Source organism: Bubalus kerabau, chromosome 21, assembly GCF_029407905.1.
Source record: "Bubalus kerabau isolate K-KA32 ecotype Philippines breed swamp buffalo chromosome 21, PCC_UOA_SB_1v2, whole genome shotgun sequence".
NCBI lineage: Eukaryota > Metazoa > Chordata > Mammalia > Artiodactyla > Bovidae > Bubalus > Bubalus kerabau.
The window spans coordinates 63,434,383-63,577,679 of record NC_073644.1 but is presented as its reverse complement, the minus strand read 5'-3'; the positions used below and the strand labels follow the sequence as shown (position 1 = coordinate 63,577,679).

The 143,297-nt window shown below is 46.9% G+C and overlaps 1 protein-coding gene and 3 long non-coding RNA genes across 5 annotated transcripts in view; all 4 read left to right on the top strand.

Annotated features, from left to right (window-relative positions):
- LOC129636061 (uncharacterized) overlaps positions 1-1,384 on the top strand; it is a 2,838-nt gene extending 1,454 nt beyond the window's left edge. Inside the window, exon 2 of the long non-coding RNA XR_008706607.1 lies at positions 905-1,384. This is a non-coding gene — a long non-coding RNA (uncharacterized LOC129636061). The remainder of the gene's footprint in view (positions 1-904) is intronic.
- Positions 1,385-6,300: 4,916 nt separating this feature from the next.
- Positions 6,301-20,660, top strand: LOC129636173 (uncharacterized). The gene is made up of 5 exons (XR_008706711.1): positions 6,301-6,528; positions 8,816-8,892; positions 10,068-10,167; positions 10,439-10,490; positions 20,369-20,660. It is a non-coding gene; the product is annotated as an uncharacterized LOC129636173 (long non-coding RNA).
- A 21,755-nt stretch (positions 20,661-42,415) lies between these two features.
- Positions 42,416-122,118, top strand: RNF152 (ring finger protein 152). 2 transcript variants are annotated; one of them, XM_055559189.1, is made up of 3 exons: positions 42,416-42,492; positions 64,966-65,119; positions 113,832-122,118. In XM_055559189.1, exon 3 carries the CDS (start codon positions 113,977-113,979, stop codon positions 114,589-114,591), a length of 615 nt encoding a protein of 204 aa, XP_055415164.1. In that variant the 5' UTR covers positions 42,416-42,492; positions 64,966-65,119; positions 113,832-113,976; the 3' UTR covers positions 114,592-122,118. The 2 variants fall into 2 exon arrangements, with proteins under 2 accessions (XP_055415164.1, XP_055415165.1); XM_055559190.1 differs by lacking the exons at positions 42,416-42,492; positions 64,966-65,119 and adding an exon at positions 42,802-42,925.
- A 7,803-nt stretch (positions 122,119-129,921) lies between these two features.
- On the top strand, positions 129,922-134,646 carry LOC129636093 (uncharacterized). The gene is made up of 2 exons (XR_008706638.1): positions 129,922-130,684; positions 134,127-134,646. It is a non-coding gene; the product is annotated as an uncharacterized LOC129636093 (long non-coding RNA).
- Positions 134,647-143,297: the final 8,651 nt, after the last annotated feature.

Genomic DNA, 143,297 nt, shown 5'->3' with positions numbered 1-143,297 from the left:
GTCTGTTCTCTATGTCTGCGGGGAGTTTTAAAAAATAACAATTCTCAGGCCTCACCGCCAGAGAACCTGATTTAGTTCATCTGGGTCAGGCTTGCATCCGGGTGTGTTGTAAGCTCCCCAGGGGATTCAAGTACGCAGCCCTGGCTAAGAACTCATCTATAACACTGAGTTTTGCAGAGGCCGCTTTGATCTACCGAAAGCTAGTCCACCTAAGCGTCTGCGTTATTGTGGATGCTTTTTAAGCTGCATCAACATATTTTCCAAATTCTGCTGGAAAAACAGGAAACCAAGCTTGTATTCCAATTTGTAAACTTAAAGTAGAGCCCTCTAAGGTCAGTACAGAGAACAGTCCTAGGAGATGGGAAAAGCAGTTTGTCTACACGTATTAGAACTAGGAAGAAAGCATTGAAAAAATCCACCATTCATCATTCTTGATCTTTGAAATGAATTTATATCCTTAAAAAAAAAACTTTAAATTTTGTATTGGAGTATAGATGACTAACAATATCAGGTAGACAGCAAAGGGACTCAGCCGTACTAACACATGTATTCACTCTCCCCGAAACTCCCCTCCCATCCAGACTGTCACAAAACACTAAGCAGAGTTCCCTGTGCTGTTCAGTAGGACCTCCTGGCTATCTGAAATGCATTTATACCCTCCTGTAGGACCTTAGCAGTTGACCATGGAGATAAACACATTTTGATATCCCCTTTGTACTGTGCTGATATTCAGCCTGTTGTCTTCCTCTTGGAAGAGGGTATGGAAAGAATGTGTATGTGTGTGCTGAGTCACTCAGTCCTGTCTGACTCTTTGTGACCTCATGGACTGTAGCTGGCCAGGCTCCTCTGTCCGTGGGATTTTCCAGGCAAGAATACTGGAGTGGGTTGCCATTTCCTTCTCCAGGGGATCCTCCTGACTCAGGGATCAAACCCGTGTCTCCTGCATTGGCCGGCGGATTCTATTACCATCAAGCCACCTGGGAAGCCCCATGAAGAGAATGTGCCTGGGGGAAGCTCAACAACAATCTTAAAGTATGTACAATGAGAAAAACGTCCATTGAAGAAAGAAATCGTCATCTATCTAACTCCAGGGAATATTATCCTTTCCTAGTGACTCATAAAGAGTATTAACATTTTAAAGGATCTTTAAAAAAATATCTGACATTAATTAAATCAGCAGTTTCTAGACTTCACTGATCAGGAATTACCCTCTCTTTCCTCTTTTTCCCCCTTTGGGTAACAGCCATTATCATCCTGCAGACCTAGTGGTCCTGGGAATACACTTCAGGCAATGTTCTATTATTGGATTTTGTCCCCAAGTTTTTTGAGGGGATTAGGAATGAGCTCCTGAATTTTGGGAAAATAAATGCTTCTTGCTAAAGCATTTTTGGAGTTTCTAAACTTGATTTGGAGACCGTGGCCTGGGCTCAGGAAGGAGGGCTCCCCTGGCACTCGGCGTGGTACTTGTTTCGGTGCACGTTCTGTCTCTGCCACCGATATCAAGAGTGTGAGGGGTGCCTGGCCACAGGGTCGGGAACATTTGCTGAATGAGTGAATGAGTGAACAGTCATGTTTCGGCTGTGATACGACTCTTGGAGCAGTGCCACACCCCACTCCACCACCGTGGGTTCCTGGCTCCTGGAAGTCAGCATATCTCACTTGTTCTAACAGATTATCACGTAGCAAGAGGTCTGGGTGGGGAGGAGGTGTTCTCGGCTGGTGACTAGTCCTCAGCCCAGTCCCCCCCGAGAAGCTGAGAGGAAGAGGTAAGCAGGTCCCTTTGTTCTCTTTGAGCCCCAGTTAACCTTTAATTGGAGCCCAAGAAAACTGGCGCTTTGCAAGTTATTGGCATCCTTACCCAGGGCATGGTGGCCCTGTTTTGTCCAATCTTGTCACCAGCCTAGGACATTTCTAAAACACATCTCTCCTCATTTTATATGATGTATATACAAACATTTCAACAGCAGAATATTTTCAATGTATTACTGAAATTACTTTTATCTTCCACATTGTTTCGATGACAAATGGTTTGTAAGATTATAAATCTCATGCAATAGTAATGTCAAGATGCCAGCAATATTATGCAAAAGTCATAAGCATTTTCTGGAAGAAGTTAGCCAGTAGGGACAGGACTTAAAGGTGATATGAGTGTTGTCATTATTGCAGGTGATTATGATTAAACCATCATCTCCGTACACTTGACACTGGCCCAAATCATTAATTGCTGTGTGTTAATTGATCATTTATTCAGAGCCAGGCCCTGCACTAGAAGATAAAATAATAGAGAAAACAATTTCTGCCCTTGGAGAGTTTCCAATCTAGTTAATCATGACTAATTATGAATAGAAGTAATAAATGTGTACAGAGGCAACTTGCTACTAAGTGATTGAGGCTAAATGATACATTTGCACTTAAGGTCTGTAGACCAAAGAAACGTGTGTGTGTGTGTGGGAGGGGGGGAGAATTAATCACAAAAGATGGAAAGATGAACTAGATGGCTTTTAAAGGATGAATGGAAGAACTGTGACATTTACAGATAAAAGAAATAAACCTCCCAGAGGAATAGGGGTCAAACTCAGAAACAAATAATAGATTTATTAAGTGAATTATTTACAATAGCACTTGTACATCAAACAAGGAAAACATGTTACTTTTCAAATACTTTCAAAGATTTGCTCATGCATGTAATTTTGAAGTGGGAATGTAAGTGATAGGTGATGGGTCTTTTGAGTGTGACCTCTGATGCTGTCATATTTGGTGCCTGATGAGCAAGACAGTCGTCTCACTGGAAGGATTAAACTCACTTAAAGTCATGGTTTCTGTTCTATTTCTGTCCTATTGGCTAAGAGGAGGGGAGAAAGTACTGACTCCTAAACAGTGATGTACAGTCCAGACCTACATTTCTAACACTTACATCAGGGGCAAATTTTTTTTTTCCAGGCCCAGGATTTAATGCACCAGAACTAGGAAACAGTTTAAAGTTTATAACGAGGAAATTGAATCCAAGAACACCCTAACCCTTTCGAGACATGGTTAATTTTCTAAATTCAGTCAGGTGAAATTCTCCTAGGAGAGAGCAGCACTCACTCTGCCCCATGGAGGCATGAGTTGGTTACAGCTGCTGTGTTCAGGTGGACATTTGATGTTTGTGTGAAGAAAAATAGTGGCAAACATCACACAGTGGACCTGGCATGGGGCAGGGGCAAGAGAATTAGGAGAGAGGCGTGAACAGTGTTCCTAGTTGCGTTTTTACGTCCTTGTAATTGTTTCCATGTGGAAACCCAAAAGGCAAATTCAGGAAGAGTTCTGAATATATTGGCTTTCCCAGATAGTTTGTGTATTGTGAGAAGCTAACACAAAGGCTGTGCAATCCCTGGTGGGGAATGTTGGATTCAGAGAAAGAACAGAATCACAGGGTGCTTTGCTTTTGATAGTCGTTGCTGGAAGGAGATCGGAGAGAGCAGATTACTGACATTCAGAGGGTCTTTTTCCTTGAGGATGATCTCAGGAGTCACAGATGACAGAACCAAGTCATATCTGGAGACTCACACTAGTGTCCAGGCTTCTAATCCTTTGTCGCGGTCGAGGTTAATTCAGACCTTGAGACTACCGTAATCCCTTTCCCTGAGCTCCCTGTGAACATCCTTAGAGCTGGCAAAACTTCATCCTTTGAAGGACTGTTCTGAGGACTAAAAGGATACTATTCCTAAAGCTCTTAGTGCAATTTCTAGCCTTGAGTAAGGGGGAGACATGAAGGTTGTTTATTTAGACAATTATTAGTATTAGGTTTGATTTTTGAAGTGAAGTGTTAGTTGCTCAGTCATGTCGGACTCTTTGCAACCCCATGGACTATAGTCCACCAGGCTCCTCTGTCCCTGGGGATTCTCCAAGCAAGAACACTGGAGCAGGTAGCCATTCCCTTCTCTTCCACTGTCCCACCCAGGAATCGAACCTGCAACTCCTGCATTGGCGGGCAGGTTCTTTACCACCGAACCACCTAGGAAGCCCAGATATTTCAGTATGAATCTGTAAAAGATAAAGTGTCCCTTTAAAACTATAACAACAATTCTATGAGGATACCTAAAAGTATGAGCATTCATTTCAAAATGTCAAATATCACTACCTAGTCTGCATTCAAATTTCTCCATTAGTCTCATAATGTTTTTAAGAGTTGGTTCAAATTCAGAATAAAATATGGTTCATACTTAGGAATTAGTTGATGTTTCTTATGAGTTTTTTAACCAAAGATTCTTTCTCTCTCTTATTTTATCCCTGTGCTATTTTTTTTTTAAACTGAGATAAATTTCCTTGCAATTTGTTTCTTATTTGTCTTGCCGAGTTTTCACACAGTCAAGGTGTTTTAAAATGTAGGTTTTATGGGAATTCCCTAGCTATCCAGTGGTTAGGACTCCAAGGTTTCACTGCTGTGGGCCTGGGTTCAATCCCTGGGCCAAGAATTAAGATCCTGCAAGCCACTTGGTGGCTCAGATGGTTAAGAATCTGCCTGCAATGTGGGAGACCTGAGTTCCATCCCTGGGTCTGGAAGATCCCTTGCAGAAGGGAATGGCAACCCCCTCCAGTACTCTTGCCTGGAGAATCCCCACGGACAGAGGAGCCTGGCGGGATACAGTTCATAGGGTTGCAAAGAGTTGGACACAACTGAACAACTTTCTCTTTTGTGGCCAAAAATAATTAGATAAAGAATGGGTTCTATTATTGTTCAGGTATGATGAGGCTCACAGATCAAGGGACAGTTGCCACTGAAAAGACAGTCTGTGACTCACAGTTCCTGAGGGAAGAGGGCATGGCAGGCCACGTGAGAAAGCGTCAGGGGCGAGGGGGAGGCAATGAGGGCACGAGCTGTCGTTGCAGTTTCCACAGAAAGGCCAGCAAGGCATCAAGCAAGCTGAAGATGGGCTACTTTGGGACTTCCCTGGTGGCCCAAGGGTTAAGAATTCGCCTGCCATGCAGGAGGCGAAGGTTCAGACGCTGGTCTAGGAAGATCCCACATGCTGTGGGGCAGCTAAGGCTGTGGGCCCCCAGCTACTGAGCCTCTGCTCTAGAGCCAGGAGCTGCACCACTGAGCCACGAGCCGTGGAGCCCGAGCTCTGCAGCAAGAGGAGCCCCCTCAGTGAGAAGCCTGACGCTGCACCTAGAGAGAAGCCTCTGCTCACTGCAGCTAGAGAAAGCCCTTGCAGGGCAACGAAGACCCAGTGTAGTTTAAAAAAAAAAAAAAAAGATTGGCTAGTTTGCATCTCAGTGGGCTCCATAAGGCTCCAGTTGTCGGGTGCCTGGCCCTGGAGTAATAGGTCAGAAAAATATTGCCACGGAGTGTAAGAGCCCCAATTGAGGGGCTGGGGGTTGACTCTGGATTGGCCAGTGTGTATATAAAGGTGTGCTCAAGCGTGAATTCTTCACTATTTCTAGTAATTGGTTAGCCGTGAGAGTACAGTTTCCCATGCTTAGTAAGGCCCCAGTTGTCAAAACATTAGAATAAAACAATGTGTTTATTACATAAGATTTTGTCTATTGCATCCCTGCTGTGTCACTTTATGGGCTTCCCTGGTAGCTCAGTTGGTAAAGAATCCACCTGCAATGCAGGGGATCCCAGTGTGATTCCTGGGTCAGGAAGATCTGCTGGAGAAGGGATAGGCTACCCACTCCAGTATTCTGGCCTGGAGAATTCCATGGACTGTATAGTCCATGGGGTCGCAGAGTCAGACACAACGGAGCAACTTTCACTTTCATGTCACTTTATATCTTTCTCTGTCCCCTATATTTGCTATAAATTGGAAACAAAATTTGGAGGCTTGATTGGATTCAAGTTTTATTTTTTACCACTTCCATCAGAAAAAATATAACATACAATTATCTCTTTTTATTATGCCAGCAGCCATTGAAGAGCAATGGCTGAATTAATTATTTAATTAGTAATTACAAAAGAAGGGCACTCTAATTCTATCATTTCTTCCCTGTTTACTAGAGAGATAATTTTTTTTTTGGTAAAGAGAAATGTTTCCTCATCAACTCTGTGATAACCCAGAGATAGATTGTAGAGGAATGGTAGATTAAATGCTTGACTCTTTCCCCTTATTGACCTGTTTTCAGAAATAATGTGTTGGTATCAGCATCCTGTGAAAGTGACCAGTGAGTTGGTTTCAGAGACTTAGACATATCTGATGGGCTTCAATCCACTGTGTTCTTACTGTTGCTGAAATTGTCCCGTTTGGGGCCACTGGGAGCTTCTTTGAGTTGACCCCTTACTCGTTTTGACGGGGCACCAGTGGTTGACCTGTCTTTTGGGATGAGAAGTATTTCAAGCTTATATTGTTCATTTCCTGCCCTAGGTCTGGTGTGTGCTAAGTTGCTTCACTCCTGTCAGACTCTTTGTGACCCCGGGAACTGTAGCCCACCAGGCTCCTCTGTCCATGGGATTCTCCAGGCAAGAATGCTGCAGTGGGTTGCCATTCCCTCTTCCAGGGGATTGTCCCGATCCAGGGATCAAACCTGCATCTCCTGCATTGGCAGGTAGGTTCTTTATCACGAGCACCACCTGGGAAGCCATACTGAGGTTACATTCTACTAAAGGATCTTCATTTAAATTCTGTGTTTTTGAGTCACTGAAATAATCCTTCTTGGTGTGGTTATGCTGCCAGCTGGATTCTGCTCTAGCCCATTCATTTGCTTCATTTTAAGACTTTTAAGGAATACACATTCTTAAATTAAAAATTTCTTTGTAGTCAAGGTATATTCAGAGCAGCCTGGCTTGTATCCCTGTGTTCTCCATCCTGTCCCCCGGCTTCCGTTGTTCAGCTTTAGGTTTACATTTTCTTCTTCTTCTTCTTTTTTTTTTTTTGTATGAGTAAATTTTAAAATTATAAGCAAATATTCATTACCCTGCCCAAGGTAAAGGTAGTATACTATTCACGCTTTTCTCCACTTAATATATGCTGCTGCTGCTGCTGCTGCTAAGTCGCTTTAGTCATGTCCGACTCTGTGCGACCTCATAGACTGCAGCCCACCAGGTTTCCCTGTCCCTGGGATCCTCCAGGTAAAAACACTGGAGCGGGTTGCCATTTCCTTGTCCAATGCATGAAAGTGAAAAGTGCAAGTGAAGTCGCTCAGTCATGTCCAACTCTCAGCGACCCCATGGACTGCAGCCCACCAGGCTCCTCTGTCCATGGGATTTTCCAGGCAAGAGTACTGGAGTGAGGTGCCATCCAGATCACTAAATAGGAATATATTAAATGTGAAATATATTTGACTGTGTGGATCACAATAAACTCTGAAAAATTATGAAAGAGATGGGAATACCAGACCACCTGACCTGCCTCCTGAGAAATCTGTAAGCAGGTCAAAAAGCAAGAGTGAGAACTGAATATGGAACAACAGACTGCTTCCAAATAGGAAAAGGAGTATGTCAAAGCTGTATATTGTCACCGTGTTGTTTATTTAACTTATATGCAGAGTACATAATGAGAAATGCTGGGCTGGATGAACCACAAGCTGGAATCAAGATTTCCAGGAGAAATATCAATAACTTCAGATATGCAGATATCACCACCCTTATGGCAGAAAGGGAAGAACTAAAGAACCTCTTGATGAAGGTGAAAGAGGAGACTGAAAAAGTTGGCTTAAAACTCACCATTCAGAAAACAAAGATCATGGCATCTGGTCCCATCACTTCATGGCGAATAGATGGAGAAACAGTGGAAACAGTGTCAGACTTTATTTTTTGGGGCTCCAAAATCACTGCAGATGTTGACTGCAGCCATGAAATTAAAAGACGCTTACTCCTTGGAAGGCAAGTTGTGACCAACCTAGATAGCATATTGAAAAGCAGAGATATTACTTTGCCAGCAAAGGTCCATCTAGTCAAAGCTATGGTTTTTCCAGTGGTCATGTATGGATGTGAGAGTTGGACTGTGAAGAAAGCTGAGCGCTGAAGAATTGATGTTTTTGAACTGTGGTGTTGGAGAAGACTCTTGAGAGTCCCTTGGACTGCAAGGAGATCCAACCGGTCCATCCTAAAGGAAATCAGTCCTGGGTGTTCATTGGAAGGACTGATGCTGAAGCTGAAACTCGAATACTTTGGCCACCTATCGAAGAACTGACTCATTTGAAAAGACCCTGATTTTGGGAAAGATTGAAGGCAGGAGGAGAAGGGGACGACAGAGGATGAGCTGGTTGGATGGTATCACTGACTCGATGGACATGAGTCTGAGTAAACTCTGGGAGTTGGTGATGAACAGGGAGGCCTGGCGTGCTGTGTGTGGTTCATGGGGTCCCAAAGAATCAGAGATGACTGAGCGACTGAACTGAACTGAAATGTGAAGTAAAATTAAAGCCCCAAATTTTTATCTACGATTTCCAAATTCTGAAAGTTCTGAACACCCATCATTTTATCATAAGCTTGCAGAAAACTCATTGGAAAAAAATCAGCTCTGAACACACATAAAGTTATTCTTTGTCTTTATTTTTTATACTTATGTGCATTTATATTTGATACATATTTAATGCTAGAATACTTAAATATGAGTTCAGTTTCATATAGCTTGATGGTGTTAATATCTGGTATATGCACTCTATTACCTTCCTGAAACCTGAAAATTTTGAATTCTGAAACATATCACACTCCAAGGATTTCCAATAAGACATTCTGAACCTGTAGTATATAAATCACTTAGTAACTTTTAGTCCCTTTCCTTCTCCCAACACCTGTTTTTGAATTTTATTTAAAAAAGGATTGTGAGTATTTAGGCTCAGCCTCCCATTTTTGTATAATCAGGTAAAGAATATGATTCTCTCGCTACAGACTGAATGGGAACCAGAAACTCATGGGCTTTCCTTGCACAGGCCAAGCCTGGATGGGGCTCTATGGCTTCCTTCTCGGTAAGATAACTTCAGGGGCAAAGAGTTCCAGTGAGAAGCTTCGCAGACTTAGATTGGTATTTGTGTGTGTGTGTGTGTGTTTAAAATTTTGCCTGCGCTGGGTCATGGTGGAGCTTGGGCTCTTTAGTTGGGGTGCGTGGGCTTAGCTGCCCTGAAGCATGTGGGATCTTAGTTTCCAGACCAGAAATTAAATCTGAGTCCCCTTCATGGGCTTCCCTGGTGGCTCAGATGGTAAAGAATCTGCCTATAATGCCTGCCAGGGAGACCTGGGTTGGGAAGAGCCCCTGGAGGAGGGAACAGCAACCCACTCCAGTGTTCTTGCCTGGAGAAGCCCAGGGACAGAGGGGCCTGGGGGCTACGGCCCATGGGGTCACGAAGTCGGACACGACTGAGAAGCTAAGCACGGCCCCTGCACTGGAAGGCGGATTCTTAACCGCTGGACCACCTGAGTCCCTAGATTAGTGTTTTGAGATTTTAGGTATAACTATGAAGCAGATACATTTTAAAGAAAATCGTGGCTAGAGTGATTTCACAGAATTCTCGCACTTTGCTGACTCCTTTTGTGTTAGAGTATCATAGAATTGGGGTTGGAAGGAACACCACCGTCCCGCCTTATCCTCAGCAGATACATTTCAAGACCTCCCACCCGAGGATGCCTGGAACCATGGATAGTGCCAAACCCTATGTACACCGTGTTTTTCCTGTACATACGTGCATACCTACCTATGATAAAGTTTAATTTATAAATTAGGCACAGTAAGAAGTTAAGCACAATAACAAATAATAAAATAGAGCAGTTATAAGTATATATTCGGAGAAGGCAATGGCACCCAACTCCAGTACTCTTGCCTGGAAAATCCCATGGACGGAGGAGCCTGGTAGGCTGCAGTCCATGGGGTCTCTGAGGGTCGGACATGCTTGAGCGACTTCACTTTCACTTTTCACTTTCATGCATGGGAGAAGGAAATGGCAACCCACTCCAGTGTTCTTTCCTGGAGAATCCCAGGGACGGGGGAGCCTGTTGGGCTGCCGTCTATGGGGTTGCACAGAGTCGGACACGACTGAAGTGACTCAGCAGCAGTGGCAGCATAAGTATATATTATAATAAAATTATGTGATCTCTCTTTCTCAGAATATCTTATTGTACAGATTTAATACCTTTTCTGTCTTAACAGAGCGCTGCTCACGCACTGTGGCCGTAACTTTTGCAGACTGAGCTGTGACAGCAAAATGGGCACGGGTTTCTCTTTCCTTCTTCACGATTTACTGATACAGGTTCGTTCTTAATGTAGACCTTAGCCTCCTCAGCACGTGACTTTTTCTTTCTTTATGAAGTGGAGAAGGTTCACCCTTTCACTTAAAGGAAACACTTTATGGCTTTTCTTTGGTGTATCCAAACTGCCAGCATCACTACTTTTGTGCTTTGGGGTCGTTATTGAGTAAAGTAAGAGTTACTGGAACAATGGTCCCTCTGATAACCGGGGTGGCTACGCAGTATCTAATGGGGGGACGTGCTGGACAAATGGATGATTCTTGTTCTGGGCAGGATAGAACGGGACAACCAGAGCTCTCGTCAGTTCCTCGGAAGGGCGTGCAAGGTAAAAACGACAATTTGTTTATTTCTGAGATTTTCCTTTTCACGTTTTTGGACCACAGTTGCCTGCAGGTAACTGAAACCTCGGAAAGGAACACTGCGGACAGGGAGGGCTCCTGTATTGGTTGTCGCTGGGAAGCATCTTTCAGAAAAGCTGGGCCAAGCGTGACTGAGCAAGAAGATTTTCCTAAGTTTTTCTGTTGCTTTTATGAGGAATCATTGAATTTAGAGTGTTGGTGTAGTGGGCAGATATGAATAATAATGACAATACTGCCCTACCTTATTGCCAAATAGTAGTCTGACTTACTACTTTATAAGTTTTATCTGGGGGGTACCTTAGACCCAACTTTTCACAGCTGAGCAAGTGAGGTCTCTCACTGTGGTCGATAGTTACGTTCACAAGACTTGCTGCCTCTCCTGGTGAGAAGACTGTCCCTGCCCCACTGACGAGTCACTGGACCTGCTCTGGCCATCAGACTGTGAGTGGAGGTGACAGGGGCCACTTCTGGGAGAGAGATTCTGGAGCCAGCGTGTTATCTACCGTGTGTACGCTCTTTCCCCTCTGTCACCAAGCCGTGACCACCCTGTGATGGATGTGGGAATTCAGGGAAGTAAACCTGAATTGTTGTAATCCATTGAGTTTGGGGGGCTCTTTGTTACCACAGCATAACCTGACTTACACTGACGGATACCCTTGCCAACAGTCATGCGGCTGGCGATGAAATGTGTCGGAGGCCCCACATCCAGATGAAGCCTGCAAGTTTTCACTCAAGATAGCAATTATCCTTTCGATTTTCTAAGCCTCGCTTTCCTTACTCTCATTTCTGAAATAGCTTGGGACACCAAATTAATATTCATGAATTCTTATGTATATGGCAAATATTAAGTGCTAAAGTCCCAGCATCTATGGATATAACAAATATTAAGTATTATAAACATGCTTACCATCAGACAGGGAGCGAAAACAAGGTGACTGAGAAATTAGTAATCTAGAAAGTAGAAGAAAGATGAAAAGGAGACAAGAGGTGTACCATGATGGATGAACTTGCTTGGTATTTTAATTTTCCTTGCTCTGAACTGAAAGAGAGGACTTTTGAAAGAAAGGTGCTTTCATCAATCTTTCTCATTTCTTTTCCCCACCAGAATAAGGAGATAGGAAGCCTTCATCTTATGGGGACAGGGGGCAGGATTCCTCATCCATAAAATTAGGATGGAATTTTTCAAATTTAATTTTGACATTGCATCTTTTGGTCTTATATGCTCATATGAATATGCTGAGTTTGGGGGTTGGATGACCGCCTTCTCTCTCACTTCTCCCCCTTTTTTCTCTCTTCCTTCTCTTTCATTTTATCAAAAGAAAACCCCTAGGGCCAATCTATCATACTAGCACTCGAGTCCATCAGAGTATATTTTAAAGGCCCTTCTAGCTCAGGTAGTGACAAGTCTTGGATAGATTCCTGAATTCTATATCCTCATGGACTAAATAACTGTAAGGCTCTATAATTTATTCTAATGTCTTTGGATGTTTGAGAAAATCGATGACGAGTGGGAGATGACATGATAATAAGGACGCTGAGCGCACACACCTCTTCCAGGAATTCTGTTCAGTGTCCCTCTTATCACAGACGCCATGAGTCAGTCTGTCATGTGCCAGGAACATCTTGCTTCTACCGTCTATTGAAGGTAGATTTTATCGCAGATTAAAAAAAAATACATGTATATATACACCAGGATTCCATAACCATTTATTGTATGCCTACTGTGTGCCAGACTTTCTAATACTAATTCCCAAAATAAGCAATTTGGAATAACTTCAGGATTGGCACACAATTCTGAATTGCTTGGACCCAACTCTTAATTACAGAACAATGGAAGAGATTAGAATAAACCTTTGAAATGTACCAATTTGGCTTGGCTTATGAAATCTCAATTTAAAGTATGAATTGAGAAGGTAAGAAAGACCCAAAGATAAAAGCACACAGATGGAAGAGACTCAAAGTGGGCTCTGGGACGGTGGTGTCTGGACTTTTGGGCACCTGAGTGTGGGTGTTCATTGGAAAGACTGATGCTAAAGCTGAAACTCCAATACTTTGGCCACCTGATGCGAAGAGTTGACTCATTGGAAAAGACCCTGATACTGGGAGGGATTGGGGGCAGGAGGAGAAGGGGACGACAAAGGATGAGATTGGCTGGATGGCATCACAGACTCTATGAACATGAGTTTGAGTAGACTCCAGGAGATGGTGATGGACAGGGAGGCCTGGCATGCTGCGATTCATGGGGTCACAAAGAGTCAGACATGACCGAGCGACTGAACTGATTGAACTGAGTGGCTAAGATCAGAGGTGCAAACCCACCAGCTGAGATACTCATGAATTCACTGACTCACCCCGAGAATTTTGATTACCAGGTAGAACATGCATTTCTTTTGAAGGATAATTACGGTGCAGTGAGTGTGATGAGCCATGCTCTAATAGACTTGGAAATTCCAAATAATGCACACTTTTTTTTTTTTTTAAGAATATGGAGCAATATACCCACAACCAGCATTCTGTTTCACTCTCTAGTTCTGACATAACTGTAGGAAAAAAAAAGTATTCCTGATCCTATTCTGATATCAGTATGCATTCGTTTCTTTCGTCACCTATAATTTGAGGACAGTGGAGTATCCTTTCGCTTTCATCAGCTTTTTCTCACTCATAGATGTTTGAACAGGTATGAGAAAAATAAGTTCTGGCAAGCAATAACTTGCAATTGCAGCTGTTTGGGGAAAAAAGAAGCAAGGTGAGTTCAACCCATAACAAAGGGAAGCCTGTTGGCTCTGGTCAGAGAAGCAGGATCACAGAGGACAGTTGAGTTCTTCTCTCAGCCCCCATCTACTGTCTTATCACTCCCCATGGTGAGTGGAAGGACAGGGAACCCCTGTCTACTGTCTTATCACTACCAGTGGTGAGGGGAAGGACAGGGAACCCCCATCTACTGTCTTATCACTCCCAATGGTGAGGGGAAGGACAGGAAGCCCCCATCTACGTCTTATCACTCCCCCATGGTGAGGGGAAGGCATGCCCAGCCCCCATCTACTGTCTTATCACTCCCAGTGGTGAGGGGAAGGACAGGGAGCCCCCATCTACTGTCTTATCACTCCCAGTGGTGAGGGGAAGAACAGGAAGCCCCCATCTATGTCTTATCACTCCCCCATGGTGAGGGGAAGGCATGCCCAGCCCCCATCTACTGTCTTATCACTCCCAGTGGTGAGGGCAAGGGCAGGAAGCCCCCATCTACTGTCTTATCACTCCCCCATGGTGAGGGGAAGGACACAGAGCCCCCATATACTGTCTTATCACTCCCAGTGGTGAGGGGAAGGACAGGGAACCCCCATCTACTGTCTTATCACTCCCAGTGGTGAGGGGAAGGACAGGGAGCCCCCATCTACTGTCTTATCACTCCCCATGGCGAGGGAAGGACAGGGAGCCCTTGCCTTAGGTAGAAATACTCTGCTGAAACACTAATTGGCCAGAGTCCATGGGCTGGCAGGGTTGTTTGACTGTTTTGCTCACAAGCCACCAAAGTCAGGAAGGCATTTTTATGGGCTAGGTCAAAATCAGATTGAGAGTTTCAGATGTTAAGATTATAAAATTGGGAAAGAGATGAGGAAAAGAAAGATAAAAAGATAATGAAACATATCGAAATAAAGCCTTTTTGATGCCCACCGATCCTGCTCCACTCCAAGTAAGAAATTTATTCTGTACACCTTAGGGCAAGGTGGCAGAGGTCAACCATCGATGGGATTTATGTCCTGGTACTGCAGCTCTGGGGCTTCCTAGGTGGCTCAGTGGTAAAGAATCTGCCTGCAATGCAAGAGACGCAGGAGACTCGGGTTTGATCCCTGGGTTGGGAAGATCTCCTGGAGAAGGAAATGGCAACTTCTCCAGTATTGCCTGGAGAATCCCATGGACAGAGGAGCCTGGTGGGCTACAGTCCATGGTGTTACAAAAGACTGGACACGACTTAGTGACTGAGCACGCACAGCACAGCTTGGGAAACCTTAGATAGCATTTGCATTACTGAGATTTGAGGGGAGGGAGGTGAGATAGGTAAAAACATGTGCAATTCAAGAATTGGTAATGGAAAGTTATTGATAAATGATTTAAAATTTCATTAAGAACTGGAGGGAAATGGAGATTTCATAACAATGATCACAAGAAAGAATCCTGTCAGTTCACTTCAGTTCAGTAACTCAGTTGTGTCCAACTCTGCAACCCCATGGACCGCACCATGCCAGGCCTCCCTGTCCATCACTACCTCCCAGAGTCCACCCAAACTCATGTCCGTTGAGTTGGTGATGCCATCCAACCAGCTCATCCTCTGTCATCCCCTTCTCCTCCTGCCTTCAATCTTTCCCAGCATCAGGGTCTTTTCAAATGAGTCAGCCCTTTGCATCAGATGGCCAAAGTATTGGAGTTCAGCCTCAGCATCAGTCCTTCCAATGAACACCCAGGACTGATCTCCTTTAGGATGGACTGGTTGGATCTCCTTGCAGTCCAAGGGACTCTCAAGAGTCTTCTCCAACACCACAGTTCAAAAGCATCAGTTCTTTGGCACTAAGCTTTCTTTATAGTCCAACTCTCACATCCATACATGACTACAGGAAAAACCACAGCCTTGACTAGACGGACCTTTGTTGGCAAGGTAATGTCTTTGCTTTTTAATATGCTGTCTAGTTTGGTCATAACTTTCCTTCCAAGGAGTAAGCGTCTTTTAATTTCATGGCTGCAGTCACCATCTGCAGTGATTTTGGAGCCACCCCAAAAATAAAGTCTGACGCTGTTTCCACTGTTTCCCCCTCTATTGCCATGAAGTGATGGGACCGGGTGCCATGATCTTAGTGTTCTGAATGTTGAGTTTTAAGCCAGCTTTTTCACTCTCCTCTTTCACTTCCATCAAGAGTCTCTTTAGTTCTTCTTCCCTTTCTGCCATAAGGGTGGTGTCATCTGCCTATCTGAGGTTATTGATGTTTCTCCTGGCAATCTTGATTCCAGATTGTGCTTCATCCAGCCCAGCGTTTCTCATGATGTACTCTGCATGTAAGTTAAATAAGCAGGGTGACAATATACAGTCTTGACGTACTCCTTTTCCTATTTGGAACCAGTCTGTTGTTCCATGTCCAGTTCTAGCTGTTGCTTCCTGATCTGCATATAGGTTTCTCAAAAGGCGGGTCAGGTGGTCTGGTATTCCCATCTCTTTCAGAATTTTCCACAGTTTGTTGTGATCCACACAGTCAAAGGCTTTGACATAGTTAATAAAGCAGAAATAGATGTTTTTCTGGAATTCTCTTGTTTTTTGATGATCCAGTGGATGTTGGCAATTTAATTTCTGGTTTCTCTGCCTTTTCTAAATGCAGCTTGAACATCTGGAAGTTCATGGTTCAGGTATTCAAGTCCATGGTTCAAGAATCCTGTCACTTTTAGCTAAAAAGCTGATTATTCTTCATTATCTAACAAGACCAGCTGCCCATGTATGCATTCTGCAAGTATTGCTTATCGATCACTGTGGCCAAATCACCCCAAAACATAGCAGCTTAAAAGAGAAAATTCAGATGTATGTGGTCTCACAGTTTCTGAGAGTCAGGAGCCCAGGTGTGGCTGAGCTCGTGGATCTGGTCAGGGCCTCTCATGAGGCTGCCATCAAGAAGTCAACCAGAGCTGCGGTCATCTGCAGGTTTGACCTGCTTTCAAGGTGACTCATTCCCACTGCTCTTCTTGGCTGGAGGCTTCAGGTTCTTGCCAGGCGGAATCTCCAGAGGACTGCTCTCTCGTCTTTACCACGTGGCTCCCTCATCTTCGTAAGAGATTGACCTCGAGGAAGCTATTAATCGCTTTAGGACCTACCGTCAGGAATCTCCTGGGGTTGCTTCCGTTCTCTTTGTTAGAACCAAAGTAGAACCCACACTCAAGGGGAGGGAAATTAGGCCCCACTTTCTGAAGACAGGAGCAGCAAAGAAGTATGAATATATTTTGAAGCTGCTGCGGCAAGGAATCATCAGGAGGAATGCTGTCACTTTGTGGCAAAAAGCTTACTATGTTTGATTATTCAGCATAAACAATTTTCATGCCTTCTCCATAATTTAATCTTAGGCTGAGCTCTCTTTGCATATATAGCAGAGCACTAAAGAACACCCTTTCCAGCAATAGGGGACTAGGAGAGAGTGAATCTGTCTGGAATTTTTAAAGGAAATAGAATTTCCCAGTTGGCTTACTTGGAGATGGTTCTAGTAAAAGCCATTCAGGAACCTCGGTGGACACTCTGGATCAGGACCACACCAGGCCTACTCCATTGGCATCGAATTTGCTTAAATACTAGTTAAGCTGCTTCCATGACTGAACCTGACTATGTTTTCTCCTATCTTTGATTAATGATGATGCCTATTCTGTGTTGGGCGTGTTTCTTTCTAGGACTAGGAGTTGGGTGAATGAGGGAGGGACCATACAGGGAGTGTTGTGTTCAGTTCTAAGAAGAAAAAAATGGCAAAACCAAGACCACCTGATGGAACAGGACTGAAGAGACCCTAGCTGTGCTGTGTGCAGAACCCTCGGAGACCGCAGGACAGAATGGCCTGGAGAGCATGCCTCCACGTCCCCTCCAGTAGGGGAGGGCAGGCTGGCTGGGGTCCGCCTGGCAGCCTAGGCATCGCCCTGTTTAAGGGCTTTCTCTGGAAGCTGAAGTCTAATCTCTCTCAAGAACAGCCCTCAGGTGATAACTGACCTGGGTTAGTGTATAAATCCTTGGCTCCCTCACCCTTTAGATGGGATAACTCTGAGGCCCAGGCTCTACCCTGACTTCCAGAGTCTCCCGGAAGGAATGAGCCCAGGTTGCTCAGAGGGTAAGTAGCTTGATAACAGACACTCCATTGGCTTAACTCCCTGCTCCCTTGCTGGTGTTTCCTAGGAAAAGGTCCCAAATAAACTATTTGCACCGAAGCAAATTTTTATAACAGGGTCAGCTTCTCTGTTATTCAGTCGCTAAGTTGTGCCTGACTCTTTGTAACCCCATGGATTTCAGCATGCCAGGCTTCCCTGTCCTTCATGAAATCCCAGAGTTTGTTCAAACTCGTGTTCTTTGAGTCAGTAGGAATCTCAAGTTAAGACAGTGGATGACACAAACACAGTTGTCAAATATTTGGATGACTGTTATGCGGAAGAATGATTTAGATTTATTGTTCAAAGGGAAGACTTAGGACCACTAGCTAATGGATATTAGGAGGTGGGTTTTAGTTTGGCATAAGGAAGAATTCTATAATAATTCAAGACCGTGATGGTAATTTTATGTGTCAGCTTGTTTGGGTCACAGGGTACCAGATATTTGGTTAAACATTATTTTTGGGTGTGTCTGTGAGGGTGTCTGCAGAAGAGATTCACATCTGAATCAGTAGACCAAGTATAGGAGACGCCCAAACCAAGGTGAGTGGGCATTAGCCGATCCATTGCGAATCTGGAAAGAACAAAAAGGCAGACGGAGGGCGGGTTCACACTCTCCAATTGAGTGGAATCATCCTTCCTACCCTGCTCCTGGTCCCCAGCCTTCAGACTCAGAGGGAGTCACTCCACCACTCTCCTGGGTTCCCAGCCTTCAGACTCAGAGGGAGTCTCACCACCACTCTCCTGGGTTCCCAGCCTTCAGACTCAGAGGGAGTCTCACCACCACTCTCCTGGGTTCCCAGCCTTCAGACTCAGAGGGAGTCTCACCACCACTCTCCTGGGTCCCCAGCCTTCAGACTCAGAGGGAGTCTCACCACCACTCTCCTGGGTCCCCAGCCTTCAGACTCAGAGGGAGTCTCGCTGCCGCCCTCCTATGTCCCCAGCCTTCAGACTCAGAGGGAGTCTCACCACCATTTTTCTGGGTTCCCAGCCTTCAGACTCAGAGGGAGTCTCACCGCCGCCCTCCTAGGTCCCCAGCCTTCAGACTCAGAGGGAGTCTCACCACCATTTTTCTGGGTCCCCAGCCTTCAGATTCAGAGGGAGTCACTCCACCACTCTCCTGGGTCCCCAGTGTACAGACAGCGGATCACAGGACTTCTTGGCCTCCATCCTGTGCGAGCCGAGTATCTATGATAAATCTCTTCGTATACACTGGCTCTGTTCCCTGGAGAACCCTGACTAATACACTGTCTGAAAGTGGACTGGGTTGCCTTGGGAGGTAATAAGCTCAGTGTCACAGGGGATGTTTGTGCAGAGGCTGGCTAACCACTGGGGACGCGTGATTGATGCCAGGCCTAAACTAAGTGACTTCGAAGGTCAGAGGTGGGCTTACCATGAAGCAGAGGAAGCTGAAAGCTTCGAGGCCCCTTTCAAGCCCAAGCACTGTGCTTGCGTGACCACACATTTCTCTAAGTGTGCGGAGCTTTGTGTTGCAATGAATGAAGACCACTGCTTCTGCTGCAACTTCGTTATTTTCTGGGAATTTCTTGAAACCAAGTTTATGTGAACCCCAGTGGTTGTAGGCAGCACAGTGTGCAGCAGTGCTAGAGACACATACGATTATGTGCAAAGTTGCAACTTTTTTATGTATCCCAATGCATTTGAGTTGGGATCATTTTAAAATATCTGATGCGTCTTATCTTGCTAAAGTTCGGTGGTTCCAGATGAAGTAGCAAAATCACCACCAACACAGCAAAGTGGTCTAAAGAAACAAGTGACAATGCAAAAAAAAAAGCTCCAGCAACAAAACTCTGGTGACTTCCTGTGAATCTAAAATTATTTAAGAATAAAAGATTAAAAAAACTCTTACCCTGAGAATAATTCGATAACACGTGTCAAATACACAACATACGACACAAGAGCAATTTGAATTGCTTTTGGGCATTTTAAAATTTTTGATTAAAATATTTTTCCATAATTATTAACCAGCCAAAAATTTTAAATATGACAGGAAGGAAGTATCTTAAGTGGAAATCCTAAAGGTAATCTGAAATAAAATGAATTTAGTATTTCTCAGTTTTTAGAAGTTTAAAGGCTGTTATTTGTTGAGATTTCTTTTCTCATTTAGAGCAAAACTCACTCTTGTGCCCAATTTTGCATCCATGAAGTGCCCGTCTCATTTTCTTTTACTTCAAGGGGTCTGCAGATAATCGGGACCTGCCAATCTCCGAGGCGCTTTTTAGAAAAGTTGAAGTTTACTTGGTTTACAGTGTCGTGTTAGTCTCAAGTGTGCACCACAGTGATTCAATATTTTTTGCAAATTATACTCTGTTACAGGTTATTACAAGATAATGGGTGAGATATTTTTGATTCTGAGACATGAATTCTCTTGCTTCTATAAGGTAAATGGCCACCATATTCTTGGCTTACCTGATTAAGAATATTTTTAGAGTAGAATAATGGGATTGTGGCCCTTTAACTGAAAAGTGCAGAGAAAATTCCCAGTCAAGCTTTTAACAAAATCTTAAAATACAAAGCCAAGGCTGGCTAGACCGTCTCTCTGGATTTGTCCCCATAGGGGGCCGTGAGTGTGGATGCCTACCCACACTTTCTACAAGACTCTCATGAGCTAAAGGAACTCTGTAAGTGTCTTGTTAAAAATGAAAGTAAAATGGTAAAAACTATTCTTTTGAATGCTCTTTTTTAAGATTAATCATTTTTTGAACTCTGCACTGAGTTCATTGCTGCGCGGACTTTCTTTCGTTGCAGGGAGCGGGGGCTACTCTTCTTGTGGTCCGAGGGCTTCTCACTGCCGCGGCTTCTCCTTGCAGAGCAGGGCTTTAGGGCGCGTGGGCTTCAGAAGCTGTGGCCCGTGGGCTCCGTGGTTGCGGCTCACGGGCTTAGCTGCTTTGCAGCACGTGGGATCTTCCTGGACCAAGGTTTGAATCCATGTCCCCTGTATTGGCAGGTGGATTCTTAACCGCTGGACCAAGAAGGAACCCCTCTTCTGAGTGCTCTCTAAGCTACATAGTACTAATCCAGGAGCGGAGGAAGTGATGATTGCATAAATACCTATAACAAGATTAATCCAGATGGTCAGCACAGAGAAAATGGAACAGTAAGACAATTAAAATTGACCGGTTTCAAAAATGGGTTAAGCATTTCTTGATTGTAAAGAAAATTTTGTCGGTCTAGAGCAGGAGTTAGCAATCTATGGCCCAAGGACCAAATCTGCTTCTGACTTGTTTTCTAAATAAAATTTTATCCAAACACAACCACACTCACTTATTTGCATGTTGTCTATGGCTGTTTTTTTGCTACAACCTTTGAGCTGGTATGATGGAGACTGTAGGGCCTGCAAAGCTTAAAATATTTGCCATTTAATAGAAACTGTCTACCAACCTGTAGTCTAGAGATAACCACTGAATAGCACAAAATTACTCTCTGTGGAAGTTAAAAACATGAATATGTTTAGGTGAAAATTCTTTTTCTATTAAAAATTCACAATAAAAGTGATCTTAATTTTATAATAGAAGAACTTTAAAAATTGAAACATATATATATATGTATTTGGCAATGAAAGTTGTGAAGCTTCTCTATATTTGAGTCAGGATATGAGTGATGACTGCAGAAGGGCAGAAAGATCAGGTTTAAAACTAAGGCTGTAATGATAATTGGCATCAGATACTAGCATAACTGGAAAAGCCTCTACTAGCCTCTTCATTTAAACCTCAGTTAAGATAGAAAAGCTTACCCTTAGCCCCCAGGGCTGGGGCTGTTTAAAATGCAGGACTAGTCTGTGTCTGAGGGCTTCTTCCCCACCAGCCTTCTAAGCAGCTTCTTCCCAAACAGCGCGTCGTGGGAGCCCTTTCAGTGAAGGCCTGAGCTCAGCTGCTCCCATTGCCGTTCTTGTGCTATCAGCCAACACTGCCTGATGACTCCGCGTGTGTACACATCTGGATGTGGGTGAACACCCACGTGTACATACACATACACACGCGCATGCACACACGCACACACGTGTGCCTGCACACACACGCACACATGCGTGCACACCCACACATGTGCACACACGCACACATGTATGCACACCCACGCACACACGTGCACGCACACACACACGCACACACACACGCACGCACACACACACTGCTTTGGCTGCGTTGACCTCATGGCTCTCACACTCTCCATGAGCTTCCCTGCCTCCCGTGTCTGCTCTTGTGATCCCCATGCCTCTGTACCCGTTGAAACCACTCGTTTGCCCCTAAAATGCAACTGTGAAGAACGTGGACCCAAACTCTCTCTCCTCCATGGCGTGTGCTTCAGAAACGTCCTCTTCTGTCTCTGCCTCCCATTTCTGAGCTTTCGTTCCCAAGCCTTCGGGTAAATGAGAAAAAATTCACAAGGTCCAGTTAGTGGTCACTGTCCTGGGTCTTCTGAGCTATGATTCTAATACTTTAGAGGAAAAATCCTAAATTCATGCAGAGCTAGTGTCTACCAACCACAAGTAAGTTTCTTGACTTTTTCAGGCAAGAACTAAAGTGTTTTCAACTTCAACCACCACTTCCCTAAAAGCTCTGTTAGAGCAAAGTCACTGTTTCATTGTTCGAGGGCCACTGAGGTTTATGAAGGCACGTAGTGCGTTTTCTGTGAGAAAGAACAAGTGAACCAGGCCGTGTAGATGTGGAGGAATGCTCGGTGGAGGGCGAACCAGTGTCCTCAGATTGTTACCCGGTGTTCTGGCAGCGTGGGAGCCTCCGCCGTGTCTGGCAGTTCCTCTTAGACATTGTTCGCCGTGGCTGCATTCCCACGGTCCAGGGCACAACCGCCGTGCTGCCCACCTCTGGGGTGTTCAGGGTATGGGCCGGCCTGCCGCATGCAGCTGGCCCGAGGTGGTCTTATGAACGGGGATTTGGAGGTACATGTTTCCGGGTCCAGATCTGATCCCCACCTTTCAGCATTTACCAGTTTTTTGACCATATTCAAATTCCTGAAAGTTCTCCAAACCTCCGTTTCTTCTTCTTTGTTGGTTCTTGTTTAGTCTCTAAGTCGTGTCTGACTCTCTTGCAACCCCATGGACCATAGCCCGCCAGGCTCCTCTGTCCCTGGGATTCTCCTGGCAAAAATATCGGAGCGGGTTGCCATTCCTCCTCCAGGGGATCTTCCCAACCCAGGGATCGAATGTGCGTCTCCTGCATCGGCAGGCGTGTTCTCTACCACTGGCCCCACCTGGAAAGCCAGTTTCTCATTGACACCATCTGTGAGATGAGGAGATTGGATAATGGACTTGCTCAGACCCCTCAGCCTTTACGTGTGACCGTGTCATGTAGCATCTCAAATTTCAGATTTGCCGACCCTCAATCAGGAGATTTTTCTGTAATCAGGGCCTGCGATAACGGAAGGAAGGATGGTGTCAGCCCTCACAGGCAGCCTCCACGGCGGCGGCCGGGGCAAGCGAGCTCGCTGAGCTCACCTCCTCAGTGCCCTGGGGGCAGCCTTCCCAGCGAAAATTTGCTAGTCTCCTTCTTTCACTGCTAAACCACTGATATTAATTTTTATTTCTATAAAACCCAACTTCATTTTAGCAGGGTCTGCTATAGGGTCCAACTTTATATCCGTTTCTTCTGAGAGCAAACGTAAGACTCACAAATTTGGGGGTGGTGGTGGGATGGAGAGGGAAGCCACTCAGGGGACTACCAAGGTATTTGTATTTATCTCGTCTTTAGACACCCAGCTCTTCTGCAGGGACCACTGATGTCCACGTGGTTCCCTGGCTAAAAATAGAGATTCACATCTGACATGAAACTGAAGTAAGGAAAAAGGAGTCCTTTAATCTAGCAAATATTCCATAAAGAAGACTATTTGCTTTGTTCTTATGAAGCAACTGAACACTTTATAGCCTGAAAGAACACTTGGGGTGTCCCTAGAAATTTATTGTTAAATAACTTTTAAATCCCAATACTACTGCAGTCTCAGAGGTTGTGATTTTTACTATGAAAGATAGCATTACCTAGGAAATAACCACCCTAACTACATTCTTTGTAAGGATTATATTGACTACACCACGAAATAATAGATTTTTCTGAATGCATGCATTAAACAACAGAAACTTGCTAAATTGATTATGCAAATTTTGGAAAAAAGCAAATGTTTACTGCTTAAATATTTCTAATTTCTACACTCTATATTATATATGCTAGGAACTATATTTTGCTTTTTATTAAGTTTTGCAAGTTGGACTTAATAATAATAAAAATAGTCAAAATAGCAATGCAGAATTTTAATTGAGAATAATAAAGTACTCTAGAGCCCAATAATGAATATAAATCTCATACAACTATTTAATCTCTTGATTTATTAGGAAAGTGTCTGCAAAAGTAAAATTCAGCTCAGTTCCTATTAAGGTAACACTGATTATGAATTAGTGTCATCTGAACTAATGAAGTTTTATTGTGAACGAAACTTTACCTTTTAAAAAATTTTTGAAAAGCAAGAAGTGTAAGAAGTATAAGGACACAATATTAAATTATAATGGAAAGGGAAAAAAAATTGTTTTGGACTTCCTGGTGTCCCAGTGGTTAAGAATCTGTGCTCCTAAAGTAGGGGGCGCAGGTTCAGTCCCTGGTTGAGGATGATCCAACATGCTGCATGGCACGGCCAGAAATTAAAAAAAAATTTTTTTAATTTTGTTTTGATTATATGAAATTTTCTGTAGTTGCATCCATAATGTTACCAGTAACTGAAAACGCCTCGTCAGAGGGCCCAAAGCGCTCACTGTGAGGGTCTCACGATCAGGCCATCGTTACATCACAGGGTATCGTATTGTAGTGTTCTCTTACATTATGTGGGATCGCTGCTGACTGTGTTAATCCCAAGCCTGTGGTCCCTTCCACAGCAGTCTGTTTTCTTTTGATGATTTGGAGACCGAGTGGTGCAGAGTGAAGAACTTGAACTCTGGAGTCAGACAGAGCTGAGTGCAGATCACATCTCCACAGCACTCTAGCATGCGGCCTTGGCCTTCCTTAACTTGTCCAAGCCTCAGTTTCCTCATCTGTAGAACGGGCCCTCCTTTGTAGGACAGTTAACAGGATTGAATGGGGTAGAGCAGGGCCAGAGCCCTTCAGTGTACCATACAAATGTCAGCCCGTGGCATGGACTAGCTTGAGGTCACGTCCACTACCCCTGCAGTGACCAACATTCACAGCCAGCTTATGGGAAATGCTTATGGAACAAAGTTGAAATGCCCACTAAATGTGCTGCAGGGCTCCTGGAGGTAAGAAGGGAATGAGCCTCCCTTTATTTTACTGTGGGAAGTTGGTTTGGAGGGGGGTCTCGCAGAGCCTTCTAAGCTTAATGCTATAGCGCCTGGGTGGTATAAAAAGAAATAAATGTCTCTTTTTTTTGTCCAAGATTCCTGGACAAAGCTCCTAAAACTCTTAGAATTTCCTGAGTGTAGAAGTGATGGGATCACCCTTTTCGTTTTGGTTTGGCTGCACCAGTCTCGGTTGCAGCGTGCAGAATCTTTGGTTTCACAGGTGGGATCCAGTTCCCTGACCAGGGACCCAGCCTGGGCTCTGCACTGGGAACGCGGAGTCTGAGCCACTGGACCACCAGGGAAGTCCTAGGAGCATCTTTGAGAGTCAGACAGAGAAGCTTCTGTTCATCCATGAGAAGAGTTCATCCATGAGAAGCTTCTTTCAACCATTCAGCCTGAATTTTTGCAGACGAAATGACTTTTGGTGAGCTCCTAGGGGCGGTGAGCTTCAGGATGAGGGGTGGTGGTGAGAAAGATCAAGTCCTTGTTCGAAGGTTGGCACTTTGGGGCCCACTCCTAAACCTCTGAGAAGGGGAGAGGGGCTAGAGTTCTTCACCGATGGCCTGTGATTTAATCAATCATGTCTGTGTAAGGAGACCTCCATAAAAACCTCCAGATGAGAGAGTTCTGGGATCTTCCGAGTTGGTGAACACACCCGTGTGCCAGGAGGGTAGTGTACTCCAGTTGTGTGCTCAGGAGTCTTCTGGATCTCGCCCCATGTCCCTCGTGATGAGCAGGCTGTTCACTTGCACCCTCTATAATGAAGTGTGAAGGTAAGTGCAGCATTTTCCCTGAGTTCTGTGAACTGTTCTCGCAAACGGCCAAAGCTGAGAGCAGAGTGTGGGAACCCAGAATTTGCAGCCAAATCAGAAGTGCAAACAGCCTGGCATCCCGCCCACATTAGAAGGGAAAGGGGCCTTGTGGGACTGACCCCTTTCACCTGTGGGGTCTGAACTGACTCTGGGTAGGTGGTGTCAGAATGGAATTGAATTGTTGGATGCCCAGTTGGTGCTGGAAAACCAGAGAATCGGAGAGTCTATAAGGCCCATTTCTCGTACGTTTTCAACCCCATCCTCCTGTCCCCAGCCACCACTGCAGCTCTTGTTTCTAAACCACCCACTAGGAGTGGGGACAGAGTTTCTCAGGCTTCCAGGCAGTGACCTGGAGAGGCGTCTATGCAGCCACACTGATAAGGGGGCGTCTCCCTGCTCTGGATGCCGTTTTCACACGGACGTTTCAGGGTGAGAGGTCAACGGCCTAAATGTGCATCTGTGGCCCAAGAGTCAGAAAACAGGCAAGTTAGTTACATGGCCACGGTCATCCTTGAACAGGTAAAGGGGAAGCTGCCTGTAACATCTCGTGGGTACCATACTCATTATGACAGTCTTGCAGCCATGCATATGTTCAAAATACTGCCTGATCCAGACTGAAAAGATGCCCTCTCCTCCCCAGAATTTTCGCATTCGCTACAACCCCCGCTTCTGGAAGTGGGTGGGGTACAGCAAACACGAACGCATAAGTAAGTACATCCCATCTTCATGGTTTTGTAATATCACCAGGATGAATCTCATTCCCAGGAGCTTCTGTGCCCCCAGGAATCCTGTGTCTGCCCTGTGGTTCACATTTTCAATTCTGAAATGTTTTCCCACAGACCATTTTCTTCCAGGTTCTGGGCCTGTGAAGAGAAATTAATTCACTTGCCTCTTTGCTGTGGTTGTCAGCTCAGCCCTGTTAAGTTGGATGCTAGAGGACATGTGTTATAACGCTCCATGAGAACTAAAAAATGTTTTCCAGCTTGTAAATTGCTTTTTGTTTATTTAATTTTGTCTTTCACGGACTATATATTCAGCATATGCCTCTGGGGCCTTTTATACATTAACAATTCAAAAACCACTGACCTGTTATCATATTAAAACTCTCATTTTATCTCCAGTTAACCCATAATAGAATCCTCTTACATGAGTTGGGCAGAAGCCTTGTGAATAGATAATCTCATCTCTAAAATGCTAGGGCTTTAAGGAGTAAGTAGGGATTGTAAATTCAAATTGTGAGCCATTTTATTATTGTACACTCTGTCATTATCATACGACTACAAAGCATTTCAGATTTTATTAGTTAATTTATGTAGCCATCCCCTGATCAGTTTAGGGTTTTGTTTTTTTCTTTTGGTCGGATTGCTGACTCTTCCAAGAGGTGAAAATGAAAGCGGTTCACAGTGAAAGAAACTCCTTCCCGGTTCCTCACAGGTGTTGAATGAGACCTGAGCATTTTATGTCTCAGTGATTCAAAATCAAGTCCATTTCCACCATCACTTAGGGGTTTGGAATATGTCACTCAAGCATCCTGTCCTTGCAAAAAAAAACCTGCTTGCAAAAAAAGTAGTTTAAGCTCAGGACATTTGAAGGCTTGGCTGAAATTTGTTTCTCCAGCTAAGCTTTGTCCTTATTAAGCATGGAGGTTAGTCCCTTGGCTTGTTTCCGAGTGGAAAACCGAAAGTGTTTTAAAACAACAGTTACGCTGAGCATGTGCCAGGTTTTGATTATCCAGATAAGTCGTAATGTCAAGTTAATGACAGCTTGATCTAAATTTCAATATTCAGTGTTATTGAGAGCTACATTACGAGAAAAAGGGGAAACAGGCCTAAAGCTGCAGCTACCTGCGGTCAGTCAGTCACCCTTCTGTGCGTGCAGTTATTGGAATACCCGGTAGTTAAGCCAACGGGGTCATCACAACAGTGGACAGAGTCGGCCGTGTAGCAGCGTCTTCATTTTGGCCACATCAGGACACGTGAGGTGATGCTTTAAGGCAGCGTAGCCAGTTTGCTGACGGGGATGATCTCAGTGGATTAGCCAGGATGTGGCGATATCCATGTCTCCCTTTATGGCTCTCTCAGCTCCACGGGCAAGTCTCGTGGCTTTCAGTTACAAGAGTCATCTCACTTGGGAAGCAGTGACTCATTTTTCAAAAGTTAAAATGTCTTCTCTTGTCTAACTCAAAGCTTCAGTCTCCCGTTCAACCACAAGCTTCTTCCTTCCACACCTCTGGCCTCACCCTCTGCTCAGGGACAGTCATGAAGGGCTGGGTCCTTCCCTTCTTTGCCCTTTCCTGGCCCTCCCACCATCTTATTCTTCTTGTTTTCTTTCTTAGTTAATTGATTTTTTTTTGCCTGCCCAGGTCTCAGCTGGGGCGCTGGAGAGTTTGATCTTTGTGCAGCATGCGGCATCTAGCTCTCTGACTAGGGATCGATTCTGGGCCCCCTGCACTGGGAGCTCTGGACTAAGTCACTGGACCACCAGGGAAGTCCCCCCATCTTCTTCAAGAACCCCAGCCTCTGTGCGGGGGTCTCTCAGTGGCCCCCACTTCCGGCCTGGAGTGGAAGGAAGACCACTTGGTAAACTTTCTCTGATTTACCCTTTCCTGTTCCCAGTCTTGCTCACCTAAGCTGCAGATGGATGAAGGGATTGCTCTCTGGTTGTTCTCAGCCCGGGGCTGCCCACAATATATGTCAACAAGGAAAGTCCCGTTAAATATCTGTTCACAAGTACATAGGCCGCAGCACGGGGATAGACCAGGGCAGAAACTTCACTGTCTGGGATCAGAGAGTTCTTCAAAGGCTGCATCATTCCTGGAAGTTCTTCAGTTTACCTGGAAAGAAAGAAATGACTGTAGAAGTAAGTGCTAAGAACAGCCCACCCTGAGCTCTGAGGCCGCCCCTTTGCACTTACGGCCTAGGGGAGCTGAGGTCTTCTTGGACCATCTCCCCGGCACAGAAGGTGAGGCTGGTGTCCACGTGGGCACGAGTGCTCCCCACTTCTCTGAGACAGAAGCAGGGCCATCTGTCGCTCTTCGGAGCTACCGCTTCAGAAGTGGGTGGTCTGAATGAAGCGGAGGGGAGTCCCAAGCTTTGTGCTGTCTTTAATTTGCTTCTATTTTCATTTCACTGCTCTGCTGGGAACAGTAAATCAATGTGCATGAATTTTGAAGAATGTAATCTAGAAAATTCAATTATTTAGTGCCTGGAAGGGTTTCAAAGATTAAAACGCTGTGTTAAAAAAAAATGTATGAGCATTTATTACTGAAATTAAATGTTTGCTCCATGCAATTGAATTGCAGCGTTGAAACGGTTGGTATAGCTCCTCAGAATACGTTTTTGTGTTATTTCTGTTTGGGCTTTTCCTAACTCCCCCAGGCAGAAGTAGAAACGCTTTCCTCTGCTGCTGCCTTTGCTTTCGCTCCACTCTTCTATTGTGGCTACACTCAGTTCAGTTTGACTTGATTTAGTTGGAAAGAACATTTGCCAAGTGTAAACTGGGCGCTACTTACTGTGTGAGGCCCCAGGGAGAAACGGTGAGCCGCGCCTTCCAGCAAACGCCTAGAGCAGATGTGAGTGTGTACAAGTGTGCGTGCGTGTGTGTGCGCGGCTGCGAACGTGAATGCAGTTAGGTCCTTGAGAAAGAAGAGCAAGATCCGAAGGAGGCAGACGGAAGGGAATTCCGTCTGTGGTCCAGGCGCTGTGAAGTTGGAAGATGAATGACTTCAGATGCACTCAGTTAGCCACGAGAGCCTCTCCTTTTGGAGAGATTCAGATCTTTGTGGCTGGGTGGAGAAAATACTCCTATTGCAGCCCCCACAGAAGAGGCACAGCAGAGAAGGGCGGGCGCACACTTTTCCTCCCACGAGTTTTGCCCTTGAACTTGATGAACACAGCTCTGCAAAGTGGAAACATTTCTGAGGTTTCCAGGTTGTTTAGATTTCCAACAAGTGTGCCAAGCGTGATGGCAATCTTCTTCTTGGAGTCAAAAGTTTTCTTCCCTTGCTCATAACTCTGACTTGTTTATTAAGAGCTGATCTAGACTATTAAACAGTTGGTATTCAGGAAAATACTGGTAAGACACAACATTCATGGGAAAATCTCAGTGCAAGTGGAAGAATTGGAAAGTGGAGACTTTGGCATAGCCCTTTGAGTATCTGCAGAGATTTTAAAAAGGAAAGACATTAACTAAACTAAACAAACCCAAACAAATTACATATTAAAGTTAAAATACAAAAAGACAGGATAATATTCACAAACCATTTGCTTTTCTTAAAAAGCAGGGTAGGTGCCACCCACATTATAGATATTTATTATTGAAAGTTTGGATTCTGGAAAGGATGAGAAAACATCTTCCTGTTTACTTCTTATCTATAAACATGTTTCACGGCCTGTCAAAAGCTTCTCAGAAGCAAAAAGACTTTTTAAACAGTTTTTGTGAGGCAGCAAGTTTGATAGAATATGAGGTTAACTGAGTGTAAAAGACCAATAAAATAAATAAATGCTGAAAGATGGGGTAAAAGAAAGCGAAGGGAAGGATTACAAAACAAATGGAGTAATTTCCATTTTTTACACGCTCTGAAACAAATCACGGACGACATGCATTTCCATTCCTTGAGAAAGAATCTATTAGTAAGATGATCTGGTCCTGGAACTTTAGGGCAGAAGTAGTTAATAGTTTTTTTCAGTTTATTTTATTTTTATTACTCTAGTCCATTATATTATCTCTGGTATCAGTTTTGGAAATATACGTTTTTTCAGCAAATTGCCAGATTTTGAAATTTATCAGCATAGAGTTGAACACGGTAAGAGAATTGCGTATGCATGTATATGCTAATCTATTTAAATTTCCTTCCACATTAATTGTTGCTTACTTTATCATTTCTAAACTTGTGCTATTTCTATTTTTTCTTCATTTAATTTGTAAGTAACCCATTTTGCTTGCTTTTTCCTCAAATATAAAGCTTTTGAATTTATTGACCCATTGCTAATCTTTTTAGAGATTTCTGCCTCTCTTATTTTCTTCCTTTTCTTCATTATAGATATTATATAATCTTTTTCTTGCTTCCAAATTCAAATGGTTATATTTTCTCTTTCAACATTTCTTGACTAACAGTAAGAGCTTTTAAAACTTTGGAGTTTGTTTTTGGGCAAAATTGTGGTGAAATATTTTAAGTTTTAATTTGTGTGGTTCAAATTTCTATCTCTTCTCAACAGTTGTATTTTTATGGTAACAGAACAAGAAGTATATTTGTTGTCAGACAGTCGAGTATTTTTCATTGAAACTTTTTTCTTATTTGCATTAATTGTTGTTGTAAGAGAATATGACCTATACAATTTGTGGTACCTGGAATTGATTGAAATTATCTTTTTTCTTACTACATATTTAGCTATTTGTATGTGCATGTATACATACATACATGTACAGGTGTATATATACGCACATATGTATGTGTGTGTCCTACAAATGCTCATGAACTTACATTTTTAAACAAATTCAGTTTTTAAGTCAACCTTAAGCAAATTCGTCAGTCAAATAAATAATTCCTAGATGTCTTCCTTAGCTCTACAGTATCCTCTTCCTTCTCAGTGGACAAACACACTGAAGTTTCCACCAGCCTTCGAAACTTCTCTCAAAACTGCCAGTCCTTCCAGGGGCCCTGGCTCGCCTTGCCTGCGCTGATGGGCGTCCGGAAGCGGCGGCTCCACTTACTGGCTCCCGTATCTCGCTGCTGAGCCCGCTTCACCTTCTTAAAATTCAGACCTTTATAAGCTACACGTGTTTACTGTAGAGCACAGGGAACTATATTTGATATGTTGTGATAAACTATAATACAAAAGAATGCAAAAACAAGGAGTACAGATACACACATACACGTGTGTGAGCAAATCACTTGGATATACACTTGCAACTAGCACAATATTGTCAATCAACTATGCTGTAATTAAAAAAAAGAAAGTGCTTCCCTGCTGGTCCAGTGGTTAAGACATCGAGCTTCCAAAGCAAGTGTCATGGCTTCGATCCCTGGTCAAAGAACTAAGATCCCACATGCTACCTGGTGTGACCAAAAAAAAAAAAATATATATATATATATATATATATATTTAAAAAGAAAGAAAGTAAAAAAAGCCAGACCTTTAAACATTCAGGGAGGACCGGCTCTGAGGCAGGTGTAGAGGTGTGACCTGTGAGGCCCACGTCCTCTAAGAGCTTGCAGTGAGTTTGAGTCCCATCAAGTTCACATCAAGGTCCTTCATACCAAGGCCAGTCAGGAAGGCTGTACCACAAAGACAGAGCACTGGCTTCTCTGAGCAGAGGCGTTACTGTACCCTTCCCTTCTTTCATCTTTGCCAGGAGAGTCGGGGTGGGGAAGTCTGACAGCTTTGAGCAACTCTGGCCTCGAAGGCAGAAGCGTGTGGGGCAGGACTCATCTCCATGAAGCTGGAAGGGGGACCATCCATGAAGGTGCCGAAAACGTCTGTGTCTGCAGCGGAGGGTAGTTGGCACCCAGGGAAGGAGAGTCAGAAGTCTGGCTGATGATTTGTTGGGTCTTCCACCCAGTGTGAGGGACGCCATCCTTTTTGATACACTCTGGACCCCCAGCCTCGTGTGTGTCAGAGATAATATTGGGGGCCCCATCTTGGCCCCTCTCCGCCCCCACTAATACCTTGCAACCACACGAGAGGTCCTGGACCAGAACTGCTTGACTTAACCACTCCTGGATTCCTGACCCCCAGAAACTATTGGGGATAATATATTTTTTTTAAGCTGCTAAATCTGGAACTAATTTGTTACAGCAATTCACAACTATTACAGTGCAATAGGGTTTTGCAAAGAGGCGCAATGAGGGTTAAAGAAAGGAGCGATCATGTCCCCGTGGGAGGACGGTCAAAGCCTCCGATGAAGGGGCGGGGCATCTGAGACGGGCCTTGCAGAGAACTGGGCATGGAGGAGAAGAGAAATAATATTTCAGGAGACGGAACAAGGAGCTGGAAAAGTCAAGGATGTATTCTGGAAATAGGGACGGGGTCAGTGATCTGCATCTTTGATGAGAGCCAGAAGCTGGTGGGAGATGAGTCAGGAGGGGTGCTGGCCACAGAGAAAGCACCTGTGTGGTCCCTCTTTCTCACCCAAACCCTGAAGGACATTTGGCATGGTTTGGTCCTTGAACCTCTTCTCTTTCTTTATGGAGTTCCTTGGTGATCTCATTCACACCAGTTTCTACCTGCTGCTGCTGCTGCTAAGTCACTTCAGTCATGTCTGACTCTTGGGGACCCCATGAACTGCAGCCTACCAGGCTCCTCCGACCATGGGATTTTCCAGGCAAGAGTACTAGAGTGAGGTGCCATTGCCTTCTCCACCAGTTTCTACCTAGGTTGCTTTAAAATCTAACCAGACCAACCCTTAGTGAATCAATCTCACATCTCTAATTGCTTGCTGATTTTTTCCACCCAAATGAAATGTTTCTAGCATCTCAAATATCTTTGACTCTTAAATCTATCTTCCTCTCTCACCATCCTCCTTAACTGACTGCCTACCAAACTGAATCTACAACTCCAGACATCCTCAGATCAAACCCCAAAGTGCTTTCCTAACCTTCTATATGTATCCAACTGCCAGCCAGCAAATGTTGGCGTTCCTATAGCACGGTGGCATCAGCCTGTGGGGAAATGCGAAGATGAATCAGAGATAGGTGAACCAAGAAGCCGGCTGAGAATAATTTCATAGGATAATTAGTTTTAGTTAAATGTAATCTCCAAGGACACCTTTAATTTTCTCAACTCTCTGCTTCTGCCTCCTCCGATGCACCTGTGTACACGATGCAAATTGGGCCTTAAATGGTTCTTGAACAAACTTTGAGAGATAAGTGAACATAAATGTCATTACTAAATGGTAAAATAAAAGGTGTCTATTTCCCGGGTGGCTTCAGGGACACCTGACCTGTGCCCCACACTCTGCAGAGTGCAATGCTTGGTGCAATGCTCTGTTGTCTCATTTCAAAACTCTTAAAAATGCTAGGGCAGGGGGCCCATGTTTCATTTACTACTGAGCCCTACAAATTGCATAGGAAGTACCGATAGCGAGTGACAATGTTTGATTGTTCGTTTATGTTATTTTCGTTCTATTGTTGAAAAAAGAATTTAAGGCAGCATAAAGGATGACTCAAATGGAGGAAGATAAGTGAAGCAAAGGAAAAATAAAGTTAGGAAGCTAAAATGGAGCTGGACTTAGTTTATTACATTAAAACCAAGATAAACATTCGGCTGCTGGAAGTTGCTCACGAATATGGTTTTAAGACGGTCTAGCAGCCACTGTGGGCAGGGAGGAGTGACAGGTTGTGAGGAGCATGGTGTTCAGGGTCAGTGGCTCAGGAAGAAGCTCAGACACCGCGAGAAGAGACCAGAGGGCGTCCCCTGGGGCTCAGCTGGTAAAGAACCCGCCTGCAATGTGGGAGACCTGGGTCCGATCCCTGGGTTGGGAAGATCCCCTGGAGAAGGGAGAGGCTCTCCACTCCAGTATTCTTGCCTGGAGAATCCCATGGACAGAGGGGCCTGGTGGGCTATAGTCCATGGGGTCACAAAGAGTCGGACATGCCTGAGCGACTCTCACACTCACAGGAGACCGTAGAGGACCTGGGGGGCTCCATCCCGTGTGCCACCACTGAGACGTCACCAGCCACAGCTAAAGGTCCTGCTGCTGCAGCTGAAGGTCCTGAATGCTGCCATGAAGATCAAAGTCCTGCAGCTAAGACCCCGTGCAGCCAAACACGTCTTTTTTTTTTTTTTAATCGATTTGGAAATGACCCTAAATCCCAGTCTGACTGAACTGGAATAACTGGGTTGTAACAGATTTGTAAAGAAACAACATAGAGAAAATCCCTGACAGGGGATGTAGGGAGCATGAGACTCTGCAAGGAACAAAAGAAACTCCTGTTGGGTCATTTTTGAACATTATAAGGCGCTGCCTGTGTGCACGGCTCGGGCTCTCTGTTCCTCACGATGCTGTGGGATGTATGTATGACGGGGCGGACGAGGTGAATAAACAGCAGTTCCAGGGTTGAGGGACCTACTGACGTTGAGCGTGTTAAGTAGCCTCAGTTGTGTCAGCGACCCCACGGACTGTAGCCTGCCAGGCTCCTCTTACTGGAGTGGGCTGCGTGCCCCCCTCCAGGGGATCTTCCCAACCCAGGGATCGAACCTGCCTTTCTTACGTCTCCTGCACTGGCAGGCAAGTTCTTGACCTCTAGTGCCACCTGGGAAGCCTGGGTCTTAAGAGTTGTTGCTGTTCAGCCACAGAGTCGTGTCCAACTCTTGGCGAGCCCACGGTCTGCAGCACGCCAGGCCGCCCTGTCCCTCCACTGGAGGAGGGAATGGAAACCACCCCAGGTATACTTGCTGTGAAAATCTCATGAACTATCGTCAGAGTGCATGCTGTCAAATCCAAGTTCACGTGCCTGACCCAGAGGCCAAACAAACCAAAACCTCGGAGTCTGGAGCAGAAAAGGTTTACTGCAGGGTCAAGCAAGGAGAACGGATGGCTCATGCTCAAAACCCCAACTCCCTGATGGGCTGGGGGGAGAAGTTCTTATAGGCAAAACCTGGGGTGAGGGCTGCGGGGTGTCTGACTTTCTTCTGATTGGCAGGCACCTGGTGCTCGGCGTGAGGTCACCAGCCTCCACTGGGTGGGGCCTGAGTCCCCGAAGGAGGCTCAAGGCTGTTGTTGTGTATATGCCTTCTGGAGGAACCGGGACCTGCCCCCTGCTGCTCTATTGTTTCTTGATGTTCCTCCTTTGCTTCTGCATTCCCTCACTTCCTGAATCAGCCTTTTGGAATTCTGGAAGGTGTAGGAGGCTGAAGGAAGCAAGCCTATTTTTTATAAACAGGAAACAGGGGAATGTGGAAAGGATTTGTACCTGGAGGGCTTCACAGGGTTTCCTGCGCAGAAGGTAAAAAAGAGTCTAGTTGGAGAAATCTGAGTGAGCTTTAAAGGGACAGGGGGTCATGGTGAGAAGCAGCAATGTAAACACCCTTCAGTTCAGTTCAGTCGCTCAGTCGTGTCCAACTCTTCGCGACCCCATGGATTGCAGCAGGCCAGGCTTCCCTGTCCATTACCAACTCCTGGAGCTTGCTCAGACTCATGTCCATCAAGTCAGTGATGCCATCCAACCATCTCATCCTCTGTCGTTCCCTTCTCCTCCTGCCTTCAATCTTTACCAGCATCAGGATCTTTTCCAATGAGTCAGTTCTTTCCACCAGGGGGCCAAAGTACTGGAGTTTCAGCTTCAGCATCAGTCCTTCCAATGAACACCCAGGACTGATCTCCTTTAGGATGGACTGGTTGGATCTCCTTGCAGTCCAAGGGACTCTCAAGAGTCTTCTCCAACACCACAGGTCAAAACCATCAATTCTTCTGTGCTCAGCTTTCTTTATAGTCCAACTCTCACATCCATACATGACTACTGGAAAAACCATAGCTTTGACTAGATGGACCTTTGTTGGCAAAGTAATGTCTCTGCTTTTTAATATGCTTTCTAGGTTGATCATAACTTTTCTTCCAAGGAGCAAGCGTCTTTTAATTTCATGGCTGTAGTCACCATCTGCAGTGATTTTGGAGCCCCCCAAAATAAAGTCTGTCACTCTTTCCATTGTTTCCCCATCAATTTGCCATGAAGGGATGAGACTGGATGCCATGATCTTAGTTTTCTGAATGTTGAGTTTTAAGGCAACTTTTTCAGTCTCCTCTTTCACTTTCATCAAGAGGCTTTTTAGTTCTTCTTCCCATTCTGCCATAAGAGTGGTGTCATCTGCATATCTGGGGTTGTTGATATTTCTCCCAGCAATCTTGATTCCAGCTTGTGCTTCACCCAGCATGGGCATCTCACATGATGTACTCTGCCTAGAAGTTAAATAATCAGGGTGACAATATATAGCCTTGACGTACTTTAAAACAGGTGATTATGTGACTTTGTCACACAGCTGTGGACACTGTGAGGCGGAGGGTGGGGGGTGTCACAATGTTGCCCAGATCTTGGCTCTCTGTGCACCAATGCCAAGCAGAAATACAGAGAAAGAGTGGCTTTATTACTTTGCCAGGCAAAGGGGAAACACAGTTACCTAGCACGTCAAGAACTTTGCCCCATCCCTGGTGAGCAACAAGACTGTATATAGTCAGGTATATAGTCAGGCAGGGGTATGTGATAAGGATCAAGACAGTAACAGTCTCCATTTCTTCTGTCAAGTTTCAAAAGGGTGCGGTTGCTGACAAGCTTCCCAGGTGGCGCTAGTGGTAAAGAACCTGCCTGGCAATGCAGGAGACATAAGGGACGCGGATTTGACCCCTGGGTCGGAAAGATCCCATTGGTGGAGGGCATGGCAACCCACTCCAGAATTCTTGCCTGGAGAACCCCATGGACAGAGGAGCCTGGAGGGCTAGTCCATAGCGTCGCAAAGAGTCAGACACGACTTGGCGACTGAACAACCACAAAGGGATGCTTTACTCCAGCGACCGTTCCAGCACACTCCACCCGTGGAAGAGAGGGAGGTAACAGCAGACGAAGTACACGAAAGCAAGAAGAGGTGGGAAGTGCTGAAGAGCGTCCTGTTTGACATCATCCTGCGCTGACCTCTAAAGGGCTGACCTTGGGAGACGTCAGAGGTGCCATCGCTCCTCCTGACCACTAGAGGGTGCTCCGACTTGGTCCTCCGGCTCCAGGAGCAGAGAAACACGTTTGGGTTCTTTGAGTTTGAGTGGTTGGGGCAGGAGGGAGCTGAGACCAGAGCCTGCGGGAAGAAGAGGGTGGGGGGCCGGGTCTGGGCCTGCGGCGGGGGTGAGGGCGCCAGCCCAGCCCTGGGGGGACGCAGGCGAGGACAGAGGAGTGGGTCCTGGGGGTCTGGGCAGGCTCGGGGCCCACAGGACAAGGCCCTGGATCCAGACCTGGGCCTTGAAAAGTGGGGGCGGAGGGGGGGGGGGGCTTCTCTGCTCTCTTCTTCCTTCCATCTCACAGCGGCACTTTCGCACGAAGTGTAGCTGCAGCAGCAGGTTCAGCGGCCACATGAGAGGAGGAGCCAGATGGGTGCCAGGAACCTTACAGCCGGAGGAAGAAAAGACGGGGAAGGAGATGGGACCGGCCCGGATGGCGGAGAGGAGGGCGCGCGTGGAGGGAGAGAGCACAGGACCGGGGCTGAGGGGGTGGGGCTGGGGGGGCATGGGGAAGAGAGGGGCTGCCCTCGCCGTGCCTTTGCTGGCTGATCCACTGTGGCCGCTCCCACCCGCCAGTCAGTGAGGGTGTCTCACGTCGATGGTACGAGGGACGGGGTCCAGTATATAATGACTTCCCTCTGCCGTGCTTACAGCAGAGACATTGCTGACTTCCTGGAGGGAGTGAGGATCCTACTCAACCCCAGCCTGTAAATAGGACTTTCCCGTAGCTCAAACAGTAAATAATCTGCCTGCAATGCAGTAGACCCGGGTTCAGTCCCTGGGTCAGGAAGATCCCCTGGAGAAGGGAACGGCAACCCACTCCAGTATTCTTGCCTGGAGAATCCCATGGACAGAGGAGCCTGGTGGGCTACATACAGTCCATGGGTTTGCAAAGAGTCAGACACGACTGAGCAACTAACACACAACCTGTAAATACGATGAGAAAGCAGCAGATACTGCGGGTGAGGAGGGGGTGCAGAGGCCCGTGTTGTTACTGGCAGCTGCCACTCAGCCAGGACACACTGAAACAGCCGTATTGTCTACAATCATCATCCAGATACATTGGCGGCTGCCTGTAGCTGTTGAATATCACCCCTGCTAATGGCCACATAATTCTAGCCAGCAGTTTTGGAATGTGTATTGTACATATTAAAGATGAGGTTAAGCAAAAAATGGCATTGTTCAACCCATTGCCACTGTTAGAAAAGCAGTCTGGATATGGTTTCTACATAAGTAAAAGATTAGACAGTTTCAGATACAGCAGCTCTCTCAGAGAATACCTTACTGGTGTAATTAGTCTGTTGAGATTGGTTTATGTAGAGCCCCTAAATAAAAATCAGTCCTGAAATGTGCACTAGCTTTAACAATCATTAACGGTAAACTATCTTAGACTATATGTACTTGAAGACTGTTTTCTACACTTTTAAAAAGACTATGTATACTCTAAGGTGGCAGGAATCACACAAGGGAAAAGTAAATTTGCAGATTCAGAGGAAACACTCACTTTCCTGGGTATTTCTCCTTCCCTCTCACGTAGAACGCCTCACTTCTGACACTTCTGGTTGCCAAATGTGTGGGCTTTTTCTGCCAAGACAAGTAATTCTCCGTGACATCAGCTGAGCATCCTATAGTTTAGCTCAGTTCTGACATATCTACCTGGAGATGATGTCAGATCCCAGAATTGAGGGGATTCAGTCCTAGGGGACTGTACCCCCTCCCAACTTCAGACGCCAGTCTCCTGTCCAGATAGATTGTTGCCTGTGCTTCGACCGGACCTGTGGCTACCGTTTACTCACTGTTTACCAGTTTATTATAAAAGAATATGGAAAAGGAGACAGTTGGACATTGAAATGGAAGACGTGCAGGGGACAAGGCATGTGGGAAGGGGGCGGAGCGTCCACGTCCCCTCCAGGCCCGCCCCTCTCCACTTGCTCACCGCTCGAAAGCTCTCCGAACCCTGCGCTTTGGCAATTGTTCGGAGGATTCATCACACAGGCATGATCCATCAGTAACTGCATTTCCAGCCTCTCTCCCAAAGTTCTTTGGGGTACAAGGAGTAGGGCTGAAAATTCCAAGCTTCTGACCATGTCTTGGTCTTTCTGGTGACCAGTCCTCATCCAGGAGCCCACCCAGGGTCACCTCATCAGAACAAAAGACACTTCTATCACCCTGATGTCAGGAACCAGCACCAGAGACCAAATGTTAGACCACAAGATGCTCCCGGTGTTCATATCACTTGGGAGCTCTGTGCCAGGAACTAGGGGTGGAGACCAATATATACTTTTCCCTAGTATTTCATCCCAGTCAACTTGGTTTAAACAGTGATTAGGAAGGATGATGATGTGTTTGGTTCAGCATGCCTCTTGGGGTTATTTACAGCACGTGAAAGCTGTCTGAACCTGGCTCCTACTTCAACGTTTTAAAACAACGTTAGGTCTAAATTATGCACCATAAAATCCGCTTGTTTTAAGTGTACAGCTATCACCATAGTTCAGTTTCAAGATGCGATTTTAAAATGTAAAACTCAGACATGTTAAACAAAAACCTCACCCTCACTAATGGGCTGGACTGGGATCTTTAGGGGCCGTCAGCACCCGGGAGGGTCTGTTCGTTTCCCTGTGCTATTTCATCTCTGCCTCCTTCTTAGAGCGTCAGGCACTCAGGGAACAAGCTGAAATATAATCTCTGCCCTCGAAGATCAGGAAGACAGTCATGAAAAGGGATAAAAAAAGATTATCGCATTGTTTGTGGAAGTATCTTCCTGATAGAAAGGCTGTCCTGGGAATCACGGGGCCACAGTTATCTCAGCCCCACCCCATGTTCTCGGAGATTTAAGGGTTCAGCTCAATAAACATTTATTGGATATCTGTGCTTGATGCTGTGGGTACAAAGATGAATAACTCATCCCTGCCTGGATTTTAGCAGCGGTAATTCAGCCTCAGGTGACTAAGCATCAGTGTTATTGGTCTGACTGACCTTGTAACCCAGTCCCAGTATTTCAACCTCCACCCAGGGAGTGGGGTGGCAGGCTGGGGGGCAGGTTACAGCCCTCTTTCTGCACCCTGTCTGATAACAGGAAATCTTTGCTCAGATCCCTCCTCAAAAGCATCTTCTCAAGGGGCCCTCGCAGCCACCAAACTAAAATTTCAGCTTTCACCCAACGCAAAATCTCCATGCCCCTCTTCTGGCTTGATTTGCCCCCTTCTGCTTTTCACTCCCCAACACATAATTCCTCGTACTCGTTTATTATCTTGTGTGTTCTCGGCTTCCTCCATCAGCATGACAGTTCTGTGAGGGTGGGGGTTTGGGTCTGTTTCCTTCTCTGTCCTGACGCGAGGGCTGGGCTCTGGGGACAAAGGCCAGCCACCAGGAACATTTGTTGAGTGAACTCGGGAACATCTGATCCTTACCTGACTCCCCAGAGCCAGGGCCTCATCCTGATAACCATGGGTCTTCAAGGCCTGGGATCTTGAAGACCCTGATCGCATCTCACTTCCACACGTGGGCAATGCCTCTGTCTGGGGTGCATGCCTTCCTGAAGCTTCGACCACACTGCCTGCTGCCTCTGGCTCTGAACCCCGCCTGCTCCAAGCTGGTTTGCTCCTGCAAGGGTCTCACTGAAGAATCCTCTCTGACATGTCGTTGCCTGTGTCTCCCCTGCCCTGGTGCTGGCCCCCAACTAATCTTAAGAATGGCCTAACCCAGTCTGCCCACAGTTAATTAGCCCTCCCTGTGTGACAGTTCTACAAGGCTGGACAGAAGGCAGGACACCCATGATGTGGCGCGAATCCAAAGACCAGCCAGTGGGAATGAATGAGTAAGGGTGGAAGAGTTTACAGTACAATGGGCTGAATGCTTGAATCCTCCCAAAGGATTGTTTGGAAAGCAGCTGAAAAGAAAGATTTTAACCATTTTGGAAGAATTACCCACCCCTGAAAGTAGCTTCTTCAACGTAGCTTTTAATGTCGCTTTTGAATAACAATATTTCTAGGCTAAATTTTTCTAGTAAAATCTTGCTGTATTGTCACTCACCATCCTATTCAAAGCTTTCAATATGCTCATTAGCTTCTCATTAAAGCGACAAAAACAAGGACAAAAAATTTGTTTTCAGGCTCCTAAAGTTGAGCCTGGAAATAAAGACTCCTGAAGCTCTCTACTGCGAGGATATACGTCTGCTCTTAAAACAGACACACCGCTTTCACTCCTGCCAGGCGTACAACAGAGGATATAACTTCAGGGAACAGAAGGACGTGGGTCAGCCAGGAGAACGTTTTAATTGGGACCCTAGAGCGGCCTGACACCCATGAAGCTTTATGCTTCTCGGTGACCGATATCTGCGTGTGCTGAGTGACCACACATTTGGAAACACTATTAACAGGTTTTTTTTAAGGGACAAGACAAGAAGGGTCTGTTGAGCGCATTGTGAATTTTAGTAGGTCACACAGGGTGCTGCGCAGGCTGTCCATTTCATCATCTTGGCAGAAGCACTTCAATGAGATGTGGGAGAGGTCCTTGCCCCCTGGACAAGACAGTAGGAAATAAAGACATCTCCATTCCAGCAGCCAGCAAATCCCAGGAGCCTGCTTCGCTGGACGACTACGGACACTCAGCTGAAGCCTGGTGAGGAAGATCTAGGAAAGCTGGCAGGCTTCACTTTACCAGGGTCACGGAATAGACTTTGGGATTTCCAGTCTGTGTAGACATCTCTCCCAGCGACCTTCCTCTTCGGTTCTCCTATTCTGAAATCAACACCAGAGGCACGCCTGTATTTTCTTAGAGGAACTAGACATGCAAAGCTTGTCCCTAAGGTAGGAGTTACGTTTCGAGGTGGAGAAATAGGGTGGACCCCCAGGTCCAAGGTCCCGCTGGTTCCCACGGCCCTAGGACGTGCCCCTTCCTGCTACCCCCTGCCCGGTCCCCCCATCCCCGCCCCAAATCCTGGGGAGCCAGGTGGCGGGTGTCATTCCGGCTTCTGTGGCTGCATCTTCTCCTTTACCAAAGCAAGAGCCCGCCCTGCCTGGGCCACAGGAACCCGCAGGGGCGGCCAGAAAGGACCAGCACCGACGCGGATCCGGACGCGCAGTTTCTGGAAACGTGACGGTCTCCCGCCCCGCGCGGTCCGGGCCCGCGCCGCGGACCGGCCCCCGCCGCCTCGCCCCGCCCCGGCCCGCCCCCGCCGGCGGAGCCCGGCCTCCTTCACACCTGACTCGGGCCAGCCCGGGTCCCGCGCGCGCAGAGAAGGGACCACGACGCGTCCCCGCCGAGGTTGGGCCCCTGGGGTGCGGCGGGGGAGGGCGGGCAGCTCTTCAGCCCGGGGGTGGTCGGCGATTCCGGACAGACAGACGGACAGTGCGGACCCGCGGGAGGTGGGGCTGCCGGGGAGGGGCGGCGCCACGGGGAGCGAGCCGGCCTCCTGGTGCCGGAGCCCGGGCGGGGACGCCACACGCTCAGGCTCGGAGCCGAGCGCTGGCGGCGGCGTCCGGCCCGGAGCGCGGAGGGCGGCGGGGCAGGTGGGGCGCCTCCCGAGGGGCCGCGCCGGGAGCGGGGGCTGCGGGCACCGCCGCTGCGTCCCCCGCGCCCGCCCAGCACCCGGGGCGCGCGTCCGGCCGAGCGGGGGTCGAGCGCGCGGGGACCCCGGCGATGCTGCCGCCGCCGCCGCCTCTGAGGGAGCGCCCGAGCCCGCCGCGGGGAGAGGTCGGTGAGTTTCGGTTTGTTCCTCCGCTCTGTCCCTCCGGGGTCGCGGGCGGCGAGGGGAGCGCCAGGGGATGTCTGCGCCCTCGCAGCGGCCGTCCCTGAGCTGGGCCAGCGGGAGCCGGGAGGCGCCTACGGGGACGCGGCCGGGGGCGTCTTCTGGACCCTGGAGCGGGGGGCAGAGCCACGGGGCGCGGGGGAGGTGCCCCCGGAGTGCGCTTCTCCGAGCGCGGGCGGAGTCGGGCCGGCGGCCGGGGCGGGGAGCGGCGCGCCCGGCGGCTCCGCCGAGTCCTCGGATGCCCTCTGGAGCCCTGGTCCTGGGAGCTGGTCTCGGGCCCGCGCCGCGCGCCCCTGGGGTGCACGTGCGTGTGCGCGCGCCCCGGCTGCGCCCCGACCCCGCGCCCCCCGGGGATGCGCCCCTGGGGCGCCTTTGTCGAGCGCCTTGCCCGGCCCCTGAAGTTGTCCCTGCGGATCCGGCCCCTCCCGGGAGGAGAGGCGACGGGAGAGGGCCAGATGTTAGGGGTCTTTTGTGCCGACCCCGCGCCCGGAGCACTCGCTCCGGGAAGGGCAGCGGCAGGACAAAGGCGGCCGGACCGCTGGGCGCTGCTCGGGAGGCGGCCGGCGCCCCTCCCGCCGAGGGTGGGCGTGGGGCGGGGAGCGCCGCCCGGGGTGGAGAGAGGAGAGATCCAGAGCAGTGGGACAGTGAGCTGGGGAGGCGGCGGACCCGGCGCGGGGAAGGATGCTCGCGGCCGCGGCGCTGGAGGGTCGACCTGGGCGGGGGCGGCGCGCCCCGCGCCTCCGCGTAACCGGGTTTACCTAGGGCGTTTTGCTCGTACTCCGCGATGCCGTCCTGCGCCTTCTCTTGTTTTTCTTTCCGAGGGGTTATCGTTGCTAGTTGAGGCTCTACCCCTGGAGGATAACTTAGGGGCGGGGAAGACTGCAGAGGACTGGGGGCGGTGGCCACTGAGCCTATAAAGACAATTAGGACGCGCTTCGGCCCCTCGGCGGCCCAGCCCGCCACACCCCCGCCGCCTGCACCGGCCGGGTGCCGCGCTCCGCCGCTCTGCCCTGGAGGACGCTTGCGTTTCTTTGCTGCGCGGGTCTAACCCTTACTGCGTGTATTTCACTGCAGGCTGAACAAAGCTCGGGCTCAGCTGTGCTTCCTGCTTGTCAGCCTCTTGCCTCCCAAACGCGTGCCATTTCCACTTGATGTCATCACGCAGAAGGGGGCGAAAGGGCCTCGGGGACAGATGCAGGTAAACCCCGATAATCCGCGTAGGCGCCTGGGTGTCCCCGGGTCGTTTGGGTCAGCGGTGTCTGCAAGGGGCGGCTCGGATGGTTCCCGCCTCACACCATCCATTCCTGTCTGTGTGGAGGAGAGGGCACCGCCGAAACTCCTGGTCCAGAGAAAGAAATTGCAAATGACTTTAAACCTTCCTTTTGAAGAAGTCATTGAGGGCAGGCTGCCTTTGGAGTTGTATAAATTCCACCGGGTTCCCTTTAGGGCAATTTTGATGTAATCGGCAGTTGTCTGGGAATGTGGGGTTTGAATATGTCTGCTTTCCTATCGGTAGAAATACATTTTGGCTTCAGTCTGTAAATGGAATATCATGTGTTGAAAAGGTATCATTGTAAGGCTGATTATAAATTTGACCAGTGCTCTGTTAGGGCATTGGTCACATGTAGTAACCTTCATATGAAATGCTGTCTCTTCCCCCATCTCTTCATTGTAATATTTGCAACAGCAGGAGGGATGTGCCAGCAGTTAAGTTACTGGGAGGTGGGTGGGAGGGCTGTTGGGAGAGCAGAAGAGAAGGGAAAATGGAGCTTCAGCGAAGTTTCCATTTATGTAGCCATGAACCACTAGGCCCTCAGTCTGCTTTTATCTCTAGGTTGTTGGTTCTTTTCCAAAAACTGTGGCCTGTTCTTTCCTTTCCAAGCATAGTTCTGTTTTGATGGCAACCTAACCAGACCTGGGGTTATCTTGATAAGGCTCTGTGAAAGTCTCACCTTCAGATGGCCCAGGACACCTTGATGTGGGTATTGTGTCCTGGAGGGCAGAGTCCAGGCGTCCTCTGGGAGAAGCAGGGAAGAAGAATGGATAGGAGCGGATCAAGATTTCTTGTGTAGGTGGAAGGGGTGGCGGGGACTGGAGGCCCGTGCGCTCTCACTGCATTCCCCGCGCAACATCTGTGGCACAGTCTCCCTTCACCTTGCCCCGCGCCCTCCCCTGCCCAAATCCCTTAAAAAAATATAATTTAAAAACTTCAAAGATCTGTTGTTGCCCTCTAGGGTAATTTTGTTTGGAAAGGTGACCTCAAAAGATGTCAGTGATGCTGGCATTTTTTTCTTCTACTCAGAGCATTCAGGTGTCTCTGGGAAAAGCAGATGAGTTTCCACCCTGTCCCAGCTGAAACAGAGACCTGTGCTCTGGAGAGATCAGTGGTGTAGTGGGGCTAGGGTAGAGGTATTTTGACAAGTGATTTTGATGTCAGCAATAATGCAGGGTGTGTGCCCAAGAGGAAAAGCCACGAGATGGGATAATAAGGAGTTTTAATAATGCAATAGAAACAAAGGGTGTGGCTTTTTTTTTTAATAGAAAAAATAAATACCTCACAACATAAAATTCCACACGGGAAAAACAGCTGCCTGCACGTGTAAGCACACGTCCGAGAGCAGAGCGCCCCGGCCCAGGGCTCAGGGCTCGCTCTCACGGCGGTTTTCAAGCGAGTCTGGTAATATTCCCGGTCAAGCCTCACACTGATGTTTAACTTGTCCGTTTCAGTGTGGGCTCCCCACTCCCAGATGTGGGCAGTGGTGCATTTTAGTTTTTAGGTTGGAGGAGCCCTAGAGGTTACGAGACTGGCTTTGGCCTGCAGAGCTGAGTTCTTCCTACAGCGCTCCTTTACTTCGTTTGGGAGCTGTTTATCGAGGACCTGGTGGGTGCTGGGCTCTGCAACAGCTGTCAAGGGCCGGACTGGGGTGGGGTGTGGAGACGCAAAAGCGAACCCCCTCCAGGGAGCTTCCGGGTCACGAGCGCTGCAGACCTGACTCGAGGCTCGGGGGGAGGCTAGCGAGGTGGGGACAGAGCGGGGTCCTGGGCCTCTGCGGCGGCGGCTCGTGCGGCCATGCAGCCTCTGCCTGAGTGTTTCTTCACGAGGGTGCTCACTGCTTCACACGTGACTGGGCCTGTGGTCGGAAGGGGACCTTTTCTTCATAGTGTTCCAGCTCTGCTGAATTCCATGCGGGTGGTTGAATTTCCCCCTGTTGGTGGCCATTCTGTTTTCATTCCTTGCTCTCTCAGAGCTGTCTCTCAGAGACTGTTGGTTGCCAGTCTGCGCTGTTGGCACCCTTTACATTTCAAGGTGTTATTTGGGCCCTGCTGCACTTGAATTTTGAAGTAAATTCTGCTTTTCTGTCTTAGAAAACGGTGGGGGGAGGGGGACCTTTGCAGGTTTCTGTCTTTTTTAAGCAGTGAGGTATCAGCAAGATAGGTTGGGTCACGCGGCCGTGACACGTGCCTTCCGGATCTCAGTGGCTGAACACGGCTCTTTCCGTCCCACGCTCCGTGTCCAGCATGGTCAGCAGCTGGGCCTGCTCTTGGCAGTCCCTCAAGGACCCAGCTTCGTGGGGCGTGATCCTGACGGGGGCCTAGATGAAAGGTCCCTGCGATGGGGCAGGGGGCCCTGAGGACCTTGCTCTGACCAGGACACGGTCTGACCCGGAAGTGACTTGACGCTGCTTCAGCGGACTCCTGTGACCCCGTTTAATGGTAACCTGCTGCTCCTTGCACTGAACAGGGGGAAACGGGGTCTAGGTGAGCAGCACCAACAACCTTCCACAAGTGGCCTCGTGTGTTCCTACAGGGTCTAGGCTGGTGCGTTGAGAGTTACATAAGTGTAGATTGAATGAACAAATGGTATGTCTCTTAAAGAATCTGATCCTACCCAAACCTGTTTTTACTAATACGTTGATGTTCTATTTGCTAGTAGGATTGCACATTGGTCATCAAATACCAAAGTGACAATTGTTTTCTCTTTTTGCCTGTTTTGAGTCGTGGTTTATTCTGAAGTGATGGGCCAGGAGGTGTTCCCAAGGCTGGTTCCGGGAGATTTCTGTGCTGAGCGTTATGTAACAGAGAGGTGTAGCTCCCAGACTCCCTCTCCCTCGCCATCTGCCTCTTGTCTAAGCCTTCCTGAGCTTGTTTGGAGCAGCTGAGGGTCAAAAAAGAGCAAGAGTGGGCCTGAATGAATTCATCGGTTAGGACGTTTAGGGTCTGACATGTCCGTTTGGCGTAAGTATGGAACTGAGTGAGAGTCTGACATGTCCGTTTGGCGTAAGTATGGAACCGAGTGAGAGTCTGACATGTCCGTTTGGCGTAAGTATGGAACTGAGTGAGAGTCTGACATGTCCGTTTGGCGTAAGTGTGGAACCGAGTGAGGTCGTGCTGCTTCTCCACTGACCGCGTGGCTGAGGCTGCCTTTACAGAAGGCTCTCTGTAGATGTGCTGCTGTCCGTGAGCTGCAAAGAGTCGGACGTGACTGAACAAAAGTGACTCTGCAGACAAGTGATATGTAAACTGGCCGCTGGCCCCGAGTCAGTGACCGGAGGACCTCAGTGTTGACTGAAAGTCCAGAGGCTGCTCTCCAGCCCAGCTCCCTTGAGGGAGTGCACCCACCGGGGCTCAGAAGTGGAGATGGGCAGGTGAGAAACCCGTGGGGGATTGGTGCAGATTCACCCGAGACCCCCAGGACCCAGCTAAGGGCGACACGCAGAGTGAGCCGGGGGGAATGAAGCCCTGGAGTCCCGTCTGGAAGGGTCTCTGGGAAGCTCTGAAATACATGTCTCGATCATGTTTGGCCTCCGAGTTTCTACTGTTTCACTTTCACCGTGAAGTCGGCCATCCAGGTCGAATACGCTGGTGGAGGGCACGTGACTGCTGGCATGGTGGGCCTCTGTGTCGTGGAAGCTGGAAGGGAGGAGGTGCTGGGGTTCCAGACCCTTCTTCAGGGCTTTGGGAGCCGCACCATGTATTCCAGGATGAAATAAGGACTTGTTACATGGTTTAGGGTTTTCTTTTGCCAGTTGACTTACTGCCATTTTTAAGAACAGAGTCCTCCTCTGTAGATGGGACTTGCATTTCCTTTGGGTAGTTATTGAGGCCTGGGATTTCCTGGTGGAGCCCTGAGCCCTGATGTGTCTGCTGCGGTCTTGGAGCACATTCTTTGTGGAGTTTTGTGTGTGTGTGTGTGTATGTGTGTGTTGGGGGGGCAGTGCTGGGGGATGTCTGTGGTCTGCTGGGAGTGCAGGGGTGGGTGGAAAGGATGCCTTATTTTCCACTTGATTTATAAATCCCTGCATGGCTGAAGCTCATTGCAACATCCTGCGTGGTAAAGGTTATTCTAACATCACATGGACTTCCTGGGGGAGCAGGCTTCAGGCAAGGAATGGGATGATCAGATGCAGATGGGCTGCTGATGGGAGCGAAGTCGTGATGAAATGGAATCTATGGACACTGTGTTCTGTGCTTGCCTTGTCTCTTTCTATGCCCCCTATCCCCATCTTATTCCCACCTACCAAAGGAAATGTCACTTTTCTGCCTCACTTTCCATTAGTAAATCCAGATAACCATACATCATGTACTCCTCACTGAGGATCTATAAGAACTGATGAGCTTTTGGTAAAAGCTTTGAGAGATACTGTGGAAATATATGCTGTGCAAATAGGGACCATGGTTATTGACATTGGTGTTCTGCTTTTTAACAGATGCACTGGGCATCTTTAGTGACAATTCCCACATCTTCCTTGATTTCTCCCCGCTAGCTGAGAACTCTCACGCCTGGCTTTCCCACCCCCAACTTCCTGTCCAACTTTGACTTTTGCTGTGCCTGGCTTGAAAACACCACATTAGCTGGAGTGGTTAGCCTACTAGTCCCCCCAAATGCTTTCCATAGCCTATTTCTTAATTCTGGAATATTCTGTGGCCTGCAACGTCCTCTCCCACATGATACCCCATCATTAAAGGTGACTCAGCTCTTAACTCTCCCAAAAAGTTTAACTCCATCATTTTAGTTCATAGTGATCCTTGACTCCTACAGTGTCCTTTGGCAAAATTGCCTCTCATTTCACTCAGTATTCACTCATTCATTCTACAAAGGACACTTGTCACAATTGCCCTGTATTAATCACCTAACATTGAAGTGTCTTTTTCTTTCTGTTTAGTTGCAGAGAGCAGAGACCCACTCAAGCTCGTGCACATAACGGGAGATGTGTTGAAAAGATGTCCCAGGATGTCTTTTGTCATCAGACCACATATCACAAGTCATTGCTCAGCTGGGGGAGAAGGTTAGGGGTACAGTTCTTCCCAAGGGGTCTGTGGGCTGGCAGGTATAGAGACTGAGACAGCAGAATCTCAGTTCTCTTATAATTTCCTTGAAGATGAAGACTAGATGAAGTTTGACCCTATTTTGTATTGCCCACCATGTTTGCAGAAAGTAAGGGCTCAATAAATATTAAATCATTGATAGCAGAGAAATGACTTTGACTTACTGGGATAAAGGAATTATAGATGCTTTTGGCCTGTAGAATGAAAGGAAGTTAAGAAGAGACAAACCAATTTGTAAGAGCGTCCCCAGCTTACATTAATGATGAGTAAGTGTTGAGTTGGATTAGAGCTGCCAGCCTGCAGTGTGTGCATCTCAGTGGTCGGGAGGCGAACATTCTCACAGAGAGTCATCATTCTAACAAAATGAATTGTCATTGGTGGCCTGTTTTTGACGTGAGTTGGCCTGTTTCTTCCAAAACAACGATAAAACAAACCAAAAAACCCTCCTCTTGGTGACGTATAGTCATAAGCATTAGAACTCGACACCCTCACAGGCCGGCCCACAGTCTCAATGAGACTGGGTTTGAGTTTGATATGAGTGGGTGGCCCTTGCCCACAGCTGGCTACTCACCTGCCTCCTTGCTCACTTGTGGCTGTAAGTGCCTTTGGGAGAGACATCTAGCTTCCCTCACCTCTTTAGATTTTGGAATACTCATTCACATGATAGGAATGCTTGATCATTATGGATTATGTTATTGTGAAAGAGGAAATGTGTTCAGCTGCTTGGAGAAAATGGCCAAGAATACATTAACACGGTGTTCTCCGTTTGACGGGTAATGAATGGAATGGAGATAAATGTCTCAAAACCAAAGTGCTTAGTGTGATATTCTTCTGCAGTTGTGTTGCTCTGTAGGTTTGCAGATTGCTTCCTTTGAGGTGAAATGAGATTGGAAGTGGTTGGCGATCATGAGGATAGATCTCTGTACTTTGTTTAGAGAATTTGCCCCTTTGTTGTATGAACCATGAAGATAACCATCATTTTAAGTGAGTAACAGCTGATTCAGCCATGCAGTAGGGAGCCCTCGGTGACTGGGATGAGTGCCTGTCCATCTCCTCCTGCTCCATCACACTTCCCCTTTAGAAGCTTCAGGTAGGACTCCATCTAGTCACCTATGGTGGTGGGTAAAGTAGCCTTGGAAACACTGAGCATTAGTAACTGAAACCTTATATTAGGCATGGTTGTGTTTTAAATGTATCCAAATATTGAGTGTCTGCTGCTTGCCAGGCACAGTGCTGCTCTTCTGACTCAGATCCTTGCCTTGCCTTAGCTGCATGTGTGAGCTTAACTCATAACTGATTTGCTTTTCTGCCTTTTTTTTTCCTTGTAATGGCAAAACTAAAAGTGGAGAGAATAAAAGAAATGTATCTCCTCTCTCAGTTCTTGGCCTGTTATTTTATACACACACACACACACACACACACACACACACACACACCCACCCACCTTCAGTTCAGTTCAGTCGCTTAGTCGTGTCTGACTCTTTGCAACCCCATGAATTGCAGCACACCAGGCCTCCCTGTCCATCACCAACTCCTGGAGTTCACTCAGACTCACGTCCATTGAGTCAGTGACGCCATCCAGCCATCTCATCCTCTGTCATCCCCTTCTCCTCCTGCCCCCAATCCCTGCCAGCATCAGAGTCTTTTCCAACGAGTCAGCCCTTCTCATGAGGTGGCCAAGGTATTGGAGTTTCAGCTTTAGCATCATTCCTTCCAATGAACACCCAGGACTGGTCTCTTTTAGAATGGACTGGTTAGATCTCCTTGCAGTCCAAGGGACTCTCAGGAGTCTTCTCCAACACCACAGTTCAAAAGCATCAATTCTTCGGCTCTCAGCCTTCTTCACAGTCCAACTCTCACATCCATACACGACTACTGGAAAAACCATAGCCTTGACTAGATGGACCTTTGTTGGCAAAGTAATGTCTCTGCTTTTGAATGTGCTATCTAGGTTGGTCACAACTTTCCTTCCAAGGAGTAAGCGTCTTTTAGTTTCATGGCTGCAGTCACCATCTGCAGTGATTTTGGAGCCCCCTAAAATAAAGTCTGCCACTGTTTCCACTGTTTCCCCATCTATTTGCCATGAAGTGATGGGACCGGATGCCATGATCTTCGTTTTCTGAATGTTGAGCTTTAAGCCAACTTTTTCACTCTCCACTTTCACTTTCATCAAGAGCCTCTTTAGTTCCTCTTCACTTTCTGCCATAAGGGTGGTGTCATCTGCATATCTGAGGTGATTGATATTTCTCCCGGCAATCTTGATTCCAGCTTGTGCTTCTTCCAGCCCAGCGTTTCTCATGATGTACTCTGCATGGAAGTTAAATAAGCAGGGTGACAATATACAGCCCTGACGTGCTCCTTTCCCTGTTTGGAGCCAGTCTGTTGTTCCCTGTCCAGCTCTAACTGCTGCTTCCTGACCTGCATATAGGTTTCTCAATGGCCACCTTACTTGAACTTAATTCAGTTGCAGTGTTGAAAACATGGAGCTTTTGAAGCAAAATAGTTTGGGTTCAAATATGAACTCTGCCATGATGACCTTGAGCCTTGGTTTCTTCACCTAGAAAACAGAGGTCAGTCAACCTCACTGAGTTACCGTGAGCATACACGAGGCCGTTCCTGTAAAGTGCTCAGCATGTCGTCCTGCACGTCAGAGCGCTGCAGCGTGGCAGCTATTGTTACTGCTGCTGCCAAGTCGCTCCAATCGTGTTCGACTCTGTGCGACCCCATAGACGGCAGCCCACCAGGCTCCCCCGTCCCTGGGATTCTCCAGGCAAGAACACTGGGGTGGGTTGCCATTTCCTTCTCCAATGCATGAAAGTGAAAAGTGAAAATGAAGTCGCTCAGTCGTCCCCAACTCTTAGCGACCCCATGGACTGCAGCCTACCAGGCTCCTCCGTCCATGGGATTTTCCAGGCAAGAGTACTGGAGTGGGGTGCCATTGCCTTCTCCGAGCTATTGTTAAGGTCTGTTCTATTCAGTATTTATCGTTGCCCAGTCTTGGTGCTGGGTTCCAGAAATCTTGGGATGAATAGTTATGGTATAAACTCAAGGGTCTCTGAAGCTAGCCAGGGAAGTACCCCCATCCCTATAGCTACAGCACTGATGTGAGAATTTCTTGTGTACGTTGTGTTATTGGAGTCCTGTCATTGGATAGTCTTTGTAGAGCTTTGCTTAAATGGCATGGTGTTTAAAATGACAGACCTTCTCAGGAGGATGCTGAGGAGACTGCGGGGATCTGAGATAGCCCACAGGCTTTCCTTACAGGACACCAGCTAAACGCCTTTCCCCGCTGGCCTCACTCAGGCAGGGGAAGGGCCTCCTGTAACGTCTGCACCTGCCTTTGCTGGGGTGTGCTTCCTTAGGGGTAGGGAGACCCACCGACTCGGTTGTCCAGGACGAAGAGGGTACTTGGGTGGAAGGACTTATATTTTAAAAACCAGAAGAGTCCCAGGGAACCTGGCACCAGTTGGTCACCCTACTTCGGGGTCCTGTCCTTGCTCCGTGGTCGTCGTTTGCATCCTGAAGCAGGCTTTGTAGGTCTTTCACGTCGTTAGAGACACGGCCGTCGGAAGGCGGTGGGCAGGAGAGAACCGGACGGGGGAAGGATGGAGAAAGCTGCGTGGCTGGCCAGCGTCTTTATCCAGGCATCTGCTCTTTGGATGGAATCTCATTAGCATTAGTATTAGTTTAAAGAAGAGAGTGCTTTAATAAAGCCATGAAAGCTGGACAGTGTAAAGTTAATGGAATCTTTACAAATATCCCCCTGGACAGTGGTGTTTGCTGTGCCCGGTAGGGCTGTTCCCCAGAGCTTGGTACATAGTCGACTTTCAATAAATATTTGTTGAAGGAATGCTGCAATCAATGTAATCTTCAGAAACAGCTTTGAGAGCTGGGTTCCAGTTCAGGCTGGATTTGAGGCTGGGCCCTAACTTGAAAATGTGCAAGCCAAGATCCGCTCTGGCTTCCTTATCGTGCTGATATCCCGAGTGCATTTGTTATATCTAGGAGCTTAGGTGCTTCTCGATTTGTCTCTTTTTCTTCTTGGTGGAAACGCCGGACACCGGCAGGTGAGCTGCCTTGTCTTCTGTTGCAGCGGGATGCTTCTGGAACATGCCCGTGTGTAAATGTGATGGTGGGTGGGCTGTGAGGGGGCATTTGTGTACACAGTGCTTTCCTCCCAGAGATTGGGAGGGATTTCCTGCTGAGTCTGTTAATTCCAAGCGGGGGTTGGGAAGGGGACCAGACCTGGCTCCGTGATCCTGGGTGGCAGTGTCCAGGGCTGGGCTTCTGTTGGCCGGTGTTCCGTCTTTCGGAATCTTCATTACTAATTTGGAGGGCTGGTTGGTGGCAACCTGATCAGGCTCTTAGATAAGCCATAGATTTTTCTAGTCTTTAGCTGAGGCTTCAAGTGGTAATCCTTTGTTTTCTGTTTCTTCTTGAGAAGTGTTAACTGTTTATCTGGGGATGTTAGGACCTGCAACAAATTGCCAGAAACAGTAATCAGTCCGCTGGTTGCCAGTTCTGTAAATCTCAAGCACAGAACACCCAAGGGCAGTTGTCAGACGTTTACATCACCTTCCCATCAGACTCCCGTTTCATCATTGTGTACACTGAGAACTCATATTCCCTCATGTGCCTGATAAGACAGATTTCTTCATGGTTTCTTACTTCACCTAAGAAGAAGGTAAGCAGTTTATCCATGGAAGAGGAATCTTTTGGGAAACAGAATTCATTTACTAAAATTGTGTTTATTTCTACACACAAAATGCTAAATATTAGTTCAGACAGTTAGTGTTTCTTTGCAGAATCTATAGTTTACTTTTTTTCCCAACAGTGGATTCAGAGCTCTCAAAAATTAATTGTTCATACACCTTAAGTTTATATCAGAATAATAAATAAAGTCTTTGAGAATTGCATCTCAGGCCAGTCATACTTCCCTACAAGAGGTTCACTGACATGCAAGGAAAAATGTCTTTACTAAGAAGTTAAAAAGAACACTTTGGATTTGACTCCAGACTGATTATACCTTGTTTGTGAAATCTGTCCGTGCAGATGCCAAGCCCTGTCTTTAATATACTCCTTAGAATAGCATCCTCTCGGGGTCAAGTCCAGTCTGCAGTGGAAATTGAACAAGATGCTGTCCAGACAATTTAGAATTCCTTGTAAATTAGGAGGGCAGTGATAATCAATTTTGAAGTCTAGGCGTGATTCAGCCTCGGTCTTCTGGTTGGTTCAGGTTTTGTTTTATTCCTTGTTCTTGACTGACTTGGAGAAGGCAGTGGCACCCCACTCCAGTACTCTTGCCTGGAGAATCCCATGGACGGGCGAGCCTGGAGGGCTGCAGTCCATGGGGTCATACAGAGTCGGACACGACTGAAGTGACTTAGCAGTTTGACTGACTGCAAAAGGCGTCGCCACGCGCGTCTGTTTCCACGTTTCGTGAACGTGGTTGGCATCGACTTCGCCAGGACCCTAGGTGCCTCCCCTCACCGTAGGAGGAAGCGGTTCTGCACGGGCTGACTTGCCTCCGGGTTCTGCAGTCTGCTTCCTTCCCATTTTAACTTCTCTTTAGAGATTCTGACTTAAAAAGAAGCAGATATCTTCCTTTTATGAGGCTTTTTAGTGCTAGATGACTAGTGTCGTTCAGTATAACCTATGGTACAGTTAGATACACTTTGTTTTCCCAAAGCTGGTCGCAGAGAAAAATAAGAGACAACAGTTTGAGGGAGGAAGAATGTGAGTGAAAAGAACAATGAGGTAAATAATTGTGTTGGACTGTAGTATTCTTAAAATTTTAATTTTAGCTTTAAAAATAAGATCCACGGTTGTTTACCTGGTGGTATTGGTTTGTAATTAATAGCATCTTGCCCAAGAAAATTGAAGTTGCTATTAATAATCTACAAAACAACGTGACAGCCCGTCAGGTGCTTTTCTTCCCAAGCTTGGGTGGCTTCTACAGTGCATTTTATGACAATTGAAAGACAGTTTTGGGGGGTGGAGGAGATGGCTACGGTAGACATGTTTATTATCTGTTTCAGGTGAAGTGCTAAGAGTTTTAAGCATATTATTTGGGAGGGAAGTTTCCTAAGATTCTGGAAACTTCTGTAACTTCTTCAAGGTCACATAGGGAATTTACGCCAGAGCTGGGGTATGAACCCGGGAGGACTGTGCTGGGGAGCTGGGAGCCACTTTCGAAACTGGGATTCAAGACGGGAAGAAGCAACACTTTTCTGTTTTAACCCAACAGGCTCAGTGCAGTGTAATTTAGGAGGAGATCTGCCTTCTGCCCTGTGCTGTCCTTGGGAACAAGGATGGACGCATTTGGTCAGCCATCTGCCTGAGCCAGTTGCGTGTTGGCTTGGTGGCAGCATGGTTTGGAGGACTCCCCAACAGGTCCTGTTGGGAAATTTGCAGTGAGGTTTCTGGCTATTACCTGACTTTGCCCTGTGCTAACAAGTTCCTATGGAGTCTGACAGTGGGAAGTGTTTCTCTAGAGACCACTTGACTGACAGCCCGTGTGTGTGTGGCTGGGAACTTGAGACTTTCATGAATACATTGCTAAAAAGCACGGAATAAACAGGCAGTTTTTGCTCACCTTCCTCTCCTAGTTCTTATTTCCCCCCCAAACAAAAAGGGAATAAATCATATCCGTTCATATTGGCATTCCTTTGTTTTTGCGGTTCCCTTTTTCCTGGAACCACTTTTTTTGTCCACCCCTCCCTGCCAATAAAAACACAGCTTTCTGATGGAAAACCATGAGTATATGCTTCGTTCAAGACATCTTTCCTGTTCCATTTGTACTATGGATTCTCCTCCAACTCTCTCAAGCAAAATTAAATTTTCCTTCCATTTTTCCCCTTAAATCCCACTTATCCCCATATCTGATAATTCTACATATGCTTGCCTCACCTGCTCCACTGTGAATTCTTTGACTGTAGGACTTTGTCTTGTTTAAGAGCTTGGGTGAGTGAATGGAGGAACCAACAAGCAGCAGATGAACAGACTATCGATACGTGGATTTGGATTTGCTGGGATTGGTGAGTGTGTGTGGTAGTGGGAAATGGTGGGAGATCCAAGCACTGATGTGTATGCGGTTCTGGCAACTGGCTCGATGCTTACCAAAACAGCATTATTGCCATTTGGGGCTGGTTAACTCTGTTGTGGGGAGACTGTCCTGTGCCCCAGGGGACGCATCCCTGGACTCTGCCCACTAGGTGCCAGTTGCTCAGTTATGGTAACCAAGGATGTCTCCAGACATTGCTGCATGCCCCTTGAGAGTCAGAATCGCCCCAGTTGACACCCGCTGTCCTGGGTTACTTTCCGCATGGAGGCGGGGCCACGTGACTGGTTCTCACCAAGAGAATGTGTGTGGGAATGAGAGGTGTCGAGAGGCGGGGTGTTCCTGCGCATCGGCCGGGGAGAACCAGGAAGCCCTGAGGTACGGGGGAGTCATAGGGGGAAGGAGCCTGGGTCCTGAATGACCGTGTGGAGCAGAGCCTCGCGTGCCAGGCTGCACTGGGCTGCAGTGTGAAGACATTGAACCACACGGCGTTAGCCAGGGAGGCCTGGGGCACGTGTTTCAGCAGTCAGTCTACCTTCGCTGGGGAACTTCCCCGGCGGCTCAAGGGTAGAACAGTCGGCCTGCGATGCAGGAGCCGTGGGTTCAGTCCCTGGGTCGGGAAGATCCCCCGGAGAAGGAAATGGCCAACCACTCCAGTATCCTCACTTGGGAAAGCCCATGGCTAGAGGAGCCTGGTGGGCTGCAGTGTGTGGGGTGGAAAGAGTTGGACAGGCTTAGCGACTAAACAGCCGTACCCACTGCCTCCCTAACCTTCCCTGACTCTTGGGATTGTGCTGGGGCAGCCGTGCCAGTATTCCAGGTAGTGAGTAAAAGCAGACACTCTAACCGTGGACAATGAGAGTTTGTTTATTTGTTCTTGTGAAGGGAACATCAGTCTTACTGCTAAAATTCTTTTGCGTTCTAAAATTTATCAGAAAACAAGAGGGTGATAAACGTGGATTTATTATTCTACCAGTCTAATAATTCTGACCTGTGAATAACAAGCAGCCCTGAGCTATAAATATTTTCAGTAAAAAGTAATAAAACATCAGATGTCCCAGCAGTTCTCATTTCCCCAGGTAGGAATATGTGCCTGCAACACAAGTTCAAGTTCAAATATTTGCGGCAATTTATGTTTACTGCATCTTCCTATTTGTGGGGATGACAGATGTTGATACCCCATAGTCACAGCTGTTCCCCACACCGTTAGTAAGTAAATCGCTATATGGTGTGATGGACTTTGAAAATGGACTCACATATGCTTCTGTGCTGCTGAATGCAGCGGAGTAGTGTTCTTTAAAAAGCTGAACCCAAAGGCTCGCTTATCAGACCGGAGTCAGCACCTCGTACTAGATTTCCTCTGAAGCCACTGATTGTATTTGTGGTGTGTCTACGTCGAGCCGCTGTCCGGAATGCGTAAGTCAGACAGTTTCCTTTGGCACCCGTCTGGATGACAACAGCGGGCTTGTTTGCAGGACACAACGGCAGATTGTGGGTGAGCCCTTCGTTGGCTGAAGCCTTTGTTTGGAGTCAGTGGTCTCCGAGCCTGCCCTGTTTGCAGTGTTCAGTCCACTCTACAAAGAGCCACCCCGGTGAAGGTCACCTGTCCTCTCAAGCAAACACTCCCACTCAGCAGACAGAGCAGATTTGGCTTGATGACTTTAAGATGGTAAAGTCTCTCTTTTTTCTAGAAGAAATCCCGCTAGGCATCTTAAGAACCAAATATTTTTGATTCTTCTGTTTTTCATCCCATATAAAACATTTTCACAGTAATAAGAATAAGAGTAGCTAATACAGTATTTTGGTCATCTGACGCCAATAGACGACTCATTGGAAAAGTCGCTGACGCTGGGAAAGATTGAGGGCAGGAGAAGAGGGTCCACAGGATGAGATGCAGTGAACATGTACTTGGGCAAACTCCGGGAGATGGTGAGGGACAGGGAGGCCTGGCGTGCTGTGGTCCATGTGGTTGCAGAGTTGGACACGACTGGGCGACTGAACCACAAGCTGATACAGCTGGCACTAATTCTGTGCTGGGCTCCTAGGTGTTTTGCATACAGTGTGTGCATCATTATTACAGTGGTCTTAAGGGGAAGCTACTATTAATATCTCTAATTTAATTTCTCCATGTTCAAGAAATTGGGGTGCAGAAAGGCTAAGTGATTTACCCAAGGCCATGAGAGGAGTCAGTGCCAGGGCTGGGGTTAGAACCCGGCCATCAGTGGCTCCAGGGTTTATGCTGTAAGCCACTGCGGCATGCTGCTGCAGATTTTCCATTCTGTTAAGATGACTCACTTTCTCTGAGATGTCCTGTATTTTTATGACTTCAACTAACATCTGTATATGATAATTAAAAAGAGTTATTGATGTTATTGCATTATTTTTTGCATGGGTTGAGCATCATTTCCTTGCTAAGCTGTCAGCTGATGGTCTTGTGTCTTCCATAACTCTTGGCACAAATACTTCCTTGTAAGAAAGTGCTAATTTAGTGCATTGTTTTATTTTCATATAGGAGGTGGGGCTTCCCTGATGGGTCCGACAGTAAAGAACCCACCTGCCAATGCAGGAGACGTAAGAGACACAGGTTCGATTCCTGGGTTGGGAAGATCCCAGAAAAGGAAATGGCAGCCCACTCCAGTATTCTTGCCTGGAGAATCCCATGGACAGAGGAGCCTGATGGGCTACAGTCCCTAAGGTCACAAAGAGTCGGACACGACTGAGTGACTAACACACACATATAGGAGGTTACCTCTGTAGGAGGAAGAACAGTGTGTATGCACAGGACTCAAATGCCAGGTGATAACTGGATGAAGTGGCCTTGGAATTCAGAGGAGGACAGATGGCTTCCTGCTAGAGAATGGCTTCCTGGAAGAAGTGGCATTTAACGATCCCTGGAAAGGTGGGTGTAGTCGTCTGGACAGGCGGACAGGTGCAGTGGCATTTCTGCAGCAACAAGGTGTAAGGGAGGGTGGATCTTCTCTTCTGGACAACAAAAGATGCTTTCTGACTGAAGTATGGAGTAAGCAGGACTTGTAGGGGGGAGGATTAGAGTGGTTGGTGGAGAGGGGCTTTGGGATTTATTTGGCAGGAAGCCACTGATGACGTAGGGGCCGGGGAGGACGAGGTGTGGAGCTGTGCTCTCAGAAGCTTAATCTGGCTGCAATGAGTGTGGATCGGGGGGGAGGACAAAGGTGGGGAGGCCAGTGGGGGCCAGAGCAGAGGCGGGGAGATGGACTCCAGGAGAGGGGCCGCAGGAGTGGGGGGCTGCGCATGAACACGGGAGGCGTTCCAGAGCCAGAACCGGTAGGATTTCGAAGACCGATTGAATGAGGGGTGAGAGGGAAACAGGTTTTCAAGTTTGAGGTCCTGGGTGAAGAAGGGTGGTAACAAATGTAAAACTGCAGGGGAGGACTGACGTGGGAGACATCAAGAGTCCACTTTGGAAACTTAGCAGGGAGGTCAGAGCCGCCACTTGGAGGGTAACCCACGTCTGCATGGTCATCACGAGTCTGAGGTTGAACCGTGTTGCCAGTGGGAGAGAGACCCTCATGAGGGCTGGCTGTGAGAGGACAGAGGTCAAAAGAGTGGTGGGAACAAGGGAAACGTTTCCTGAGCAGAGGGCGCTTGAATGTGTTGAAAACGGAAAGTGGTTTGTGACTCCATGTCGGCGCTTCCCTGGTGGCTCAGTGGTAAAGCATCCGCCTGCAGTGCAGGACTTCAGGTTGTCACACAGCTCGATTTCTATGTGTTACTCCCAGACTGGTTACGATTTCCTCTAGATTTAAAATGTTTTACAGACTGTGCGTGAGGATTGCTGTCTATGGGCCCCTGCCTGGAATACGGGGAACCTGCTTGGAAGACCCTTTCCTCATCTGAGCCGGGTCACTCTGGCCAGCATGCATGTGTGCTCAGTCGCGTCTGACTCTCTGTGACCCCATGCACTGTAGCCCACCAGGCTTCTGTCCATGGGATTTTCTAGGCAAGAATCCTGGAGTGGGTTGCCATTTCCTCCTCCAGGGGATCTTTCCAACCCAGGGATCCTGCATTGGCAGGTGGATTCTTTACCACTGCACCAGTTGGGAACCTCACCAACCCCTGGCTTGGGGCCAGCCAACCTGCTTGCTCTTGTATTCAATTCTGTCCTTCCGTTCTATTCTTCTGGGCTTCCCAGGTGGCACTAGTGGTAAAGAGCCCGCCTGCCAGTGCAGGAGATGCCAGAGACGCAGGTTTGACTCCTGGATGGGGAAGATCCTCTGGAGAAGGAAATGGCAACCCACTCCAGTATTCTTGCCTGGAGAATCCCAGGGACAGAGGAGCCTGGTGGGCTGCTGTCCCTGGGGCCACAAGGAGTCGGACGCAGCTGCGCGCACACACTTTCTGTTCCTCTATTCTACTCCACCCTGTCATTCAAACTATAACTCTTCCTTTAGTTCCCTGCTCAGATCCCTTCACTGAATCCCCAATTATTATTTAAGTCTGTGTGCTCAGTCGTGTCTGACTCTTTGTGGCCCCATGGACGGTAGCTCTCCAAGCTCTTCGGTCCATGGGATTCTCCAGGCAAGAGCACTGGAGTGAGTTGCCATTTCCTTCTCCAGGGGATTTTCCCAATCCAGAGATTGAACTCGTGTCTCTCGCCTCTCTTGCATTGGCAGGTGGGTTCTTTACTGATTGCACCCCCTGGAAGCCTTGATAATGGCCCCTAAAAATTACCTTTACTGCCTTCTGTGTCTGTCAGACCTTAGTGCAGGTCCTGGGCATGGCCAGCTGCAGGCTCTCTGAGGGCTGGGTCCACCTTATTCTTCTTTGCATTCTGATGACCTAACTTGCTATTTTTTTGACCAGTAAATATGAGTGTGAACTGTTAGGCCTTTAACTAGTTCTCAGTCTCCTTAGGGATTGCAGAGATCTAACTCTTTTTTGTATTTCCTGTGCCTTTTTGGATATCTTCATGGATACTGGTCGATTAAAGGCAGTGCCCTCTTTGGGGACACTGCATCTTGACAGCCCAATCTTGTGTCTGCACTCGAAGTGTAATATGTTAGTTACTACCTTTGACTTCGTTTATACTTGTCTACTGTTGGAAAGACGTAGTGACTGTCTTGATAGAGTCTTCTTTTGATGTGGTGTTATGTTGTGGCTGCAAGGACAGTCTCAGGGCACATTGCCATGAACTTTTTGTTCAACCCAGGGGTTTTCCCTTTGGGTTTAAGGTAAGATGTTGAGTTAGGTTTTCAGGGAACAAAATAGACTTAGAGCCCAAGTGCGTGCAAATGGTAGTAGAAGCATGAAATTCATATTTATATTTCTAAAATTAACTTAATCAGACAAAATTCATTTAGTATGGTATGAAAAATGGTTGTGAATAAACAGAATGAAACTATGCTTATTAAGATAGATTAGGAAAATACTTTGGGGAGTAAAGCAGCTTTAATTTTCCTTTCCTGAGGTTTGTTTACTAATAGAATCTTGGCTCCGTCAGTCTCAAAAAACTCCTAGCAGGTAGTACTCATTAACTGGAATCTGCTGGTCCAGGCTCTGGCCTATTTCATTTTCTCAGAAAACAAGCCCACTTTCTCTGGTTTATGGAGAAAGAATTTTTACTCCTTCAGAGAATGTTCAGTGGGCTGATGCTCGTAACTCACTTCTGAATAGTGAGAGTTCAGTATGTTGGAAGAGGAAGAAGCGAGTGGGGGCGCTGGCCCCAGTGCTGTGAGAGGTAAGGCCTGCCAGTCTTTAAGTATGGAGATTGCAAAATTTTGGGTAATTAAATATCTTTGAATTGGATTTGTGCTTTTATAAGTGAAAAAATTGCTACTATGTACTTCAGTTAAATTCAGTCACTCAGTCATGTCCGACTCTTTGCAACTCCATGGACTGCAGCACGCCAGACCTCCCTGTCCATCACCAACTCCCGGGGTTTACTCAAACTCATGTCCATTGAGTCAGTGATGCCATCCAACCATCTCATCCTCTGTCACCCCCTTCTCCTCTCGCCTTCAGTCTTTCCCAGCATCAGGGTCTTTTCAGATGAGTCAGTTCTTTGCATCAGGTGGCCAAAGTATTGGAGTTTCAGCTTCAGCATCAGTCCTTCCAATGAATATTCAGGACTGATTTCCTTTAGGATGGACTGGTTGGATCTCCTTGCAGTCCAAGGGACTCTCAAGAATCTTCTCCAACACCACAGTTCAAAAGCATCAATTCTTTGGTGCTCAGCTTTTTTTATAGTCCAACTCTCACATCCATACATGACTACTGGAAAAACCATAGCTTTGACTAGACGGACCTTTGTTGGCAAAGTAATCTCTCTGCTTTTTAATATACTGTCTAGGTTGGTCATAGTTTTTCTTCCAAGGAGCAAGCGTCTTTTAATTTCATGGCTGCAGTCATCATCTGCAGTGATTTTGGAGCCCAGAAAAACAAAGTCAGCCACTGTTTCCACTGTTTCCCCATCTATTTGCCATGAAGTGATGGGACCGGATGCCATGATCTTCGTTTTCTGAATGTTGAGCTTTAAGCCAACTTTTTCACTCTCCTCTTTCACTTTCATCAAGAGCCTCTTTAGTTCCTCTTCACTTTCTGCCATAAGGGTGGTGTCATCTGCATATCTGAGGTGATTGATATTTCTCCCCGCAATCTTGATTCCAGCTTGTGCTTCTTCCAGCCCAGCGTTTCTCATGATGTACTCTGCATATAAGTTAAATAAGCAGGGTGACAATATACAGCCTTGACATACTCCTTTCCCTATTTGGAAGCAGTCTGTTGTTTCATGTCCAGTTCTAACTCTTGCTTCTTGACCTACATACAGATTTCTCAGGAGGCAGGTCAGGTGGTCTGACTATGTGCTTGGCAGTCACTAAATCTAGTGTCTTGTCAAACTCAAGTCACCCAGTGTAATCCTCACAGTAATATAGGAGCAGGTTTTGTCCCCATTTTTTGGATGACCAAACTGAGGCACAGAGAGATTTAGCATCTTGCTCAAAGCTGTGTATCAAGTACAGAATGGAAGCTCAGCCAGTAGCATCGGTGTGCCAGTCCATGATGATACACTGATCTCGCAAAACTTCACAGTATTGAAAGGTACAAATAAAAAGCAATTGTTGCCGGGACTTCCTGCTGGTCTGGTGTTATTTAAGTCTCCCAGGTTAAGACTTTGCCTTCCAATGCAGGTGGCTCAATCCCTGGTCAGGGAGGTAAAAATCCCACATGCCAAAAAACCCGAAACATGAAACAGAAGCAATATTGTAACAAATTCAATAGAAACCTTAAAAATGGTCCACATAAAAAAAAATCTAAAAAAAGAAAAAATAACTGCTATTAGAAGCAAAATATACTGAAAACAAGCATCTTCAATGAACATAATATTAAATATGAAATGCTAAAAATCTAGTTTTCATTTCAGTTACCCTGTGCTCTGGTCAGGATAGAATTATAATTTATCTTATTATGATAGAATTTATCTTATTATGGCCATTTTGTTTCTATACCAGAAATTCATCCCAAGATTATAGTGCAGTGAGTAGCTGCTGAATTATGTGACAGTTGAGGATATTGAGGTTATTTCAAGGGAAGTCTCCTCTGGTGGAATAGTCAGTGCTTTCCCGACGCAGGACAAGCTGGAGAGAAAGGAGGCCTGATTATGGATTTGTAACATGATGGAAATGAGTAGGTTTTCAGCAGTGTTTTGGCGATTAAAAGTCAGACTGCTCAGAATTCATTCAGAAATTTTAACCATATGTATCAAGGTCATTAGCAATATTTCTTGGCTCTGGTATTTTTTTAAAATAAATGTTCATATCTAGCATGCTGTTCTATGAATCCCCCTTCTGAATGTTGGGGGACACCAACTGATTTGCTGCCCTCCTGACCTCAAGACCCTTTTCTGGAAGCTCCCTCATGAAAACTTTTGCCTTTTGCCACGAACACGTCTCGGTGAAAGGGGCTTACGCCCTCCCGAGTAAACGGTTTCCATTTTATACTCAGGAGAATCTGGGTCTACATGGGCTGAGTTGATAGCCTGAGGTCACTGCGATTCAGAGACGGCGTGAGTGAGCCCCGATGGGACGTTCAGCCTGTGCGGCTCAGGCCGCGCCGCAGGAATCACCTGACCCCCGCTCCGGCCGTCCAGCCCTTCCTTCCGACCGCCTGCCGTCTGCGTACCACAGACCCGCCGCGGGCGCACTCTCACCCCGCCGCCCTCCGGTCTTGGTTTGCCATTAGAGATTCATTCCTTGTGGTGTGGAGAAGACGGCGTGAACTGGTTCCTGCGGCCTCAGAGCTGTATCCCTGCCCAGCGCCTTGTGATCAGCCTTGTGATCCTAGCAAGTCACTCCGCGTTCTCATCTCGCGGGGTCGCTTCTCTGCAGGTTCATACTGATAGCCCAGTGCACGGCCCACGTAAGGTGCTGGGTGCTGTTTTCAGTGTTATGGACATGTTAGCTCACCCGTTCTCCGAATAAGGCCGAGGGAGGAATCGGAAGCGGGCAGAGACATTTAATGATGTGTTTGAGACCGACAATCAGTATAAATTAGTTGTTTGTTCCTTTTGGGTTTTATGGCCATGAAAGTGAAAGTTGCTCAGTTGCCTCTCTTTGTGACCCCACAGACTATACAGTCCATGGAATTCTCCAGGCCAGAAAACTGGAGTGGGTAGCCTTTCCCTTCTCCAGGGGATCTTCCCAACTCACGGATCAAACCCAGGTCTCCTGCATTGCAGGCAGATTCTTTACCAGCTGAGCCACAAAATCGTCTGCTAAAACGTGAGTGCCCTTGGGTAGGGTTACACATTCACCTCCGTAAGGGTGTAGTAGCTAACCCTGTGATTCAGGCTTCTACCAACCCCTCTGAGAAGCAGGTGCAGGGCTTGGGGGAGGACAGCGGAGGGGTCAGACGGAGGGAAGGTGAGAAAGAGGACGCAGGGAGTAATGTGATCGGGCTGGTACAGGCTCTGCTGAGACTTGAGGATGGGTGGTGGAGGAGTAAGGGGAGCTTCAAAGCAAGGCAGATCCACAAAGGATCCAGAAAGGTGAGGGGTGCTCAGTTCCAGCTGGGCCTCTCTTCCTGGGGTGGAGCTGGTCCCTTACTTTGGCCTGACTTGTTTCTCTCTTGGATCTGAGTTAGTGAGGCCTGCAAACTTTCTGATGGGAAGATAGGACTTTGATCCTTTCCATTTCTTGGTTAAACTTAAAAGAAGTCTTCTTCTCTCCACATCCTTAAAAGAAAGGAGAGATGAGTGATGTCCTGAAGCAGAATCTCCAGGCAGTGGCTCTGAGGAGACACATGGGGCGCTACTTTGGGGGGATGGCAGGGGTGTGAAGGGGCCGCGCCAGTGGTGAAGAAGCAGGGGTAAGGAAGAGCTGGGTTGGGGGGGGGGTTTGTTCTCATCCTTGGGTAGAAGAGGCCAGAGCAGGTGAGAGTACTTGGTGGAGATGGGCTCTGTGGGAGGTGAGCAGACGTGGACAGGAAGATTTTTTAAACTGCCGTTGCTTGTGTGTGTTTGCAAGAATAAATCCCATCCTCAGAGGCTGTGATCGGTAAAGCTTGTTTGGTGTGCACAGGCCACGCTGCCGCTGCAGTGGAATCTGGCCACTGAAGGCTTCCTGCTGTGCTGTCTACACCCCACCCCACCCCAGCTGTATAACCCTGAAAGCAGGGGACTCGTGTTAGCTGCGGGTCCAGTAAGGTGCTATTTCCGTATTTTCAGTTCTTTCTTTCCAGGAGAGGCTTGAGAGGGGTGGAAGGATGTGGTAGGAAGGACAGATGGCGATGCTGGACTCAAGCTGGCGAACGTGCCCACCTTTTCCCTCCTGAGTTGAACTGAGAAGGCACAAGCTCAGCGTGTAAGTCTGTATCACGGAACACAGGTGCTTGCCATGAAGCCCAGTTACACGACTGCTGGCGTTGCTTCCTGTCCAAAGGTGCCTCTGCTTATGCACCTTCCTATTCTGTCTTTATTTCATGGTTCCTTGTATTGTTAGCAGTTGAAAATTTGAGAGAAATTTCGCGTTTCTGTGGATTTCCCTCATTAGAATTTTGTGGTGATGGAAATGGTTAAGACTGGAGTTCCTTGAACTAGTCCTTCCTACAAATAAATGGAGAACTTAGAATATTCCTAGAACACACAAGCTTAACCAAGATGTTCAGTTCAGTCGCTCAGTCGTGTCCGACTCTTTGCAACCCCATGAATCGCAGCATGCCAGGCCTCCCTGTCCATCACCAGCTCCCGGAGTTCACTCAGTCTCACGTCCATCGAGTCAGTGATGCCATCCAGCCATCTCATCCTCTGTCATCCCCTTCTCCTCCTGCCCCCAATCCCTTCCAGCATCAGAGTCTTTTCCAATGAGTCAACTCTTCGCATGAGGTGGCCCAAGTACTGGAGTTTCAGCTTTAACATAATTCCTTCCAAAGAAAACCAAGATGTTAGAATATTCTAAAAACCTTTTCTGAGAACCTGATGTGCTTATGAAAGGTTGTTTTTATGAACAATGGATGCTTTTCAGTTTTTCTGTTTAATCATTAAAGTAGGAACCCTAAGAAACTCAAGAATGGGCAACTCTTTGCCTGCTTTTCAGTCACTTGGGAAGAGGGCTGCGTGCCCTTTCTGTGGAGCCACCTGGAGCGCCTGGTCCTGACTGTCCTGCCCCGCATCGTTCCTCTGCGTAACCGCAAGGCAAAATACGCTGCACGCGTCTCATCCATTTAGCAGACAACTTGGAAGGTGCTTCTAAAGCCCATGCTTATCCTGGTGACCTGAGGTGGCCTCTGGATGCCCAGGGCAGTGGGTGCCCTGCAGGGTCAGCTAAGGGTGTCTGGGCTGGACTGCCCTGTGTCCTGAGGTCTCCAAGCTGACACTGAGCAGGCGTGGCTGCTCTTGAGACATTGAATAAACGGGGAAGAAAAGAGACAAGTTTGAAAATATTTGGCAAATGCTTCTCCCTGGGAGCAACACCCCTGAACATAGCAAAGATAGTTGCTGTGAACCAAAGGGAACACTTGGGTGAAGGCCAACCTCTAGGGTCAGGAGCTTACTCTGAAGGCCTGTGCCGGCCGCAGGTGAGGTGGAGGGACAGGAAACCCAGCATGGCGCGTGATCCTGTTACCAGGAGTCTCCTTGGAAGAGTTTATGAAAGAGAGCCCGGGGCATCCAGAATGCCCCCCAGGGGCTCGTTAAGTTCTAAGAAGGTGAGGGAAAATGATTTAATGTAGTGTTTGTTTTAGCTAGGGTATGACCTGAAGGTTAAATTTACATAACAATAGAGTGTATTTTTGTGTGTTTTCACAGTACCTAGGAGAAATCACCGGAGAAGGCAATGGCGCCCCACTCCAGTACTCTTGCCTGGAAATTCCCATGGATGGAGGAGCCTGGTAGGCTGCAGTTCATGGGGTCGCTAAGAGTCGGGAACGACTGAGCGACTTCACTTTCACTTTTCACTCTCATGCATTGGAGAAGGAAATGGCAACCCACTCCAGTGTTCTTGCCTGGAGAATCCCAGGGACGGGGGAGCATGGTGGGCTGCCGTCTATGGGGTCGCACAGAGTCGAACACGACTGGAGTGACTTAGCAGCAGCAGCAGCAGGAGAAATCACATTAAATAATACTGGACATTTGCAACTATTCTAAGGGGTTGAGGAACATTTAGGAACATTGTCTTATAATTTAAGCGATTACCATGAGTTGCAATTGTTATTTTTGTTTTCCGTGTTGTCAGTGGCATCGGGGTTTATTTGAGCCAAGTTCGTGGTCAGGAATGGACACCTGAATGGTTGGGACTGGTGCTGTGGGGAGTCCCGGCTGCTTTGCATCCACTCACCCCTGCAGAAGTGTCGACAGAAGAGCTGTGGGGAGTGGACACACTCTCTCCTTAAAATTAAAAACGCCGACAGATACAAACCTCTTGCTTCCAAGTATCTCTTTGCCCTCGCTTCTGCTGCCAGGAAGCAACAATAAAAGCCAGTTGGAGCTGGGATTGTTTGTCATCTCTTTGCTTTTGTAACACATGGGTGACTCTTGAGTTCCCCCTCTAAAGATTATCCCTTGCTGATTTAAAATCAAAAACAGGCTTGCTTCATAAACCCATTAGCTAGTGAGCAGACAGCTAGGTGTTCTCTCCATCACGTGGTTGCCATGTTTGAATGCTTGATGGAGAAAAAAGGCTCCCTGACAGTCAGAGCTTTGAAAAAGTGCACAAAATCCCTTGCCCGTCTCTTCCTCCCCACTTGTAAGGGTCCTGAGTCAATTTGGCACAAGCCCCTGGGTCTGTTGTCTGCTTTGGCTTTGAACACGTTTGTCCTGGCACATTCGTCAGTTGCAAAGGTTTAGGGACCGCCTCTCTGCGGCCCTGCTGCGGGTGCAGGGGCCGGTCATGGAAGAGCCAGAGCCGCTGCCTTGGAGAAGCAGTTCGTGGATTCGACGGGGAGACCCACACGTGCCCCCAGTGTCAGTGAGAGTGGAGTTGCTCAGTCGTGTCCGACTCTGTGACCCCATTGACTGTACACTCCGTGGGATTCTTCAGGCCAGAATACTGGAGTGGGGAGCCTTTCCCTTCTCCAGGGCATCGTCCCAACGAGGGATCGAACCCAGGTCTCCCACATGCAGGCGGATTCTTTCTCAGCTGAGCCACCAGGGAAGCCCCAGCATCAACAGTAAGTCGTGAGGGGTTGACAACAGGGATGAACGTAGCAGTGCAGGAGCAGAAGGTGGGGGGAGGGGAGGGATACCCAAGGGGGTCTCGGGAGCCCTCCTTGGAGGAGAGGCAGAGAACAACAGGTGCATAGTCTGGAGAAGCCAGAGTGTGGGGAAGATGGAGAAGCTGGAAGTGGAACCAAGCCGCCCAAGGGTCTGCAGACCTCGGCAGGCGTGTGGGCCCTACTGCCTGGTCATAAGGAGTAAGTCGGATATTCGAAGCTGAGGGTGGCGTGATCAGCGAGTCCACAGCATGGGAAACTGGGCAGAAAGTGTGGTGTGCGTCCTGGCTCTGCTATGTTCTTGCCCTGTAACTTGGGCAAGAGCATCGAATGTCTGCTGACTTGCCTTGTCCTGCAGTATGGGGACCCTGAGGGCGCCTTCCGTGGATTGTCCCCAGGGTTAAGGCAGCATCATATTAAAGCTTTGGCATGGAGGCGCACTCCCGAGGGCTGCCTGGGGTCTGACTTGCCACTGAGGACCAGCATGCAGGGTAGGGGGGAGTGAGGGGGAGATTGGAGATGGGGGATCCAGTTTTTGGGCTTTCAGGGTGGTCTGGACCGTGGTTCCCAGGGAGATGTGCCCTGTGGGACCTTGGTCTCTGAGTCCCTTTGGGGGCACATGGTCAGGAGCATCCCTGCTTCTCCACCCTGGTCAGAGTGTGAACCCTGGTGCTGGCTGCAGAAGCAGACCTAGGTGACGTTCTAGGAGGCAGCATAACCTGGGCTGCAGGAAGCTTTGGAAACTTCATATTATCTTGTCTTTTGGACCACAGGGTTTGTTCCAGCTCCCAGTTGGTCCAGCAGGGATATATGTAATTGACTCTCAGCTGGCCAGCCTTCCTTGCAAACTAAAAGAAAGCTCTCATTTTTAGAGTTTTATTGAGGTTTCTTTCAGGAGGACAGATACCACCTAGATATTTGCCTTAAATTTAAAATGAGCTGCCTTGGAAATTCATCAGACTGTACATCTAGACTCGAATGTGGAGAAAACTCTTTCTTCTGAGGCACTGAAGTATTAGTCCATCCTGAATCTCTCTGAGGCAATAGAGATGCTAAGAACTAGATTCTGCAATGAAATGGAGGCTGCTGGCAGGGGATTATTTAGGACTTGGGTTTAGACGGTTTGCAAAACAATTCAGCAAAGTCTGTGAGGCAGTGGGGGAAAAGAGTATTGCTTTTTTGTGCTGCCAACCAGGTCTGTCACATGGATTAGTAATTTAGATAGGAACAGCCGTGAATCACCGCTCAGCGTTTCACATTTAATTTTATCCTGAAAGCAATTTCCCTTTCAAATTCTCGAGCTGTAGTTATCATTAATGAATTAAACATTATGAAACCCAGAGAACTACTAATTCATTTTGAAATAAGTAGACATTTAAATCTGAAAAAGAAACCTTAAATTTCCTTCAGTGGTGTTTAATATTTTCAAGCTGACAAGATGAGGAGTGAGGGCACTTTGCAGAGGAAATTTCTCGGGGTGGTGAATGGTGACTCCTGAGGTCTCTGTGCCTGACATCTTGGCCACGGGTTTGGGGGTGGGAAAAGCACATTTTCTCAGTGACCAGTGATGGGTGTTTTCCAGAGGGGGAGGATTATATGGAAGAGTCAGCTGATTGGAGTCAGAGCTCTCCACCCAGCTCTTCTCCCCAGTGCTTTGTGGCGTAACCCTCTCAGCCCTGTCGTTTCCTGTGGTGCCTGCCAGCCCGCTGCGTCCCTGCCATCTCTGCTCTTGTTCCATAATGCTTTGGGGAAGGGTCCGGTCCCTCCAGTCATCACGGGCTGTTGGACGCGGGTCTGTGGTCCCCTGGCCTCTCACTTCCTGAGGTCTGGCTTGTGGATGGTGATGCTTTGGGGAAGGGTCCGGTCCATCCAGTCATCACGGGTTGTTGGACGTGGGTCTGTGGTCCCCCAGCCTCTCACTTCCTGAGGTCTGGCTTGCGCAGGGTGATGCTTCGGGGAAGGGTCCGGCCCGTCCAGCCATCACGGGTTGTTGGACGCGGGTCTGTGGTCCCCCAGCCTCTCACTCCCTGAGGTCTGGCTTGCGCAGGGTGATGCTTTGAGGAAGGGGCCAGCCCGTCCAGTCATCACGGGTTGTTGGAGGAGAGTCTGTGGCCCCCCGGCCTCTCACTCTCTGAGGTCTGGCTTGTGCAGGGTGACTTTTATTGAAAGGCCCTCTGCCTGCACAGACGCTTCTGAAGACAGCGAAGCCCTGGATGAGGCAGAAGGCCAGGGTTCTTACGTGTTTGGGCTTTCTTCTCAGAGACACTTGACCAATCTGGTCAAAGAATCAGCGGATCATGTCCACAGCAACGTTTTCTGAACGACTGAAAAAGATAAAGTTCTACTTTTCAAGGCCAACAGATCTGATTCCCTTTGGAACTTTTGTTTGACCCCATCTTTTTTTTTTTTAAGATGAAATTTAGAGCTTTTTTGTTCCCCTGACTCCCCATGCCCACTCCCATGCCTTTTGCTTTGTTAACTGACCTTCTTTGCAGGATGGTCATTGCATCTGTGATCTTGTGTGAGCCTCAGTTTCCTTGCATGTAAAATGGGGGTGATAATACTTTCCCTCCTTCCCTGTTGTATGAAGATTACACCAGATCATGGCTGTGAAAACACCCATTAGGGTCCTTCTGTAAGCATGTGAGCAGGGAAGGGACTGAGGGCCGGGATGCAGGAGGCAGGGTTTTGGATTAAGTGGGGAGGAATGAAACCTTCCATTTCTGTTGCTCCCACCCCTGCCCTGCTCCTTCCCCTCTTCGGGGCCTGAGTTAGATGGTCTAGGTTCTTAGGGGAAGGAAGGCTCCTTCCAGGGATGCTGGGCCTTGTCTGTCTCCCTCCAGGTCAGCCAGGTAGGCGGCCACACTATGACAGGCGTTCCTGGTCACAAACATGTACAACCAGGTTATATCCCAATCAACCCATCGCACGTCAGAAATATCATAGTAAAAAGTGGTTTGAATACACCCAACCTGCTGAACACCGTAGCTCAGCCTCGCCCACCTTAGACATGCTCAGAACACTTCCACGAGCCCACCGTTGGGCAAAACCATTTCACACAGAGCCTCTCCCTTCTCCAGAGCATCTCCCTGACCCAGGGATGGAACCTGGTTCTCCTGCATGGCTGGCAGACTCTTTACCATCTGAGCCACCAGGGGAGCCCCACACAAAACCTATTTTGTAATAAAGTTTTGACTGTCTCATATAATTTATTGAATGCTGTACTGAGAGTGAAAAGCAGAATGGCTGTCTGGGTACAGAGTGGCCGCTTGCCCTTGGTCGCGTGGCTGACGTGCAGCCGTGCTCAGTGTCACTGCCTGGCACCATGAGAGCGGACCGGGAATTGCTTGCTTGGGGAAAGAGCAAATCCAAAATCCAAAATTTGGTTTCTCCCAAGTGCACATTGCTTTCACTCTGTTGTAAAGTCAAAAAATCCTAAATCAAACCATCCTCACCTGGAGACCGTCCATATTTCCTCCTTCCTCCTTGGTGCTGCTTCTCAGTCAAGAGGTCTTTGTAATCCCCCAGTTGTTCGTTTCCCCTTTGCTTTCCTTTCCTAGGGCTGTTGTAACGAAGTCATACATGCTGGGTAGCTTCACACAAGACAATCTTTCGCATGTCTGGGGGCTGGGAGACCAGGTTGAAGGTGTGGGCAGGGCCACGCTTCATCTGAAACCTGTAGAGAAGGATCCTTCCTTGCCTCTTCCAGCATCTGCTATTGCCAGCAACCTTGGCTCATAGATATGTCACTGATCTCTTCTTCGTCTGTCGTTACATCGCCTTCTTTCCTCGTGTGTTTCTTCTCTTAAACACATTGGTGCTATTGGATTAGGGGTCCCCCTAATGCAGTGTGACCTCATCTTAGCTGATGGCACAGGCAGCAGCCCTGTTCCCCAGTCCAGCTGCATTCTGAGCTCCCGGGCATTGGACATCTTTTTTGGAGACACACTTCAACCCATAACATTGCCTTCTTCCCCAGCAGACAGCTTGATGCTCATTGAGGCCACAGCTTCAAGTGCATTTCAGAGGGCGGCATATGCCCCCCCTGGACAGGGATGCAGCTCAGCTTTCCAGAGCTGGGAGCTGTGATGGAGCGTCTCTAATGATTGCGTCATGGAGCCCCTGGGAACACGGTCTCTGAGAGTCATGCAGTGCTTTGGAAGCAGCTTAGGGTTTGAATCAGCACCCAAACAGCCCTCTCCTGCTCTGTTGACGATTTCACTTAAGTCAACTAAGCTTGAAACCCACAACTTAGATGGTACCAGTGGGAAGTACAAAAGCCCTTCCAGTTTTATTTGAAACAGTTGGTTTTATCAGAAGTACTCAAGTGGGAATTTGAGCAAATGCCTACCCTGTCCTGCTCTGCGAGGTGGAGTGAGCTCGAGACAGCTTCTGAACGGGGCACGCAGGTAACTCGGACACTGGGGAGCCCCAGCCCCCCTCAGTAATGGGCTCGTGTCCGAGCGGCATCAGAGCAGCCTGCGTGGCTTAGAAAGTGCCTCCCCGTCCTCTTGTACTCGGTAACTGACCCAGCATAGGGTTTCCCCAGATAGGATTCATACAGTAAGAAGGAAGCCAGGTCAGCCTCATCTGGTCCTGCTTTTGCCCCAGTCTTGCCAGCCAAACCTGAGCACATTTCTTATTAAAATGGGATCCCAGGTTTCTCGTCTCTGTGTGAAAATAGTGCAATCTGCTGCATCATGGTGTCTGCAGGCAATTAATAGATGGCCGTGTGCAGGCCCCTGGCTGATCCCAGGTAAACAGTGAGGATGAGGAGGAGGACAGCCTTCACGAGCTCTGTCTCCACGAGTCGATAGTTAGGCTCAGACAGAGGCACTTAAGCAGGAACAAGGTCTGAAGTGCAGAGCGTTGGTTGAGAAGAAGCCGCTGATCTTTTCTTAGAGTCAGGCCCAGCCTGGAAGGAGTGCCTGGTGAGGGCCATGGGCGGAAGTCCACTTCCAGATAAACTGGAGGAGCTGCAGGAGGTCTGGGACCAGGGGTGGGGGTGGGTGGTAAGGGGGAGGGGGGAGGGGGAGTCGGGGGGGAGGGGGAGTCGGAGGGGAGGGGGTGGCAGCGGGTTGCAATAGGAGACTGAGGCAGACAGAATTGGAGACTATTTCTAGAGTCTCCAGCATCTCAGGACAGGCTCCCTGTCCTGGGGTACATGGTTGTTGTTCAGTCGCTCCGTCGTGTCCGACTCTTTGCGACCCCATGGACTGCAGCAAGCCAGGCCTCCCCGTCCATTACCAACTCCCGGAGCTCACTCAAACTCATGTCCATTGAGTCAGTGATGCCATCCAACCACCTCATCCTCTGTCATCCCCTTCTCCTCCTGCTTCAATCTTTCCAGCATCAGGGTCTTTTCCAGTGAGTCGGGTCTTTGCATCAGATGGCCACAGTATTGGTGCTTCAGTCTCAGCATCAGTCCTTCCAATGACTATTTGGAGTTGATTTCGTTTCAGAGTCACATGGTTGTAGGGACAGCAGGTCCAGGTGGCTTGAGGGACAGAGAGGCAGCCAGGAATCCAGTGAGCTTCAGAGCCGAGGGCTAAGGAACCAAGAGAGGGTTCAGGTATAGGCAGTGGAGCCGGGGCAGGTCACAGCCGAGCCAGCACTCGGAGGGGCTGGGAGGGGTGGTCCCGGGGGGCTGCACCAACACCACCCCGCTGTCTCCACGGAGGCTGGGGCTGGTCCTGGAAACTGGGGTGGCTGGCTCGGGGGAGGGGATTCTGGCTGTGAGAAAGGAGGGTTGGGACAGACCATGTCTGGGACAGAGCATTTGCCTACCCGGCTCCACTCTGGGTTCTAGCCCTGCTTCATTTATTTCAGTAGATGAGTAACAGTGAAGATCGCAGAAATAAAGCCAGGCTCATACCCACCACCTCAGCACAGACTAGAACAGTTTAAAAAATATATATATTTTTAACTGAAGGATAACTGCTTTACAATATTGTGGTTTCTGCCAAACATCAGCATGAATCAGCCACAGGTGCACCCATGTCGCCTCCCGCTTGAACCTCCCTCCCATCCTCCTCCCCATCCCGCCCCTCTAGGCTGTTACAGGGCCCTGTTTGAGTTCCCCTGTCAGACGGCGAGCTCCCAGCGGCTGGCGGTCTCACATTCGGCAGGGTGTACGTGTCCACGCTCCTCTCCCTGTCCACCCCACCCTTCCCCTCCTCCCCAGTCCCGCCCCATGTCCAGAAGCCTGTTCTCTATCAGACTGGCGCAGTTTTTGCTGCTGCTGTGTTGTTTTACTTATTTGATCATTTATAATCACGGGGCAAATGCATTACTTTGGCAAACACTATTGAATGTAGATGTTTATACACTTCCATGACAAATTTACTTTTAAACGACTATTGATCAACAGGGCTGAGGCTGAGAGGTGTTTTGCGATATGGTATCACCCAAAAATAGAATGAACAAAGACCCACAGTCAGATTTTTGATTGCTGGCCAGGGCCTGGAAGTGGAGAGTGGGATTATTTGCTACTTTTGTGCCTCGGTGTGATTAAAACTTGACTGTAAGCGGTAGGCGTGGTCCTTTATACAAAGTAACAGTGGGTTAGGAGGCGGACTGACTGCAGGAACAACGACGGACTGTGAGGTACCTGCGGCTACTTGGAGAGAAAAATCCCATTTACGTGGCAGTTGGAAATACATTTTGAATTGAAGTCAAGTTGCTCAGTCGTGTCTGAGTCTTTGAGACCCCATGAACTGTAGCCTGTCAGGCTCCTCTGTCTATGGGATTTTCCAGGCAAGAGTCCTGGAGTGGGGTGCCATTTCCTTGTCCAGGGGATCTTCCCAACCCAGGGATCGAACCTGGGTCTCCTGCACTGCAGGCAGACTCCTTACTGGCTGAGCCATGAGGGAAGTCTTTTGCCGTTTACTTCATTTTGCCCGGATTCAAATCAGAGTATTCTGAGGCCCTGAAGTTGAAAGGCGAAGCCCGGGCCAAATATATAACAGCGTTTGATATAAAAAATTATTCAGGTGTCACCACGGAAATGAGATCACGGAGGCGCACTGGGTGGCCTCCCAGAGGAGCGTTGAAATAAGGAGTTCGGCGATCTGGGTTCATTGTGACTCAACTGCACTCACCTTTCAATATCCTTAAGTCTCCTTTTTCTGTTGAGCAAAATACAAGAATTTCCATTTCTGATACACCGCCTTCCCCTTCCAGTATTGAGGGTTATCCAACGAGTCATGTACAAAACAGTCTTTGAAAGCTGAATTGTACAACTGATGAGTAGGAATTACCAGCATGAAGGTAAAAAGTCAAATTCCTTCTCTTTGATACCTGTTTCCCTGTGTCAGTTTTAATTATATTCATGGCAGAGTTTTGATTGAAAAATCCTGGTTTTTCCTCGTTTTACTACTTAATTAATTTAAAACGCTATCCTGAGTAATAGCGGTGTCTCTAGATGAGGGAGGTTCAAAGACGGGGATTGTGCAGAAGGATGTTTGTAAATAATGCTTAGGTGACACACTACTGTGATAATTACGGCTTTTTGAAGATGAGTTTTATAGCAAGTCCTCAATTTTCCTGTCACTTTCCCCCCCCTGAGCTTTCCCACTTAAGCTGGTGTATTTGTTCCGTGGAGCTAGCAGCTCAGGGAGCTAAGTCCTGAGAGAGCTCAACAGCTCTTTGAATCAGCTTTCTTTTTTCTGTGGCTGCTTTTCCGGGCTCTCGAGAGGACAGAGGTCGCCTCCCCTCTCGGTGGAAAGTAGCAAAGTGATGCCCTTTCTCCGGGGCCAGTGAACCCCTGGATCAGGGTGACCCTGAAAGTTGTGTTCAGTGGCCAGAAGGGCCCTGGTGACGATGTCCGTGTGGGATCTGAGTCCCGAGAATAACCGCCCCCTCCACCCATCCCTTCCGAGTTGGTACCTGGGGGGCTCTGAGTGCAAGAGGCAGCAGGAATGAAGACCCTCCTGCGGATAAACTCTCAGGACCTCCAGGCTTCGTAGCTTTCCCAGCAGAGGGACCTGATGTGGATTTCACTGTGTTTGCTCACCAGCTTGCTTGTGTTCTCCAGCTTTTAGTTGTTAAAGAGTCTCGGACGTCAGCTTCATTGTCTTCTTTTTACTCACCAGCTCAGTCAGAATCTAATTTCAGATAGAAGTCAGCCAGTGGTGAATTTTGTTAATGGATCTTTGGAAGCTTCTAGAGTTGGAATTAGAGGAGCCCTTGGAGGTCATCTTAACCAGCCCTCTTCACCGTACAGATGAGAACTCTGAGATTCAGAGAAATTGAGAGATGATGGGTCCAGGTTCTACAGTGAGTCAGTGATCAGAGTCAGGACGAGGACCCAGGGCTCTTTAACGGCCTGGACACACTGTGGTCATATGAAGCATGGAGTAGGGATCCCTGAGAGGGGTATGTGTGCTCACTCAGTCGTGTCCAACTCTTTGTGACCCCATGGACTGTAGCCCGCCAGCGTCCTCTGTCCATGGAATTTTCCAGGCAAGAATACTGGAGAGGGTTGCCATTTCTTCCTCCGGGGGATCTTCCTGACCCAGGGATCGAACCCGAGCTTCTCGCGTCTCCTGCTTTGGCAGGAGGATTCTTTACCTCTGCGGTTTGAATTCTTCCACATGACCTTTACAAGCCCTGTTTTGCTGCTGTGTTATAGTTTTGGGGACAGAGACAATGAGTTCTCTTAGGAAAATCATGTAGGTTGCTGATACTATACCAGTTGCATTCTGATGCAATGCAACATTGATTTTTTTTTCTTCACCGCCGTTTTCACATTAGATTGAACACAGACACAGGCAAGGTATAAGCTTGGCGGTGAGATTTGCTTGGCTTGCTTACTTTCTCCCATTGTTAAAGTGCCTGTGATTCAGCATCAGGTTCTCTCCTCCATGATGTGTGGGTGAGAGGAGGGGATGGGAGATCCCAGGCTTCACGGTGTTAGAATATCCTGATGACCCAGCTGTAGTCACACTGCACACCAGGGGACCAGCCATGAGGCTTTAAATACCACCCCCTCAGCCCTCTCTGATGGCTTTCCTGAGAGCTCAGCTGGTAAAGAATCCGCCTGCAATGCAGGAGACCCCGGTTTGATTCCCGGGTCAGGAAGATCCCCTGGAGAAAGGAAAGGCTACCCACTCCAGTATTCTGGCCTGGAGAATCCATGTATAGTCCATGGGGTCATAAGAGTTGGACACGACTGAGTGACTTTGACTTTCAGCCCTCTCTAGTTCTCACTTGAGAGAAAGAGAGAAGGAACCATGGATGGTCGCCAAGGGGACAGTTTTCTGCATTTTCTAAATAGATTGTTTCAAACCTGGAGGATAGAAATGGAAGTCCTTCGCTATAAATTTTACTTGAGACTGTTCCTGGTATGTGTAGGTCTCCTTGCTGTTGTTCAGTCACTCAGTCGTGTCTGACTCTTTGTGACCCCATGGACTGCAGCATGCCAGGCTTCCCTGTCCTTCAGTATTTCCTGGAGTTTGCTCAAACTCATGTCCATTGAGTCTGACGCTATCCAACCATCTCATCCTCTTTCGCCCCCTCTGCCCTCAGTCTTTCCCAGCATCAGGGTCTTTTCCAGTGAGTCGGCTCTTTGCGTCAGGTGGCCAAAGTACTGGAGCTTCAGCTTCAGCAAGTTTGTCCTCCTCCTTTAAAACTGAGAGCCGGCTCCCTCGCCCATATACATTCTTTTCTTCCTTTGAGTTTTACTGAATTTATTATGCTTTTGCTTCCGTTTTATGTTTTGGTAGTTCATTCCCTGACCAGGGATCGAACCCACACCCTCTGCGCTGGAAGGTGAAGTCTTAACCATTGGACCACCAGCAAAGTCCTCCTCCCTCATAGACTCTCTTGTGAGACCAGTCTCTCCCATAGTGGTTATGGTGGAGTCTGTGTAATGAATCGCTGCCTCCGTGCCCTGTTGGTTGTGCTGGAGCAAAGGGAAGGGGCCAGACTCGAAGCAGGCTTACCAGTGAGGGTGCACAGAACTGGAAATTTCCACTTGGCATTTATGGCTGAGGAGCAGTGATAATGACTGGGGCAGAGTTGAAACGCTTCTTGTTAACAGGGTGGTGAGAGCCTGGAAAAGAAAATAGTATCACAAACATTGCCTTATCTGGGGAGGCAGCAGGGCTGGCTGAAAGAAGTGGGGCTTGGAATTACGATATCAGGTTTGAATTCAGCCCCATTCCAGACGGGGAACCCGGGTAAGGCATGCAGCCTTGAGCCTCAGTTTCCACTGAAAGGTGACGATGGTGGGCAGAGGGGTGAGCATCGTGGTGATGGCGGCGACACGGGCCTGACTCTGACAGGCTGAACGCGGGCCCCCAAAGACGTCCTTGTTCTAATCCCTGAAATCCACGAATGTTGCCTTACATTGTACAAGGGACTCTGTGGAGGCAATTAAGGGTATGGAAATGGAAAGGTTACCCTGCATTATCTGAGTAACAGCTGGACACGACTGAGCAACTGATCAGCAAGTGTAATCACAGGGTCCTCACAAGGCTTCCCTGGTGGCTCAGTGGTGAAGAGCCTGCCTGCCAGTCCTGGAGATGTGGGTTCGGTTCCTGTGTTGGGAAGATCCCCTGGTAACGCACTCCAGTATTCTCGCCTGGGATATCTCATGGACAGGGGAGCCTGGCGGGCTACAGTCCATGGGGTCGCAAAAGAGTTGTATACGAGTTAGCAACTAACCAGCTTCCTTATAGGAGGGAGAGAGGGAGGCAGCTGAGGATCTGAGGAAGGGCTGTTTCTTATAATCATGGGTTGCCATCGAGAGATTTAGGGAACAGGGCAGAGGAAGATTGTTGGCCCATTGCTGGGGGCCAAGTGGTCCCCTGGAGTGGAAGTGGTTCTCTGATCTGATTGGCTGTATGGCCAATCATGCATCAAAGCAGACGGGTGATTGGGCATCTCCATTTGCGAGGTGCCGCGCCAGCTGTTGGGGTCCCTGGTCCTTGACCAGATGGAGATTCCTGAGTGCCGGGAGACCTCACGGGTGAGGGGTGGGGTGCGGAAGCCACGTGGGAGCTTCAGGAAGCTTGCACCAGACCCCTGAGCTCAGAGAAGCACTTGGTTATTTTATGATTCGTGGAATTGTTTATTTTATAACTTATCTTTTTAGGTGCCATTCACAAACAGATTTCCCTTACTGACATGGGTTCTATCTTTTTTTCATAGAAAGTGGTCTGAAACGAAGTCTTCTTTTCCCAAGATTTTCCTTGGTATACGTTTCTTGTGCTTGTAATCAAGCCTACGGAGCTTGGTCCTGCTTTTCAGCAACTTGGGTTTCGTTAGCGATTAGAGCTACAAGTTTGGTAGGATCACGGCAACCGTGTGTGTTATTTTCAACTCTACTTTTCCAGAATTATTTTAAAGACAGAAGAATTCTAGAGAATGCTCAAGGGAAGTTTGTACTTTCACCAGACCCATTTAGGCTGCTTATGAAAAATGATACAGAGAATGATAATGATAGTAATGATTGCGATGATTACGTTTGCGTTCGAGTGGTTACTCCATGCCAGTGTCCCGAGGGCTCTGCACGCATGCTCTCATGCGGTCACCCAGCAGTCGTGTGAGGTCGTGCTTTCTTAGTTTTCACTTTTTACAGAGAAGGGGCACTAAGGCACAGCAGCACTGGATGTAAGCCCAAATGATGTTCAAGTTCAAATGGCTCGTCAGTGAAAGGTCTAGCATTTTATTTCCAGAGGAGTCTGACTCAGACTTGCTTTCCATACTGCTGTATTATTGCCTGGGGACAAAATCCACAGTTAGGAGGTTGGGAACGAAGATCCTCTGAAGGAGACAGGAAGGATATATTAGCTAACTCACCTCAGTTTGTCCCTGGCAGGTTTGAATGAGGAAGCATCATATTTATCCTGGAGTTAGGGACACGGAGCTGCTGAGAAACTGTGGATTGCCTGAGGCCTCAAAGTAAATCATTGATAGAACTTAATCCAAAAGCCCGGTGCTCCTCCACCTCGTTCGATGGGGACTAACCCTGCCCAAGCCCAGTGTCCCTGCCTCTCTCTGGCCTGCTGCTGGGGGACTACAGGACAAGCGTTTGTTGAGACTGCTGACAACACGCTTCTTTCGCCCTTCAGCCCCGGAGGTGGTGGGGTCTCCCACAGAGGCTGATCCCTGGGGGTTTTGATAGAACCCTCCACCCTGCACAGCCCCTTCCTTAGCTCTCTCCTCCTTAGGAAAACGCAGCCGTGCCCAGCTTCGGCCACACACGGACAGGTAGGTCCCTGTGTGTTCAATGGAACGTGGGTGTGGCTCACGGTTCGGTCACTGACTTCCAGCTTTCTTTGTGGGAAGATGATGGTCAAGGAGTGGTATTAACTTTTTTCTTTGCCCGTATGTGACATAGAAGGTATAGGTCCTTCAAACACGGTGTCGTTATTAGTAGCCAGAAAAATTGTGGAAGCAATGATATTTCTTGCCAAGTGTTGAAAAATTTCAAAACTAACTAGTGTCATGGGACAGAGAGAGACTTGGGACAAAGTCAGTGGGAACCTGTTTTTCCTGCCGTCTCCTCGGACTTTAGTTGGCTGATGTAACAGAAGCCCTGAAGCAGTTTTTCAGTCAAGTGTCTAGGGTGTGCTGGATGCTGGGGTACCAAGTAAGATGTACAGGGAACTTGTGTTCTGGGGGCTTAGACTCCGTGCAAAACCGAATAAATCGCTTACATAAAGTGTTAGAAAGTGGTACGTGTCTGGGGAAAAAAAACAAAAGAGGGGGAGAGAGGATGCTGGGAGCGTTGGAATCTGTGCACAGGCTGGCAGAGGAGGCTGTCTAAGAAGGGGGCTGAGCACAGACCTGCCGAAGCCCAGGCGGGAAGACACACGTGCATCTAGGGAAGTTATGCAGAGGGCAGGGGACGGAGGGAGCAGGGTGGGCGGGGCGGGGGCGGTCCCTGGCGCACGATGGGGTTGGAGTCCTGCGGGCCCTGCAAGGGCTTGGGTTTTACTTTTCACACGAGTGGCCCTTGTGCGGCTTCTGGAAGGTGGTTATTGCAGCTTCCTCTGACTTTTTAAGTTTTTATTTATTTATTTTTGGCTGTGCTGGATCTTCTTTTCTGTGCTGCAGAGGGTGGATCTATGCTGTTGTCGAGGAGCTCGGGCTCCAGAGCGTTCAGGCTTCTGTGGTTGCGGTGCGTGGGCTCGGTGATTGCAGTTCCCAGACTCTGGAGCACAGGCTCAGTAGTTGTGGCGCGTCAGCTTAGTTGCTCCATGACATGTGGGATCTTCCCTGACTAGGGATTGAACCTGTGTGTCCCGCATCGGCAGGCAGACGCTGAGCCACAAGGGAAGCCCTTGGTCTGACTTTTGTTGTCATGCCCTTTGGGGTTTGCTGGTGGGTCAGATGGTAAAGAATCCACCTGCAACTCAGGAGACCCAGGTTCGATCTCTGAGTGGGGAAGATCCCCTGGAGAAGGGCATGGAAACCCACTCCAGTCTTCTTGCCTGGAGAATCCTATGGACAGAGGAGCCTGGCGGGCTACAGCTGGTGGGGTTGCAAAGAGTGGAACACGACTAAGCAGCTAACGCAACCGAGCGGGTAACATTCCTCTGGATGTGGTACTGGGAGCAGGCAGCAGGAGTGAAGAAGGGGACAGGACCAGACAGAGACAGGACCAATGTGCCAGGTGAGAGGGGTGGGAGCTTGGACCAAGGTGGGGTCAGTGGAGCAGAGAGTAGATTTAGGACCTTCTTAAAAAGATGAAGCTGAGGGGGGTAGATGGAATATGAGGTGTGTCTGAGACAGGCGACCCAGAGGATGCTGAGGGGTTTGGCTTGAGCTGATGGAAGGATGGAGCTGTTCTGGGGATGCAGGGTCAGTAACTGAGATGGGGAGGATTGTGGGGAGAGCAGGTTTGCGGGTGGCTGGGGGCGGGGGCAAGAATTCCATTCCATGAGAAGTCTATGAGAAACCCCAGTGGTGAAGTCACATGTGACTGTTGTCCATGTTTGAATGGCAGTTTTTTGTTTCAAATTATATCACCCTTGGTTGCTGGCTTCCTCTGAGGTATGTTTTAGGAAAAAGAAATGTTTACACCGTGGCTGTCGTGATTTCGAGAGTAAGCCTCAAGGCAGAATAAGCAATGCCGGTATTTTCTGTTGATGCAAAACCATCTTTGCATCGTTAACAGATTCAGGACACTTGTAGGAATTTGTTCTGAGCCAAGAGACTTTTGGCACTTTTACCAGCCTGACTAGAACGACATCAAACCTTTTTAGAGCAACGCTGCATGTTATGCCATCAAGCAGAGGGTTTCAGGCCAGCCACAAAAGCAGACCTTCTGCAAATGGAAAGCATTCTTTTAGCGAAGCCGGTTTGCTGGTGTGTTAGAGGTTTTGCTGCCCTGTAAGGTGTGTTTTTTCTCTTTAGTGTTATTCTGTAATGTCTTCCTTGTGCCCTCCCACTCACTTCTTTCTTTCTATTTGCTTCTGAAAGTTCTGCTTTCTTGTTGGCAATGTCACCGTTGCTGCTAAAGTGAAGTTAGACGATGCGTCGGGGAGAAGCGCCAGTGCTTCTCAAGCAGCTGCTACAGGCTGCCCAGCGGGTACCTTCCTAACCCGTTCAATCCTCAGAGCAGCATTCTGAGATAGGTGTAGGTGTTTTTGCTTATCAAACAAGGAGTCTGAAATCAGTGAGGGTGAATGACTTGCAGGAGGCCTGAAACTGATTAGCCGCAAAAGTTGAGTTTCCGATTCTGAACAGTGAATTTCCAAGGTGCAGGGGCCCTGGCTCGGGCCAGGCTGAGTCCTCTCTTTGGACAGTTCAGCGCTCCTGGATGTCAGTGCTCCGCTTTGTCTGCCTTCCTACTGATGAGGTGACGTTACGGGTCCTCGGGGCTTCCATTCCAGCACACGTCATGTAAGGAAAGACATCGGAGAACGTGGCGGGCAGAGGAAGGCTGTGCTCCGAGAGTGCGCGTGTGTTCTGGGACCACCTTTCGCCCCACCTCAACCTCTCGGCCGAAGAGTTGTCCAGCCAAGGAGATGGTGAAAAGGCTCTTTGCAGTAGGAACAGCACCAAGCGAGGCCTGAGGTTGGGCTGAGACTGGATTAAAAGAGATTGTGTGGGCGTAGTGGTGGGAGGGGCGGAGAAGGGGTAGGTGGAGGTGGTCCGCTCTTTGGTACTGACTGACCCTTGTGCCTTTGGTTGTTTCCGTGAGAAGTGGAAAAGTGTCGCCACTTTTCAAGGTAGTCTTTGGGGATTAAAAAAAAAAGGTTTAGGAAAAAGCCAACATTGAGCCAACATTGTTGGACTGAGAATTATAAAGTGTGCATTGGCTAAATTTTTTGAGCAGGTTTTCAAGACTGAACGGGCTACCCTGGTGGCTCAGATGGTAAAGAATCGGCCTGTAATTCAGGAGACCCCAGTTCAATTCCTGGGTCGGGAAGATTCCCTGGAGAAGGGAATGGCTGCCCACTCCCGTGGGGTTGCAAAGAGTTGGACATGACTCAGCGACTAACACTTTCCTCTTTTCACAGGACTAAACAACAATGCTCAGGTTCACCATATGCAGAGATTATTAGGAGATGGTTTTACCTGGGAAGACTGTCAGCCCAGCTGCCTCTGCCTCTGCTATAGGAAGCCAGTGTCTCCAAGAGTAGGGTGTGTGAGTGCTTAGAGGGTAGTCACCCAAACTGGGCAGTGCTGCAAGTACAGATAAATGTATCTACCCACGTAAGGTGAGCTGATAGAAAAGCTGTCGGAACCTGTTGTAAGGGAAGAAAACTTTTTGACGATAAATGTTAAATTTCAGCACCTAATTAGATGAAAGGTTGATGTTTTCTAGCACAGACGCTCCCAGGTGGCTGGTTTGAGTGGCGGCTTGAAGGGCACGCTCTGTATGCCCCGCTGGCATGGGGCTGGCGTGTGGGCTTGGCGAGATAGCTGGCTCCCTGAGCCGACTTCATTGTTCACCGAGTTGTACCTCACATCCCTAGCACTTCCCTTCCTCCACAGCACGGCCAGAGCGGTCGCCCCATAAATGAGCAAGAAAATCTTCTTAACCCAGCCTCTCTCCCGGCATAAAAATCCTACACTGTCACCAGCATCGTTCTGCCCTCAGATCCACTTCTGGCCCCTGGGAGGAATAGAGGGAATAAAATGAATGAAACAGGCCCTTTGTTACTTGCCCTGCATAAATTGTTCATCAGTAGGGTGAGTAGGTGAATAAAATACCTTTTTGCAAGGCCGTTGTGAATATCTAAAGTGGTCATCAGCGCTTTAAAAACTAGGATAACATGCATTTTGCAAATTCCCTTGAGAGAGCAAGTTTCACTGCATCTTGCTCTCCTTGGAGGTAAGTTTTAAGCACATATGACCCACAGACCCATGCTTTCAATACTCCTTAAAAAAAAAAAATATATATATATATATATATATTATTGGAGTTGCTTTATTCCTCTTACTCCTCATCACCCTCCAGAGTCACTGGGTAGATGCGAGATGAGTAGCTTGGTACACTGTGTGTGCTGGGAGTGTAGGAAAGGGAGCTTCCCTTCCAGGTAAAACGTTCTACTGTGAACATAGCAGACCCAAACATGCTTCTGACACTAAATAGCAAAACGAGTGCACAGAGCCCACCAGCGCGGGTGTGGCTCATCACGCCAGGCCGTGCCGACGGCCGGCCTTTGCCATGTGAAGGGGGGCATTACGGGGTCATTTTTATTATTTCCAGCGTTCTGTTCCTGATAACTCTTTGAATTACTTGGGATTTTATAAAAGACATTTGCTCATGAATTTGACTTTGGCTCTCATACAAAATGATAACCTGATCTGTGCTCTATAGAGTCTTACTGGAATACCATCAGGGCTTTTTATACCAGAGCACCATTCCTAAGGGAAGTTGATATCTAATTTGGTGAGGCTTGACTTGAGAAACCAATAAAAATGGCTAGAAATAACACTGGGAACCTAAGTCATTTCTAGCCGGAGCTGGTTTTTCTGTGGGAGTGTGCATGAGTCCTAAAGAAAATAGTCTTACCAATCGCTCAGAAATGGTTATCCACGTTCCCCTGGTACAAGCCCACGTGAGCCATTCTATCATCCTCTCCGTAGCTGGTCGGCCAGCACCTAGCCAGGTCTGAGCTTTACGATGCACGACACTTGGGAGGAAACCCCACCTAACCCTCTCCAGTTCTGAGGAGTCGGGTGGCTGTGCCTGATGGATGTTCAGGACGCCCGTTCGGGTCTGTCCAGAGTCTATGAGGAAACCAAGTGACTGGGTGACGGTCGCCCGGGAAGGCACTCCGTAGTCACGCGTTTAACCTTTGGCCACAAAGGAAGGGTCTGCCAGAGAGGAGCCGCCTGTGGGCCCTAATTTTTATGAAAACAAGTCTCCGGGGGAAACACAGCCCTGTGACTCTTGGCCTGAGTCTGACAGCTGCCAGGCTTATTAACGAAATGACAGCAGAGAAGCAGTGGGCGGCTGGGAACATGAGAGGCTGTGCTCTGCTTTCACATCGTGCGCGTGGTCAGCTGTCAGTTAATAGAACTTCGCCGCGAGTCAGAGAACTGGGCCGCAAGAGGTCTTTCAGGAAATGTTCATAATGTGGAATTATTCTGATCCTTATTGTGTCGGTTGAAAAATGGAACAATGGCTTATTCATAACACATTGTTCAATAGGAAGAAATGTAGTGATGGGAATTGCTGGGTAAGTAAATAGCAGAGTGACTATGACAAGATTTGTGGTAAAAATAAATGCGAATCCTTAAAAAAAATAACTGAGTTGAGTTTTATGATTTGCTGTTATTATCCTTGTTCTGACGTTAAAGGAATACCTTCCAGTGTAGCCCTTGGGCCAAATCCAGCCTGACTCCTGTCTCTATAAATAAAGTTTTATTAGAACACAGGCACCGTGCTGTATACGGCTGCTTTCTGCTACAGTGTCAGAGCTGAATAGTTGCAGCAGATACAGTAAGATCCACAGCACTTAAAGAATTTACCGTCTCCCCTGTACAGAAAAAAGTATGTTCATTTCTATTCTAGAATATAGCCACTCAAAACAGCCTTGGTGATTCATGGGCACATTCAAGTCTGAGAAGCAATGGCCTAGGGCATTCTTTATCTGGGCTTCAGTGATCAGACTCCGTGAAGTTATAGACACAGTTCTGTTTGTGTGCTTATGTGTATTTTTCTGCATCTGTACCTTCTCAGACATGGAGACGTATGTACCCTTCCTCACTTTTTCAAAATCGTTTGTAACCCTCCAAAATTGAGAATCATTAGTCTAGAAAAGGGAGGCCTTGACTCAGAATTCATGGATTCATGTTTGCAGTGATGGAAACAAAGATCTTACTACTTCACACTAAGAAAAGTCAGGCGCAGCTGGTGCTTCTTTGTTTGTTTATTCTTCAGTAAAGATGGAAGGTTTGCAGCCCAGCCTGGTTCCGGGCTATGACATGTGTAACTGCTATTAATGGGTAAGGGATGACTTCATGGATATTGGTTCCTTGAGCCCTAATAGCTATTGTCATATCACATTGTGGTTCTGAAGATATTTATTACCTGACTCTCCCACCTTGGAAAAATGAAAGCTCTAAGGGCCAAAATTATAGGCCTTCGTAGTGACTTTTTTGGATACCCACTAGAAATCACTGCTAGTTAGCCTGACAATGTTATTAAACATCCATCATGTAGAGAACCCTGTAGGAATTTCTAAAAGGCAGAAGATGGAATCTAAAATGGACTGAGGCTGACTGCTGATCGCCTTTCCTATGAGTGGCTGCTTCTCATGTCTTCCTCACCCGTAATCAGGCTCCTGCAGTAGGTATTAGGGCCAGAAGACTTACAGGTCATCTCAAGGTTACCTGGACAGACACGTGCTTCCGGGGATGGAAGCTGTGCAGATGAGTAGAGGGAGGAATAACAGTGATTTAGAAAATGGGGTGTCAGAGGTAGAAAAGAAAAGAAGCTCAGAACTATCTGAGGAGCACTGACCTTGGATCCAAAATATCACCCTCACAAACCAGAAAGATACTTTGCTTCACAATTGAATTTTTTTTTTTTCATCCATTAGCGATTAATGTAGGTTAAGTGTGAGGCACTCAGTCGTGTCTGACTCTTTGCTACCACAGGGACTGTAGCCCGCCAGGCTCCACTGTCCGTGAAGTTCTCCAGGCAAGAATGCTAGAGTGGGTAGCCATTCCCTTCTTCAGGGGAATCCTCCTGACCCAGGGATCGGGCCTGGGTCTCCTGCATTGCAGGCAGATTCTTTTACCTTCTGAGCCACCAGGGAAGCCCCTAATGTAGGTTTAAGGTGGATTACAATTAAGAATTTAAATACTTTTTGGTGCTGATTTTCAACGAGGGTTGAAGCAAACAGGTAGCTGAGATGCTGGATTCTGGAAGCTGAAATGGAGTTGTGTTCAGTGCAAGCCTGGCTCTCGGGCTGCCTGGGACCCAGGGACTCGGAAAGTTCGCCTGTGAAGTCAAGGAGTTAGAAGCAAACAGTTATGCCTAGGAGCGAGACCAAGGCCGACTCATCAGGTGGAACTAGGCGGCTCCAGACCCCGGAGTGTGAGGCTGTGGAAGAGGGGGAGCTGTGAGGGACGGACCCCACTTTGCAGGCTCAGGTCCTCGGGGTTGTGGGCTACAGAGAAAAGACAGACCAGTTCAGGCTGCAGGGTTCCAGGAAGCTTGACTGATGCTGAGGATTTTCTACTTCATAGGAGCAAAACTTTGAACATTCCGGGAGAGCTCCGAGGTTACATATATTTTCTAGGTGTGTCTACTTACAGGCCCCGGAGCAGAGATATCCAGTGGCCATGAGCACACCTATTAACCAAGTCTTGGTTTCTAAACGCCATTCTGGGCCTGGGGGAGGGGAAATACAAGATGAGCCTAAAACACCTTTTTGTGCTAGAAAGTAAGAAGTGCTCAAAGAATGGTGGGGTCATTTCAGAAGGACATAGCAGTCAGGTTGAAGAAGCTCCCAATAGCCCAACCTGGGTCGTTTTCAGCATCAAAATAAATATAGCAGTAATGAATCACAATTCATTGAGTAATATAAAGTCAGTGAATCTAGACTAGTATGAATAAAATAAATAAGGAAAATAAGACATTCTATCAAAGATAGATAATACTAATAAATGTAGAATAAAAGGTAGAATTAACCGTCATCATTGGTAATCATCATGTAATGGTTAATTCAGGAAAGAAATGTTAAAGTAAAAACAAAATCAGGGAGTTAAAGCTTGATAAGGAATAGGATTTACATAGCTTCAGGCTGTCTGTCCACAAAATACTTGTTAAATACAAAAGGAGGGATTAAAGAGGAACTTTACTTTGGAGAAAGCTGGGAGACATGAGTGATCAAGTAGCTATAATACAATCACGTACTAAGATAGAAGGGGAAGATGGTAGCATTGCTTCTGTAATATCTCCCCTCTCCCCACCAAAAATGTATAACCTGAATCTCTTCCTGAGAAAACGTCAGACAAACTCCCAGGTGGGCCCCAGTGATAAAGAACTCGCTGGCCAGTGCAGGAGACATAGGAGACACGGGTTCAATCCTTAGGTCAGGAAGATTCCCTGGAGAAGGACATGGCAACCACTCCAGTACTCTTGCCTGGAAAATTCCATGGACGGGGCAGCCTGGTGGGCTGCAGTCCATGGGGTCGCTAAGAGTCGGACGCGACTGAAGCGACTTAGCAGCAGCAGCAGTTGTCTTTATCACAAAGGCATATTCCAGTGGGGACAAGAACGAAGGAGTAAATGGGAAAAATTGTCAGTGGAGGATCAAGGAGCATCAACCTATAAAAGGCTCTAACACGGCAAGTGTCCTCCAGGACGGAGTCGTTGGGAGGCGAAGAGTTGAGATATGAGGAAAGGGTGGGTTAAGATGCTGATGGATCTGGATGTGGAGTGAGAGCAGGGGCCTCGGGGGGGCTTTGAACAGAGTCTGGGCGCCAGTCTGCATGTTGCCCTCCCTGCGCGCTCCAGGGCCGGCCTCGTCGGTGGTGGCTCTTCCAGCTCCTTTCCGTGGTGGCACAGCCGTCGGGGACGCTCTCTGGCTGTGCGTAGATGCTCTGCAGCCAGGTTGGACAGGAGAAGTGGTTGGCCGGGCACTTCAGAAGGATTACAGCAGTTTATTCTGGAAAGAGAGGTTGGTTTAAGCTCACACTGAGATATGTTTCATTTAATCTCAGTTCTCTGAGGTTCATTTCTGTTAACGCTAATGAAAATCTGGCTGGCTCCAAGTACAGGCTGAAATGGGGGGATTTAAGTGTTACTCCTCTGCCTTTGGTTAGGGGGCTGATCTTGAGAGTCCTTTTGGTGATTGCTGCTTTGGACCCTTGAACATGCTGAGTAAGTGAAAAGCCAGATGAGGCTGAAATCGACAGTATAGGATTGTTTGTATTTCATGTTAACTTAATTTGCTGAAGATATAGATGCCTGGCGTGTGCTTAAATGCTGTGGTCTACACATGAAGAGCATGCACCTCCTGCTCTAGAGGCCCCAGAGTTTGGGGAAGAGTTGTGAGTGAACATGTAGTTTTAATGCTTCACGGGAAGGATCTTACTAGGGGCTGACAAAGAGTTGACGGACTGAGGAGGGGAGAGCCTCCAATTTTGCAGAGGTTGTGAAGGGAAACCTTCAAGGCTGGAGGACGATCCTGTATGTTTCCTCAAAGAGAGGCACAGAGGTGCGAACCAGGGGTTGGAGGGCATCCCGGAGCCTGGGGGTGGGGGGAGACGTGATTAACGGGGCTGCATGGAAGGACCCTGCGGGCCAGCCCTGAGGAGTCTCGAGGGAAAGAGTGTGTTTGGGCGCTGTGAGCCAGGAGCTGCTCTAGACCCTTTGCCTGGCAAAATAGAAGCTTAATCGAGACAGGCACCACGTTCAGTGGGTGAGTTTGCTCTGGATGCCGCAATGAGAAGCACAGATTTCAGTGGCTTGAAATTTATTTTCTCACAGTTCGGGAGGCCAAGTCAAGGTGTCCACAGGGTGGGTTGCTTCGGAGGATTATCTCCTTGGCTTGTAGATGACCGTCTTTCCCCTGTGTTTTCACATGGTCTCCAAAATACCTGCCCGTCCCCAATTCCCCCGTCTTATAAGGGCATCGTCACACTGGATTAGGGCCGCCCTAGTGGGCTCATTTTACCTGAATCACTTCTTTGAAGACTCTCTGAATACAGCCACACTCTGAGGTGCTGAGGGTCAAGACTTTAATGTTTGAATCTTAGTGGAGTTTAGTCAGGGAGTTTATTTTTGTGGATCACCATGCTAATTTCTAAAGGGTGATTGGCAGTTTTTCGAGAAGCGTGAGAGACTTGCTGTAGCTATATCGAGGCTTCCTCTCACCTATAATCTTAGAAATAAAAGGACGAACTAAACAGGTGGAATGGGGTGAGTTTAAGGTTTCACCACCTTTGCAGCATCATGACACTTCGACCCAGCATGTGTAAGGACATTCTTCTGCAAAATCACAATCACCACACTCAAGGAATTCTCCATTAATTTGGTAATGTCATTAAATATACAGTCCATATTCAACAATATCCTATATTACCATAGCATTCCCCCCCAGCCCCCGCCTCAGTCCTGGATTACACCAGGGTTCAGGCATCGTATTTAATTATGCATCTTCTTAGTCTCTTGTAATCTGTTACAGAATGGTCTCCTTGCCCCCTCCCCCCTTTTTTTTGCCTTTCCACGGCATTGACAGTTCTGAGGAGCCCATACCAGCCCTACATATCTTGCACCCTTGTGGTGAAATTCAAGATGGCATTTTGATTCAGTTCAGTTCAGTGGTTCAGTTGTGTCCAACTCTTTATGACCCCATGGACTGTAACACGCCAGGCCTCCCTATCCATCAAGACCCTAACGTGGGATTGAAGGCGGGAGGAAAAGGGTACGACAGAGGATGAGATGGTTGGATGGCATCACCGACTCAATGGACATGAGTTTGAGTGAACTCTGGGAGTTGGTGACATTTTGATATTAACAATATTCCGTTGGGTCACCACTGAAGGACCGTGACACGTGTGCTGAATTAGATCTTTGGTTAAAGGTGCTGTCTGCCCAATCTGTGCATTGTAAGGATGACTTTTTACCATTTAATAAGCAATCCGAGCGCTGATTCTTTGAGGCAAGTAAATACCCTGTCTTTCAACAACCTTTTCCCCCAGTGATTTTTAGTATCTGTTGATGGACTTTGGCTAAATCAGTCACTGTGCTGGAGATGGGAAAATGGTGTTCTTTAGGTTTAATCGATGGTTTTTTCATCTATAAACTAGCACTTGTTAGTTATAAAACAACACTCTTCCTCCCTAACTCCTCTTTCTGTTTTTTTTTTTTTTTCCGTTTGAGTATCACTCTGGAGTCACTGATCATTTTTATAATCCAATGTCCTGTAAACTGTTACTTTGTCTTAGTCATCTTGGATGACTGGGTGGCGTGAACAGCAAATAATTATTTCTCCCAGTCTGGAGGCAGGGAAGTTCAAGGTCAAGGGCTGGGCAGGTTCAGTTCCTGGTGAGCGCTCTCTTCCTGGTTTGCTGACGTCTCCTTTCTCACCGTCCTCACTTGGTGGAGAGAACGCTCTACCATCTTCCTCTTCTTAGAAAGGACTGATCCCATCATGAGGGCTCCACCTTACAGCCTCATCTCAACCTAATTGCCCCCAACAGCCCCACCTTCAAGCACCATCACCTTGGGTTTAGAGCTTCAGTTTCAGGGAGACCCCCAACATTCAGATGGTCATTCTTTCCCATGTTCAGATGTTGCCAGGTTTGCGGCAGTTTGAGCACCTTCAGGCTAACCCTTGTGGCTTCTAACACACCCCCATCACTCTTACTTGATGGCACTGTGGGATGATCCCAGCTCTCACTTTGTATTTTCTCTGCCCTGGACCTGAAATCAGCCATTTCCCAAGGATTTCAGGTTTTTTTTAGTGAGAAATAGTATTGAGAAACCAAGATCTAGGGTTGAAGCATGCTTATGGTTACTGGACCATCATTGTTTCTAGACTTTTACAGTGGAAAAAACTTAGAAATACATATATACTATTTTAAATTGTGATTGTATGCCTGTGGTTCCAATTTATATTCAGCACAACTGATTCCTTTTTACCTTCCCTGGTTTTAGTATTTTTTTATATCCCCTTTTCCTACAGTGTAAAAACCTTCTTTCCTAACAACAGTAATATAATTGCTTGTTTGTTTCAGCATGTAGTACAAATAGTTTCAGAATTCCTACTACACAGGCACCAATACCAACAACCAACCAATGAAGTAAAGTTCAAAATTGCTTGACAGGTATCATCATCATCATCATCATTATTACTAGTAAAGAATGCACCCGACTACGAGTGTGCCAGGTGTTTATGTTCAATAGTTACTGAATGTAGCTGTGCTGTCCATCTCAGATCAGTTCCCTTGTTTCTGTTTAATTTTAGGGTTGACTTTTACCCCCCATCTTCTTTGATTTAATTATTTTGAGGGATGTGTAAAATGTTTACATGACCTAAGAGTCACCACTGTACAAAAGATACACTGCGAGGCCGCAGCCCCGTGTCCTTTCTCTCCGTTGCCACCTGTCCACTTACTGATGACCATTTACATTACATTTACACAAACATTATTTTGTTGGTGTAGAAATAAGCAAGTAAATAAGCAATAAAAAATATATTTTGGCTCTTCTTCTTGATCTTTCACCTTGCTGTCTTCTCGCCTCGTCCAGAGCAGCTCATAGCGTCTCTCCCCTTCTGCATGGCCACGTGGTGCTCACTGGGGAACAGACACCAATTAGTTTCCATGAATGGGGATTTGGATGACTTTCCCCAGCATGTTGGTGCTGCAGATAATGATGAAAGGAATGAATTACCATGCGAACATGTTATTTTGTATTTTAGAGGTATATTTTCAGAGTGAATATTTAAAAGTGGAAATACGGGGTTGAAGGTAAAGTCATAAGTAGCTTTATAGAGAATGACACACTCCCCTCCTGATTTGTTCTCTCAAGAGCAGTGTTAAGGAGTGCCTGTTGGGGGTGGATGATTAGAGCCCCTTTCAGGTAGAACAAGGAGTTTTCAGTGGCTCTCGGCCCTTATTTGGCAACACAGTCACCCAGGGAGCTTTTGCAGGTATTTGCCTCAGAACCACATACCCCAGAAATTCACTTGTTCGGCCTCCGGTGGACATTATGAGGCATAGATTTAAATTATTTTGTCGAAGTACAAGTTTAACGTCTAAGTTTAGTTACCAACATAGTAACTGTCTTCTTCACTGAACTCACCATTCTCACCATTCTGGGAAGAGAAAATCAAGCATACTGTTAATGGGTGAATCCAGTCATGTTCATGGTTTCGGAACTGCCTACACACACTGGTGACCATGTATCCTCAATTTTTCAAAAATGACCTGATTTCAATTAGGTTTCATTCATTCTCCAAGCATTTATTGAGCACTCAGTGAATGCCAGCCGTTGCCTAGATATTAAGGAACGAATACAAGACAGGTCATGTCTTAGGGCATCCATTCCAGTGGAGGAGAGGCCATTGAGCCCCTCACTTGGCCAAATACGGGCTGCGTGTAGGTTCTTGCCCTTGACGAGCTCCCTTTCCAGTGGGGCAGACACAAGTAAATGAAATATGATCATTATAAAAAGGGCTCCTTAGAGAACATGGCAGGAGCATCTAACCCAGGTGGAAAGATGGGGGGAGGCTTCTTGGAGTTGGTGGTGGGCATTTGGGCTGAGTGTTGCCCTACTGAAAGAGGGAGGGACAGCACCCCAAGCTAGGAGAATGATGTGTGTGCAAAAGCTCAGCAGTGAGAGAGGAATTAGCTTTTAGAGAAACGCAAGTGCCTCCGAGTGGCTGGAGCGTGGGCTTCAAGCCAGGCACGACAGAAAGAAGATTGTATACATACCCACAGGCCGCATCATCTGCTCCGGTGCCTGGCGCATAGTGGGTGTTAAATAAGTCACTGGATGGCTGATCGCACGAATGAAGACTTGCTGATTTGTGGAATGGAGCAGTTTTGCATGAGTGTTTTGCTAACCACATTCAAGATAAACGGAGTTGGTGTTCCCAGTGTATTTGATACTTTATCTTATGAATAAAGTTGGTTTTTTTAATGCAGATGGCAATCGGATTTTGAAAGTAGCCATGATTGGAAAGGGTCGCCTGGATGATGTATTGCTCTATTCTGGATTGATGGACAGAAAGAAAAATCTCTTCAAATTGTTTTCACAATGTTCCTGTCTCTTTATCTGCTTATTATAATCCAGCTTCGGGGATAGATGGCATTTTAAACATGCATAGTCCTTTTGGCCCCGAGAGCCCATCAGCTAAAGAAAAACAAACGGGCTAGACTCACAGACAGCGCTCGGGTTCAGTGGTGTCAGCTGTGGGCTGGCTTCCTCAGGAAACCGTGTTGTGTGCGAGTCTGGATCGGCAGTCTCGTTGACTTTCCACTAGACTGGACACGAGCAGTTGCAACAGTTGAAGCGAGCATCTGGAGGACAGGAGTTCTGGTGGAAGTTGGATTGAGTTTGCAGCTATAGCAGTGCGTCCCCGTGAATCACCTTACAGTTGAATTTCCTTAAGGCTCTGCTCCCTCTTCCCTCCTTTTGATGAAGGTTAAATTTGACCTTCTTTTAACTTACTCGGTGTTTTGAGAGCATTAGAGAATTATTTTCTGAACTAGACTGGCTGTCTCAATAAACCAATGTAATCTGATTCCCATGACCTACATCAGCTAATGGCCAGTGAGACGTCCATTTTCATTTAAATCTGTATTTGTTGTTTTATTCCTATAATTATGATGTCTCTATGAAAAATGTCATAATATGCACAAAGCAAGGAAACAGCTATTTTCTCTGTTGGTAAAAGTCATTGAGTTTACTAGAAGAAGCATAGAACCAGGAACAGAGGAAGCTGGCTGCCACTGTGTAACTGGCATAAAGATTTGAAATATGCTTAACCATTTCTTCTGCTTTGAAAGAATATCTTGAATTAAGCAGATATAGATTTACTGTGTTATTAAAGGTACTCGTAAAATAAGAGCAGAATGACAAAAGCTCAGCAATGTGAAGCATAGAAAATTACCACTTCGTAGTTGAAAACGGATGCTTGAAAACCAGGCAGGACCTAGCATAGGTGGGCTCCATCGAGAGTTGGCTTCTAAAGTCCTATCGGTTTTATTTTCTGGCCTGAAAGACTCTATTTTAATTCGCTTTCTACTTACTAAATAAATGCTTATTAAATCAGACTGTTTGAAACTCAGAGTTTGGGTAATTTAAAAAATATTAGCTTCCTGGTTTTAGATACATTTTATGAATATTCTAAGAAAGATAAGTTATAGAGAATTTTTTTCTTAAATGAAACTAGAACTCTTATAGTAAGTTATTGGTAGATTAAATAGACTTGAGGTAACAGGGTAGTATCAGTCCATGACTATTTGGTTAATGTAATATTTGCCTTAGTGAACTGGGCTAGTCATTTTCACCAAATAAGACTTATCAATTACTTTATTTAACTGAGCTGCTAGCTTTGGAAAATAAGTATTCTGTACTATAAAGGTTCATAGTTTTATGTTTTAAGTAGTTTTGATTAGGTAATATGTCTGTCAGATCAGATCAGATCAGTGGCTCAGTCGTGTCCGACTCTCTGCGACCCCATGAATCGCAGCACACCAGGCCTCCCTGTCCATCACCAACTCCCGGAGTTCACTCAGACTCACGTCCATCGAGTCAGTGATGCCATCCAGCCATCTCATCCTCTGTCGTCCCCTTCTCCTCTTGCCCCCAATATGTCTATACATGGTGTGTGTGAAAAATGAATGTGTTAGTTGCTTAATCAGGTCCGACTCTTTGCGACCCCATGGAACATCCAGGGGGCTCCTCTGTCCATGGGATTCTCCAGGCAAGAACACTGGAGTGGGTTGCCGTGCTCTTTTCTAGGGATCTTCCTTACCCAAGGATCAAACCCAGGTCTCTCTTGCATTGCAGGCAGATTTTTTACCATCTGAGCCAACAGGGAAGCTAGCTTTGGAAAATAAGTATTCTGTCCAATAAAGATACACAGTTTTATGTTTTAAGTAGTTTTAGTTAAGTATTATGTCTATACTTATGTACTTAACACAAAAAAATCCACATATTGTGACTAACAATACCAACTTCCCTACTTACTCAAGTCCAAAATGCTCTAGGATGACTTTATTCAAACCAAAAAAATATGAAAAGGATATTGCAAAAGGCATTGGTAGAAATTGTTTTTAAGTTTTGGCCATTACTGATTAACTCAGATGTTGTGACTATCAGTTGTTTAAAAACCTGGCTTAAATACTTGACTTCCTCTAGAATCGAATGTATTTGATGTGATGGAGAAAAATTGCAGTAATTCTGTAACAAAACCAGTTTGACTTAAGAATTGTCTGTCTCTGTTAGTTTCCACAAAATGGATTGGATCTTATGTGACCTATATATATATATAAATATCCTAACAGATCATGACACAGATATATTGCCACACATACATGCTATATTTAGAATATGTATTTATATTCTAAAAAGGTTACATAATTTTCAAAGTTTTGGAAGTAAATTGTTCTTTATTTGATGACGAGACCTCTAAGCTTTAATATTTAACAAGAATTTTTGTTAATTACAGAAGTCATTTACATGTCAAGTTTTAAAATAAAATGAGTTATTACTTTTATCTGACACAGAGATTGTATTTTTACAGTGTTTTTTGCTTTGAAGGTACTTGGTGAGAGTAGGTGGTGAACACTGTGTCCTAAATTGCTAAATTTTTTCCCTCCCAGCCAGCTTAAATGCTTTGTGCACGGTCTTGGGTATAAAGGTTTGGATCATTCATAACTTCACATTTCAGTTTGCCCCTTCTTGGAAAGTTGAATTGTTTTAGTTGCGATAAAACGAGAATGAGTGAGAGTAGGTGTGGCCTTTAATGCTGTGTCATTTATAAAGAAGTGCCCACCATCTAAGGTTGTACCATTTAGAGACGTGTCTGTTCACAGAGGAGCAAGGAGCTCTGATGAATAAATAAGAAAGGGAGAGAAGCTGAATCCAGCGTTTCCTGCTTCGATTTTATAATCACAGCCTAGTGTTGAGTGAGAAAGGAATTTACAAGGCAAGGAATGGCTGTGGGCCCAGAGACAGTCCTTATTTGACAATGTGATGCCCTAGTGATCATTTTGGCCCCGCACACTCCCTTACGGGTATTTGACTGTAGCTTTTCAAAGGTGAAAAGAATGGGAATACTGTTAAGCTTTAATCTCTATAAACTTAAACATCTGTGATTCACTGTTCTCCCTTGCCTCCATTTTTTCTAGAGGGCCTATTAATGAAAATACCTATTTCTTTGTTGTCTAATAATTGACTTGGTGAAATACAACTTCATATAAATAAAAGTATGTGGTAAAGCTAGTTTCTCAATCGTTGTCTAAGCACCCCGTGGAAGTCAGGACTCCAGTGCTTAGACAGTTTCAAAATGTAGAGTATACTGGCCGTCTCCGTGGCCTCCAGCCACACCCCCCACCGCCAGCCCCACCCCACCCATTGCATTTCAGCAGAGCCACGCTTCTCACCCATTGCATTTCAGCAGCACCATGCCCCCCACCCATTGCATTTCAGCAGAGCCACGCTTCTCACCCATTGCATTTCAGCAGCACCATGCCCCCCACCCATTGCATTGCAGCAGAGCCATGCCCCCCACCCATTGCATTTCAGCAGAGCCATGCCCCCCACCCATTGCATTTCAGCAGAGCCATGCCCCCCACCCATTGCATTTCAGCAGCGCCATGCCCCCCACCCATTGCATTTCAGCAGAGCCATGCCCCCCACCCATTGCATTGCAGCAGAGCCATGCCCCCCACCCATTGCATTGCAGCAGAGCCATGCCCCCCACCCATTGCATTGCAGCAGAGCCATGCCCCCCACCCATTGCATTGCAGCAGAGCCATGCCCCCCACCCATTGCATTGCAGCAGAGCCATGCCCCCCACCCATTGCATTGCAGCAGAGCCATGCCCCCCACCCATTGCATTGCAGCAGAGCCATGCCCCCCACCCATTGCATTGCAGCAGAGCCATGCCCCCCACCCATTGCATTTCAGCAGAGCCATGCCCCCCACCCATTGCATTGCAGCAGAGCCATGCCCCCCACCCATTGCATTGCAGCAGAGCCATGCCCCCCACCCATTGCATTTCAGCAGCACCATGCCCCCCACCCATTGCATTTCAGCAGCACCATGCCCCCCCATTGCATTTCAACAGCGCCATGCCCCCCACCCATTGCGTTTCAGCAGCACCATGCCCCCGACCCATTGCATTTCAGCAGCACCATGCCCCCCCATTGCATTTCAACAGAGCCATGCCCCCCCATTGCATTTCAACAGAGCCATGCCCCCCACCCATTGCATTTCAGCAGCACCATGCCCCCCACCCACTGCATTTCAGCAGCACCATGCCCCCCACTCATTGCATTTCAGCAGTGCCATGCCCCCCACCCATTGCATTTCAGCAGCACCATGCCCCCCACCCATTGCATTTCAGCAGCACCATGCCCCCCCATTGCATTTCAACAGAGCCATGCCCCCCACCCATTGCATTTCAGCAGCACCATGCCCCCCACTCATTGCATTTCAGCAGTGCCATGCCCCCCACCCACTGCATTCCAGCAGAGCCATGCTCCTCAAAGTTGCTACCTCCATTCAGTGGTCTGAACCAGAAACTGGGCATCTTTCGCTCGTCCCTCCTTCGCTCTCTCCCTTGCTCTCCTCTCTCACTGTACTGCTATCCTATCTCCAGGTCCTCTTCATTTGCTCTTTCCTTTTCTTCCATCCCCACAGCTTTCATTCCAGCCTTGCCCATCCTTTTCTTTCAGCTGAACTCCTGCCAATTCATCCCCACTGTTGGGAAGCTTTAAAAAAAAAAAAAAAACACACAGTGGAATAGTACTCAGCCATAAAAAGGACAAATTCTGAAACTTGCTTTAATTTAACGTGGATGGACCTTGAACACATGCTTAGTGAAACAGACCAGACCCCAAAGACAAGCATTACGTGATTTCCCTTATGTGAGGTCCTACCTAGATAGGTAGTTCCTTGGAACAAAATGCAGAAGAGAGGCTCCCAGGCACTTGGGGAATAGGAAGGTAGGAGTTCCTGTTTAATGGCTATAGGGTTTCTATTTGGGATAATGAACAAGTTCTGGAAATAGATCATGGAGATGAATCACTTCTATGAATGTACTCAATCTTATGAATGTACTTCATGCTATATTCTTTAAACTAGCTCAACATAATAATAATGCAGTTATAGTTGGGAAACCTCTCTCCCTGAAGCTGAAGCTCCAATACTTTGGCCACCTTATGGGAAGAGCTGACTCATTTGAAAAGACTCTGATGGGGAAAGACTGAAGGCAGGAGGAGAAGAGGATGACAGAGGATGAGATGGTTGGATGGCATCACCGACTCAATGGACATGAGTTTGAGTAAGCTCCGGGAGTTGGTGATGGACAGGGAGGCCTGGCGTGCTGCAGTCCATGGGGTTGCAGAGTCGGACACAACTGAGCGACTGGATAACAACTCTCCTATGAAGTCTTCACAAGCCCCCTCACCTCCCAGATAAAATCCAGGCTCTGTGTAGGAGGAAGGAGGGGCCCCTGCCGCCCGACCCCACTCCCCCATCTCAGCCCTGCCTCCGTGGGGCCTGCGTCGCTGCCTGCGTCTCGCCGCCTGGTGACCTCGCGTCTCCCAGAGGGGACAGGTGCTCAGTCGTTAGGACCGGGAGAGGAAGTGGCCTCGGCTCGGGGCCCAGCTGTTTCCTCCTGTCTTGCTTTACAGCCGTGCGGCCAAGGTCATGTCTTACCCCCGTTTCGTCATCCGCTTCTCCGCTGAGCTGGGAGCCCGGGGTGGGCGGTTAGCTAGCGCTGCCCCAGCCCGCTGCCCCGCGCAGACCCCGCCTTCTCTTGCGCGCCTCCCGGGACGCGGTCACGCCAGCTGCAGGCACCGAGGGCTTGTCGGTGCTGGCAGGGCTCATTCTGGACGGCCGGTGGGCTGTCCCCGTCCCCTCTTACAGGGGTCCTGGAGCTGCGTGCTGGCACCCAGGCGCTGGCCCCGTTCCCATCCACCCCCCTCTGCCCCGCGTGGAACTCGGCCTCTTGCCTGCGCTGTGTCCTCAGCTTGGAGTCGAGATGCTGTCTTTTCCTGCAGATGTCTGTCCTGGCTCCCCAGACGGACAGGGGCTCCTTCTCCGTGTCTACCCGATCTCCTACCCCGCCCGCCTTAAGCCCAGGTCACGCGGTCCTGTAGCTAGGAGCATGGCTTCTTTGCAAGGATGGGCCCTGTGTTTTTCCTTTTCCACCCCTCAAACGGAGAGCAGTGCCTCTTACTCCGTACATGTTTGAACGCATGTGTTTATAGCAGTGCTTGTCACTCTAGGGTTTTTCTCTGTGAAGTTGAATAAACACCTTGTTTTCAGAAATCATGGTCCTGGGACAATCTGAAAGTACCCTCAGAATATCGCTACTTTCCCCTAAGTCAAAACCCACAGGTAGAGCTTTAAATACACAAACAGATTCAAAGATAGAAAGCAGAGCAGTGACTTTAGGGGCTGGAGGTCCGGGTGGGGGTAGGAGGGACAGGCTGGGTGAGGGCAAGGGCAGCTTTGGGTGGTGGAAATAGCTTGATTGGCACAGTGGTTTCACAGCTTCTCACTGCTCAGAACTCATTGAACTGTACTCTTAAAACATGTGCATTTTATCACTGATAAATTTTACCTCAAAGTGACTTAAAAATATCAGAAAGCAAGAGGAAAAATCTTTTGGATTTATCGTTTGGTTTGGAAAGATGAATTAGTGATTGATAGCCTTTGGTTGCAGCACCGTTCAATATCTAGTTTAGGGGTTTGTACGTTTTCTTTTTTTTCTTACCTTGCCTAAATGGAAAATCAACGCTCATTGAGCTACTGCAGCTGGAAGAAAGAAAAAGCAGAAGTAATGAACAGAGTGACAGCTGACTCCCTGTGGCGCTTAGTTTTAGTCCTGATGCCTTTAGGAGTTCTTTGAAACTTCAGTTTGAGGCTTAATTCATGCGATGAATCATCGATATTGAGGGTAGGTAGGGAGACTGAAGCAATAAACACTCTCTGCTCAAAGAAAATCATCTCGTGAATGGTTTTTGAATAGACTTATTTAAAGTGACGGCCATAAAGCCCACCAGGTTTTTAATATGCCATCCTTTTTTCAAATGTTTAATATAGAATGTTCTCCAGGTAACTTGAAGCAACTCTGAAGAAATAAAGGAATTCAAAAAAGAGGGGATATATGTATACATTATGGGGCTTCCCTGGTGGCTCAGTGGTCAAGAATCTGCCTGCAATACACAGGGCTGCAGATTCCATCCCTGGGTGGAGAAGATCCCCTGGAGGAGGGCGTGGCAACCCACTCCAGCATTCTGGCCTGGAGAATCCCATGGACGGAGGAGCCTGGCGGGCTACAGTCCATGGGGTCACAAAGAGTTGGACACGACTGAGACGACACAGCACACATGTGTATATACAGCTGGTTCGCGTTTCTGTGCAACGGAAGCTAACACAACATTGCAGAGCAACTGTGTGTGTGCGTGTGTTGGTCACTAAGTCGCGTCCAACTCTTAGCGACCTCATCAACTGTAGCCCACCAGGCTCCTCTGTTCATGGGATTTTCTGGGCGAGAACACTGGAGTGGGCTGCCTTTCCTTTCTGCAGGGGACCTTCCCCACCCAGCGACTGAACCTTTGTCTCCTGCGTTGCCCACATTGCAGGCACGTTCTTTACCACTAAGCTGCCTGGAAAGCAATTATATTCCAATAAAAATTAATTAAAAAAGAACTATACCTATTAAATTTTTTTCATGTGTGAAAATGGGAAAGTCTTAACAAGTACGTGGTTTTTAAAATATTGAGCCAAGACTTTCTTGCCCTGTATCTCCTTCCAGCCTTCAGAGGCCTCAGATGAATGGCTCTCTCATCGTAAATCACACATGTTCTATCTCACTTTGAAGGGATATCCATGTATTTGGGAAATGTATCCAAAAGTTGAACCATGAGAAGATGCTTCTGTATAGGGCTAGGATTCACCTGGCCAAGTTTAAATTTGTTGAGCTACTGCAGGACGATGCCGATGAAAAACAAGCATTGCATCCAAAGTTCAGACCATCAGGAGGCATTATCGTGGTCTTTGTGAAGTTCCATCAGATGAAGGGTTGTCTTTAGTCTGCAGCTGTCATAAGGAATTCTAGAACCATCACTTATTTTATGAAGCAGTAGAACCATATATTTCAGTGTGAAGAACGTTTGGAGCCCTAACTGTAAGTTCTCACTAATGGTCTTAGTGAATATTTGCTGTTGGTGGGCCCAACAGATGTTGGCCATTGCCAATGCTCTTTGCTCAGCCCTTTCCTCCTATTGTCTGGGAATAGTCATTTAAAAGGACAATGCAGTTGTAAAGCTGATACACCCTTAATGTCTTCCTCAAATAATTATGAAAATATTTTGCATTCTGTGGCTTGACAGAAAACTCAGGTGAGATAGCTCATGTTAGAGCAATAAGCTGATTTGAGGATGGGTGTCTCCGGAGCAATATACTGAATTCAGGGATTAAGGGCAGAGCTGATGAGAAATGATGTAGGCCTGAGGTCAGCAGATGACGTCCTGTTGGCCGGATCCCATCTGTGGCCTGTTTCTGTAAAGGGAGTCTTACTGGAACGCAGCCTCAGCTGCTCTTTGACGTTCGATCTGACTGTTTTGACACTTTGATGGCAGAGCTGAATATTTGCAAAAAAGCCTGCATGAACCCAAAAGCCTAAAAGACGCCTCATTTGCCCTACAGAGGAAGGCTGTGGGCCCTGAAGTAGATGACATATCATGGGAAAACATTGAAAAAACAAATTGCCTCAAGGTTTCAATTTGTGCTGGAATTTGTGGTTTGGTAAGAAATAGGCGTGGGGATGTGCGTGTGTGATTCGTTTTAAGAAAATGCAGGTATTTACATGGGCTGTTGTCGGGGCCTTCAGAGGTTCTCTGTCCCCTGCACGTGAAGAGCAGGGACCGTGGGGGCCCTTGGCAGAGAGAGGCCTCTGCTCTCCAAGGCGCTTGCCCCTCTGACAGCCCCTCAATCCTTAACGCACAGTCTTGGCCCTCAAGCCATTTGCCCCGAAGGTGACTTAACGTGCTTCCTTGGCACTGGGCTATCTTTAGATTTCGCCTTGCGGTACCACCTTAAACTCCGGCATCTCTTGAGCCTTGTGAGCTCAGAGCTGCCTTTGCTATCTGAGATAATGCTGGCACGGGTCGGATGGGGTGCTTAATCAAATAAAGAATATTTCTGTGTCCTTCTCTCTGACTCTTACTCCCCAGTGTCTGGAGTCAAAAGAATAGTGGGCCAGCTTAGGTTACTTGGGCTCTGATATCCTCTCTGCCCCTAACAGGCAATGATAGCTCTTTGCTTAGCCGTTCTGTCTAAGCCCTGTGCATGGTCGACTGAATTTGTATGATCACTTGAAGAAGAGTCTCCCTTTAGTGCTATGTCGACCCTTCCCCTTGGCTTTGGTTCCCAGTTCCTTCAGCTGTCCTCAGGATTCTAGGAGCTGAAGTAACTGACCTTTTCCCCTCTGCTCTACCTGTCTGTCTCATGGCATCTTTTATCATCACATCTCTCCAGGGAGCCTGGGGATCCACGGACAGTCCTTTATATCTCTTCTCTATCTTTGTGACCATCTGCACCTTTCTTTCTTCACCATCCTTGGGTGATCAGAGCAAGTGAAGGTGCAACTGTATGTCTGAGGCCAGTGTTAACCTTGGCTTCTGCATGAGCCAGTTATGCAGGCGTCTCCTCAAGGGACAGTTGGAACCTCCCCCTCACCTGGTAGCAAGCTTGGAGAACAGGGATATCTTGCTTGAGCTGAGATGGTTATTGATTAGATATAAAATAGTTATTCCTTTGATTATTGCTACAAATCAAAGTTGTAGCTGTTTTCTGTTAGGGTGTTACCTCTTTTTATACTCATTCATTAAATTCAAGGCGTAAAGGAAGAAGCTTCTTTTTTAAAAAACGTTTTGTTTTATTTTATATTGGGAATATAGGCGATTAACAATGTCGTGACAGTTTCAGGTGGACAACAGAGTGACTCAGCCATACATCTACACGTATCCATTCTCCCCAAGACCCCTCCTATCCAGGCTGCCACGTAAAAGTGAGCAGAGTTCCCTATACCGTACAGGAGGGAAGACCCTTCCAACGGTTCCTGTTTATTTTAGATGCCCACTGCAGATGGGCATTTTAGATGTTGTTAGTTCAGATGTCTCATGTAAAGGTGCATGAGATCCCTGACAATGAATATGCATAGATGATCTGTCAGGTATAATGAGAGCAACTATAGGACACACAGCCTGACAGCTCTGTCGCTTGCTGAAAGCCCGAGTGTGGTTAGCAGTTACTCAGGCCAAGGAACTGTCTTCACTAGAAGGACTCGAGGGACCATCTAGTCCAGTGTCCTTGGAGGAGAGGACCCTGAACTCACCGAGAGGTGACCTGCTTAAGGTAACCCATCTACTTAAGGGCAGAACTGGAGCTAAACGCTTTCTCTCCCGATTCCTAATAGTAGTGATTGTCTGATAGATACTAAAGCAAACAAACCAACAAAGCCCAGTGCTTATTATCCTGAAATCTGGCTTTAATTCCTAAAAATGTCTTGATTCCAATATGCTTTGATTTTAAATGTTTATCACCAAGTTGTGGATGGGTCCGATTCATCCCTCTTTTCCCTACCTTGGCTTAAACGAAATGCTCCTGAGTAAATACATCTCTGGAGGCTGTGGTTCTGTTTCAGCTGCTTGGTTAGTTGCACTTTTGCAGCAGAAGCTTTGGCACGTGGAGGGCGCGGCACCTAGGCTGTGGCCGTGCCCCTCGGGCTCGTGGTTACCCTGTTAGGCCGTGCCGGCCAGGCTAGTCCCACGGCTGTGTGGCGAGTCCCCAGGTGACCACTGCCTTCTGGTGGGTCTGCTGCTCTGCCCGTTTAGCCAGTGACCTCTGTCCTACCCCGCCTGCCTCTGCTACCACGGCCGATCTGCATCCAGCACTGGCACCATCCTTTGCCCCGTACCCCCTGGTCACTCAAGACTTGTTTTTTTGCCACACCGCATTGTTTGTGAGATCAGAGTTCCCTGACCTGGGATGGAACCTGTGCCCCCTGCAGTGGAAGTTCAGAGTCTTAACCACTGAACCGCCAGGGACATCCCTGCTCAAGACTTTGAAGTAACCATTCTTACTCTCCAGGTTTTCTGTATCATCAAATACTGCAAACCATGATGCTCATGGGAGAAAACAGGACAACTTTTTTTTTTAAAGTTTGGGCTGATAGAATCCTCATTTGAGATTTGTTAGAGCCCTGTGATCCACTGCCTTCTCCATGAAGACAGACAGTTGTTACACAAATTGGACTTTACACGCATTAGGCAATTGTGTCCTGAAAGGGTTGCTCTCTGCTACCAGAGGAGCAAACGTCAGCCACACACCTGCCACCACCAAGCCATTCCCATTCTTGCCATTAATCAGAGTGTTTGCCAAGATCCAGTATAACTAAATGGTCTTGCCAGTCAAAATGCCAGATTAAATGGAATTGTAATTATTTTCTCTAATCTCATTTCAAATATTTACATTTTCTTGAATAAGTAAATGACCTGTATCAAAAAGACATGCTACTTTAAGAGAGTAAGAAAAGCATGCTCCCGGGGTCCAGCCCCGGTGGATCCAGGGAATTCGAAGGGGAGAAGGCATCGGTGATCAGGAAACAACAGCTTATTTAAATGTTAATTAAAGATATAAAGAGTGGTTAAATAAGGATAGCTCAGTGAGGAAATTCAGTGGAAAAAAGAGGCTGAATAATTCAGCCAGAAGGTGAGAAGAAGAATGACATGGGGAGACCAAGTTTTGGTGAACAAGGCCCGCACTTTATTTTCCAAAGTAGTTTTTTATACCTTAAGTTATGCATAGAGGATAATGGGGGAAGGGGTAGAGTCATGCAGTAAGCCAGGCTTTCTTCCTGCAAACTTATAATATGCAAAAGTTTAGGTGATTTGCATCATCTTCTGGCCCGGAGGCCTGTTAACATTTTAAGACCCTTTCTTCAGAAAACTTATTTTTCTCTAATGGTGATTAGTCAGGCGCCACCCTCCAAAAGCATTAGATAAAGTTGCATTCCTATAGGGCAAAGGTGTGGTGGGCTACAACAAGAAAAAGAATTAACTCAAGGGTCCAAGGTTACAAACATTAAAACTACTACTTACATTACTGATTGTAATCAATACACTGCCAGGGACACAGCAGGTAAGGGATATGGAAACTTAGCAGCAAACATTGGCCCAACAAGTGAAAAACCCTTCACCAATACAATTTCTAATCAATCTTTTAACTGCTCAAAGGAATCTGTATTTAGACAGTTTAGAACATCTTATGCCTCTCACAGTTGGGAGGCTCTGAACAATCACATGTGGTCGGAAGAACCTATTCAGGAGAGAGATGGTAGTGGGGGACAGCCCCCAGTAAAGTCAGAGGTGTAGGTGAGAGCACAAAGCAGTAAAGTAGGCAGACTCTGGTTTTGGGGGTAGATGCTCGAGAATTTCCAGGGGGACTCCTGAGGCTCGATCCCGCCTTTGTGTATGCCGAGCCCCCTTCCTCATGACCTTTGCCATGGGCGGAGTTCCTCACGCCGGCTCCCGGCATCATACAGTGACTAGTTTAATCTCTGACTGCGAGGTTTTTTTCAGTACAACCACTGAATTTAAGATCCTCATGTGGACCACAGATGGAACCATCAAGGCCAGCCAGATGTAATCCATATCAGCTCATGTCACAGTGCTGGGGAGAGGCTTCATACTTGATGTCACGGTTGCAAACCCAAGTCACAGTGTACGAAGAATCGTGAAAGTGTAAGCAGGGAAAAACTGCCTGGATTGTAGCTGGCAGCTTCTGTATCCTAGAGTTTCATATTTGAGGGTTTTGTATCTGAGGATACAGAGGGCCAGCATCCTAGGCCATTTTAAATAAGGAGCTTGAACATTCTTGGATTTTTTTTTTCTTCTTTCATTCTTGGATTTTGCAACTGAAGTGACTTAGCAGCAGAAGCAGCAGCAGAGGGGATTCTGGAACCAGTCCCCCACAGACACCGAGGGATGGATATATTTTATCAGCTTTTTTATCCTTATGTGCCTGGACTTCTGAAAGCCACTAAACTATAAAAACTCAGTGTTGAAGACCACCCACTAAATTCATGGGAGCACTTGATCACACCCACACTTTAATAAAGATGCTTAAAATTATGTAGTTTTTTAACAAGAAGAAGTTTTCTTTTGTGAAGATATACTGGTATCGTAAAGCACCGCATGTTGGTTGACCTTGAGCAACAAGGACAGTGTACACACCCTCTGGTTCTGGCATTTTCCCTCCAAGTCACACCTTCCTCCGTTTATACGCATCCCAGTTTCTTAAGCGGTTTTAAAACCAGGGCATGAATTAGCTTTGAGTTCAATGATGATTCAGGGCCTTTCATTTGTATATTGTGCAATTGACATTATTTATGAGACTGTTTTTAAGTATTTTAAAATTAAGGTATATACTTTTTTTTGTTAGCTGCTGTGTGCAACACACAGGGATCTACGTTCCCTGACCAGGGATTGAACCTATGTCCCCTGTAGTGGAAGTGCAAAGCCCCAACCACGGAACTGCCAGGGAGGTGTCAAAACTACTGTTTTATGAAGATATATTTGACTATAAATTGTATCTTGCCAAACATATTAGTTTGAGAAGGCCCTCCCTTAGCTGTTATTCCTCTTTTTGCGGTCTGTCTGGTTGGTTTCTATTTTTTTTTTAATCTTTACATTCTTTCAAAATAAACTGTAGTGACATTTAAAACTCATTCCAGTGTATCTCAGTTTACACCTGTTCTTGTGCATTCTGCCCAAATGCTCTTTCCTTTTGGCTCTGAGTGTTTACCTTGAGCGTCGCGTCTCGCTCCTGTACGGACGGTGATGGCAAAGACAGACTGCGTGTGGTGCTCATGTCTCCTGCGCTCGACTGCGAATTTTGAGTTTCTTGTCTAGCTTATGTGGACCTTATTTTTTTTATAGTTGACTCACATCTTTTGGGTTTATGAAAGGAAGAAAGGGAGATGAAAGGGAGAAAGAATGATTCATCTTTAGCTTTGGTCCAGAGCCTCATAAATCTTCTTCTCTTTACCTAACTAATCATCATCATTACTAATTATGAGACAGGAAATAAACTGGAATTCAGTTCGGGCTTCACGTAGAGCAAATCAGCGTGTAAATCAAGAGGCTGTCCTGTCATCAGAAAGACGTGAAGAGCTGAGCAGAGAGGGGAGGAACTGTTTCCCCTCTGCTTCTGTGTTTGGCCTCTGTTTTAAGGCCTACTCTTGGATGAAGTTGGAAATTTTAACTTGGATATGTTGGAAATTGAGTCGTATAATCTAATCTTAAGGGAGCTCGACACCAATTAAGTGAATGTTACTTGGAACATAAATTCATGAATAAAGTGCGTGTTGGTTTTGTTGAAAAACGGTCGTGTGGCAGGTCTTGGGGCAGAGCCAGGGGACTCCGCGCCTTCCTCCTCCCTGGGCTGTGGCTCACAGCTGCCCTTCAGGGGCCAGGAGTGCCCTGGGCAGATTGTGCCCACACCTGGCAGAGTCCAGGTTGGAAGGAAAGAGGCATTGGCACCAGGGCTCCCTTAGCCCTTCACTGCCTGGCCATGCCTGAACTCGCCCTTCAGCCGCAAACCTTCAGCCGTGTGTGTGTGTGTGTGTGTGTGTGTGTGTGTGTGTGTGTATCCTGGTGGCTCAGACTGTAAAGAATCTGCCTGCAATGCAGGACACCCAGTTTCAATCCCTAGGTCAGGAAGGTCCCCTGGAGAAGGGTATAGCAACCAACTCCAGGATTCTTGCCTGGAGAATCCCATGGACAGAGGAGCCTGGCGGTCTACAGTCCATGGGGTCGCAGAGTCGGAATCGACTGAGCAACTGAGCACTCACACACTTCTCACAGTCTCAGGCTGCCTGGAACGTTTTCGTCTGAGGGACGTGCTGGGAGGGGTCCCTGGGTTTCCTCCTGCGCCACCCCTGTTCTTTCATTCAGCCAGGCTTAACAATAAGTGCTCCCTAAGTGCCTGGCTGTGGTCTGCTGTGTCTGTCTCTGGTTGAGATCTCTTCTCTGGAGGTGCCATCTAGCTCTCTCAGGCCCGGTCCTGACTTTGCTCTGCAACATCAGACCAATGTTTTCAGCTTCCTTTTGATTCTTTAGCATTTTCCTGAGTGCCTGATTTCTTATACCGTCCCCGCACCTCAAATGGAGTCCATCCCAAACAGGACTCATCGTGTTTCTCTCCACCTTTCCTGTTTCTCTCGTGTCTGTTTCACCCTCCTCTCTCTCGGCCTTTGCCTCTTCCCCTTACAACCTCGTTGTCAACGTGGCCAGATCCCACTTGACTCCTGTACAAGCTGTCAGCACTTTTGGTCTCTTCATCCTCATCACCACTGTTGACTTCAGACACACACACATGCACACACGCGCACACATGCACGCACATGCACACACTCCTTATCTCGCCTAATATTACAGTAGCTTCCCAGCAGGTCTTTCCAGTCTATTGACCGTGGCTCCCTGATGAATCCCGCGTCTTTGGCACTTGGGGCTGTCCACAGTTTGTGGTCTGGGGTCTGTGGCCTGGGCCTGGGTCCACTCCCCTCTCCCCTCCCTGTGGGCTCTGCTCTCCCCAGCTGGACCTGCGGGAGGGTGTGTGCAGGTTCTGTGTGAACTTTGTTTCTTTAAAAGGCATGCGGGGACTTCCTGGTGGATCAGTGATTAAGAGCTCGCCTTGCAATGCAGAGGGTGTGGGCTCGACGCCTGGTCAGGGAGCTCAGAGCCACATGCCTCGCAGCCAAGAAACCAAAAACAGAAGCAATAAAGGCTTTAAAAAAATAAAAAGTCAAAAGTGTCTGTATCAAAGACCTACACTTCTAGCCTAAAGCTGTGCAGCTCTCTCTTAGAGATGCATCTGTAGGTCGCTCTTGTGTTAGAGAAAGCCTAGCAGCGTCACAGCTGGACTGCAAAAGTAACTGTAATTAATCGCTCACCCTTTTCCTTTGCGCATGCTGGTTTCTGAACTTGAAAGTAGCCTGCCCCTGATTTTACCTGTCGAAACCCTCTCCATAATCTAGACTTTTCACTGAGCCTCTTTGATTGCTCCATCCAGCTCCAGTAAGGCGAGCATCACTACATTCATAACTATTTAACTGCACAGCTGTTTAAGTACCTCTAGTCTGGGAGTTTCTTATGGGTGGTGACAAGGTCTTTTGTTACAAAGGACAAAAATAACGACCATAATGCTTGACACATGGTAAATATTCAATGAGAATTTGAATGAATAAATGAATGGAAGAGAAACTATGTTCATGAGTTCATTCTTGCCTAACTTTAAATAGCTTAGGAGTGGTATTTGGGTCTGATTCATCTCATTAATCTACCATGGCTAGTATTGTGTTTTTTGCATGATAGATACTCAGTAGATATTTATTTTTTTAATTTCTTATTTCAGTTTTATTGAGGTATAATTGACAAAATAGATTGTAAGACATTTAAAATGGACACTTTAAAGTACGGAAATAAGTATGCATTGTGAAAAGACTCCCCACATCTCATTGATTAACACATCCATCATCTCACATCTTAATCTTTCTTTTTCTTTTGGTGAGAACATTTTAAGTTCTACACTTAGCAGATTTCAATTCTTCCACAACTATTTCTTGAAGTAGTGGATAGATGAGCTGCTGCTCCTGCTGCTAAGTCGCTTCAGTCGTGTCTGACTCTGTGCGACCCCATAGAGGGCAGCCCACCAGGCTCCTCCATCCCTGGGATTCTCCAGGCAAGAACACTGGAGCGGGTTGCCATTTCCTTCTCCAATGCATGAAAGTGAAAAGTGAAAGTGAAGTTGCTCAGTCGTGTCCGACTCTTAGTGACCCCATGGACTGCAGCCCACCAGGTTCCTCTGTCCATGGGATTTTCCAGGCAAGAGTACTGGAGTGGGGTGCCATTGCCTTCTCTGGATAGACGAGCAGTTGATTATAATATGCGCCTTCTGAATGCTATTTTACTATATTTTATTTTCAATAATTTAAGTCCTCTTACTACAGCAAAACCAGTCCATCCTAAAGGAGATCAGTTCTGGGTATTCATTGGAGGAACTGATGTTGAAACTGAAACTCCAATACTTTGGCCACCTGATGCGGAGAGCTGACTCATTTGAAAAGACCCTGATGCTGGGAAAGATTGGGGGCAGGAGGAGAAGGGGACAACAGAGGATGAGATGGTTGGATGGCATCACCCAAACAATGGACATGGGTTTGGGTAAACTCCAGGAGTTGGTGATGGACAGGGAGGCCTGGCGTGCTGCGGTTCATGGGGTCGCAAAGAGTCAGACACGACTGAGCAACTGAACTGAACTGAACTACAGCAAATATTTTAAAATGTTTCTCTTTTGATTGTCAGCATTAATTTTATCAGTGATTATTTCTGACTTTAAATTTTTTCTACATTTTGATTTTGATCTTAAATCATAATCACCGTGGAGGGGTGTATTCATAATTTCACAAAGGAAATCAGAAAGAAAAAGAAGGTTCTCTTTTTAAGAAAAATGTGAAGGAGGTTATCTATATTATTAGCTCCTGCTTCTGGGTGTAGGTGGGGTTCTAGGCCTAATTGCTAGTCCTACAACAATGGTTGAACAGTTTTTTCCAGAGTCATCATGGTTCCATTCAGAACACATAATTCGGATGCTTTCAATAGGAAATGGTGTTGGGCAGCATTTATTAAAACATTTGATGGATTCCTTAAACTCCAGTTAAGTTGAACTAAGTTATCCTGCCTCCTGTCAATACCAGAAGGCTAACATTCTTCTTCTCCTCTTGTTTTTTTTTTGTTTTTTTTTTTTTTTTTGTGAAGGCTGTTTGCCAGTGTTCTTTGACAATAATACTTGATTATAATCAGTGAATTACTGATATTTGCTTTTGGTCCTATTGATGCAGTCCCAAATAATCATGAAATTAAAAGAACTGCTAGTGATTGATCCTGTGTATTTTTGTGACCCTTACTGCCTAAAGATTCATTGTTGTTATTTGGCGGTTGTTTTGACTCTCTTTAAAGACATTTGACAAAAATTGCCTTAGTTCAGGAGATTTGGTGGAAAAGATAACCGATACCTGTGTGTGCTTCTTTGGTGGCACCATTTTAATAACCCGTGAGAGAGGAATAGTCCTAACCCACATCCATCCCGGGAGCTGGTTATGTGAGGTACCTAGATTTGTAGAGGTGCCTGTATCTGGCAATGAGCACTTACAGGATGGTGAGCAGAGTCAGGAAAAGAAGGCCAGAGGCGCAAAGGAAAGAAATTTAGGAAATGCTAGAAGCTTATTGGAAATGAGAGAATTTCTGCAGTATGTTTAGAAGAACAGTTCAGAAGAACAATAAAACAGAAACAGCAGGCTCCCTCTGTAGAACATTTGGGGGGCATTGCATACCCTGTAGAGATACTTGTTTCTTCAGAAATAAGAAAAGTATTCGAGGAGAAACTTGCTCACTCATTGTGCACTGGACATCCCGAGACTCTTCCAGTCTCAGGAGCGGGAAACTTGTACTCGTTTAACCCGACATCCAGACTTGCGAGCAGTGAAACATCCATCTCGGCTTGCTGGAAGTAATTCACTTTGTGTGCGTTTTTGTCTCCTTCAGAAATGCACACGCCTGAGTATGCTGGAAGCCTGTGAGCGCCCCGACCCCCCGGCGACTGCTGCGAGGCCCTCCGGAGGAAGCGGGCTGAGCGGCGGACTCTGACTCGGGATCGGCCCTGCCCGGACCTCCGCGCCCGGCGCTCGCCATGGAGACGCTCTCGCAGGACTCGCTGCTGGAGTGCCAGATCTGTTTCAATTACTACAGCCCCCGGCGGAGGCCCAAGCTGCTGGACTGCAGGCACACCTGCTGCTCCGTGTGCCTGCAGCAGATGCGGACGAGCCAGAAGGACGTGCGGTGCCCCTGGTGCCGGGGCACCACCAGGCTGCCCCCGGGCTTCTCGGTGTCTCAGCTGCCGGACGACCCCGAGGTGCTGGGGGTCATTGCCATCCCACACGCCTCCGAGCACACGCCGGTCTTCATCAGACTCCCGAGCAACGGGTGCTACATGCTGCCCCTGCCCGTCTCCAAGGAGCGCGCGCTGCTGCCCGGCGACGCGGGCTGCCGCCTGCTGCCCGGGGGCCAGCCGAAGGCGATGGCCATGGTGAGCGTCCCCGCGGCCGAGCAGCAGCCCCTGCAGCCCGCGGCCCCGGGCGAGGCGGCGGCAGAGGAGCCGGACCGGCGGGGCGCGGCCAAGAGCTCCACCTGGTCCGGCGTGTGCACCGTCATCCTGGTGGCCTGCGTCCTGGTCTTCCTCCTCGGCATCGTGCTCCATAACATGTCCTGCATTTCTAAGCGCTTCACTGTGATATCCTGCGGCTGAAGGGCCTGCGGGCAAGGCTCCGTGGGCGCCCACTCGGGGCTGAGCAGCTGTTGGTGGGGGGATCGTGGTGAGAAGGCGGGGGGGGGGGGGGCCCGCTGACCCCGGGGGGCCCGGTGCTGGCCCCCGGCCCTGGGCCACCATTTGATTACCCGAAGACAGACACGAAGGGCAGACCCGCGGTCCCAGCCGGAAAGCAGGCGGAGCGCTCGGATCCCTGGTGGCGACATCTTCGAAGACGGTTGCATGCATCCTCATAATCACCTATTAAATGGACTGTAATTTATCATTTCTCCAAATCATGTTACAAGATAGACCTATTCTACTTAGACGTTAAACTGTTGGAGGTGCATACCATGTGATCTTCTCTAAATGTGGTAGATTAAAGCAAAGATGCTCTGCATACAAGTAGAATTAAACCTGAAAATCCATGTAAAAATTCAACTGCAACATGAAGTGCTGGTTTCTTTCCTTTTTTTGAGAAAATGAAACCCTGTCTCCATTTAGTTGCTATGACTTTTTATACCATTTTGAATGGCACCCAAAGTAAAATAAGTTAAGCGGACCGTTATCTTTTCAGGAAAACATCTGAGTGAGTGTTTCCAATGTGCTGTGTTTGTCAAGTACCTTCGCTTTTCTTCCCTTGTAATTAGAGCTCGCTGTGTGTTTATTAAACCGAAGGCCCGACAGGGGAGCAATAAACTGAGTAATAGTGAGAAATGCCTAATCCCACAGGAAACCCACATGCCGATTTTTCTCAAGCCGTCTCACAAATAAGAATTTTAAATGTAAATATTGTGTATTTGTGTGTGTGTGTAATTTGATTTACCTCAGGTCTTGAATCTTTTCAGAAGAATCCCAGGAGTGAGACTTTGTAGGCGTGAGCGTGTTGAGCCTGAAACGACGGCCACCTTGCGGCCACCTGGACCCCCCAGCGAGGTGTCACAGACATGTCACTTCCATACTTGCTCCTCTTCTGTGTGTTCAAGTCCTGTATTCTGTAAGGCACAAACGGAGAATACAGAAGATTCTGTCTTTTCTCCCAGTTTTGATGTGTTCTAACAGCCGTGAGTGTTGGTAACTGCTAACAAACCTGGACTGGCATTTTAAGACAGTCCATGATTATTTCCTGAAAGAGATTGCTCCACGAGAGTTAAACCATTCCACACTCCAGTTTCTTCTTGTGGGCAGAAGTGAGAGTTTCTCTTGTATTTCAAGATATGTTTTTATTGAGAAAAATGGCAAGGTGAACTAGCAATTCGCATTCCCAGTTCAAGTGGACCAGTTCATCATAAATTCTCAAACGTTCTTAAATGTTTCATGGCCTACAGTTGCTCATGAAGAAGGATCTGCTGGTTTTAAATGATACATTCTATGCCTGAACATGTGTGCATCCAGACATAGCTGTGTGCTTTACAGTTCTAGTTTCTCTTATGGGATTCATGAAGCAAGTGGTGCGCGCCAAGCCCCCCCGCCCCCATTCACAGGTATGTCCATGTTCCACTGAATTCCTGAAAACGGGACAGAAAGATAAGCAGTGACTGCCTCCAAAAAGTAAAGCTAGAAATAATCCTTAAGACTAAGATAATTTAATTACCTACATGCTAACTTTTACCTCGGAGAAGGCAATGGCACCCCAATCCAGTACTCTTGCCTGGAAAGTCCCATGGACGGAGGAGCCTGGAGGGCTGCAGTCCATGGGGTCGCTGAGGGTCGGACACGACTGAGTGACTTCACTTTCACTTTTCACTTTCATGCATTGGAGAAGGAAATGGCAGCCCACTCCAGTGTTCTTGCCTGGAGAATCCCAGGGATGGCGGAGCCTGGTGGGCTGCTGTCTATGGGGTTGCACAGAGTCGGACACGACTGAAGTGACTTAGCAACTTTTACCTTCAAGCAGCACAAAATATGCACATTAAAGTTATGGCATTAACTGAGATAAAATGACAATATAATGAATAGAATCCCAAGCTAATATTCATTGACATGAGAATTTGATATAAAAATATGAACTCGGGTTTTTCAGATCTTTCAAATTCATCATTAGCCCTTTAGGAAATGTATTTGAAATCTCAAACTAGAAATTAGGTTAAAATGCCATTTTATTGTGTAAGCTATTGGGCATTATACAACAAATAATCTAGGATTTGTTTGGTATTAATAATTTAGGTATCATATTAGCTGAATACTATCCTGTATTACGTAACCTAATATACTGTTGGGTTAGTTTCAATTTCTCAAACTCTCCCAGGCTGCTGTGATGATGTCTGACCTAATTTCTATTCCTCTTGGGGAAAAAAACCCACAGAAATGTTACACTAAGGATTCTGCATTTCAAATGGACTTTACCCTTGTGATGTTAAGTCATGCCATATTCAAATTATTTTTGTGAATGATATCTACATATGTTTATGTCCTATATGAAATGACTAGCCCTGGAGTGTAGTGTGATAGAATTCGACATGGTCTGTAGGTTATATATAGACACTGACATGTGATGATACCGTGCCCTGTGTTTCTTAGCACAAACCCGTATAGTACAAATGTCCACATACTTTTTACTTAAAAACAATCCCAATTGCAGTTTAGCAGTGCAAAATTAACCGGCTCTATGATAGATTCTTGACATTACAATTTAAGGTACAATAGCAACCCAAATCAGAATTTTTGTGTGAGTCTTACTGATGTAAAGCCATTGTGGATTCTGCCTGCTAGTTATTTATTTGTGTACCTGCTTCGTGTGCAATCCTGTGTGTGAGTGTGCGCATGTATGTGACGTCTCAGCCTGCCGGATAGAACTTATAGGCTTAGTGTTGTTTAATGTTATTTGGCATCCACTGCTCTGGCCTCTGGCACTTACTCATGACCCTGAGAACACATCTACCCCATGAGATGCAAGCCCAGTGACACCATCAGCCAGAACTCACAGGTCACGTCAGTGAAAAAACAGCGGAAAGCACAGGAAGTCGGATCTGAAAGCAACCTCTGGTGGCTTGATTTTTCAGATGACTCCCCTCAGGCCCACAGAGCTGCAAGACGGTTTGTTCTGCAGCAAAAGGGGGACCAGGACTTTGCACGACGGTTTCCTCCTGCTCCTTCCTAGACCTGTCGCCATCTCTGTTGGGCTACGATCTCCTTTCAGGGTGGATGAATACCCTTTACTAACTCAACTATTGTTTAAGGTCTTTGTTTTTGTAGATTTATATATTCGTTTTAGTTAGCATCTACCTCTCTGGGAAATGAAAGGAGGGTTGATTTAGGGATGAGTATAGACAATTAAAGAGAACGTATGATCTGAATTTTTTGAGTTGCAAAACATTGATTTCCCCCTGCCTCCCACTTTACCTGTAAAGGACAGTAAGTGTTGCGTAAATAGTAAACTATAAGAAGCATGGATTTTTCTTTATTAATGATCTTGACATAACCAAGAGAATGCTGAATATGCTAAGTAGAGTCAAGTATGCTATCAAAAAGCATTGTTTTTGGAAAATTTTGTACAATGACCTGGGGCATAGGTTGTGATGAAAAGGCAATAGGTTCTCTGTTCCAGTCATACTTTATGATCAGAAACGTATAAGATATTTCCTTTAAAAATATAGTTACGTTTAATCTTGCACATGACTTAAGAGTGGTTCCCTTGATGGTTAAACCTTGTACTGGTGCAGCCCTTGGGATCTTCATGATTGGCGCTGCTCAATAGAATGTTCTGTGATGCTGGAAATGTTCTAGAAGTTATGCTGTTCAATACGGTAGCCACATTGGTTACTGGGCAACTGAAATGAAATTAGTCTGAATGAGGAACTGGATTTTGTATTTTAAGTTAATTAAATTGCTGCCACTCACATGTGGCAAGTGGGTACCATTACTGGACAACGGAGTTCTGGAGGGCTGTGCGGTGGGATCTAGCATCAGGGTGTTCGTGGAGTAAATGGCAGGTGGAGAAGACAATTTGTGGTTTAGTGACATGCAGTTGGCTTAAATTTTTTTTTTCCTTTCTGGGCTTAAAAATAAATGATCTCAAGTATGACAGTAAAACTGCATTGATTGCCCTTTGGGGGTTATTACTTAGATACTCTGGGCCAAGGAAAACTCAGTGAAGCTTAAAAGAGTGCTTGATAAAGCCCCTTTTCTGGGGTCATTAGCTGCATGGGAATCTATTGTCCAAAAACAGGAAGCAGTTAGACAGGAGCTGCGGAATGTTGGACCTGCACACCCTGCACTGTGAAGCTGTGTTTAGGGTCTTGTGGCCAACAAGTAAATGTTACAGAAAAAAAGAAGAAAGCCTAATGAAATCCCTCTTCACTTTCAACCTCTCACTCAACCCTCATCACTGCGTGGGCAAGGCGTGAAGTGTAAGAGCGAGCGCGCTCTGCGATGCTCACAGGCAGTGTTTTGTTTGCCCTTGAAGTCTGCCAGCTCGTCCTTGTATTTGAGGGGGGCATAGGTGGGCATCGTTTTTCAGATGCCAGACTAAAATGTAGGTACTATTTTTAGAGTGAGATTTGACATTGTTTTAGTCTTTTTTTTTTTTCGTTATCACTGAAATAATTGAAGATTTGAATCCTTGCACAATGACACTTTGTTTGACATTAGGAAAACATTGCCCATGGAATATAAACACCTGAAGGTTATTAAAGTTACTAAAATTGCTTTTTAAGTGAGTAAATGGAAGCAGAACATTCAATTTGAGATATATTTTCATTGATCAGACTCTTCCTGATAGTACAGTATTTATTCCAGTCTAGATTTTGATTTAAAGAGCTCTCGTAGTTTTATTTGAAAACTTGCACTATGTCTAAAGTGGTTAGTCTGCTTTTTATTGTCCAAAATAATGTTAATCAAATGCATTTGTTTCAATTTAGCAGATTTTTTAAATATAGAACTTGTCAATGAGCAGGACTCTTTAGTTTGTCCTTAAAAATGATTACATTTTTTGCCCAATAATAGATTTTCTTTAGACTCATGAGGAAATTAGAGGTCCAAAGATTATTGGTATGGCAGGAGTGAGATGCCAGTGAATTTCTATCTTCTCTTAGAAAAGTGCTGCTGCCAACTAGTCAGCATTCCGTTTCCACACGAGGCGTGTCATCAGTCAGTCAGTCTGCCATCCTTGACCCAGAAGGAGAAGCTGTCCCTTACCGTTTTCATCATCCTCAGGAAAACGTTACCCACAAAGCAATCCTTACCAGAACGGGAACTGCAGAGGAGAATGAGGCAGTCAAGATAATTCAGTAACTGTTTGAAAGTGATAGTCTATTTCAAGAGATGATGACCAGTTGCGGAATTTTGTTAAACATGAAACATTTCTAAAAATATAAGTGGAAATTCAAGCCATTGACTTTGCTGACACAATTGATTCACTGTATAAAGATATATGTCTATACATACAGGTATAAATATATACATATACATAGGCACACGATTTAGCCATAACTGAAGCTTAAAAAGTCTAGTAAAATGTTTGTCATGTTTTCCAATGTGGGTTATATAATGTTGAATTTAGGTATTAATTTTCCAACAAACGCTATAGGCCGCATCCATTTTGTCAAACCAGCTATCTTTGGAGTGTCTATATAACTAAGCTCTCGAGACTTCATATATATGAAGAGGTGAGATCTACCATATGAAGAACATTAGTGGGTGGGACATTTAATTTCTGTCTTTCAAATGACTTATTTTTTGGCTGTGCTCAGGTGGTCATGAGTAGAGCACCATTATTCTTGAACTCTTGCAATATGGCTCCATTTTTCTGCACAAGTTTCCTTGCACAGTTGGGCCAATGTTTTTTTTTCAGGACTCACTGCCTGGGGTATCCCACTATCTATATCTCACTTATGATGTAGTGGTGCTTGAAAACACTCATCTTGTTAGCTGGACTTTATTATTCTAGTCTAAGGTTTTTGATACTATTCATATTATGATCTTTTTTAGAGACAATCAGTAATATTTGGGGCAAAAGTACTGAGGGGTCTCTTGAAGTCTAAAACAGCATGTATTTCTGTTTTTCTGAGGGATGTTCTCTTATAGCTGGCCTGGTTCTTCTAGAACACTGCTGTAAGCTCATCGTGGGATGCAGGGCTGGCCCTGTGAAGGTCTTCTGTGATCTCCGTGGGCTGTGTTACTGGATTATTCTAATGAGAGTGTTCCAAAGGGAAGCTCAGTTTTTAATTTGACATTTGCATTTTGAGAATCCGGAAGTAGACGTTTGGATATGATGGTAGTGAAGGAGCATGGGCTGAAAAAGGAGGAAATAGATGAGGCAGGTGCCCCTTAAAGGGAAAAAGTTGAGGCATCTATGTCACCTCTCTTTCGAGAGTGGGAGGACACAAGAGCTGGTGTCTTTCACTGCGCTGCAGAAAACTCCCGGTTGCATTTTCCTGGCTGAGAGACAAGCGGACTCTTAGGCAGGCCCTGTGTGGTGGCGGTCGGATGTGACCTTGAGCCTGTAGCAAAAGAGAGGCAGGCACGTCCAGGAAGCGAGAAGACAGTGGCACAAAGGGGGGAGGCCCTAGTGAGACTATAGCTCCTAAGCCAAACAGAAGCTGAAGGTCAGTCGTGGCAGAAACCAGCTGAAGAAAGAACACAGAAGAGTGGGAATTAACTTAGCCAAGCACAATGTGTCGTTCCAGTATGGCCCACCAAACTCAATTCAGGATGTGTCAACTGAAGACCTAGGAAGGTGCTCAGCTGATGGGAGCGTCCGAGGAGGCCCTACTGGGTGTCAGGCGGCAGACCATACAGTTTCAGGACCTGCTGTCGGGCTGGCAGTTCAGTCATTACAGACAAACTCCAGTGATGTCCTCTTACCTGAGGAGTGCAGTGCCCACGCCTGTGGATGTAACCTGACTTGAGTAGGTTGATACTATTGGGAAGGCTCATTCAGAAACATTTTGGTTTCTCTCCTGGTTGTGGTCATTTATTATATTTTTATTCTACCACTAGTTCCCGTTTTGTTCCATTGGCAGTTGCAGGAGGCTGGTTTCAGCCTGGGACGGTTACACGCTCCCAGCATAAGCCACACAGCCGCTGCACTGAGGCCCTGCCCCCGGGACGGCTCCGCTGGTGGGGTTCCTGGCCTTCTTGATAACTAGTACTCCAGTCAAATGGCTAGATGAATGCTGCTCAGAGGCTGTTAACTCAAGTCCTTGACCTGTTTCATTTACAGTTCCATGGATTATTTATTTTAGAATCTTTTTTAAGGGGCCAAACAGCCCTTAGATAGCCCTACAGATAAATGAGCTGCTGGGCTGTGTAGAGAATATTGTCCAAATGTTGCCAAATACTGACTTCATAAGGGGGATATCAAGCTGCTGTTTATAAATCTGAATGTCTTAAAAGCATTCTTGCTTGCTCTCTCTGTTGTAGGTGGTGTCTTAGCAAGTCCTGAGTTTTTCCAATGAACCCGATTTTAATATATGGTATTTTTGTATGCCAATCTGGTGTCTTGTCCTTTGTATATGTGGTAATGTTGATTTTATGACTACTGTTAAAACACATTTGCTATGATTAAAATTCATGAAATGATTTCAAATAGACTCACGTGTTGGTTTTCTTCCCCCCAACCTCACGAAGAGAGAAAAAAAAGCTGGCTGGAATTTTCATCATCAGAGACTCTAAGAATTTTAATAGACTTGGGTCATAAAGCAACAAGGAGCTCCTGAGCCAAGGATTTTAAGTGGAGGTGACCTTCAAGTGGCTCCTCTGAGAAGCTAAAGAATGCATTTTAATGAGTAAGTCCAAGTGTGTTTTTGTGCAGTTGGGGTTTTTGTGACTTCTGGTGGCCCCACCTTCATCCTGTACCATTTAGAAATGATGCTGTTTGGACCATCTTTATGTACCTTGTGCAGAACAATTTCATGCAGGTCCCTGTGTAGTGAAAAGTACCATGACCTGGTCTCTTGGCTCTGTGTCTGGAAAAGTACCTTTTAACACATTTTCCCAGTGATTAGGACCCTGCACCTTCACTGTCGAAGGTTCAGGTTAAATCTTTGCTTGGGGAAATAGGATCCCACAAGCCACCAAAGAACAAAACAAAACAAAACAAAACAAATGTTTTCTTCAGCGGGACAGAGGGTGTTTGAAGAGCCTTTTTTTTTTTTTTTTTTTTTTTTTTTTTGATAAAAAGCATTCTGTCTTTGAATAACTGAGTATCCTATCAGTGAACCGCAGTTCGGTTGAACAGGTGCCCTAATTAGGGGTTAGCGATGATCAGGCATGCATGAATGCCAGTGTTGCTATGCCCTGGCTCTCTGGGAAATTTAAAAAGTGATCCTTATTAAGTTTAAACTTCAGGGATTACTGTGCTTCAATGTCCATTTCTTGTACCAAAAAAGCAAGATTTTTAGAGAGTCCAGATGTTTGAAAGTATAAAAGTGGAATTAACATATTTTAGAATTTCTGGTGTGGAGCTCCCTGATCGCAAACAGAGGGTGTGAGCGTGTGCGCTGGGGCCAGCGAGAGATTCCTTATTGTTGTTAGAGCCGCTTGCTCTTGCTTGAGCTTTTGTATCAGCTAGAGAAAGAGTTGACTCGAAGAGGGCATTGAAGGCATATAAATGCTCTTAGCTCCTCCAGGAGTTTGGCCAGGACTGGGTCCCATCTGGAGTCTGATCTAGACTTCTCTGCAGACTTGATGGGGTCCAGGGCAAGGCAGAGGGGATCACGAGAGAGCCCTACATGTGCGCCTCCTCTGGGGATAGCCCACACTGGCAACCTCTTCTGATGACACGGTTTGGGCGGCCCGGGTGGCCTGCCTGCGGGGGCAGGACTGGAAGGACAGGGTGGGCCTGCGTCAGCTCCAAGACCCTTGCCGTCCTCACCCTCCCGTTGTGACTCGGGGGGACTGAGTGTGAGAAGCCCGAGGTCCCAGGGGCACGGCGGGAGTGGGGCTGGGCCGGTGTCCCCCACAGCCAGCCACACCTTCAGGCCTCACGTGCGTCACCCCTCCAGCTATCAGCCACATTTCCTGAAATGAGGGCCTGTCTATTTGCCATTGCATTGGTTTTCTCAATACTTTTGTTTCCAGGGATGATCCTTGCAGGAGGAGACCGTGTCCAGCGTCGCGGTGGAGCTCACGGCCACAGTGGTGGGGGTGGGGAAGGGACTGACCGGGAACCAGACAAGCCGCTGCTTTTCTTTCTGTAGGTTTGAAAACTTCTGCACAATTTTACTTGACCCAGAAAGTGACGCAGCTGTAATCAGATTTAGCCTCTCTCATTCCCCAGACGTACTGCTCCTTGCACTCCTCATCTTTCTTCACAGTTATACTTGACAAATGATTGTTGGTATTATTATTTTAAAATTTTACTTTTTGTTTTATTTCTGCCTGTGCTGGGCTTTGCTGCTGTGGGGGTTCTTCTCTGCTTGCACTGGGCAGGGCTCGTCTGCAGGCGCGGGGCGCGGGTCCTCCTGGCGGTGGTCCCCCCGCGGGACACAGGGGCTCCAGGCTTCCGGGCTCCGGGCGCTGCGGCCCTTGGGCTCTTGGGCTCTCGGGCAGAGGCTCAGCAGCTGTGGCACGTGGGCTCAGTTGCTCCGCAGCACCAGGGATCCTCCTGGATCCGGGGTCGAGCCCGTGTCCCCTGAATTGGCAGGCGGGTTCTTAACTCTGGAGCCACTGGGGAAGCCTTGTTATTTTATTATTATTTGCTGGAGTAAGTGGGTGTACAGATGCACGTTGTGCAAGCATACCTCTGTATGTGTGTGCACACATGCACATATATCAACAGTTCATAGACTCTTGGTATAGATTTTTTCTTAAGGTTGAAAAAGTGAAGATGTTTAGAGAAAGAGGAGAGGAAAGCACTCAGGTTTGGCTGCAAAGAAAGGCTAGCATGGGTAGAGTCAGGAGAGAAGTGAGGAGAGGGAACTGCCCCTGCAACCGCCCTTCCTTCGCTCAGAGCTCCCACTGACAGTCCCCGAGCACTGGGGCTGCTGAAAACAAATGGGATGGAACGGGCCCCAGTCCTCTTGAACCTCACAGCCTAGTAGCGAAGACAGGTATTAACAAACAATGTTTACGTCCAAAGCAAAGGTATGGGCTGAAGCAGGAAGGTGGGTGGGCTGACCTGGTGGGTTCGGGGTAGGAGATGTAGTCCCGAAAAGGCAGATCTGAAGGATAAATCGGGGTCAGTGAGGACCGTATGTGGAAACACTTTCAGGAAGGGACAATAGGAGACAGAGGAGGTAGGAGGCTTGTATGGAGACAGAGTTGGCTCTTCTTGTTAGGCCCCCGTCGTGGGAGCACTGCCCTGTGCCTGCTGGACTGTGATTGATGGTATTTCAGGATGACTCCCCGGTCCCCGAGAACATCCTCAAAGGAGCCCTGGACAAAAGCGCAGGCGTGCGGTCCATCCCACGGGCGGGCATTTTCACCTGTCGTCACCGCGCGGACGTCTCACCTCCTTGTGCTCACGTGACACACGGTTGTGTTCTGCTGCCTTCCCCGCGTGCAGAAGAAAACGTGGGGTCTTGTGTCCCAACACTGTTATTTGTTTCAGAACCAAATGGATTCAGAGTCAGGTACTGCTACCAGCCTACGGTAAGGACTGATAGAGCATTCCCCAAGTTGTATCTTGCGAGATTAGCAGGTGTTATGTGAAAAATGTTCTATGATTTGAATAGATGGGGAAAATACTAGGTTAAATAGGTTTTTTTTAATTGTAGAACTTTTCAGAGACTTAACATATGTATTAGTTCTCTAGAGAAATAGAACCAATAGAATATGTGTGCGTGTGTGTGTGTGTGTGTGTGTGTGTGTGTGTGTGTATTCTGTCTCTCTTGATATAGACCCTTGAACAACACAGGGGTTAGGGGCTGACCCTCCACTCAGTTGAAAATCTGTCTGTAACTTGAGAGTCAGCCCTCCGTATCTGCAGTTTCCCCATCTGTGGGTTTAACCAGCCCTGCATCACCAGATCATATAGTACCCTGCTGCTGCTTTTGCTGCTGCTAAGTCGCTTCAGTCGTGTCCGACTCTGTGCGACCCCTTAGATGGCAGCCCACCAGGCTCCTCTGTCCATGGGATTCTCCAGTCAAGAATACCGGAGTGGGTTGCCATTTCCTTCTCCAACATAGTCCCCTAGTAAACATGTATTGAAAAATCTGTGTATAAGTTGAAATCCTTGCTATTCAAACATGTAAGTGTATGTGTATCTACATGAGGTCTCTCTCTATTTACACACACACACACACACAGAAACAACATGTTGTATACACATATATGACTGCTGCAGCCCGTGGGGTCACAAAGAATCGGACACGACTGAGCGACAGAACTGAACTGATAACGCATATCAATTATGCATCCAGACCTACATGTGTATACACAGATCTGTAAGTCTGTAGGCATCATCCAGAGAGAGGTTTACCTTAAGGAACTGCAGCGGCTGTGGCAGGTCCCTAATGCTCGGAAGAGGCTGCAGACCAGGAGAAGAGCTGATGGTGCAGACTGAGTCCAGAGGCGGCTTGCTGGCAGAATCCCCTCTTCCTGAAGGGTAGCCAGTCTTTTTTCTCTTAAAGTCATCAACCGACTGAGTGCCCCTCAACTCCACCCACACTACAGAGAGCAGTCTGCTTCACTCTCATCAATTTACTGATTTAAATGTTAATCTCCTACAAAAAATACTTTCACAGTAACATCAAAACTGATGTTGGATCAAATATCTGGATCCTGTGACCTACCCCAGCTAACTCATAAAATTAACCATCACAAGATGCTCAAGGGCCTTGCAAATCTGTAAACGGGGAACACAGGGCACATCACTTAGCCCCAACTTAGCTGAGTAAAAAACTCATTATTTGCAGAAAACCTATTAACATCTGTTAGAACACATTTTGGGGAATTCTGACCTTGAAAAGGATTCACAATTTTAATTTACCCTACATCATCAAAATCTGGTTTTAAAAATGCATTAAGTGCTTATTATTATGTAATGAGGCTTTCCAGGTGGCCCAGTGATGAAGAAGTCACCTGACAAGCAGGAGACACAGGCTCAATCCCTAGGTCTCGAAAATCCCCTGAAGGAGAAAATGGCAACCCATGCCAGTATTCTTGCCTGAAACAATTCCGTGGACAGAGGAGCCTGGCAGGCTACAGTCCGTGGGGTTGCGAGAGTTGGTTGGACACGACTGAGCACACGTTATGTAGTAAAATTAAAACAGTAACTCATGTTTGCGTTTTTAATTTTAAAACAATCACTTTACATACAAATGTAAAATAAGCCAGTACTTGTATTAGATTTACCTTGATAGTATATTGTGAGTAATCTGCATGCTAAAATTCCATGTACTGCCCACATTACCAATGAAATATTCTCACATTAGCAAATCTCAGGGAGGAGTATGTATACATCTGCTGTAATAATAAGGGTATGGATGATTCATACTCGAACCAGTGCTTAGAGACCAGAGAGAGTTTGGAAAATTATAGCCTAAAAATTCATACATATTCATTACTACGTACTGTGGGGTTAAAAACAACCCACAACAAACTAAATTGATAATGATGAGCAAAACGAACAACAATTTGCTATTAAGAAGCAAGAAGAGCAGCAATTAAAAAACATGATCATTCAAGGCAGTGCTGATAATGAACACCCATCCTTCCCCCAAATTGAGGAATTCGGCGATTTGCATATGCACGTGTGCAGTAGAAGCCCTGCGACATTAATGTTAATAAAACACAGAATTAGTAAAACACTGAATTGGAGCCATGCATAGACTCTCTCAACTCGCAAAAGCACTAATTTCAGTTTAAAAATACTAAACTTATCGAAACATATATAGGCAGTTATTAACGAGTTGCTCTCGTTCAGGCATTTAAGGAAAAGTTTTGGGGTTGGAGGAGGCCACCCATGAGGAAGACCTCTTGGCCCCACAGCGGGCAGAGGGCCACACTTTGAGAACCACAGGGTAGAGAATTAGGCAAACAAAGGAATTTACAAGCATATACAAAACACTTAAAAATTTTTTTTCCATTTCATAGAATATTATTTTGGTTAGAAATATAAATTTCACAGAATGAAATCAATAGTTGTAATACAGTAGTCTCTGATTATCAGCAAAGCAGTACGTTCCAGACCCCCGGTAAAAGCCTGAAACCATGGGTGGTACTGGGCCGTACAAAGACTGTGTACTTTCTGGCACATACACATCTGTGGTAACATTCAATTTATAAATTCGGCACAGTAAGAGATTAACAACAGCAACTAATAATAATAGAACAATCCTATTATGATTATACAGGATAACAATAATACAGAACAATTACAACTACATACTGTAAGAAATGTTATGTGAATGTGGTCTCTCCTCTCTCTATGTCTCAAAATACCTTGTTGCACAAAGTTGGTGCCTTTTCCAGCTTCACTAAACATTCATCAAGCACTGTGGCCATGACTTTTGCAGTTGGAGATACAACAGGAAGACTCACAGATTTTTTTCCTTCTTCACGATTTCACAGGTAGGAGATTTATTCTTACTGTAGGTCTCAGCGACCTCAGCATACCTTTGCCTGTGAAGTTGAAGGTTTTCACTTTTTCACTTAAAGCACTTTATGGCTTGTCTTTGGCATATCTGAATTGCCAGCATCGCGACTCTTGGCCTTTGGGGTCATTGTTAAGTAAAATAAGAGTTACCTGATCACAAGCAATTTGATACCTAAAGAGTCAATCCAATAACCAAGAAGCCTCCTAAGCGGCTAGCAGGCCACAGGGATTCAGGCCCCGGTGCCACTGACCCAGGAGATCCCGCTGACCCTGCCTGGGGTCTGTCCCTGGTGGGCCAGGGAGCTCTCCATGCTCCGCACTCGCCATGCTTCCAGCGCCTGGTGGAGTGATCGGTGCTCCACGAGGAGGCGCTGAATGGAGGAGGGTGTGTGTCACCTGTCTGCTGAGATGACTCAGTAACCCTAGGCTCCATGCACCCTCACTTTTGGGACACCCGGGGTGGGTCGGGTGCTCTTCTTTGCAGAGCTCATTACTTTCTGCACTTCGAGTCTTGCTGTTGCTCTGGAGAATCGTTTGCTTTCTCCTTCCTGCCCATCAAACCCATTTTAATGAGTTGTTCCTGTTCAGCTGTCTTCCTGCAATAAAGTCATTTCCTATTCCTCGAAATGTTCCTGCTCAAGGCTGACTGGCTTGGCAGCTTCGCTTGCTAATCAGAATTCACTGATGTCAAGTCTACACCAACCCTCTCACTTTGACCACCTATAGATGTGTGTGTTCCTCATAGTCCATTTACCGGAATATATGACCACACTGTATTCTGTTGCATTAAATTGAGGCATGTGGTGTGTATTGAAGAAGAGGGGGCCTGGTCTGGGTAAGGATGAGACAAGTAAGTCATCTAGGGTGGACTGTTTAAGGAGATGCTCTCTCTCTGAGAGGCCTCCCTTTCCTCACTGTAGTCGCAGCTCTGGGAGGAGGAAGAGAGGGAGGGGTGTGTGTGTGTGAGTCCTGACTGTGACTGGATTGGCGGTTACATCCAAATATGACGTCACTAGTTTTCCTACTGTTGCCAACGTGGTCTTCCAAACATGGTTTGTGCTCAGTCAAGACTGCATATGCTGAAGTAGAAAATAATCCCAATTACAAGGTCACACTTTATCCTCCCAGTTGAAAGATCTAAAAAAGAAAAATGCAGTTTAGGCCAACTTACATACATAAACTTTTAAAGACCTAGATGTCAAATATTTACTTTATTTATTTATTTTCTTAGGCCACACCGCACAGCTTACAGGATCTTAGTTCCCTGACCGTGGACTGAACCGGGGCTCCCCGCAGTGAAAGCATGGAATCCTAACCACTGGACCACCAGAGAATCCCCTAAATGTTTGCTTTGAACATAATTGACCTTAACTGTACAATGCATTTGAAGTCTGTTGATTTTTCTCTTTTGCCTCTTAAAAGAACAGTTCTCTAGGGTGACCTCTTAAGAGTCTACAACTGGCAGTCTCCTTATATGATAATGAGGGTGATGACGATTTATAGTGCTGTTGTGAGAATTGAAACAGTTAATACAAACAGCGGCCTTAGAACAGTGCCTGGTATACTGTGGGCCTCAACCAAGCGTGATGATATTATATACTGTGGGTCTCAACCAAGCGTGATGATATTATATACTGTGGGGTCTCAACCAAGCGTGATTATATTATATACTGTGGGGCCTCAACCAAGCGTGATGATATTATATACTGTGGGCCTCAACCAAGCGTGATGATATTATATACTGTGGGGCCTCAACCAAGCGTGATTATATTATATACTGTGGGGCCTCAACCAAGCGTGATGATATTATATACTGTGGGGTCTCAACCACGTGTGATAATATTATATACTGTGGGCCTCAACCAAGCGTGATTATATTATATACTGTGGGGTCTCAACCAAGCGTGATTATGCGTGATGATGTGCCTGGGTGTGTGTGTCCCTGGCTCACGTGTCTAAGCCAAGTAGAAACTCGCAGTCGAAGTATATTAGGAAAGACAATAAGGATGTGAAACTTTGCTCTACTTCCTCCTCTCCGAAGGGTGACTTTCTGAGGCGTAACAACCTCGTCTTCTCTCTGGACACATGCAGTAATTGTCAAGTAACCGTCACTGTCGCTTTCTAAAAGACCTGAAATGCAAATCTCAGTGGAAGGCTCTAGAAATATAAGCTGAGTTGAGGCTATGGAAAAAGGCAGTTGGGAGACAAGGCCTCAAAAATAATCATGACTATCTCCCTGTGAAAACATGACCCGCTTTATTTCTTGAACATTTTCATGCCTTTTGAGTGAGATTTTTTTTTTTTTCTGCTCTTCTTGCTTTTTCTGAAACAAAAACCTGCCTCTCATTTCATGACAGTCTCCACTTTGCTCTTTTCAAGACTGAGTGACTTTAGGTGTGTCTAATGCGACTGCATTTATTTGAGAAGCTCAAGCACTAATTTGTTTATTCCATTTACTTCGACAGCAAGCCCATTACCCCGGGATTCTGAGCACATATAAATGATCTGCTCAGGGCTGGCAAACAAGAGCTGGTGATGGATGGAGAGCGAGCAGACAGTCTAAAAGCATTCGTCAAAAGGGCTCTTCCATCCCAGAAATGCTTGGTTAAGCAGGTTAGTCTTGCAGTTTGCTTGGATCCTGACATTTTAGGTTCGCGCCGCTTGCTTTTTATTTGACATACACCAGGAAGAATCCCTGGCTGAGGAGCGCATCAGAAACAGGCCCTCGCAGGGCCAAGGCGGGGACCCAGAGGTGACGTGTGCCCCTGACCACTCGACAAAACCCTGGCCGCTGTCTATGTATGTTATGATTCACAAAGGGAAAGGCTCTGGGAGGTGGATGAATAGGTGTGCCTTGGAAGGTCTCTAGTAGGTCAACCTGCTTCAAGGAGGAAAAAAAGAAAGATGCTGGTCTCCACAAAGAGGGGATCAGAAAGGAACAAAGCAGAGAGGAACCCAGCTTGAAGATCCACCAGGGGTTCACACTCAGGAGAAAGGCTCTGACATCAGAGCCAGCGAAGAGGAACGAGGATGCCAGCCCTGGTCCTCCTTTCAAGTCCCTCCTTGACTCAGGAGGCAGCTCACTGTCCTTGTCACTCACTGGTTGTTGGCCTTGGAGCAGGTCACGCCCTCTCTCCGCACCTCTGTTTTCCTATCTGTAAGGTGAGGAAGTTGCTCTGCAGTGAAGAGTCTTCCTGGGGTGAAGCCCTGGGAGGCTGCACGGGAGGACCAGGGTAAGAACGGCCAAGCCAGTCAGCAAGTGAGTGTTTTGTCAGCTGAAAGGAGTTCTGCTAGAAGAAGCGAACTCGGGGTTTACTCTCCTGGGTGATTTCTAAGGTGCTTTCCAGTCTTGCGCTACTTTTTCTCCAGCCAGGCTTTCCCCACTGATGCAGTTGGGTCTAGGTTCCAGATTCAGCAGTCTCTCCCATGAGGGTTCAGGAAACAAATTGCCAACATAAGGAGATCCAACCAAGCCATCCTGAAGGAAATCAACCCTGAATATTCATTGGAAGGACTTACGCTGAAGCTGAAGCTCCATACTCTGACCACCTGATATGAAGAGCTGGCTCATTCGAAAAGACCCTGATGCTGGGAAAGATTGAAGGCGGGAGGAGAAGGGGATGACAAAGGATGAGATGGTTGGATGGCATCAGTGACTCAAAGGACATGAGTTTGAACAAACTCTGGGAGATAGTGAAGGACAGGGAAGCCTGGTGTGCTGCCGTCCCTGGGGTCACAAAGAGTTGGATACGACTTAGCAGTTGAACAACAACCTTCCTTAAGGCTGTTTGCTCTGCCAGCTTATGGGGGTGGGAGGGGGTGGGGGGTGGGGGTTCATTGTGTCTCGAGGTCATTTATCCCAACAGACTTCCACAAAGTCTGTTGGGATAAAGGAACTGATTTTAGAAAAGCATCATCAGAACAGTGTGGCTTTGAGTGGGGCACTCAGCCCAAAGAGCTCTCTAAACGGAAAATACCCCTTTCTACAGCAAGAAAACACAGACCTGCTCATATAAATACAGGGGTGGAACCAGCCAGATTTGATTCTGAATGGAAAATATCTTTTGACATTCACAGTAGGTCTGGGAGCCACAAATAAATAATGAACAGAGCAAGAGGGGAAGAGGTGACTTTGTCTTTTTGAAGGGATTCGTGTCGGGGATGCAGGTGAGTGGAGACCCCAAACACAGCGAGAGTGTAAATGGGCTGAACACCAGCTCACCTCCCAGCGCTGCAGATGGCAGAGGAGATTGAAAGAGAATGAAGCCTAAAGGGGTCACCAAATGCTTTTTGGTTTCCCTTAGTGATCAAGACAGATCTTCATAGCCCAATCAGCCTTTCCATCTAACGCGGAGATTTTATATATATTTACTCCTGCAGCAGGGAGAGAAGTCACCCCTTGGAAAAAAAGTCAAAATGTCAGTTGCTCAGTCATGTGTCCTACTCTTTGTGACCCTCAAGGACTGTAGCCCGCCAGGCTCCTCTGTCCATGGGATTCTCTAAGCACGAATGCTGGAGTGGGTAGCTATTCCCTTCTCCAAGGGATCTTCCCAACCCAGAGATCAAACCTGGGTCTCCCACATTGCAGGCCACCACGGAAGGCCCCATAAATCCTTGTTATTAACTGTGCCAGGGGCATCTCCCGTGGCTCAGTGGTAAAGAATCCGCCTTCCAGTGCAGGAGACTCAGAAGATGTGAATTTGATCCTTGGATCAGGAAGATCCCCTGGAGGAGGGAATGGAAACCCACTCCAGTATTCTTGCCTGGAGAATCCCATGGACAGAGGAGCCTGGTGGTCTACAGTCCATGGGGTTGCAAAGGGTCAGACATGACTGAGCAACTAAACAGCTTCAACTGTGCCAGAGCCATGTGCAAATAAGTGGATTCACTGCTTGTTGAAAAAACAGACCAGAAACAGCTCTGCATTCCTTCCCATCTGTGTCTAAATCAATGACTTAGAGAATTCCACAAACTGCTAAAACTTACATTTCTCCTTAAAATTTTCCATTCCCCTGACAGAGAGCCCACTGCCAGGCAGACTTTCACTTCCTGGGGATGCACAAATAGGGAGATTGTTTTGGACTATGATGTCATGGATAGGGAAGCCTGGCACGCTGCAGTCCATGGGGTCACAAAGAGTCAGACACGGCTGAGCAACTGAACGACAACATGATGTCCTGGGGTGGGTTGGAAGGCACAGCTGGGCCAGAGTAAGAATATTTGCGTCTAAGCTGAGTCTTCGCAGCTTGGTATCTGTGAGGCCCTGCGGGGAATTAAGTCCACTCTCTTTATCTTCAGTTTCTTCATCTGTCAGATGGGCTAATAACACTTATTTACTACCTCACATAGGTACCCTGGGGAGCGAACATGATACTGAAGTTCGTGAAAATGACTCAGAAAGCTTAAACACGGGTCATATGTGAATGAAATACTTTGGTTACTAGTGGATGCTCATCGAGCACCTGTTGAGGGAAAGACTGTGAAGGCCAGAAAGAATAATAAAAGAAGCACTCCATTTGCTTATATTTCTTATACATCCTTGCTACTAATGCCACAGTTTAGAAGCTTTTCAGGAGATTCCAGTCGGTTCGCAGGCCCCAGCGGTGGTAAGGGGTGCTCTGCGCTCCCGAGTGCAGCTGGCACACGCTGGCACACGCTGGCACACGCCGCATCCTCCTCCCCGTCACGCTGCTCTGCCTGGGGGTTCCCAGGTGGTTTTGCGGTGTGGACGGCGCGCATGGCAGGAAGGGCCCTTAACTGAGGGCAGCGGTCCGTCAGCCTCCTCTGGGGCCCTGGAGCCGTCACTCATGGAGGACCCCCGGCCTCCACGCCGCTCTCCGCGGACAGCGGGCGGCCTGTGGGGGTCTGGGGAGAGCGGCTCGCCTGCCCTGCGTCCCGCCGGCCTCCTGTTCAGGGTTGGCTCTGGAGGCCGCTGGTGCCCCTGGGGCTTCATGGACAGGGAGTCAGGATTTCTGCCCCGCTCTGGGATGCCATCCCGCCTTTCCCCCCGCACTGCCTCTACTCATCTCTCCCTCCCTTGCTTCCTTCCTTCCAGGTTTTCCTTTCAACTTCCTTACTGACGGTTGTCACTGCGATCCATCCTGCCAAGTGGTGTGTTCTCGGCTCCCAACCTTCAGTGTGAAGACAGGACTGGACCACCGTCTGCCTCACAGGGGTCGCCTGGACTCTTTCTCTGCCTCGAGTAGCCCTGGATCGCTCTGTCCCTGTTTAGTAAAGAGTCGGTGTTTGCTGCTGCTGCTGCTGCTGCTAAGTCGCGTCAGTCGTGTCCGACTCTATGTGACCCCACAGACGGCAGCCCACCAGGCTCCTCCATCCCTGGGATTCTCCAGGCAAGAACACTGGAGTGGGTTGCCATTTCCTTCTCCAATGCATGAGAGTGAAAAGTGAAAGTGAAGTCGCTCAGTTGTGTCAGACTAACAAGGACTTATTCAAGGAAATTATTTAGATTATTTAAAAATTATTTGGAATATGTATATATAAAACGTGCATATTGTATATGACCAGCCCCAGTCAATTTTCAAGAAAATGAAGTTACTAAAAGTCTTCAGAACAAATGGGTGTGCAGCGTTCATGTATGTTTGTGTCTAGCACCGGATATTACCACACACACAAGTTATTACTGTGGTTTTCCAGATGAGGATTCAGAATAGAAAGGTCAGATAACATTCCCGCAGCCATACAAGTAGTTAGTGGTGGTGCGTGCGCGCTAAGTTACTTCAGTCATGTCTGACTCTCTGTGACCCCGTGGACTGTAGCCCGCCAGGCTCCTCTGTGCATGGGATTCTCCACGTAAGAATGCTGCAGTGGGTTGCCATGCCCTCCTCCAGGGGATCTTCCCGACCCAGGGATGGAACCCGAATCTCTCACTGCTCCTGCATTGGGAGGTGGGCTCTTTATCACTAGTGCTACCCCAGTTAATGGTAGTGCCAGGGTTCAAATCAAGATTCTTTATCTTTAAGAGAATTAAAGCTTTGAATGTTATATCCTCAGTGGTTTTTATGCTAAAGCAATATCCTTTCTTGTATATGAAAGTGAAAGTCACTCAGTCATGTCCAACTCTTTGCGACCCCAAGGACTACATACTCCATGGAATTCTCCAGACCAGAATGCTGGAATGGGTAGCTGTGCCCTTCTCCAGGAGATCGTCCCAACAGAGGGACTGAAGCCAGGTCTCTCAACTGCAGGCGGATTCTTTACCATCTGAGCCATGAGGGATATATTTACCACTAAAATAGGGAAAGGGGTGAACGAAACACGGGGAAAGCAGCAAAATTAAAAGTGGACAGGATACTTGCTACAACATAGGTGGACTTTGAAACCATTAGGCCAGTGTTACAGGGCAGACACAGAAGCAGGGATGTGCCTGATTCCACGCACCCGAGGGATCCAGAGCAGCAAGTTCATAGAGACGGGAGTTGAACAGAGATTCCCAGGGATGGGGAGGGAGGAATTGGGAGCCACTGTTTCATGGGTACTGGTTTCTCTTTAGGATGATGAGAAAGTTCTGGAAATGGAGGCTGGTGGTTGCACAGCACTGGGAATGTACTTAATGCCCCTGGACGGTACACCTTACAATGGTTCCCGTGGTAAATATGGTGTATATTTTACCATAATTGAAAAAGGAAATAAAATGTAAATTGGGAGGAATGCCGTTCCAATTTCATAATCCTGGACAAGAGCTTTCTCCAGAGGCAGCTGGAGAGGCCTCAGGCATGATGGAGGGTTCTGCCATTTGCTCTCAGCAGAGTTTCATTAATCACAGCCCACCCCCTTCCACAGCTCTGACCATCCTGGTGGCTGCTCGGGACGATTACTGTTGACAGAGCAGAATTAATGGGGGGATGCATATCTTAAAATCCTCTCAACAGTAAGGAATTATGCAAAGTAAATGCGTGACATCTAGGATCAGTTTAACCAGGGTTAAATACATTCTGCATAAAGTTAAACCAGAGCCACTTGAAACGCAGAGGCTCAGATGACAGGATAAGAATGGACTTCCCTCCAGTTGCCAGCCTCACTGGTCAGAGTGCAGGACAGTCGTCCCACTAGGCCAGAAATTGCTATTGTTGTTGTTTGTTTGTTTTTCGGCTGCATGGGTTTGTTTTATCGAACCCATGGCCCCTGCATTGGAAACATGGTGTCTTAACAACTGAACCACCAGGGAAGTCCCCAGAAACTGTTCTGTTTGACCAGCAACGCTGTTTATCTTGTCAATATTTTAAAATCTGTTTATTTCTTCCAAACATCTGGGTTTCTAACTTTTCTTGAATAATCTGAAGGTCCATTAACCTGGTCTCTGCACACCTACACAGCAGATAGGCATGTGACATTAATATTTCTCTTGCGTACTGGCGTTACTCAACTCACGTTCTCTGCTCTGCCCCATGGAATGTGAATTCCTCTCTCACATGCAAGTCTTAGCCTTCCTTTCTCTCACCTAGGGAAGGCTGCAGGGAGCATGATTTGGAACAAAATTTTTTGTGAGTATCAGTACAGGGTAGGCGCTGTGGGAAGTAGAACTCGGTGTGATTACTGTATAGTTTGTACAGAGATTTTACAGCGGATGAAGGAGATGGAGAAGATACAGACTATAATCAAGGTTAAATGTGTTTTTATAAAATAGGAGCTAATGTTACAGCCTATCAACCACACGCCAGGCTTTGTGCTAAATCACTTTTCATAATTTATTCAACATTCACAATCGTGGGCTTCCTTGGGTCTCAAAATAGACAAACATGGAAGTGTGACTCAGAAAAGGTAAGCAGTTTGCCCAAGCTAACACAGCTAGGAAGCAGCGGAGCTGGGCTCAAACCCAGTTCTCTACCTCCAAGGCTGTGCTCTTAACCATGGTGCCCCATTGACTTCTCTAAATGTAATAATATCACAACAGAGTTGTAACCAAGAGGTGAGTCTACTGCTTAGGAGAAGGAACGTCAAGGAGGGTGTGGCATATGACCTGGGCCAGATGAATTACAGTTGACCTTCGAGAAGTGTGGGGGTTGATCTGTGTATAGTTTACAGTCGGTCTCCCCACTGGAGGTTCCTCCAGACCCGTGGATTCAACCAGTGGCAGACTGTGTAGTGTTGCCAGCAGAAATGACTCTTGAAAAATATCCACATACGGGGGACCCATGCAGTTCAAACCTGTGTTTTTTAAGGGTCAACTGTACTAGGACTCAAGGAGAGGGCATTTGAGAATGTTCAAGTACAAGCAGGTGTGGAGTCAAAAGGCATAGGATTTGTTTGGGGAGGACAAGAAATTTGTGTTTGGATAGAATTGCTGGATAGAAAGAATAGAAATAAACTTGGAAAGAAAATCTGAGGTCAGATCACAGGAGGTCTTAAATGCTAGGTAAAGGAGTTTGAACTTGTTGGGAAAAAAGCAATAAAACTTTTAAGCAGAGTAGAAAGAGGAAAGTCCATGTCTTAGAATAAACCAGCCAAGTGTGTGAAGACCAGATGAGACTGGGGACCATCTGGTCAGGAAGACGGATCAGGAGCTCTGACAATGGCAGTGTGGGTGGAATGGGGGAGCAGGAAGGAGCAGTCATTTTAGGGCTAGAATGGGTGATATTTGTAATGAACATGGGACGGGACAGGAGGGGATTGGGAGAAAGAACAACAGGTAACTCAACCTGGCAAAAAGTCTAGACAATTCTTTATCTTCTTACAATTCATACTTTGTTTCTTTTTCTAACACTTATCTTTGATCCCCAGGCAGGAGTCAAAAAAGGAATTTTACTGCAGAGTCTTTTGGTGAAATTCAATGAATGCCAGTGGAACAAAGCTGCTCAAATTATGAGCTGTAAAGCTTCAAATCTCTTCTCCCAATGAAAATCTCATTAGCCTGCCATTTGAAAAGTGGTACATTCAAATCTGACTTTGTCTGGTTTGTATGGTTTGAACCCTTTAAAGTGATCGTTTTTTTTAGGAGTGTAGCAGGAAGCCTGAAATTTCAATTAGATAAGCCAGAGGTTTACCTGTTGGAGGAGAGAAGGTATTATCTTTCTGTTGCTAGGTGATGGGTCTCTAAAGCAATCGTTCAGTCTTAGAGGATCAGAGCTCTTTTAAAATTCCTTTTCTTTAGAAAACAAACATCAATTTCAAACCAACCCCAAAGGCCCTGCTCTTGTTCTGTAAGGAATAAAACAACCTGTCATAAATCCATCAAGCCTTCTGCTCACCCCTTCCTCAAACTAGACAGCCCCGATTTACATGAATGGCCAGCTTTCCTGTAAACACAGGATATGGACAGGAATAATGATGACCAAGATCAATGCTAGGAGTCATCCTCCCTGCTTTGTATGCTTCACTGCATCACAATTCTCTGATGTATGTACTACTTTTTTCCCTTCTGATGGGTGGTGTGATAATTAATTTGGTTAAACACAAGTCCAGATACTGCTCTGAAGGTATGTTTTAGGTGTGTGTGTGCTCAGTCATGTCCAACTCCGCAACCCCATGGACTGTAGCCCACCAGGCTCCTCTGTCTGGGGTTTTCCAGGCAAGAATACTGAAGTGGTTGCCGTGCCCTCCTCCAAGGGATCTTCCCGACTCAGGGATCGAACCCTGGTCTCCAGTGTCTCCTGCACTGGCAAGTGGATCCTTTACCACTGCACCATCTGGGAATCCCTTCTTAGATGTGCTGTTGAGCTATTTCAAATCCTGAAGGATGATGCTGTGAAAGTACTGCACTCAATATGCCAGCAAATTTGGAAAACTCAGCAGTGGCCACAGGACTGGAAACGGTCAGTTTTCATTCCAATCCCAAAGAAAGGCAATGCCAAAGAATGCTCAAACTACCGCACAATTGCACTCATCTCACACGCTAGTAAAGTCATGCTCAAAATTCTCCAAGCCAGGCTTCAGCAATATGTGAACCGTGAACTTCCTAATGTTCAAGCTGGTTTTAGAAAAGGCAGAGGAACCAGAGACCAAATTGCCAACATCCACTGGATCATGGAAAAAGCAAGAGAGTTCCAGAAAAACATCCATTTCTGCTTTATTGACCATGCCAAAGCCTTTGACTGTGTGGATCACAATAAACTGTGGAAAACTCTGAAAGAGATGGGAATACCAGACCACCTGACCTGCCTCTTGAGAAATCTGTATGCAGGTCAGGAAGCAACAGTTAAAACTGGACATGAAACAACAGACTGGTTCCAAGTAGGAAAAGGAGTTCGTCAAGGCTGTATGTTGTCACCCTGCTTATTTAACTTCTATGCAGAGTACATCATGAGAAACGCTGGACTGGAAGAAGCACATGCTGGAATCAAGATTACCGGGAGGAATATCAATAACCTCAGATATGCAGATGACACCACCCTTATGGCAGAAAGTGAAGAGGAACTAAACAGCTTCTTGTTGAAAGTGAAAGTGGAGAGTGAAAAAGTTGGCTTAAAGCTCAACATTCAGAAAACGAAGATCATGGCATCTGGTCCCATCACTTCATGGGAAATAGATGGAGAAACAGCAGAAACAGTGTTAGACTTTATTTTTTCGGGCTCCAAAATCACTGCAGATGGTGACTGCAGCCATGAAATTAAAAGATGCTTACTCCTTGGAAGGAAAGTTATGACCAACCTAGATAGCATATTCAAAAGCAGAGACATTACTTTGCCAACAAAGGTCCATCTAGTCAAGGCTATGGTTTTTCCAGTGGTCATGTATGGATGTGAGAGTTGGACTGTGAAGAAGGCTGAGCGCCGAAGAATTGATGCTTTTGAACTGTGGTGTTGGAGAAGACTCTTGAGAGTCCCTTGGACTGCAAGGAGATCCAACCAGTCCATTCTGAAGGAGATCAGCCCTGAGATTTCTTTGGAAGGAATGATGCTAAAGCTGAAACTCCAGTACTTTGGCTACCTCATTCGAAGAGTTAACTTATTGGAAAAGACTCTGATACTGGGAGGGATTGGGGGCAGGAGGAGAAGGGGACGACAGAGGATGAGATGGCTGGATGGCATCACTGACTCGATGGACATGAGTCTGAATGAACTCCAGGAGTTGGTGATGGACAGGGAGGCCTGGCGTGCTGTGATTCACGGGGTTGCAAAGAGTCGGACACGACTGAGCGACTGAACTGAACTGAACATTTAAAACAGCAGACTTTGAGTAAAGTGGATTATTTTCCATAATTTGATTGAGCCTCATCCATTCAGTTGAAAGCCTGACGAGCAAAAACTGAGGTCACCCTCCAAGAAGAAATCACCCTCAAGAATGCAAAGCAGAAAGTTTGCTTGAGTTTCCAGCCTGCTGCCCTGGACAGCCCTGACTTAACTTCAACATCGACTCATCGGAATCCAGCCTGCAACCTGTCCTACAGATTTCAGACTTGCAAGCTCCCACAGTGGTGTGAGCCAGTCCCTTGCAATCTCTCTCTCTAAAATATCTGTGTCTATATCCATATCCACATATCTATACATATTGGTTCTGTTTCTCTGGAGAACCCTAGTACAGGTGGCGAAACTAAGGCTCACATGGCCTAACTTGTTCACGGTTACACAGATGATAAGTATTAAGTGGTAGAAGCAGGGAGGGAAAGGAAGTGAGGTCTGCCCTCCTAATGAGTGGACTATACTCCTCCTGTCCAAGGATAGAGAGTTACTTGTAAAAAAAAAATATTCAAACTCAGTAACAAAGCCCAAATGAAACAAAATCTTAAATGTATTTTTCAAATAAAGAGATGCAGGTGCTAGAGGAGATTCTTTGGGTTTTTACCTACCTCGTTATATTTGCTCTTGGGCTTCCTTTGTGTCTCAGATGGTAAAGAATCAGCCTGCAATGCAGGAGACCTGGGTTTGATCCCTGGGTCAGGAAGATCCCATGGAGAAGAAAATGACGACCCACTCCAGTATTCTTGCCTGGAGAATCCCATGGACGGAAGAGCCTGGCAGGCTACAGACCATGAGGTCACAAAGATCGGACACAACTTAGCAACTAACATAAAAACTTGCTCTCAGCTCTAGTCTGAGTCGGTCCAGGAGGTATATTGTTCTTTTTCCTGAACCTCTTTCTTGATCCTGGTCTCCGAGTGTGCCAGGTCTGCAACCCTCTCCCTACAAGTGGTTCTGACAATGATTCCCTCATACTTTTGACTTAAGGGAGAGGATGATAGTGTAGGTTTGAGTTCTGGGAGAGAGAGATTCACAACAGAATCACAGACATCATTCTCTTCTCTTAAAAGTGCAGGGGTTTGGTTCCCATGGAGATTAGGGGTGTATATGAAATTTATGAGGCCACTTTAAAGTGGCTTAAGATCTCCAGGTGCCAGACTGCATGAAGGGTAGTGATGCAAGAAGGTACAATCTTCCCCGGCCTCTGTTCACTGGGGACAGTGAATAGATTGAGTGTATCTGAGTGTTTATGGATTTGGGGCCCAGGACCAAAGAAGGGAACTTCTCTTACAGCATTTTCTGGGAGATTCTCACCTAAAAATCTATATCCTGTAATGGGATACTGGGGTAGTTGTTTGCACAAAGGGCCATAATAATTTCCTTTTCTGCCTTCTCACACTGACTCTGGACTTGGGTGTGTGAGCTGCTTTGGTCAATGGGACACAATCACAGACTCAGGAAGTAACTGAACATTGAGACTTGTTCTCTGTTTTGTGGAACATTGAGACCACCATGTGAAGATGCCCAGGTTAGCCTACTGGAGGATGAGGAGCCACATGGAGAAGGGATGAGCCATTCCGGCTGTGGGGGCCCTAGACGAACCAGTCTTCCAACCACCAGTCTTGTGAGTGAGGCCCTCTCGCCAGCTGACTGCAGCATGTGAGAATCACGATGAAACCAACAAAGATCAGCTGAGCCGACTGAGAAGACGCTCCCAGCTGATGCACAGAATCGTGAGCTAAATGGGAGTGCCTTGAGCTCCTTCTTTTCAGGGAAATTTGTTATGCAGCATAAGCTAACTGCTAGATACTAGTGCCCTTCAGTAAATAAAGACAGCATTTCCTCTTCACAAGTTTATAAACATGTCTATCAGCTTCAATAGACCCAAGATATGCATGAGCTGTTAACCTTATGAAAGGAAATTGAATTCATTTCTTTTCTATACTTTATTATATGGGCTTTCCTGGTGGCTCAGAAATGGTAAAGAATCTGCCTGTAATGCAGGTTCGATCCCTGGGTCAGAAAGATCCCCTGGAGAAGGGAATGGCTACCCACTCCAGTATTCTTGCCTGGAGAATTCAAAGGACAGAGGAGCCTAGTGGGTTACAGTCCATGGGGTCACAAAGAGTCAGACACAACTGAGAAACTAACACTCTCACACTTTATCTGATTTATGATTTATGCTTCAACAAGCCAACTGTTACAACACACTGATATCAAAGTATAGCAGCTTTCTCTAAAGTAAAATTTCAACAATTAAGCATATTTCATAGTGAAGTTTAGAGTTTCCTTTGTATCTTGATGTCAGTGTGATGACAGGCCACAGTGATATAAATATCAATAATGTTTAGAATTTACATAGTATTTCACATTTCCAAAAATATCCAACTGTTGTTAGACAATTTCAATAATCTTTTTGAAAGTGGACATGTATTCTAATATGCCACCAGAATATAAACTCTATAAAAGCAGTTCTATTGCCTATTCGGTTCATTAATTCTCCATAGCACCTAAAACCTGGAATATAGTAGGTGCTCAATAAATATTTGTTTAATAAACAAATGAGTGAATGATTAGGGACCCAAAAGACTTGGTTAAGTGTGTAGCTATCTTTTGGATGGTGTAAAACATTTTTTCATATTTTCTATTTTCTAACAAATGGATTTCTGCCTTCACTCTACTTAATTATCTTTCCAGCAAGACTACTTATGCTAAAATATTAAAGTAACTTGTTTTTAGAAGTAATATGTTAATTTTTCTTCGGTTCTGAAAATCATCAATCATTTTCAAAGAGTTCTAGAAAACCCACTGTATCATCTCTGTTATATTATCTCTTTATATATTTTCTAATCTAACAAGGAAGAGTCCTCCAAGACCTGTAACAACTGATAAGGCCACTGGTCATGCAATCTGAAAGCACAAACCACGGTGGTGAGCAGCGTCATCTGCATCTGAGTGAATGCCAGTCCCATTCTCAAGCCTGGGCTCTTACTAAGGAAAGGTATTGGGAAAACCTGAAGGAGTTTGGGCTGTGGTTTAATCAGAAAATATTTTTTAAAAGGCTGTTGCGTCCCAGTGGTGAGGGCAATGAC

Excerpts from the sequence above, each read along its gene's own strand:
- RNF152 (XM_055559189.1), top strand. The coding sequence starts at position 113,977 with ATGGAGACGCTCTCGCAGGACTCGCTGCTGGAGTGCCAGATCTGTTTC.